General features: G+C 38.6%; 2 protein-coding genes, 1 non-coding gene and 1 pseudogene across 3 annotated transcripts; 1 reads left to right on the top strand and 3 right to left on the bottom strand.

Moving 5' to 3' along the window:
- Window positions 1–4929: 4929 nt before the first annotated feature.
- Window positions 4930–5549, bottom strand: LOC129069608 (nascent polypeptide-associated complex subunit alpha-like). Its single transcript, XM_054572267.1, has one exon. It carries the CDS (start codon window positions 5518–5520, stop codon window positions 4930–4932), a length of 591 nt encoding a protein of 196 aa, XP_054428242.1. The 5' UTR covers window positions 5521–5549.
- Window positions 5550–17234: 11685 nt separating this feature from the next.
- On the top strand, window positions 17235–18368 carry LOC129069624 (heterogeneous nuclear ribonucleoprotein D-like; annotated as a pseudogene).
- A 3936-nt stretch (window positions 18369–22304) lies between these two features.
- Window positions 22305–63886, bottom strand: NOX1 (NADPH oxidase 1). Its single transcript, XM_054572290.1, is given in 13 exon segments — window positions 22305–22431; window positions 25083–25192; window positions 25957–26123; window positions 26340–26571; window positions 28195–28217; window positions 28220–28280; window positions 57438–57570; window positions 57658–57814; window positions 57817–57838; window positions 57942–58093; window positions 58428–58504; window positions 59109–59196; window positions 63856–63886. Coding segments are annotated over 13 exon segments (1380 nt in total).
- Window positions 63887–75076: 11190 nt separating this feature from the next.
- On the bottom strand, window positions 75077–75183 carry LOC129069625 (U6 spliceosomal RNA). The gene has a single exon (XR_008529049.1). It is a non-coding gene; the product is annotated as a U6 spliceosomal RNA (small nuclear RNA).
- Between the last annotated feature and the right edge of the window lie 44296 nt (window positions 75184–119479).

The following is a 119479-nucleotide window of genomic DNA, read 5'->3' as shown; positions in this document are numbered from 1 at the left end:
TACAAAATAAATTTCATCTACCTTTTAGATAGTTATTAACCTATAGACCTACTCTGTAACCAAATTTATTCTGGGGAATTGAAACATAGGAAACCCAAAAACTTTTATATTCTAATTTGTTTTAAAAGGACCAAATGTAGAGTACAAGTAGTCAGATTGCCCATTAAGCTGTCCTCTACCTGTTTCCTTGCAGATAGATATGAACATACTTAGTGCCCTATTTCTAACCTATGGCTCTTCTGGCCTACTGTTCTCTTATAATGGCACTAAGGAGAAACATGATTTTTTTCCATCAGGCCAACCTTAAGAGGTTATGAGGTGCCTTAATAATTAGTGAAGTTCCACTGGAACTACTCAAGCCTATTTATATTCTCATAATTCTACTCCCAGATAAGGATTATGGTCAAGTGAACTAAAAGCCTGTGATAGGCTCAGAGAATGCAATAGCATACTGCTTACATGTCCAGCAAAAGAATGCAAAGATAATAAACTTTATGAGAGACATTAAAACAGGGATTTTCTACTCTGATATATAAACATTTACTACTAAGAATTTGTTGCATAAGATACTCCATATTACAACCTAGGAAGAAAAACTTGCTCAAAACAGTTTAGGAACTTTCTGGATGTCCTGTACATCCCCAAATTGGGCTTGGATATTGATTATGTGTAGGATTTATTATCATTCCCTTTTCTGCCTACTTCCATGACTATTCTAGAGCTTGATATGTTGATTTTAGCAGCAGTCATATCTTGAAGTGTTAATGTAATTTAGATGTCAGTATTAAGAGTGGCGCCTTTCTCATTAGGAACTCATAAGATATTCAAGAAACACAAGATTCCAAACCAAAGTCATTGAAAATTAAATTATTTGGTCAGCAGTTGTCTACTGGGAACCATACTGTCATATTGTCAAGGTTCCATTGTGCATTTTTCTAAGCATTATTAAGTTTAGACAACTGAAATCCAGGAAATTGGCAACAGTAAGGGTGCTACAATCTGTTCCAGTGGAAACATCCATTAGTACCTTTTCATTGGTGTCCAATTAATAAATGAAACAAATCACTACCATGAGTTCCTGACATTATTTTCTTCAGACTAGGGACTGAAAAAATGAATCTTACTAATCCTCCAAGTCATATAGATTGCTAGATAATTAGAGACAACCATTTATTCATTTTTCGTTGCTTAATGGTAGAGAAAGAAATAGGTGCTATAATGTTAATTCAGCAGAAACATTCTTATAAATCTGATGGGTTGAATTGTCTTTGGGCACAGTGAAGTGTAAGGTTTTTTACCCTCTTTTAAGGGACCTGGTCTTCTATTAATTCACTGTGACTACTAACATGCCATAGCCAGGTGGATCAGAAAAATAAAAAGCATTTTCATAGGAGAAAGAAATGGCATTTTGCTTATGTCATTATGTGAATGGTTTCCTCATTAATAAGGTAAAACCAAAAACAAATGTATATCAAAATTCTAAATTATCTTTTTTAAAAAACTAGAAATTAATAAACCCCCTTAATAAAAATGGTGATGCAGAGTCCCTGCTGACTAAATAAATTTACTAGGATCGAGTTCAAGCTTTCACAAATATTTCCAACAGAGCAATGCAAGCTAATGACAATATAGCTGACTTGCAATTAAACAATTTCAGTTATGACTAGAATTCTTTCAAGACTTTCTTTCCCAGATGGAGAGCGTAGGTAAAGTAACAAAAGATTTACTCATTAAGAAGAAAATCCTTCATTATTTTGACAAGCAAAAATAAGTGAAACATATATAGCTGTTCAAACTGGCTAAAACAATGTTTAAAAATCATAGTAAAAGAATGAACATAGTGTATAGAGGGATGGGGTTCTTGGTAATTTTCTGTTTTACTATTTATACTATGTTTTGCCATTAAATAGTAAATAACTCTTTTGGGTTTTTTTTTTTTTTACTGTTATTTTTCACTGTTTAAATTCATTTGTCTCCACCTTCCTGCCACCATTTTCCCCTGCCCCCATCCCCCCACCTGCCTCTCTCAATCCTTTCCCACATTGGCTTTTTCAATGGGTCCTTTATACGTGTTCCTTCACTTGACCCTATCATTCCCTTTCCCCGCCCTCCCCCTTCCTTCCCTCTTCATTCTGTTGGTTTCTTTTTTCTTTCAATGTTGCTGGTTATATATTCCTTCCTTGTTTGTTTTTTGATGGTTGGGTTCCACTTATAGGTGAGATTATATGGTACTTGTCTTTCACCACCTGGATTATTTCAAATAACATAGTGCTCTTCAGTTCCACCCATGCTGTTGCAAAGGGTAGGAGCTCTTTCCTTCTGCTGCGTAGTATTCCATTGTGTAAATGTCCCATAGTTTTTTGATCCACTCATTTACTGATGGGCAATTAGGTTGCTTCCAACACTTGGCTAATGTAAATAATGCTCCTACTAACTTTGGGGTGCATAGGTTCTTTTGATTTTGTGTTTTTGGACTCAGGATGTAATTGCAGCAGTGGAATCTCTGGGTCAAAGGCAGTTCATTTTTACCTTTTTGAGGAAATTCCAAACTGTTCACAGCGGCTGCACCAGTCTGCATTTCCACCAAGAGTGTACTAGGATTCCTTTTTCTCCACAGCCTCGTCAGCATCTGTTGTTTGTTGATCTGTTTATTATGGCCATTCTGACCGGTGTATAGTAGTATCTCATTGTGCTTTTAATTTTCATCCCTTGATGGATAGTGATGCTGAGCATCATTTCATGTCACTGGGCCCTCGGTATCTCTTCCTTGGAGAAGTGCATGCTCAGGTCCTTTCCCCATTTTCTAATGAGATTGTTTGTCATCTTGCAGTGGGGTCATGTGAATTCTTTATATAGTTTAGAGATCAAACCCCTATCTGATATGTCATTGGCAAATATATTTTCCCATATTGTTGGCTCCCTTTTCATTTTGCTGATGTTAACCATGAAGAAGCATCTGATTTTGATGGGGTCCCACTTGTTTATTCTTTCCTTTATGTCCCTTGCTTTAGGGACATATCGGTGAAAATATTCCTACGTGGGATATCTGAGAGTTCCCTGCCTATGTTCTCTAGGACTTTAATGGTGTTGCAACTTATATTTAAGTCTTTTATCCATCTTGAGTTTATTTTTGTGTATGGTGTCAGGGATCAAATTTCAATTTTTTGCAGGAAGATGCGCAGCTCTCCCAATACCATTTGTTGAAGAGGCTATTTTTCCTCCAATTTATGCTTCTGCCTCCTTTGTCAAATATTAATTGACTGTAGAGACATGGGTTTACTTCTGGGCTTTCTCTTCTGTTCATTCATCTATGTGTCTCTTCTTGTGCCAGTACCAGGCTGTTTTCATTACAGTGACCTTGTAATATAGTTTCTTGTCTGATATTGTGATCCATCCTACTTTGTTTTTCTTTCTCAAAATTGCTGCAGCTATTCATGATCATTTATGGTTCCATATAAATTTTTGAAATGTCTGTTCTATGTCCGTGAAGTGTGTCATTGGTATTTTAATAGGTATTGCATTGAATCTATAAATTACTTTGGGTAGTATGGACATTTTGAGGATATTATTCTTCCAATCCATGAACATGGTATATGGTTCCATTTATTTGTGTCTTCCTTAATTTCTTTCTTCAGTGTTGTATGGTTTTCTAAATACAGGTCTTTTACCTCCTTGGTTAAATTTATTCCTAGGTACTTTATTTTTCTTGTTGCTATAGCAAACGGGATATTTTTCCTGATTTCTGCTTCTACTGTTTCATTGTTGGTGTACAAAAATGCCTTTGATTTCTGAATATTGACTTTGTATCCCACTGTTTTCCCAAATTCACTTATTAGGTCTAGTAGTTTTTTGCTCGATTCTATAAGATGTTTTATGTACACTATCATGTCCCCTGCAGACAATGATAATTTTCCTTCCTCCTTTCCAATTTGGATGCTTTCATTTCTTTTCTTGTCTAACTGCTGTGGCTAGTACTTCCAGTACAGTGTTGATGACAAATGGTGAAAGCGGACATCCTTGTCTTGTTCCAGATCTTAGTGGGAAAGCTTTTAGTTTTTGCCCATTGAGTACGATGTTAGCTGTAGGTTTTTCATATATGGCCTTTATTATGTTAAGCTATGCCCCCTTTATTCCCATTTTGCTGAGTATTTTTATCATAAATGGGTTCTGTACCTTATCGAATGGTTTTTCCACATCTATCAAGATGATGATGTTTTTGTATTCGTTTTGTTTATGGGATGTATTACATTTAATGACTTGTGTATATTGAACCATCCTTACATCCCTGGGATGAATCCCACTTGGTCATGGTGGATGATCTTTTTAATGTATTGCTGGATGCGGTTTGCCAATATTTTGTTGAGAATTTTAATGTCTGTGTTCATCAGCAATATTGGCCTGTGGTTTTCTTTCTTTGTGTGGTTTTCTGTGGTTTAGGGATTAGGGTGATGCTGGACTTATAAAAAGAGTCTGGAACCGTGTGGTCCAGGGCTTTTATGTGCTAAGAGTTTCTTGATTACTGCTTCAATTTCCCCAGCTGTTACCAGTCTGTGCAGGCTTTCTGCTGCTTCTTCATTCAGTGTTGGAAGGTTATACTTTGTTAGAAATTTGTCCATTTCATCGAGGTTTTCAAATTTCTTGGCATATAGTTGCTCATAATAATTTCTTACAATCCTTTGTATTTCTGTGGTATCCGTTGTTATTTCTCACCATCATTTCTTTTTCTTTTCATCCCACAAGAAGCCGTAACTTTATTAATGATAGAAACAGTACAAATTTCAAACCATGCTTCAGTAACTCTTTCAAAACACCAAAACAAAAAACAAACAAACAAAAAAAAACGGGGGGGGGGCCGGGGCCCTCCTTTCAGATGGTTACATCATTAATTCCATAATAGCATTTACAATATTTACTGTTGTTCTTCAGGGCTCAAACTGCCTTTGCTCTTGACACATTTGCTTGTGACATGACCAATTCTATGCCCTTAACTTCCACACTTGTTTCATCAACTTCTTCCTGTTCACTTTCCTCTTGTACAGTTGGAGTCTGTGTGTTTTCTTGAATGTTTGAGACAGCTTCACCTTGAACTTTGAATTTCTCAGCAGCTGCTACTTGTGCCTGCTGAGATAAATCCTCGATCTTGGCTTCCCCCAAAACTATGTAGGTATCTGAAACTGGGCTCTTGTAGACATCTGGTTTTGTGATGACAAAGAGGATATTCTTAGATTTCCGGATAGTGATCCTAGTCACTTCTGTAACCTGTCGAAGACCCAGCTTGGACATAGCCTTCTGTGCCTTCTTTTCACTCCGGCTCTGTTTTGCTTTACTGACTGGTTCTTCATCAATTTCAGCTGCCGCTGACAGCTGAGCTTGTTGTGTGGTTGCCTGTGTGGAATCCTGTTCCTCGAGCTCTGGTACTGATTCATCACTGTCAGATTCTGTTCCAGACCCTGTCTCAGCCTGGGGCTGTGGCAACTCCTGCTCTGTAGCAGGGACGGTTTCTGTGGCTTCACCGGGCATTTTGTGAAGGGAACGCGGAACCAAGATGGTGGCAGCTCATTTCTGATATTATTTATTTGGGTCCTATGCCTTCTTTTCATGATGAGTCTGCATAAAAGCTTGTCGATTTTGTTTATCTTTTCAAAGAACCAGCTCCTGGATTGGTTGATCCTTTCAATTGTTCTTTTCATCTCTATGTCATTAAATTCTGTTTTAATCTTGTTGTTTTTTGTTTTGTTTTGTTTGCCCAACTTCCTTCCACTTGCTCTGGGATTTATTTGTTGTTGTTTCTCCAGTTCTTGAAGTTGTAAGGTTAGCTCATTTACTTGAAATATTCCTACTTTTAGGTAGGCCTGTATTGCTATAAACTTCCCTTTCAGGACTGCCTTTCCTGTCTCCATAGGTTTTGGGCTGTTGAATGTTCATTTTCATTTTTTTTTGTATTTTTTTAATTTATTTACTTTTTAAAAACATTTGTCTCTGCCTCCCCCCCACCACTTTCCCTTGCCCCCTCCCTCCTTCCCTCCCTCAGCTCTTCCCCTTTGGTTTTGTCCATGAGTCCTTGCTATATGTTCCTTGACTTTCCCCTTCCCTTCCCTTTCCCTGACCCCCTTCCCTCTTGTCTCTGTTGATTTCTTTTCCTTTCAGTGTTGCTGGTCATATTTTCCTTGCATCTTTGCATTGTTCCTTAGGTTCCGCTTATAGGTGAGATCATATTGTATTTGTTTTTCGCCCCCTGGCTTATTTCGCTTAGCATGATGCTCTCCAGCTCCATCCATGCTGTCGCGAAGTTTAGTAGTTCTTTTTTTCTTTCTGCTGTGTAGTATTCCATTGTGTATATGTACCATAACTTTTTGATCCAATCATCTACTGAGGGGCATTTAGGTTACTTCCAACACTTGGCTATTGTAAATTGTGCTGCTATGAACATTGGGGTGCATAGGTTCTTTTGTATTGGCATTTTGGTGTTCTCAGGGTATAGTGCCAGCAGGGGAATCCCTGGATCCAAAGGCAGTTCCATTTTCAGCTTTTTGAGGAGATTCCACACTGCTTTCCATAGTGGCTGCACCAGTCTGCATTCCCACCAACAGTGGACTAGGGTTCCCTTTTCTCCACAGCCTGGCCAGCACCTGTTGTTTGTGGATCTGTTTATGATGGCCATTCTGACCAGTGTGAGGTGGTACCTCATGGTGGTTTTGATCTTCATTTCTCTGATAGCTAGTGATGCTGAGCATCCTTTCAAATGCCTCTGGGCCCTCTGTATCTCCTCCTTAGAAAAGCGTCTGCCCAGGTCCTTTGCCCATTTTTTGATTGGATCATTTGTCTTCTTGGTGTGGAGTCAAGTGAGTTCTTCATATAACTTGGAGATCAAACCTCTATCTGATGTATCATTAGCAAATATATTTTCCCACACGGTTGGCTCCCTTTTCATTTTGCTGATGTTTCTTTCGCCGTGCAGAAGCTTCTTATTTTGATGAGGTCCCACTTGTTTATTCTTTCCTTTATGTCCCTTGCTTTAGGAGACATATCAGTGAAAAAATTGCTGCGTGGGATATCTGAGAGTTTCCTGCCAATGTTCTCCTGTAGGACTTTTATGGTGTTGCGACTTATATTTAAGTCTTTTATCCATCTTGAGTTTATTTTTGTGTATGGTGTCAGCTGATGATCCAATTTCAATTTTTTGCATGTAGCCGTCCAGCTCTCCCAACACCATTTGTTGAAGAGGCCGTTATTGCTCCATTTTATGCTTCTGCCCCCTTTGTCAAATATTAGATGTCCATAGAGGCCTGGGCTCATATCTGGACTTTCTATTCTGTTCCACTGGTCTATGGGTCTGTTCTTGTGACAGTACCAGATTGTTTTGAGTATGGTGGCTTTGTAGTAGAGTTTGATGTCCGGTATTGTGATCCCTCCTACTTTGTGTTTCTTTCTCAAAATTGCTGCAGCAATTTGGGGTCGTTTATGGTTCCCTATAAATTTTGGAAATGTCTGTTCTATTTCTGTGAAATATGTCATTGGTATATTAATAGGGATTGCGTTGAATCTATAAATTGCTTTGGGTAGTATGGACATTCTGATGATATTAATTCTTCCAATCCATGAGCACGGTATATGCTTCGATTTATTTGTGTCTTCCTTAATTTCTTTTTTCAATGTTGTATAGTTTTCTGCATACAGGTCTTTTGTGTCTTTGGTTAAATGTATGCCTAGATACTTTATATCTTTTCTTGCTATATTGAATGGTATTTTTTTTCTGATTTCTTCTTCATCTATTGCATTGCTGGTGTACAAAAACGCCTTTGATTTCTGAATGTTGACTTTGTATACTGCTGTTTTGCCAAATTCATTTATTAGGTTGAGGAGTTTTTTGGTAGAGTCTACAGAGTTCTCTATGTATACTCTCAAGTCATCTGCAAACAATGATAGATTTACTTCCTCCTATCCTCTTTGGATGCCTTTTATCTCTTTCTCTTGTCTGACCGCTGTGGCAAGGACTTCCAATACGATGTTGCAAAGAAGCGGTGAGAGCGGACATCCTTGTCGTGTTCCCGATCTTAGTGGGAAAGCTTTCAGTTTTTGCCCTTTGAGTATGATATTAGCTGTAGGTTTTTCATATATGACCTTTATTACATTGAGGAATGCCCCATTTATTCCCATTTTGCTGAGTGTTTTGATCATAAATGGGTGCTGTACCTTATCAAATGCTTTTTCTGCATCTATCGAAATGATCATGTGGTTTTTGTCTTTTCTTTTATTTATGTGATGTATCACGTTTACTGATTTGCGTATATTGAACCATCCCTGCATCCCTGGGATGAATCCCACTTGATCGTGGTGGATAATCTTTTGAATGTATTGCTGGATGCGGTTTGCCAATATTTTGTTGAGGATTTTAGCATCTATGTTCATCAGCGAAATTGGCCTGTAGTTTTCTTTCTTTGTAGGGTCTTTATCTGGTTTTGGGATCAGGGTGATGCTGGCCTCATAGAAGGAGTCTGGGAGTCGTCCCTTCTCTTGGATTTTTTGGAATAGTCTGAGAAGGACAGGGGTGAGCTCTTCCTTAAATGTCTTGTAAAATTCTTCTGGGAAACTGTCTGGCCCTGGGCTTTTGTGTGCTGAGAGTTTCTTGATGACTGCTTCAATTTCCCCAGCTGTTTTCAGTCTGTTCAGGCTTTCTGTTTCTTCCTCCTTCAGTGTTGGGAGATTATACTTTTCTAGAAATCTGTCCATTTCATCAAGATTTTCAAATTTCTTGGCATATAATTGTTCATAATAGTTTCTGATGATCATTTGTATTTCTGTGGTATCAGTTGTTATTTCTCCTCTTTCATTTCTGATATTATTAATTTGGGTCCACTCCCTTTTTTTCTTGATGAGTCTGCTTAAAGGCTTGTCAATTTTATTTATCCTTTCAAAGAACCAGCTTCTGGATTGGTTGATCCTCTGAATTGTTCTTTTTGTCTCTATGTCATTCAGTTCTACTCTAATCTTGACTATTTTCTTCCTTCTCCTTGCTCTGGGATTTATTTATTGTTGTTTCTCCAGTTCTTGAAGTTGTAGTGTTAGGTCTTTTATTTGAAATGTTTCTGTCTTTTATAGGTAAGCCTGTATTGCTATGAACTTCCCTCTCAGGACCACCTTTGCTGTGTCCCATAGGTTTTGGACAGTTGTCGGTTCATTTTCATTTGTTTCCAGAAATTTTTTGATTCCTTCTCTTATCTCATTATTGACCCATTCATTGTTTAATAGTCTACTGTTCGGTCTCCATGAGTTTGCAAGTGTTTGAAGTTTCTCTTTGAGGTCGATTTCGAGTTTCAAGGCCTTCTGGTCTGAGAAAAAGTTTGGTATTATTTCAATTTTCCTGAATTTGCTTAGGCTTGCTTTGTGTCCTATCACGTGGTCTATCTTTGAAAAACTGCCATGAGCATTTGAAAAAAATGTGTATTTTTCTTCTTTGGGATGTAAGGTTCTATATATGTCAGTTAAGTCTCTTTGATTCAGTGTGTCATTCAGCACCACGATATGTTTATTAATGTTTTGTTTGGAAGATCTGTCCATTTTTGACAGTGGGGTGTTGAAATCCCCTACTATCAGTGTGTTGCTGTCTATATCTTTTCTGAAGTCATCCAACAATTTCCTTATAAACTTGGGGGCTCCTATATTGGGAGTATATAAGTTTACAATGTTGATGTCTTCTTGATAGTTTCTTCCTTTAAGCATGATAAAGTGCCCCTCTGGGTCTCTCTTTATGGCATTTGTTTGGAAATCTACTTTGTCTCATAAAAGTATGGCAATGCCAGCCTTTTTCTCATGTCCATTTGCTTTCAATATTATTTTCCATCCCTTTACTTTTAATCTGTGTAAGTCTCTTGCTCTGAGGTGGGTCTCTTGTAGGCAGCATATGTGTGGGTCATGTTTTCTTATCCATTCTGCTACCCTGTGTCTTTTGATTGGGGCATTTAGTCCATTCACATTGAGAGATATTACTCATAGAAACTTACTCATCTTTTCTCTTTGTACCTGTGTTCCTCTCTGTCTCATTCTTTTCCTTCATCTGCTTAAACCAGTCCCCTTAGCATATCTTGGAGTGCTGGTTTGGTAGAGATGTATTCTTTTAGTCTTCTCTTGTCTGGAAAACTCCGTATTTCTCCTTCTATTTTAATGGAGAGCCTTGCTGGGTAGAGCAGCCTTGTCTGCAGGCCCTTGCTTTTCATGGCTTGGAATATTTGTTGCCATTCCCTTCTGGCTTGTAGTGTTTCTGTTGAGAAGTCAGCTCCTAGGCGTATCGGGGCCCCCTTGTATGTTACTTTCTCTTTCTCCCTTGCTGCCTTGAGGATTTTCTCTTTGTCTTTGACATTTGCCATTTTAATGATGATGTGTCTTGGAGTGGACCTCCTTGAGTCCCTCTTGAGTGGGGTCCTCTGTGCCTCCTGGATCCATGAGAGCCTTTCTCTCTTCAAATTAGGGAAATTTTCCATCATTACTTTTTCGAGGAGGTTCTCTATCCCTTGCTCCTCTTCCTCTCCTTGTTGTATCCCTATTATAAGGATATTATTGCATTTCAGGTTGTCCTGCATTTCCCTAAATGCCTCTTCATTCTTTTTGATCCGTTTTTCCATTTCTTGTTCTTTCTGGGAGCTTTTTCTACCTTGTCCTCCATCTCACTGATTCGATCCTCGGCTTCATCCAGCCTGCTTTGGATTCCTTCTACTGTGTTCTTCAATTCAGAAATGGTATTCTTCATATCCTCTTGTGTCTTCTTGATAGTTTCTATGTCCTTTTCCAGGCTGATATAGTTTGCTGTAAGATCCTGATAGTTTCTCTGCAGTTTCTCAGAGTTATCTTTGAGCTGGCTGAGCTCATTGAGCTTCCTTAGAACCATTGTTTTGAATTCCATATCTGATAGTTCCCTTGCCTCTATTTCATTTAGCTCTCTCTGTGTGGAGTCCCCTTTTCCACTCATTTGAGGGGAACTTCTTTTTCTTCCCATTTTTGTGAGAGTCTGTTAATTATTTTTGTCCTTTTCTTTCTGGGCTTGCCTCTGATGATGTCAGTTGTTGACCCTATAGGGCCTTGGGTTGTTTGTTTGAGCCTTTCAGGAGTCTAATGCCTGTGTCTGACTCCTGCTTGGAGCAGCTCTGTGACCCCTTCGGTCTGGGCTGGGCTATATTTTGGGATGTCTCTGTGCTCTCACGCCGGCTCCTTGAGTGTGTTCACAGCACGGCAGGGTCCCCCACCTACCTGGGCTCGCATGTGCTTGCCCCAGACCAAGGGGCTTATTCGCGACCTCACATACTCATCTGGCCTCCCTTGGCACACGAGCTTCGCGGCACTGGTCAGTTTAGGGTCTTCTATTGTGTATTTTCCCGGCCTTTGGCTCTTTGGGTGCATTGCTTGCCCTCGCCAAATGGGGACTACGGAAATGGGAGGGAATCAGCTCTAGGACTCTCCGGTTATTCCTGTTTCTGGTCTCTCCTCCAGGGACTCTGGGCAGCTCTACTAATTTTGTGGGCCGCTCCGCAATCGTGGCGGGTAGGTCAATTTACGCCTGCCCTTGCCCCTCTGTGCACTCTCTCGCAGGCCATATGGGTGCCAGTCTGTGTGAGGCCTTACCGGCAGGTGCAAGCGTTCGCCAGCCCGCGTGGGTCACACACACGCTCGCCAACCCTCGCCGGTCACTCGGCGCAACTGTGCGCGCCTGCTCTGGGTGTTTTGGGGGTGTCTATGTTTGCTTTTCAGCTTTTGGCTCTTTGGGCGTGTGGCCTCTTCCCGCGCAATGGAGACTACGGCAAGGAGAAGGAGTCGGGACTCCCCGGTTCCTCCTCCCGTTCTTTCCCCAACACCTCCGTCTCCAGTCTCTCCTCAAGGCTCTCCCATCCAGTCTGCACTCAGCCCCGCAGCTCACACGCGTGCAAGCTGTGTGCAGAGCGCACAAAAGGCAGGTTAATTGATTCCCTTATGCCTGAGCGAGATGGTAGCTGCAGAGTGGGAAGTGCGTTATCACCCGGGCTCCACCGGCCCGCTGTGTCAGTTCTCTTCACAAAGTTTTCCTCACCATTCTTTTCCCAGGCACCAGCCCACCCTGTTGCCGCCTCTACCCAGAGATCAAGGAGGGTGGCTGCTGCTGCAACCTTTGCTTTTGCCCTTTAAATGTCTTTTTGCATCCCCAGCCACCTGTCTCTGGCAGAGAGCACCCCTAAGGTTTTTGGGGTTGCGCTTTGTATTTTCTCGGCTTTAGCTGCTGTAGTTTATGGATTCCTGTTTATGATTCAGACCCCGTTCTTCTCGGGGGGACGCTAACTGGCCGTTTCAGTGTCCCTCTGGTGCCAGTGCCCGTGCGCACCCAGCCCACCCTCTCCAGACTCCACCGCAATTCTCACCCGTTGGGATGTGTGAGAGTAGAATCCACTCTCCGCGGCACCAAGGCTCCTCTCCCAGTATCGCTCCACTGCTTTTCAGGTGATTACTCCATTATTTAGTTGCAATTCCAGTTTGGTCTTGGGAGGAGGAGGTCAGCGTGACTCCCATTCACTCCTCCGCCATCTTCTATCCCCCTTCTCATTTTTATTTCTTTACAGAAACGTTTTGATTTCTACTTTGATCTCATTATTGACCCATTCCTTGTTTAATAGTGTGCTATTAAGTCTCCATGAGTTTGAAAGTTTTCAGGTTTTTCCTTGAGGTCGGTTTCCATTTTCAAGCCGTTCTGGTCCAAGAGAATACTTCTTATTATTTCAATTTTCCTGAATACGTTAAGGCTTCTTTTTGTTCTATCATGTAGTCCATGCACATTTGAAAAGAATGTGTATTTTCCTTGTTTCCTTCTATATATGTCAGTTAAGTCCATTTGTTCTAATGCATCGCTCATTCCCAAAATATCTTTCTTGAATTTTTGTTTGGAATATCTATCCATTTTTTACAGTGGGGTGTTAAAACCCCCTACTATCAGATCATTGTTGTCTATATCTTTCTGGAAGTCCTCCAAGATTTTCCTTATATATTTAGGTGCTCCGAAGTTGGGTACATATAAGTTTGCAATGTTGATGTCTTCTTCATGGATTCTTCTTTGAGTATTATAGACTGTCCCTCTGGGTCTCTTTTTATGGCCTTTGTTTGGAAATCCTTTTTGTCTGATATAAATATTACTACCCCTGCTATTTATCTTGTCCATTTGCTTGGAATATTTTTTTTTCCATCACTTTACTTTCACTCTGTATTGGTCCTGTGTTCTGAGGTGGGTTGTTCTTTGTTCTCTTGTAGGGAGCATATGTTTGGATCATGTTTTGCTATCCATTCCTCTATCCTGTGTCTTTTGATGAGGGCATTTAATCCATTTACATTTAAAGTTATTATTGATAAGTACTTATTCATTTTTTCCCTTTATTCCTGTGTTCTTCTCTTTCTCACTTTTTCATCATCTTCCTAAACTACACTTTGGCATATCTTGTAGTGCCAGTTTGGTGGAGATGTATTCTTTTAGTCTTCTTTTGTCTGGGAAACTCCTTTCACATTCCATTTTAATTGAGAGCCTTGCAGGGTAGAACAGTTTTTGTTGTAGGCCTTCACTTTTCCTTACTTGGAATATTTCTTGCCATTCCCTTCTGGCTTTTAATGTTTCTGCTGAGAAGTCAGCTGCTAGCGGTATCGAGGCTCCCTTGTATGTTACTAGCTGTTTCTCCCCTGCTGCCATTAGGATTCTTTCTTTGTCTTTGATATTTGCCATGTTAATGATGATGTGTCTTGGAGTGGGCCTTATTGGGTTCCTCTTCAATGGGGCCCTCTGAGCTTCCTGGACTTGTGTGACTTTTTCTCTCCTCCAATTAGGAGAGTTTTCCATCATTACTCTTTCAAACATGTTCTCTATTCTTCCTCTGCCTCTTCTTCTGGTATCCCTATTATGTTTCATGTTGTCCAGTATTTCCCTAAATGCCTCTCCATTCTGTTTTTGTCTTTTTTTTATTTTCTTGCTCTGTCTGGGAGCTTGTTTCTACCTTATCCTTCAGCTCTCTGACTCGATCCTCTGCTTTATCTAGCCTGCTTTCGATTCCTTCTATTGTGTTCTTCAATTCAGAAATTGTATTCTTCATTTCCTTTTGTCTTATTGATAGTTTCTTTGTCCTTTTTCATGTAGATATAGTTTGCAGTAAGTTCCTGATAGTTTCCCTGTAGTTTCTCATAGTTCTCTTTGTGCTCCCTGAGCTCATTGAGCTTCCTTAGAACCATTGTTTTGAATTCAGTATCTGATAGCTCACTAGCCTCCATTTCATTTAGTTCTCTCTGTGGGGATTCCTCCTTCCCCCTCATGTGAGGAGTGTTTCTTTTCCTTCCCACTATTTGTGAGACTCTTCTTTTTATTTTGCTCCTCCTTCTTAGATTGATCAGTCTCGATTTCCTGACTTTGTAGATTGAACTTCTGTTGTAGTAGGCAGGTCTTCTTTATTTCCCTTTCCTTTCTGGGTCTGCCTCTGATGATGTCAGTTGTTGACCCTGTCTGACCTTAGGCAGTCTGTTTGAGACTTCCAGGAATCTACTCTGTGTCTGTCTCCTGCAATTGTTAATCTAGTCACTCTGCCCTCAGCTGTCAGGCTTAGGCACCACAGGGTGGGGCAGTGCCTCCTGAGGGTGGGGCTATCGTGTTATTACAGGCTGATGCCACTCAGGGGAATGGTATGCCCTAGCAAGATGGAGACCGTGGAATGGGGAAGGAGTTAGCACTGGGATGCCCTCAGCTACTCTCTTAGTTCTCTTCCCAAAGCCTCCGACTCCAGTCTCTCCTCAATCATGTCTAGGCAGCTCTGTGTCCCCTTTAGCCAATGGTCTACTATCTCCGGTGGCCACACTGCACTCAGCACCCTGACCCACGCACAACTTCTGGCCAGAGCAGAGCATCCTGAGATCAAGGCTATTGTTTCCTTTTCTGCTGCTGCCACTTTGAGGTATGGCCTCCTGAGCAACATGGAGACTGCAGAATGGAAGAGGAGTCAGCGCCAGGATTCCCCTGGCTACTCCCTCAGTACTCTCCCCAATGCCTCTGTCTCCAATCTGTCCTCAAGCATGTCTCGGCATCTCTGTGCCCCATTTAGCCAGGTATCTACTATCTATGCCAGCCACTCTGCACTCAGCACCCAGGCCTGCGCACAACTCCTGGCCAGGGCATAGCCTGCTGTGGGGTAGGCTATTTTGCCTTTCCGCCTGAGCAAGAGGGAACCTGCAGAGTGGCAGGTGAGTCATCACTGGGGCCCTGCTGGCCCCATTCTCACTACTTTCCCCAAAGCTTTCCTCACCAATCTTTCCTCAGGCTACAGCCCACTCTGATCCAGGTGAAAAAAAGAGTTTCCCAGACAAAAGAAGACTAAAAGAATACATCTCCACCAAACCAGCACTACAAGATATACCAAAGAGACTTGTTTAAGAAGATGAAGAAAAAGAGTGAAAAAGAGAAAAACACAGGTACAAAGGGAAAAAATGAACAAGTTTCTATCGATAATAACTCTCAATGTAAATGGACTAAATACCCTAATCAAAAAACACAGGATAGCTTAATGGAGAAGAAAACATGATCCACACAAATGCTGCCTACAAGAGACCCACATCAGAACAAAGGACCCATACAAATTGAAAGTAAAGGGATGAAAGTAAATACTCCAAGCAAATGGGCAGGAAAAAAAAAAGCAGGCATAGCAATACATATATCAGACAAAATAGATTTCAAAACAAAGGCCATAAAAAGAGACCCAAAGGGACAGTTTATAATATTCAAAGGATGAATCACTGAAGAACACATAAACATTATAAACGTATATGCACCCAACTTCAGAGCACCCAAATATATAAGGAAAATCTTGGAGGACTTCAAGAAAGATATCAACAGCAACACTCTGATAGGGGATTTTAACACCCCACTGTTAAAAATGGAGGGATCTTCCAAACAAAACATCAACAAGGATATTGTGGAACTCAATGATACATTAGATCTAATGGACTATACTGACATATATAGAACCTTTCATCCCAAAGAAACAAAATACAATTCTTTTCATATGTGCATGGAACTTTTTCAAAGATAGACCACATGATAAGACACAAAGCAAGCTTTAACATATTCAGGAAAACTGAAATAATAATAACAAGCATTTTCTCGGACCATGAGGGTTTGAAATTGGAAACCAATCTCAAGGAGAAATCTCAAAAACTTTCAAACTCATGAAGACTGAACAGCACACTATTAAACAAGTAATGGGTCAATAATGAGATAAGAGAAGAAATCAAAAAGTTTCTGGAAAATAAATAAAATGAACATACAACAATCCAAAACCTACGGGACACAGAAAAGGCAGTCCTGAGAGGGCAGTTCCTAACAACACAGGCCTACCTAAAAAAATATAGAAACATTTGAAATAAATGATCTAACCCTACAACTTCAAGAACTGGAGAAACAACAACAAGTAAACCCCAGAGCAAGTGGAAGGAAGGAAATAATCAAGATCAGAGCAGAACTGAATGACATAGAGATGAAAAGAACAATTCAAAAGATCAACCAGTCCAGGAGCTGGTTCTTTGAAAAGATAAATAAAATCAACAAGGTTTTAAGCAGGCTCATAATGAAAGGAAGAGAGAGGACCCAAATAAATATCATAAATGAAAGAAGAACAATAACAACTGATACCATAGAAATACAAAGGATTCTAAGAAATTACTATGAACAATTATAGGCCAAGAAATTTGAAAACCTCAATGAAATGGACAAATTTCTAAAAAAGTATAATCTTCCAACACTGAATGAAGAAAAAGCAGAAAGCCTGAACAGATCAAAAACAGCTGGGGAAATTGAAGCAGTAATCAGGAAACTCCTGACACACAAAAGCCCTGGGCTGGATGGTTTCACAGGATAATTTTTCAAAACATTTAAGGAAGAGCTAACCCCTGTCCTTCTCAGACTATTCCAAAAAATCCAAGAGGAGGGAAGACTCCCAGACTTTTTATGAGGCCAGCATCACCCTAATTCCAAAACCAGATAAAGACACTACAAAGAAAGAAAACTACAGGTGAACATTGCTGTTGAACATAGATGCTAAAATCCTCAACAAAATATTGGCAAACCACATCCAGCAATACATTAAGAAGATTATCCACCATGTTCAAGTGGGATTCATCCCAGGGATGCAATGATGTTTCAATATACACAAGTCAATAAATGTAATACGTCTCATAAAAAAAAGGAAGTCAAAAAAGACATGATCGATACAAGCTCTGCCGCTGCTGCTGTCGGGACTTGAACTGCGTGCCAGCACCTCCCAGCTGACAGCTCCGGCACCATGGAGGACGTGAATGAGTATAGCAACATAGAAGAATTTGCAGAGAGATCGAAAATCAACGCGAGCAAGAATCAGCAGAATAACGGTTAAATGTTTATTGGAGGCTTGAGCTGGGATACAAGCAAGAAAGTTCTCACTGAATATTTGTCTCAATTTGGGAAAGTTGTACACTGCACAGTTAAAACAGATCCAGTCACTGGAAGATCAAGAGGATTTGGATTTGTGCTTTTCAAAGATGCTGCTAGTGTTGATAAGGTTTTGGAAGTGAAGGAACACAAGCTGGATGGCAAATTGATAGACCCTAAAAGGGCCAAAGCTTTAAAAGGGAAGGAACCTCCCAAAAGGTTTTCATTGGTGGTTTTAGTCCAGATACTTCTGAAGAACAAATTAAACAATATTTTGGATCCTTTGGTGAGATTGAAAATATAGAACTTCCCATGGATACAAAAACAAATGAAAGAAGAGGTTTTTGTTTTGTAACATACACAGACAAGGAGCCTGTAAAGAAATTGTTAGAAAGCAGATACCGTCAAATTGGTTCTGGGAAGTGTGAACTCAAAGTTGCCGAACCCCAAGAGGTATATAGGCAACAACAGCAACAACAAAAAGGAGGAAGAGGTGCTGCAACTGGTGGACAAGGTGGTGCTACAGGTCGTGGCCGAGGTCAGGGCCAAAACTGGAACCAATGATTTAATAACTATTATGATCAAGGATATGGAAATTACAATAGTGCTTATGGTGGTGATCAAAACTATAGTGGTTATGGCAGCTATGATTGTACTGGGTATAACTATGGGAACTATGGATAAGGACAGGGATATGCAGACTACAGTGGCCAACAGAGCACTTATGGCAAGGCAACTGGAGGGGGTGGCAATTACCAAAACAATTATCAGCCATATTAAGGGGAGGGCATTGGATAAAACAGGAGGAGATTGCTAAAGTAACCCATCTTGCAAGACAACATTGAAGATTGGTCTTCTGTTGCTCTAAGATGATTATTTTGTGAAAGACTATCTAGTGTACAAGACACAAGTGTCCAATTGTATATAGCTGCCAATTAGTTTTCTTTATTTTTATTTTGTCTTTTGCTATCTGTGTTATGATTCAATGTGGATTTGTGTTTATACAAATTTTATTTCTATGATTTCATGTTAAACATCAAATAAATGCTTCCTTATGTGATTATTTAAAAAAAAAGACATCATCTCGATAAATGCAGAAAAAGCATTCGACAAGTACGGCACCCATTTATGGTGAAAACACTCAGCACAATGGGAATAAAGGGGACATTTCTCAACATAATAAAGGCCATATATGAATAACCTAAAGCCCACATCATACTCAATGGGCAAAAACTAAAAGCTTTCCCACTAAGATCAGGAACAAGACAAGGATGTCCGCTTTCACCACTTCTATTCAACATGGTATTCGAAGTCCTGGCAACAGCAATCAGACAAGAAAAAGAAATGAAAGCATCCAAATTAGAAAGGAGGAAGTAAAACTATCATTGTTTATAGATGACATGATAGTGTACATAGAAAACCCTGTAGACTCTACCAAAAAACTACTCAACCTAATAAGTGAATTGGGCAAAACAGTGGGATACAAAGTCATTATTGAGAAATCAAAGGCATTTTTGTACACCAGCAATGAAATATAAGAAACAGAAATCAGGGGAAAATATCTCATTTCCTATAGCAACAAGAAAAATAAACTACTTAAGAATAAATTTAACCAAGGAGGTAAAAGACCTGTATGCAGAAAACTATACAGCACTGAAGAAAAAAATTAAGGGAAACACAAATAAATGGAAGCATATACTGTGTTCATAGATTAGAAGAATTAATATCATCAAAATGTCCATACTACCCAAACCAATTTATAGATTTATTGAAATCCTTATTAAAATACCAATGACATATTTCACAGACATAGAACAGACATTTCAAAACTTTATGTGGAACCATAAATGACCCCGAATAGCCAGAGCAATTTTGAGAAAGAAAAACAAAGTAGGAGGGATCACAATACTGGTCATCAAACTCTACTACAAAGCCACTATACTCAAAACAATCTGGTACTGGCACAGGAACAGATCCATAGACCAGTGGAACAGAATAAAAATCCCAGAATGAAACCCATGTTTCTATGGCCAATTAATATTTGACAAAGGGGGCAGAACCATAAATTGGAGGAAAAAATAGCCTCTTCAACAAATGGTGTTGGGAGAGCTGGACAACTATATGCAAAAAATGAAAATTTTGTCCCCACCTGACGCCATACACAAAAATAAACTCAAGATGGATAAAAGTCTTAAATATAAGTCGTGACAGCATAAAAGTCCTAGAGGAGAGCATAGGCAGGAAACTCTCAGATATCCCACACAGCAATATTTTCACCGATATGTCTCCTAACCCAACGGACATAAATGAAAGAATAAACAAGTAAGACCTCATCAAAATAAGAAGCTTTTGTATCGCTAAAGAAAACATCAGAAAAATGAAAAGGGAGCCAACCATATGGGGAAATATATTTGCCAATGATACATCAGGTAGAGGTTTGATCTCCAAAATATATAAACAACTCAGATGACTCCACTCCAAGAGGACAAATGATCCAATTAAAAAATGGGCAAAGGACCTGGGCAGACACTTCTCCAAGGAAGACTTACAGAGGGACCAGAGACATTTGAAAGGATGCTCAGCATCACTATCCATCAGAGAAATGCAGATTAAAACCACAAGGAGGTACCCCATCACACCGGTCAGAATGGCCATCATAAGCAGATCAACAAACAACAGGTGCTGGCGAAGCTGTGGAGAAAAGAGAACCCTAGTACACTGTTCGTGGGAATGCAGACTGGTGCAACCACTGTGGAAAACAGTGTTGAATTTTCTCAAAAAGATAAAAATGGAACTGCATTTTGACCCAGTGTTTCCCTTGCTGGGATTATACCCTAGAATCCCAGAGCACCAATTCAAAAGAACCTATGCACCCCAATGTTCATAGCAGCACAATTACAATAGCCAAGTGTTGGAAGCAACCTAAATGCCCATCAGTAGATGATTGGATCAAAAACTTATGATATATTTACACAATGAAATACTACACAGCAGATAGAAAAAAAAAAAAAGAACTGCTACTCTTTGTGACAGCATGGATGGAATTAGAGAGCATTATGCCAAGCAAAGTAAGCCAGGGGGTAAAGGACAAATACCACATTATCTGACCTATAAGTGGAACTTAACCAACAAAACAAATAAGCAAGGTAAATATTACCAGCAACTTTGAAAGAAAAAGAAACCAACAGAATAAAGAGAGAAGGAGGTGGGAGCAGGGGAAGGAAGGGTCAAGTCAAGGAATATGTGTAAAGGAGCCATGGGCAAAGCCAAAGTGGGGAAGGATTAAGGGAGGGAGGTGGGGGAGGATCCACGGGAAAGTGGTGGCTGGAAGGTGGAGAGAAATGTATTTGAACAAAAATTTGTTTTTAATTAAAAATAAATAAATAAATAGGTAGATAAATAAATAAATAAAAGCAAGCACAATGAGATACCACTTCATTCCATTCAGAATAGCTATCATAAACAGAACAACAAACAACAGGTGCTGGTGAGGCTGTTGGAGAAACGGGAACCCTAGTACACTGCTGGTGGGAATGCAGACTAGTTCAGCCACTGTGGAAAACAGTTTGCAATTTCCTCAAAATGCTATAAATGGAACTGCCTTTTGACCCAGTGATTCCACTGTTGGAATTAAACCCTACGAATCCCAAAACACCAATTGAAAAGAACCTATGCACCCCAATGTTCACAGCAGCACAATTTACAATAACTAAGTATTGCAAGCAACCTAAATGCCCATCAGGAGATGAGTGGATCAAAAAACTGTTGTACATTTACACAATGGAATACTACACAGCAGAAAGAAAAAGCTAGTACCCTTTGCAACAGCATGGATGGAACTGGAGAGCACTATGCTAAGTGAAATAAGCCATAGTTCGAAAAACAAATACCACGTGATCTCACCTATAAGTGGAACCTAACCAACAAAACAAACAAGCAAGGAAAATATAACTACAAACATGGAAAGAAAAATGAAACCAAAAGAAACGAGAGGGACGGAAGATGGGGGTGGAGAAAGGGAAAGAAAGGGTCAAGTCAAGGAATATGTATAAAGGTGCCATGAACGAAGCCACAGTGGTGAAGGACTGAGGGAGGGAGGTGGGTGAGTTGGGCAGGGAAAGTGTTGGTGGGAAGGTGGAGACAAATGTATTTGAACAAAAAATAAAAATAAAAAAAAGATTAATGTTTTACCTCTGCTAATTCAGTACTTTAAGCTCTTTAATATTGATATTGGGCCAGCAACTTCTTGCTATTAGTCTTTTGCTTATTACACAATAAAATATTCTTTCTCAAATTATTATATAACAGTTGATAGTGGATACTAAGAGTTTGTTCTTCTATGCTTCTTGATTTCTGTACTTTCTTATTTACCATGGCTTTTACTCCTCTTTTATTAGTTCTTCAATAAATGCCACCAGCAAAATAAATATTTGGAATTTTCTTTTTAAAAAAATCACCCTACTTAGAAATATTTTTTGAGGGTTGGAGGTACAGGAGAATATGACCCAAAGTCCAGGAGATAGTAGCACTTGGAATCAAGAAAATCACCTGGGGTTAAATTGTCACCCACCTCTGCTATCAGTCCTTGCTGTAGTCATGACATTCCAGAATGATTAACAGTTACTTTCCCAAGAAAGTATCCGTGCTCCATGGACTTTGCAATTATTGTGACTTCTGAAGTTCTTAGGTTCTTGAAGTTCAGTGATGACAAAATGGAATCCAACCAAAATACAATGCCGGGGAGTCAAGTCTTGAGAAGCATATTATTGTCCTTAAGTGGCTACCCAAACCTGACCAGACCAAGTAAGATGTTGAAGATATGAATGAGAGACAAAATGCAGTTTAAGGTCCCTATTCCTTTAAGTCAGAAATTTCCCTTGTTGAAGTAGAATTGAACCTTCCTAGCATCTAGACTGGGGTATTGGTGACAACGTTTGTACGGGCTCTTTGCCAAAGCCTGAGGGCTGCATAAGAAGACTCCCACCACAGACATGCAGGAATAGAATAGTAGGGTAGAATGTAGCAAAGGCTGTGATGTTGCTAGCAAGAATAGAGAAATGATGAGGTCTCTACTACTGACAACCCTGCATAAAAATTCAGTTGTTGACACCCTACTCATATTCTTCATAGTTGTAGTTTCTCACCTTTTTTTCTGGCAAGCCCCAAATGTGCTCTCAGCCCTTATCACATTCAGCACTCAGTAGTCAGAACTCAGCCCTGTCTATTCTATTGAGAACACATGCTCAGATGTTGTGTCCTGTAGTGTTTAAGTGCTAGCTAGACTCTAGTAAGCCATGCTGCCTGGATTGAAAGTCCACTTCTGATGCTTGTGTGACTTTAGGCAAGTTACTTAACCTCTCTGTGTTTCAGTCCATCCTCCACCCCCACCTCATAAGATGGGGATAAAAACAGTACTCACCCATAGGGTTGTTTGGAGGTTTAAATGAAAAAAATATATAAAGCAATTAGAAAAATGCCTGGCACATAACAAGTACATATGTGTTAACTGCCATTAAAGCTACCCATTGTGCAATTATCCCCGCTCCAAATCTTCTCACACCAAAGAAGTAGTGGACGATAATCTTTCTAACTATTCTCTGGGTCTAACTTTCTCCTTCCTTCTCTCATACCTTCCTCACATCTCTTTTCTACCTAATTGAGGTAAACCACATGCAATAGCATTCACCCTTTTAAAGTTTGCAATTAGTGCTTTTGGTATAGCCACAAAGTTTTGCAAACATGATCACTATTTAATCCAAGAATGTTTACATCATCATAAAAAGAAACTCCATACACATTAACAGTCACCCCCCATTTCCTCCCAACTGCCCACCCTCAGCCCTAGACAATCAAATCTACTTTCTGTGTAGATTTACCTATTCTGAACATTTCATATAAATTGAATCCTACAATATATGGCCTTTTGTGCCTGGTTTCTTGCACTTAACATACTGTTTTCAAGGTTCATCTGTGTTGTACCATACATCAGTACTTACTCCTTTTTACAGCCAAATAATATCTCATTCTGTTCATATACCACATTTTGTTTATCCATTCACCTATTGATGGACATGTGGGTTGCTTCCACTTTTTTGCTTTTCTATGCACATTAATTCATATACAAGTTTTTGTGTGGACATTTATTTCTCTTGGGAATATACTTAGGAGTGAAATTTCTAGGTCATGTAGTAACTCTATGTTTAAGATTCTGAGGAAATGTCAGAGTTTCCCTTAAGTTCTGCACCGTTTCACATTCCAACAAGCAATGTAGGAAGAACCCTCCTACAATTTCTTCATTTCCTTGCCAACTCTTATTATCACCTATCACTTATTATAACCACCTTAGCCCTCTCCCTTCCTTTTTATTTCTGCGTAATGGTTTCTGTTCTCTATAAATATGCTTAGATAACCCTTATGCTAAATAAGCATTTCCTGGACCCTGCCACTCCTCCCAAACTGTTGACCATGTTTCTGTAATAGTTCCTCCCTTGGCTTCTGTGACACTACTTCTTATTCTCCTCCTTCCCTGGTTCATCTTTCTCCCTTCCTACATAGTATAAACATTAATTAGTACTCTGTCTTCTGCCACTCTCTCTCCCTTAGCAATCTCATCCATTCTCATGACTGCAACTATGGTCAACTTGACACACTAATTAAAATAATCTCTTTTGCTTATATGCTGCTTTACAGTTTACATATATTTTTATATGTTGTATTGCTTAGTATTCATTAGAATACTGCAGGTGAGAGAGTAGGCATCTACTAACATAACTCTCAATTTACAGATGTGAAATCTGAAGGTCAGAGGGTTTTCTAACTCAAGGTTATAGAACTAGAAAGTGTCAGAACTAGCATTAGGACTAGGATCATCTGAATCCAAGTCACTAAGTGACCACTTCCTTCATGAAGCCTTTCCTGATCACCCCATGTGGGTATAGCCTTTTCATCCCTCAATGTCCATGTACCTGTCTCATGGCGTGCATCATTCTGTTATGAGTTGATTTTGTGCATCCCTTATTAAAATGTGGGTTCCTTGAAGGCAAGAACCACATCTGATTTCTCTTTGAACCTCAAGAGCTTCTAGGCTGAGTGCTACACTTATAGAAGGTAGCCAATAATGTTTGTGGAATTGAATTGATCTTTACCTGCCAACTTGTTCCTGGAATTTATCTAATAGGATCAGCTTAATCTCCTTCCCATTAGAATGGCTGACCTCATGGCACCAGGTTTTTCCTGTATGCTCTAGCATTTCCCAAACCCAAGGAAGACCGAGGTCAGGTCATCAGTTAACTAGGTAATTCACTCCAAACTCTTCCTACTTTAAGTAGAGGCTGCTAAGGCCAAAAGCAATGCATTTGAATTGTCCCAGTTCTCTATCTTGTTTGGTAATATAGACCAGAACTGAGTCTCTTTGCCACACTATTTGAATTGGTGCTTCTAAGGGCAGCAAATGTCTACTCATCAGTTTTGAGATCATGGCCCTTATTTGGCTGAAACCTCAGGTGGGATTTCTGCAGTTTTAAGCAAGAATCTCAGAATGGTGCAGACAGTTTCTGCCCCAGGGATCTTTTCCCAAGAGTGTTCAACACACTGTAATACCTTTCCTAAACCCTAACAACTAACCAGAAGAGAATGCACTTACTTGGGGTGGGTGGTAGCTATTGTAGAAAATTCATCCCACATAGGTCTCCCAAAGAAGGTTTTGTGTTTCAGACCTATCAGGATGTTGGGGGTTTTGTCAAAGTTTAATTGCTGCATAACCATCCTGGAATCAGAGAAATAGTTAGAAAAAACAGGTCCTGATAGCTGTCTCTTCCTTCAGCCACCTTTAAACTTGGGTGTGAGTGTGAGAGTAGGTAGGAAATCACAAGAAATAATTATTTTCAATCAGCATGCACTGTCTTTTGTCTAGCATTCAGTTTGCATTCAACATGTTTGTTTGAACTCACAATATTGCTGTGCCACCCTGTGAGGAAGAGATGGTAGTTTAGAAAACAAACTTTGCCTAATTCCTCCATTTCCTGTTTCAGAGAAGCCAATAGGTCATTGAAACAGGCAAAGGCACCCCTCCCTGCAGAACCAGTAGAAATACTTCTGGTATCAATAAGAGAGAACATAGCCTTATTAAGTGCCTTTTACAATGCGCATTGAGGTGACATGATTAGGTAGATATATTTTATATTTCTTGATCAAGTTTAGGATGACATAAAAAATCACCTCTACAGAACAGCAAACCTTAGGCAGCACAAAAGTCCAGAGTCCTGACAACTTCCCTTGTGGAAAGAGATCACCGGTGTCATCTTTGTTTCAAGGTAATTTTAAACTCCAAATTGAAAATGAAGACCCTGTTCTTATGGTCAATCTGTAGAAGTGTATGCCTGGCACAGAGAAGTGATCACTTGCTCTCATAACTCCAGGGAGGGGTTATTCTTTCATCAACTGTAAAGAGCTTAGACCATGAAAGCAGTGTATCTGTCAGGCCCAGGCCAGATTAAAAGTGGTATGAGGGAGTGTACCATTTGTGTTTTGTGGTTGTGATCTGCATGCTGGAATTTGTACCAGATGAACTTCAAAATGGAAGCAAAGGGGGTGATCTTAACTCCTGCTCTGACCAACATAGCCACTTCATACTGAAAAACATCCTCACTGAGAGTGCCAAAGGGACCATCCACCTCAATCCTGGCAGAAAACAGAAGACAATGGGCAACTGAAGTCTCATCTACATCCCCAACTTCAAACATCCTCCCAGAGACATTGCAGTTCCCATGGCTGATTTCAGTCTGTTTATTTTTCTTATATTCTATTGTACCACATTTAAAGTTCAATGAGAAATTGCATTCCCACTTTTGGCTGTCTGCATCCTGATCTGGACTTCTGAAGCTCTCCAGGACCTATCTGGGATTTCGTGAATACTTTTATTCAAAAATCTTTATGAGATTTTCTGTCCTTCCTCTTACTGCATGGGTATGAATGGAGAAGAAGTCTTCCTCAGGATGAGAGGTCAGAGTAAAGAGATGCCACTCCAGATAAGAGACTGAAAGACAATTAACAAGAATATCCTGTCCCACTTCCATGCTGAAGCCATGCTTACTCATCTGCAATTGCAAAACTTTGGATGGGTGTATGACAACCTATGAATGAAGCACAGAGACCAAAGGTGGCAATTTCAAATGACAACAGGGGCTGGTAACAGTGGTGAACTGTTAACACAAGTTCTTTCATTTTTCAGCCTGGCTATTTTTAACTAAGAAAATTTATTTTATTATTGAATTTATTTGGGATGCATTTGTTAATAAAATTATATTATATCAGGTTTAAGGTGTACAATTTTATAATATATCATCTGTATATTGTATTATGTGTTCACTACCCCAAGTCATGTCATTTTCCATCACCCTTTATCTTCCATTTACCCTCTCCTGCCTCCCCCCTACACTCATTTCTCTCTGATAATGACCACACTGTTGCCTATGAGGGTTTGTTTTCTGCTTAATCCCTTTATTAAGACATTATATTGAGTTACTTCTCATCTGCTTTTGTCTTTTATACATCAACTGGAGTAGCAGTTACTTGGTTCAGACAATGGTTTATGTTACGAGAGACACTCCTAGAAACTTGGTTCTTTTCACCAATGCAGTAAAGAATTACAGATGAGAGAGCCTACTAGCATGCAGGAAAAGTTTATTAGTGCTAAGTTCTAATGGGAAAGCAAAAGCAAGGGTGGCTACAACAGGGGTGGCAAAAGCAGAGTGACCAGCACCCGGGTGGCCAGGGGCCCCGTGTGTGGCAAAAAGGGCCAAGAGGCCAAGAGAGTGAGTCCTTTGTTCTGAGGACTTATGTTGTTGGCAGGATGGGGGAAAGGGAGTTAAATTTTGATTGCCAGATAAAGGTGGTGCCAGTTTTCCTGGGGAGACATGACTACCCAAACATAGGTGTGGGTAGCGGGTCTGTTAGCTTAAATTTTTATCTTACTCTAGACTCTATTTGTTCATTTTGCATCCATGATGGGATGCAGTTAACCAAAGTTGTTTTATGGGCTTTTTTTCTCTGGGCACTGTAGACCCCTCCCCTTTTCCCTTCCAGGCCTTGGAATGAACACACATTCTCAAAGATTTCTTTTTTCCAGCTAGTAGAGATGATACACAGACTTTCAAGGGCTTCCCCGACTCTGCACTATCATAGTTTACTTGTGTTGTTCAGAATGCCTGGCAGCTTTATTTGATCAGGCTCAGAATTACTGGGGCAATAGGTGAGACATGTCTTCCTTTGCTTTTAGCCTCCTGCATTAAGTTCTTTGTTAGAGTGCAATGGTGAGGGCCTTGCCTTTATTTTTCCTCTGGTCACTAATTCTTCTGTAACAGTTGCACTATGTAACTGTGACTTAGCATTATGAGGTTTCCTGATTCTTCAAGAGAAGCCAGAAATGCCATTTTTAATACAAAAGCCTCCATCCAGATTTTTAAGTGTTAGCAACTAATTCAACTTTCTAAACAATGATTGTGTGAGACAAACAAAATATTTCTGTGGGCTATATCTGGCACAGGCCACCCGTTTGCAGCTTCTGACATAGACCCATGCTGACAATTTCTTCCAAATCCCTCCTCCCATAGTTCTATCCGGCACTGGAGGAAATGAAGTATATTACCCTCAGGATCTTTTTTTATTCCCTTCAGGGTGAAACCATGGCAATTTATTTCTATAATCAGGAAGAACAGAACTCTTATCAGGGCAAGTTAAAAAGGCATATGGTTTACCTTGGTAATTATAAACAGTAGCAGTAAAATTGGAAGATCCTTTCAAACATATAAAGAACACCCAGTGCAAGGATCCACTGCCAATACTGTGTAGAGTAAAGGATGAGGTTATATATTAGTCTCTTTTTAGGATTTATTTGTATAGCAGTTCATTCCTTCATTTAGTAAATATTTGAGTTCTCTGCTGTGTATCATTATCAATCCATTAATTTCAACAAATCTTGAGGACAGAAATGGAAAGGAATAAACTACAATGGTTTTGTTTGCTAATCTGTTACTCATAAAGTAGATCGCTTCCTGAAATTTTGTATGTCTCACTAGGAAGCAAAAGAAAAGTACTGAAATAAAATGCATAGAAATAAATATATATATGTGGACCATGGGCAACATAGTAGCAGAATAGAAAGATTTGCCTGGCACCACGTCCTTGAACTAAACTGAAAATAAGAATAAAGAGAGAAACTTCCACCTGAAATAAACAACTGAAGACTGCCTGAAGAGACACTTAACCAAAAACAGGCAGAAACCACCTCGAGACCAGCAGAAAGGGCAGGGACACGAAAGGGGCCAGCACCGCATTCATGGCAGTGGGTCAAAGTTGTGGTGCGGCTGTGTAAGATTCTCCCTAAGAGGAATGAAGCCTGAACACCAGACCAGGCTACAAAGCATAAAAAAACTAGTGTCAGGATCACTTTCCCACACAGCATCCAGCAGTGAAAAGCCACTGGGCTTTTGCCCACAAGAGAGCCCACTGGAAAGAAAGCCACCTTTTTTTCCTTCCTTTTTCTCTAAGGGGCAAATGCACAGGTTGTGCATACACAGCAATTCATCTCAGGTGAAGGGAGGACAGCACTGTTGGGAGTTGCGGGAAGAGAGTCTGCACTGGGAGGCTTGGGGAAAGGTACAGGCAGGGGCAGGGAGGAATAGCTGCTGGGTTCCCAGTGCGAGGACATACTTCCAGACCACAACAGCCATTTTTCTAGAGAAGAGCAAGACCTTCCCAGGGTAAAAACAATTACTCCACCAGTTGGAAAACTCCTTGCCCTGCCCTCTGGAATCCCACTTGCCACACAATCCAGAATCCTGCCTGCCCCACCCTGCATCTATTTTTTTAAATTTCTTTTTAGTTCTACTTTTTTCTTTCTTACTATCCCTGAACCTGCATCTTATCCTCTGCCAAGGAGACAGCAACATAGGCAAGCTCAGGGGTGTGAGACATTGGCTTTAGGGCATAGCCATTCCTTACACTTTTCCAAGAACCAGACTGGTGCTTCCCATTCATGAGAGAGCCAGGGAATGCCTCCTGGTTTCCAGCAGACCCAACTCTGGACTCTGGAGGCCTCACCCACTTTTCTACTAGGGAATTCACCTTGCCAAGTTCTTGGCAATAATCCAGGAAAGACTCAGATATGTGGTGGAGGAATGAGTGAATACACCCACAACATTCCCTAAAGTCTGAACAGCACCTACCATGGGAGATCCAGGGGTCCCATCCTTCTGATTCTACCAGAAGCCCTCTTAGAAACAGACAGGTCAGTGGCTATGCTAAGGCTAATGGCAGGACAGCTGGAAGAGGCAGGTGGAGGAGGTTCATGCAGTGTTTTGGTTGTTAGTTGACCCATCCCTGGCCCTGTGCTGATAAAAAGCCAGCCTTACAGAGCAGCAAGGCCCATCCTGGGTGCAGTCAACCACAAAGAAGACAGCCAAAAACTGTGGATCACTTGTAGCTTCTAACAGGCTGCCTAGAGCTAGACATGGGCAGCATCTGACATTGGCTTACACCAGATTCAGACAATATCAGAGTTGTATCCAGAGAGAGAACCCAACAACATACAAGATGTGGTAGGAGTTGAGCCTTTCAGTCAGCCAGCTGAAAGGAGACCCATCAATGAATGGGCCAACAACAATCAAGACCCAAATACAACAGGAGAGCCCACTTAAACCACATAAGGGGCATTCCTAGATCATCCAGCTCAAGAGATCAAGGAGACTGTACCAGTCAGGCCTACAGGATGCCTACCACAGAAGGCCACTCCACAAGACAGGGAGTCAATACAGATATAATATGTAGAAACAAACAAAAAGAGTCAGCTAAAAGGGGGAGACAGACAACCCCCAATCAAAAGGAAATGAGGAACCCCCCCCAAAAAAGCTAAATGAAATCGAAGCAAGCAATTTATCAGGTAGGGTTCAAAGTAATGGTTATTAGGATGTTCAAGGAATTTAATAAGAACTATAAGGAACTATATTAGAGCTACAAGGAACTTAGTGGAAACTGCACCAGCCTGGAAAAGGACACAGAAACTATGAATAAGAACCAGGTAGAAATGAAGAATGCAATATCTGGAATGAAGAACACAATAGAAGGAATTAAAAACAGGCTAGGTGAAGCAGAGGATCAAATCAGTTATTTGGAAGCAAGGTAGGAAAAAAAAACACCTAATCAGAAAAACAAAAAGAAAAAAAAGACTTAAAAAGAATGAGGATGGTTTAAGGGAACTTTGGGAAAACATGAAACATAACAATATCTGCATCATAGGGATACCAGAAAAAGAAAGTGAGCAAGTGATAGATAACCTGTCTGAAGACATAATGACAGAAAAATTCCTTAACATGGTACAGGAAGAAGTCACAAAAGTTCAGGAAGCACAGAGAATCTCAATCAAGAGGAACACAAAGAGACCCACATCAAGACACATCATAATTGAAATGGTGCAGTTTAAGTACAAAGAGAAAAATTTTAAAGGCAGCATGAGAAATACACAGTCATTCACCCACAAGGGAGCTCTGATAAGACTGTCAGCTGATTTCTCAGCAGAAACACTTCAGGCCAGAAGAGACTGGCATGAAGTATTCAAAGTAATGAAAAGCAAGGATCTGCAACCGTAACACCTCTATCCAGCAAGGCTATCATTGAAAATTGAAAATGATATAAAGAACTTCCCAGACCAAAAAAAGGCCAAAGGAGTTCATTAACACCAAACCAGAATTGCAAGAAATGTTAAAGGGTCTCCTTTAAGAAGAAGAAGTAATGAGAGAGAGAGAGAGAGAGAGGGAGGAGGGGGGAACATAGGTATAAAGTAATAAAATTGCAAAGAAGGAGTACCTATCAATAATAACGTTAAATGTAAATGGATAAATGCTCCAATCAAAAGACATAGGATAGCTAAATGGATAAAAAAAAAAACATGACCCATATATATGCTGTCTATAAGAGACCCACCTCAGAAGAAAAGATTTACACAGGTTGAAAGTGAACGGATGAAAAAAAAATATTCCATGCAAATGGAGACAATAAAGAAGCTGGGGTAGCAATACTTCTATCTGACAACTTGGCTTCAAAAAAAGGACATAAAAAGAGACAAAGAAGTTCACTACATAGTGCTAAAGGAATCAATACAACAAAAGGATATAACTTTTATAAACATATATGTGCCCAATATAAGAGCACCTAAAGAAAGGAAATCTTGGTGGACTTTAAGGAAGAGATCAACAATAGGGTCATTGTAGGATATTTTAACACCCCACTGTCACAACTGGATAGATCTTCCAGACAAAAAAAATCAATAAACAGTGACCTTAAATGACATTCTAGATCAAATGGATTAAATTGATATTTACAGAACATTTCATCTCAAAGCATGAGAATACACATTCTTTTCAAGTGCACGTGGATCATTCTCAAAAATAAATCACATGGTAGGACACAAAATAAGTCTTAACAAATTCAAGAAAGTTGAAATCATGGCAAGCATTTTCTCCGATCACAACAGCATGAAACTAGAAATCAACTTCAATAAAAAAAAATTAAAATCACTCAAATACATGGGGGCTAAGTAGCATGTCATTAAATAATGAGTCATCAATGAAATCAAGGAAGAATAAAAAAGTACTTGGAAACAAGTGAAGATGAACACACAACAACTGAAAACTTATGAGACACAGAAAAAGCAGCCCTGAGGGAAGTTCATAGAATTATAGGCTTACACCAAGAAGATAGAAAAATCTCAAATAAACAATCTAATCCTACACCTAATGAACTAGAAAAAACAACAAAGCCCAAAGGGAGTAGAAGGAAGGAAATAATCAAGATCAGAGCAGAAATAAATGACATAGAGATCAAACAAACAATTCAAAAGATCAACGAATCCAAAAGCTGATTCTTTGAAAAAAAATTTAAAAAATTGATGAGACTTTAACAGTCTTATCAAGAAAAAGAAGAGAGAAGACCCAAATTAATAAAATCAGAAATGAAAGAGGAGAAATAAAACTGATGCCAAAGAAACACAGAGGATTGTTAAAAAAAAAAAAAAGTACTATGAACAACTATAAGCCAAGAAATTGGACAATGTGAGCAAAATGGATAAATTTCTAAAATTAAACAATCTCCCAATACTGAATCAGGAAGAAGAACACCTGAATAGACATAATAATTAACAAAATTGAAGCAGTAATCAAAAGACTCCCAGCACACAAAATCCCTGGAACACATGGTTTCATAGTTGAATTTTACCAATCATTCAAAGAACTAACATCTATCCTTCTCAAAGTATTCCAAAAAATTTGAAAAGGTGGAAGGCTTCCAAGCTCTTTTTTCAGGGCCAATATTTTCCTAATTCCAAAAACAGGTAAAGACACAACGACAACAAAAAGAAAACTATAGGCCAATAGCCCTGATGAACATTGATGCTAAAATCCTCAACAAAATATTAGCAAACTAGATCCAGCACTCCATTAAAAAGATCATACACCATGATCAAGTAGGACTTATCCCAGGGATGCTAGGTTGGTACAATATTCACAAATCAATAAATGTGAGGAACTGTCAGTCAAGATAGTGTCATAGGAAGACATGGCTTGCCTCTTCTCACAACCATTTCAAAATTACAACTGAAACATAGAACAATCATAATTCAGAAACATCAGGAATTAAGCTGAATGGAAGTCTGACAACTACGGGATTAAAGAAACCACATCCATTCAGACTGTTAGGATGGGCACAGACAAGAAATGGGCTGGTCCCATATCTATGTGGATAAAAATTTGGAAGGCATATCTTGGAAGTGAGGAGTCCCAGACCCACATCAGGACCCCCACCCAGGATTCCAGTGCCAAGAAGGTAAGTCTGCACAACTTCCAGCTACAAAAACCAGTGGGGATTTGTAACAGGACACAGTCAGGGCCCTCCAGAAGGGATTTGTAACAGGATCCAGAAATTGGGGTGTCCAAGAAAAACATAGAATATTCTCACCTACCCCCAAGGGGGGCTGCCATGGGGGATAGTAGACAGGGGGCAGGGCCATTGAGAGTTGCTTTACATATCAATAACAGGAGGATAGCTTCATACTTCATATGCAAAGATGGTTATTTTGCATACCAACAAGTCTAACTAGGAAGGTTTGCATAACTTTAACCCAGGAGGGAACTGGGAACCAACTTTCCAGTTGGAGCACCTGCCCAAGGATTCAGATATAGGGTTGCAGGGGAGGATTTGTGCAGGGGTTTTAAACCAAGGTGCAGCAGCCATGCTAATGGTTTTTTGACCACATGGTTTAGGAATCAGGATGTAACTGGGAAGGGGAGACTAGCAACACAGACTCCGGGGAATAATGAGAAGACCATGTGGGAAGAAAAGGGGAGAAAGCACTATTGCCAGTGGCCCATAAAAAGGTGCCACATGGTTTTAGATTAAGAACTGGAGATCGCAGCGGATGGTGTTGAGAACAGTGAGCTGCCTGCTTAGCTGAGCTCTGGACATCTGTTCTTTTTTCTTCTGAAGGACAGTACCCCTGACTGGCCTGATGGAGCAAAGTGGGGAAGGCAAGATGGTATGTGTTGGTGGGTGCTTTAAATGGTGGGTGTTTTGAAGGGATTTTTAGATTTAAGGGCGACATTTAGCCATTAATCAAAACCTGTATAACTTTTGAATAAATAGTTCCTTTCCTTTTCACTGAACTCTGCCATTGAGAGCCATAATTTCAAGGGTGGCAGACAAAGGACCTACAACAGAGAGACCCCAGAGAAGGAGGGGGTGTTGTTTCGGTAATAGAATCTGGGCAACCTCCCCACCGTGGGTCCATTATTCAGTAACAGATCGAGTTTGGGGAAGAAACTTCTGAAGCCCCAAGAAGTTCCTGGTAAAGAAACCACACACAGACTTGTCGGCTCAGACTTGCTCTCTCTGAGCTCCAGCACTGGAGCAGCTGCTTGAAGGGTACCAGTGGCATACAGGGAGGAACTGAAGTGTCTCGCATCAAGGCAAACAGAAGCCATAGTCCCTTTGATAAAACCTCCCCCAAAGAGCTGGCAAGCTGGCGCCATATCTGAGACACCAATAACCTGGCTAATACTGTTTGACCTGCCTTGGAGATCCCCAAAGCTCTGCCCCACTCAACTTACAGGCCCACCCAATTTACAGGCCCACCCATGCTGCTTTTCCATAAGAATGGCTGGTCTTGACTCTTAAATCCTATCAAATAAGCAACAGCTGGTTTCAGTGAGCCCTAGCAGCAGCCAGATTAGAGTGACAGTTTGGCTTTGCCTGGGAATCTCCAAGCCCAGCAAAAGTAGCAGCCATCTCAGATTGCTTTATAGCTCAGGCAGGGTGCCATAGGCAAAACACAGGTGGTGGCTGACCTTGGCCTGCACAACAGGGAAAACCTAGGGCCAGTGGTCCTAGTTGACAGCTACAGACCACATCGGAGGACCACCGGCACAGCTAATCCTCCATGGAGGTTGGAGGTTGGTAGTCAGTGGTCACAGCCACTCCTTGCAGCTGATTGGCCTGGGTAAATACTTTCCATTGATCTGCAAACAGACACCAAGTCTAAACTACAAGAGGAGGGTGTACTCAGTCCACACAAAGAGTACACCTTTAATACCCAACTTGGGTGATAAGGTAGGCTGTGCCACTTGACTGTACAGGATACCTACTACATTGGGCCACACGATCAAGACAGGGAGTCAAAGCAGCTCTATCTAATACATAGAAACAAACACAGGGAGCCTGCCAAAATGAGGAGACAAAAAAACATGGCCCAAACGAAAGAACAGATCAACACTCCAGAAAAAAAGCTAAATGAAATAGAGATAAGCAAGCAATCTATCAGATGTAGAGTTCAAAACACTGTTTATAAGGATACTCAAGGAACTTAGGACCTCAGCAGTATAAAAAAAAAAAACGAGTCAAAAACAAGGGATACACTTAATTGAAATAAAGAACAATTTACAGGGAAACAACAGTGGAGTAGATGAATCTGAGAATGAAATCAATGATTAGGAACATAAGGAACCAAAAAACAACCATGCAGAACAACATGAATAAAAAAGAATAAAAAAAAATGAGGATAATATGAACAGCCTCTAGATCAACTTCAAGAGATACAGTATTTGCATCATAGGAGTGCCAGAAGGAGAAGAGAAAGAGCAAGAAATTGGAAATCTATCTGAAAAAATAATGAAAGAAAACTTCCCTAATTTAGTGAAGGGAATGGACATGCAAGTCCAGGAAGCACAGACAGCCCCAATTATAATAGGTGCAAAGAGGCACATTTCAAGACACATAATAATTAAAAGGGCAAAGATTAAAGATAAAGAGAGACTCTTCAAAGCAGCAAGAAAAAAGAAGTTAGTTACCAGAGGGTTGACAGACGGGAGGAAGAGGGGAAGAATGGGTGAAGAGGTGAGGGGATTAAGAAGTACAAATAGATAGTTAAAGAATAGCCACAGGGATGTAAATTACAGTATAGAAAATGGAGTAGGCAAAGAAGATATATGTATGACCCATGAACTTGAACAATGGTAGAGGAATTGGCTGGAGGAATAGGGGATGCTGGGTGGAGGGAGTCAAAGGGGGAAAATTCAGGACAACTGTAATAGCATAATCAATAAAATATAATTTAAAAAATAAAAATCCTGATGTATCATATAAACAAATTTAAAGATAAAAACACATGATTATGTCAATAGACATAGAAAAAGCATTTGATAACATGCAACAGCCATTTATCATAAAAACTGTCAGCAAAGCAGGAATAAAGGGAGCATACTTCAACATAATAAAGGCCATATATGAAAAACCAACTGACAATATCATACTCAATGGACAAAGTTAAAAGCATTTCCTCTAAGATCAGGAACAAGATAGAAATGTCTGCTTTCACAACTCTTATTCAACAGAGTATTGGAAGTCCTAGCCACAGTAATCAGACAAGAAAAAAAAAAGGATTCTAAATTAAACAGGAGGAAGTAACACTGTTAGCATTTGCAGATGACATGATATTATACACAGAAAACCCTATAAGCTCCAACAAAACACTACTAGACCTTTAAAATGAAATTGTCAAGGCAGCAGGATACAATATCAATTCTCAGAAATCAATGGCATTTCTATAGATGAACAATGAACTATCAGAAAAATAAACTATGAAAACAATCCCATTTACTACTGTCACACACACAAAAAATGAGGTACCTAGGAATAAATTTAACCAAGGAGAAAAAAGACCTTTTTTTTCTGAATTTTTGTATTCAGAAAATTATATGACACTAAAGAAAGAAATTAAGGAAGATACACATAAGTGGAAGCATATACTGTGTTCATGGAGAGGAAGAATTAACATCATTAAAATGTCCATACTACTCAAAAAAGTCTATAGAGTCAATGCAATTCCAAGTAAAATACCAATGGCATATGTCATTGATCTAAAAAAATTTTTTTCAAAAATTGATATGGAACCAAAAACACCCCAAATAGCCTCAGCAAACTTGAGAAAGGAGAAAAAAGTTGGAGGGATCACAATACCTGATATCAAACTATACTATAAGGCCACTGTAATCAAAACAGTCTGGTACTGGCATAAGAATTGACACATAGATTAGTGCAACACAATAAGGAACCCAAATATAAACTATGTCTTTATGGTCAATTAATATTTGACATGGAGGTAAGAGCATATTGTGGAGTAAAGACAGTCTCTTCAATAAATGGTGTTGGAAGAACTGGACCAGTCCTTGCAAAAAAGTGAAACTAGACCACCAACTTACACAAAACATTAGAATAAACTCAAAATGGATAAAAATGCTTAAATATGAGTCATGATACCATAAAAAAAAAAAACCTATGTAAAAACACTGGCAATAAAATTTCAGACATCTTGACACTTCCAGCCAAGATGGAGGCGTAGGTAGATATACTTTGCCTCCTTGCAAAACCAAAAGAAGGACAACAACAAAATTAAAAACAAAAAATAGAAGAGACTTCAAGAAGGCAGATGAGTGAGTGGAAATCACAGTGACTGACCTTCCAGGACCAATCAAGATCACAACTAAATTGTGGATAAATCACCTGGAAAACAACTGAACAATAGTGAGAGAAGAGCTTTAGAATCTCAGACAGACAGAGGAATCGGCTTTAGCACAGCCAAACTGGTAAGGAGTACAGTAGAGGCTCAAGAAGGTGGGCTAGGCACCCACACACAGCAGTGAAGGAGGGAAATTTAAATGGCCAGTTGGATCCCCCTGAGAAGAGCAGGGTCTAAATCATAAGCAGGGATCTCCAGCCTACAGCACCAGAGCCCAAAAAGAACACAGATAATAGCCAGGTGCGAAAAGTGGCACATTTGCTCTCTGCCAGAGACAGATGGGTGGAGACACAAAGAGCCATTTAAAGGGCCAACCCAAAATTTTGTAGTCTCAGCCACTTTCCCTGGGCTCAGGCGGAAGCGGGGGCAGAGTGGGCTTGAGGCACCTGAGGATACATTGGAAAGGAGGCTTGGGGAAAAGAACTGAGAAAGTAGATGGAGGAGTCCCAATGCTGACTCATGCCCCATTCTGCAGCTGCCATCCTGCTAAGGCAGACCACTACACCGAGCCAGAGCAGCGTAAAAGAACACAAAAGCCCTACCCCCCCAGTAGGCTCAGCCCCAGCCTAGTGCCATGCATGCTTGGGTGCTGATTATAGAGCGACAGGCACAGATAGTACATCCCTGACTAAGGTGGATGGAGAGTGGTCTAGAGACACTGGAAGGAAGTCTGGCAATGGAGGCGTTGGGGAGAGAACTAGGAAGGAGCAAGGGGGACCCCGGTGCTGAATCCTCCCTCATATAGCAACAGCCTTATTGCTCAGGCAGACTACTCCCTTGAGTGGCAGCAGAATGAAAAGACACAATAACCCCACTCACAGGAGGAACTCTGCCGGGCTCTATCTGCTGAGGACAGAGTGACTCCATTAACAACTGGAGGACACAGACACAGGGAGTCCATTTCTAGAAGCCTCTAAAAGACTACCTAAGGTCAGACATGGATGATATCTGACGTCATCAGAGGCAGATCCAGAAAGAAAGAAGAAAAAAAAAAGCTGATTCCTACCATAGAGTTCACACCACAAAATCAGGAAGTCAAGAAGATCAACTTAAGAAGCAGAAGCAAAAAAGAAGAGTCTCACAAATAATGGGAAGAAAAAGAAACACACTCCATTGGAAGGGAAAGGAGGAATCCCCAGAAAGAGAACTAAATGAAATAGAGGCAAGTAAACTATCAGATATTGAGTTCAAAACCAGTTCTAAGGAAGCTCAGTGAGCTCAGTGAGCTCAAAGAGAATTACCAAAACCTACAGGGAAACTATGAGGAACTTATTGCAAACTATATTGGCCTGAAAAAAGATATAGGAACAATCAATAAGAAGCAAGGGGAAACAAAGAATACAGTTTCTGAATTGAAGAACTCAGTAGAGCGAATCAAAATCAGACTAGATGAAGCAGATGATTGAATAAGTGAGCTAGATTACTAGGTAGAAAAAAACTTCCAGAAAGAGCAAGAAATGGGAAAAAATAATAAAAAAAGAATGAAGAGTATTTAGGGAAATGCAGGACAACCTGAAACATAATAAAATCCATATAATAGGGATAAGAGAAGGAGAAGAGGAACAAGGGATAGAGAACCTGTTTGAAAAAGTCATGATGGAAAACTTCCTTAATTTGAGTGCAGAAAAAGTCACACAAGTCCAGGAAGCACAGAGGGTCTCATTTAAGAGGAACCCAACGAGGTCCACACCAAGATACATCATCATTAAAATGGCAAATAACAAAGACAAAGAGAAAATGCTAAAGGCAGCAAGGGAGAAAGAGGTAGTAACATACAGGAGAGCCCCAATAGGTCTAGCAGCTGACTTCTCAAAAGAAACACTACAAGCCAGAAGGGAATGGCAAGAAATATTCCAAGTCATGAAAAGCAAAGACCTGCAACCAAAACTGCTCTACCCAACAAGGCTCTTGATTAAAATGGAAGGTGTAATAAGGAGTTTCCCAGATGAAAGAAAACTAAAAGAATACACCTCCACCAAACCAGCACTACAAGATATGCTAAAGTGACTGGTTTAAGAAGATGAAGGAAAAAAATGAGAAAGAGAAAGTCACAGGTAGAAAGAGAAAAAACGGATAAGCACTTAGCAATAATAGCTTTAAATGTAAATGGATTAAATGCCCAAACCAAAGACATAGGGCAGCTGAATGGATAAGAAAACATGAACCACACATATACTATCTACAAGAGACATATCTCAGAACAAAGGACGTATACAGATTGAAAGTAAAGCCATGGAACAAAATAATCCAAGCAAATGGACAGGAATAAAAAGCAGAGGTAGCAATACTTGAATCAGACAAAACAGATTTCAAAACAAAGGCCATAAAAAGAGATCCAGAAAGACACTTTATAATACTCAAAGAAAGACTCCATCAAGAATACATAAACACTATAAACCTATATGGACCCAACATAGGAGCACCCCAATATATAAGGAAAATCTTGGAGATCTTCAAGAAAGATATAGACAGCAACACACTGATAGTAGGGGATGTTAACACCACACTTCCAAAACTCGATAAATCTTTCAAACAAAACATCAACAAGGATATTGTGAAAGTGAATGATTCATTAGAACAAATGGAATTAACTGACATAAATAGAAGCTTTCACCCCAAAGACCCAAAATACACATTCTTTTCAAATGCACACAGAACATTTTCAAAGATAGACCGTATGATAGGAGACAAAACAAGCCTCAACAAATTCAGGAAAATCAAAATCATAACAAGCATTTTCTTGGACCACAAGATCTTGAAACTGGAATCCAATATCAAGGAAAAACCTCAAAAGCTTTCAAACTCATGGAGACTGAATAGCACGCTATTAAAGAATGAATGGGTCAATAATGAGACCAAAGAGAAAATCAACAAGTTTCTGGTAACAAATGAAAATGAACACACAACAGTCCATATCCTGTGGGACACAGTGAAGGAAGTCCTAGGGGGGGGGGAGTTCTTAGCAATACAGGCCTACCTAAAAAAGAAAGAATTATTTCAAATAGATGACCTAACCCTCCTGCTTGAAGAACTGGAGAAACAACAACAACAAAAAAAGCCCAAAACAAATACAAGAAAGGAAATATTTTGATGAGGTCCCCATCAAAATAAGAAGCTTCTGCATGGATAAATAAAACATCAGCAAAGTGAAAAGGGAGCCAACTGCATGGGAAAATATATTTGCTAATGATACATCAGATAGAGGTTTAATCTCCAAAATATATAGAGAACTCACATGACTCCACTCCAAGAAGACTAATGATCCAATCAAAAAATGGGCAAAGGACCTGGGCAGACGCTTTTCCAAGGAAGAGATACAGAGGACCCAGAGACATTTGAAAGGATGCTTGGCATCACGAGCCATCAGAAAAATGGAGATCAAAATCACAATGAGATGCCACATCACGCCGGTCAGAATGGCCATCATAAGCAGATCAACAAACAACAGGTGCTGGCGAGGCTGTGGAGAAAAGGGAACCCTAGTCCACTGTTGGTGGGAATGCAGACTGGTGCAGCCATTGTGGAAAGCAGTGTGGAATTTCCTCAAAAAGCTGAAAATGGAACTGCCTTTTGATCCAGTGATTCCCCTGCTGGGACTATACCCTAAGAATCCCAAAATGCCAATTCAAAAGAACCTATGCATCCCAATGTTCATAGCAGCACAATTCACAATAGCCAAGTGTTGGAAGCAACCTAAATGCCCATCAGTAAATGATTGGATCAAAAAACTATGGTACATTTACACAATGGAATACTATGCAGCAGAAGAAAAGCAAGAACTATGAAACTTCACGGCAGCATGGATGGAACTAGAGAGCATTATGCTAAGTGAAATAAGCTAGGGGGCGAAAGACAAATACCCTATGATCTCACCTATAAGCGGGTCCTAACCAACAAAACAAAGATGCAAGGAAAGTAAGACCAGCAACACAGAAAAAAAAAAAAAAAGAAATGAAACCAACAGAGACAAGAGGGAAGTGGGGGGTGGCCAGCGGAAAAGGAAGGGAAGGGGCAAGTCAAGGAACATATAGCAAGGATTCATGGACAAACGCAAAGTGGGGAAGGATTTAGGGAGGGAGTGGGGGAGTGGGGCAGGGAAAAGTTGTGGGGGATAGGCAGAGACAAATGTATTTGAAAAAAATAAATAAATTTAAAAAAAAGAAAGGAAATAATCAAGATTGAAGTATAATTGAATGACATGGAGACTATAAGAACAATTCAGGGGATCATCCAATACAGGAGTTATTTCTTGAAATTATAAACAAAATAGACAAAACTTTAAGCAGACTCATCAAGAAAAAAAGAGAGTATCCAAATAATTAATATCAGAAAAGAAAGAAGAGAAAAGAAATAACAACTGATACCACAGAAATACAAAGGAATGTAAGAAACTACTATGAAAAATTATATGCCAAGAAATTTGAGAATCTGGATGAAATGGACAAATTTGTAGAATATAACCTTTCAACACTGAATGAAGAAGAAGCAGAAAGCCTGAACAGACCGATAACATCTGGGGAAATTGAAGCAGTAATCAACAATCTCCTGTCACAGAAAAGCATGGGACTGGAAGGTTTCACAGGAGAATTTTAAAAACATTTTATGAAGAGCCCACCTCACTCCTTCTCAGACTATTCCAAAATGTCCAAGAGGGAAGATTCTTAAAATCTTTTTATGAGGCCTGCATCATCCTAATCCTAAAGCCAGATAAAGACATAACCAAGAAAAAACTACAGGCCAATATTGCTGAGAAACATAGATGCTAAATTCCTCAACAAAATATTGGCAAACCACATAGAGCAATACATTAAAAAGAGTATCTACCATGATCAAGTGGGACTCATCCCAGAGATGCAAGGATAGTTCAATATTCACAAATCCATAAATGTAATACATCAAATAAACAAAAATAACCACATGAACATATCAATAAATGTGGAAAAAACATCTGATTAGATACATCACCCATTTATGATATAAAGACCCAGCTAAGTTGGAAAAAAGGAGCATACCTCAACATAATAAAGGCCATATATGAAAAAACTAAAGCCAACATTATAATTGAATGACATGGAGACTATAAGAACAATTCAGGGGATCATCCAATACAGGAGTTATTTCTTGAAATTATAAACAAAATAGACAAAATTTTAAGCAGACTCATCAAGAAACTTGGTGAGAAACTTGCCAATGGACTCAATGGGCAAAATCTAAAAGCCTTCCCACTAAGATCAGGAACAAGACAAGGATGTCAGATTTTACCGCTCATATTCAACATAGTATTGGAAGCCCTAGTCACAGCGATCACACACGAAAAAGAAATAAAAGACATCGAAATTGGAAAGGAGGAAGTAAAACTATCATTGTTTACAGATGACTTGATAGTGTACATGGACAACCCCATAGACTCCTCCCGAAAACTACTAGACCTAATAAGTGAATTTAGGAAAACAGCATAATACACTGTCAATATTCAGAAATTGTAGGTGTTTTTTGTACACCAACAATGAAATATCAGAATAAGAAATCAGGAAAAAAATCCCCATTGCTATAGCAACAAGAAAAATAAAGTACCTAATTATAAACTTAACCAAGAAAGTAAAAGACCTGTATGCAGAAAATGATACAACACTGAAGAAAGAAATAAAGGAAGACACACATAAATGGAAGCATAAACCTTATTCACAAATTGGAAGAATTAACATCATCAAAATGTCCATAATACACAATGCAATTTCTATTTCAATGAAATCCCTATTGAAATACCAATGGCATATTTCACAGCCATCGAAAAAACATTTAAAAAATTATATGAAATCATAAATGACTCCCAATAGCTGCAGTAACTTTGAAAAAGAAGAACAAATCAGGAGGGATTACAATACAGGTATCAAACTATATTACAAGGCCACTGTAATCAAAACAGTCTGATACTGGCATAAGAAAACACATAGCTCGATGGAACAGAATGGAGATCCAGAAGTAAATCCATGTCTCCAGGGTCAAATAATAATCGACAAAGGGTGCAGAGGCATAAAATGGAGCAAAAATAGCCACTTTAAGTAATGGTGCTGGGAAAGCTAGACAGCTACATACAAAAAATTGAAATGTGACCAGCTACTTCCACCATACACAAAAATAAACTTAAATTGGATTAAAGACTTAAATACAAGTTGCAACACCATAAAAGTCCTAGAGGATAACACAGGCAGGAAATTCTCAGATATCCCACACAGCAATATTTTCACCAATATGTCCCCTAGAGCAAGGGACATAAAGGAAAAAAAAATAAACAAATGGAGCTTTATCAAAATAAGAAGCTTCTGCATAGCTAAAGAAAACATCAGCAAAATTAAAAGGGAGCCAACTGTATGGGAAAATATATTTGCCAATGATACCTCAGACAGGGGTTTGATCTCCAAAATATATAAAGAACTCACATGTCTCCACTCCAGGAAGACAAACAATCCAATTTAAAAATGGGCAAAAGACCTGAACAGACACTTCTCCAAAGAGGTCATATACAGGGCCCAGACACATATGAAAGGATGCTCATCTTCACTAGACATCAGAGAAATGCAAATTAAAACCACAATGTGATAAAACTTCACACCGGTCAGAATGGCCATCATAAATAAATCAACAAACAACAGGTGCTGTTGAGGTTGTGGAGAGAAGGGAACCCTAGTACACTGTTGCTGGGAATGCAGACTGGTACAGCCACTGTGGAAAATAGTTTGGAATTTATTCAAAAATCTAAAAATGGATTGCCTTTTGACCCAGTGATTTCACTGCTGGGACTATACCGTAAGAACCCCAAAGCACCAATTCAAAAGAAGCTATGCACCCCAATGTTCATAGCAGCACAGTTTACAATAGCCAAGTGTTGGAAGCAACCTAAGTGCCCATCAATAAATGAGTGGATCAAAAAACTGTGGTACATTTACAGAATGGAATACTATGCAGCAGAAAGAAAAAGCTCCTACCCTTCGCAACAGCGTGGATGGAACTGGAGAGCATTATGCTAAGTGAGATAAGCCCGGCAGTGAGAGACAAATACCATATGACGTCACTTATAAATGGAACGTAATCAGCAAAGCAAGCAGGCAAGGCAAATAGACCAGAAACATTGAAAGAAAGAAAAAACTGATGGGGAGAGGAGGGAGGGAAGGATGGGAATAGCAGTGAGGAGAAGGGGAAGGGCCAGATGAAGGAACAGATATGAAGGACATATGGATGATGCCAAAGTGGGGAAGGATTGAGGGGGAAATGTGGGGGTGGGTGGGGCAAGGGAAAGTGGTGGTGGGAACATGGAGACAAATGTAAGTGAAAAATTTAAAAATTAATTAATTAATTAATTTTAATAAATAACCATAACTACCAGAAAATTGAACTGTATGGAAGTCTTACAACCAAGGAGTTGAAGAAATATCCATGTAGGCCAGAAGGAGGGGCAGATACTGGCAACCTGGGTGGAAAGGATGTGTGGCAAGGCGGTGGCTGAAGGACCAGGCAGGCGAGGTGTGAGCTCATAGACCAGGTTGTCCCATATTTGTGTGCAGATAAACTGGCAGGAACAGCAGGAGAGTGATACAGACTATACAATCCAGCATTCCCATGCAGGAAAAAAAAGCCTCAAAACCTCTGGCTGTAAAAATCTGTGGGGGGTGCGACAGCAGAAGAAACTCCAAGCCTCACAGGAGAGTTCGCTGGAGAGACCCACAGGGTCATACAGAAACACACCTTTCTGGGAATCAGCACTGGAAGGGCCCAATTTCCTTGTGGGTAGCAGGGGAAGTGACTGAAAGCCTGCCAAGAGCCAAGCAAGCTGCATTGTTCTTTCTCTCTGATCTTTCCCCCACATATAGTGCCACAGTAGAGTGACCTGGGTTGCCCTGGGAGGCAAATACGTAAGGTTTCACCCCTTCCAATGTAACAGGCATGCTGAGACAAAGAAATATGGACCAAATGAAAGAACAGATGAAAGCCCCAAAAATAGAACTAAGCAATTAAGAGATAGCTAACTTATCAGATGCACAGTTCAAAACACTGATAACGAAGATACTCATAGAAATGGTTGAGTATGGTCACAAAATGGAGGAAAAAGTGAAGGCTATGAAAATTAAAATATTGGAAAATATGTGGGGAACCAACTGTGAAGGGAAGGAAACCAGGACTCAAATCAACATTTTGGAGCAGAAGGAAGAGCTAAACATTCAACCAAAACAGAATGAAGAAACAAGAATTCAAAAAAATGAGGAGAGGCTTAGGAACCTCTGGGACAACTTTAAATGTCCCAACATCTGAATCATAGGGGTGCCAGGAAGAGAAGAGGAAGAGAAATAAATTAAAAACTTATTTGAAAAAAAAATAATTAAGGAGAACTTCTATCTGACCAAGGGAATAGACTTCCAGGAAGTCCAGGAAGCTCAGAGAGTGCCGAAGAAGTTGGGCCCAAGGAAGCACACTCCAAGGCAAATCATAATTGCATTACCCAAGATTAAAGATAAGGAAGGAATCTTAAAAGCAGCAAGAGAAACGGAGAGAGTTACCTACAAAGGAGTCCCCATATCAGCTGATTTCTCAAAAGAAACCCTGCAGGCAAGAAGGGGCTGGTAAGAAGTGTTCAAAGTCCTGAAAGGCAAGGATCTATATCCAAGATTACTCTGTCCAGCAAAGCTATCATTTCGAATGGAAGGGCAGGTAAAGTGTTTCCCAGGTAAGGTCAAGTTAAAGGAGTTCGTCATCACCAAACTCTTAGTATATGAAATATTAAAGGGACTTCTAAGGAAAAGATCAATATCTATGAACAGGAAAATGACAACAGGCTCACAATTATCAACGACTGAACCTAAGAAAACCAAAAACTAAAACAAACTAAGCAAACAACCAGAACAGGAGCAGAATCACAGAAATGGAGATCAGAGTGGTGGGGGAGGGGGAAGAATGGGGGAAAATGTACAGGAAATAAGAAACATAAATAGTAAGTACAAAATAGACAGGAAGAGGTTAAGGATAGCATAGGAAATGGAGACACCAAAGAACTTATATGTACAGCCCATGGACATGAACTAAGACAGGGGAGGAATGCTGATGCAGGGGAGGTGCAGGGCAGAGAGGAATAAAGGGGAGAAAAAATGGGACAAGTGTAATAGCATAATCAATTATATATATATATATATATATATATATATATATATACACACACACACACATATATATATATATATAATTCAGATATCTCATGTAGAAATATGTTTGTGGATGTAGCTCCTAGAGCAAGTGAAACAAAAGAAAAGAAATAAACAAATGGTGCTACCTCAAATTAAAAAGGTTCTGTACAGCTGAAGAAACTATTAAGCTAAAAAAAATCAACAAAATGAAAAAGGAACCTGCTGTATGGGAGAACATATTTGCCAATGATACATTGAACGAGGGTCTAATCTCTAAAATATATAAAGAACTTATACAACTCAACACCTGGAAGATAAATAATCCAATCTAAAAATGGGCAAAGGATCTGAATAAACACTTTTCCAAGGAGGACATATAGTTTACCCATAGAAATATGAAAAGATGCTCAACATCACTAGCTGTCAGAGAGATACAAATTAAAATCACAATGAGATCTCCACACACTTGCCAAAAGGGCTATTATTAATAAATCAATAAACAACAAATGCTGGCAAGGATGTGAAAAAAAGGGAACCCTAGTTCACTGTTGGTGAGAATACAGACTGGTGCAACCGCTCTGGAAACAGTACAGTTTCTTCAAAATATTAAAAATGGATTCCACATATTCAAAAATCACCCACAATACCAATTCAGAAGAATATATGCACTCCTATGTTCATAGCAGCATTTTTTACAATAGGCATAATTTGAAACAGCCTAATTGCCCATCAGTAGATGAACGGATAAAAAAAGCTGTGGTACATTTACAGTGGAATGCTATGTAATAGTAAAAAAGAAGGAGTTTTTGCCCTGACTGGTGTGGCTCAGTGGACTGAGTGCCAACCTGAGAACCAAGTGGTGGCTGGTTCGATTCCCAGGCAGGGCACATACCTGGGTGGCATACCAGGTCACCAGTTTGGGGTGCGTGAAAGGCAACCACACATTGATGTTTCTCTTCCTCTCTCTAGAAATAAATAAAACCAAAAATCTTTATTAAAAAATGTGCACAGAAATTTTTTAAATAAAGGAATTTTTACTTTTTGTGAAAACATGGATGGAACTACCAACTATTGTGCTAAGTGAAATAAACCAGTCAATGAAAGATTAATATCATATGATCTCACTTATAACAGTAATAGCATAAACAATAAAATGTTTAACTTAAATACATAATTGTATATATTATATGTGTATACATATATACAAGGTCTGTCCATAGGTATCCAGCCATGTAATATGAAAAATGGAGGCAATTCTTGAAAAAGATAGAAGATACAAGAAACACTGTACATAGGACAATGACATCTCAGTGCCTGTCAAAGTTGGCACCTTGGGAACTGCATGCAGTTCTCCCAATTGCCTTCAGCTGCCTTGTCGTATTTTCCTGAATCTTATCAATGCTCTGAAATCTCTTCCCTTTGAAAGGTGATTTCAGTTTGGGGACAAGGAAAGAAGTCACAGGGCACCAAATCAGGACTGTAGTGGGGCTGAGCCACCTGGGTGATTTGATGTTTCGCTAAGAAACCCTGCAGGAGACATGATGTATGAGTGAGCATGTTGTGGTGATGAAGCTGCCAATCATCAGTTTCCCATAGCTGCAACTTTCTGAATCATCCAAATAGTTTCCTCAGAGGAATGTTCAAGCTTTATGCAAAATTTGATGCAGATTTATTGCTCTATTCACTCTGTCATTTTGAATGCGAAGGCCACACTGTACACATACTCAATGGCATTTACTGCTCCCCCTGACTAGTACAGTAAAATCATCATTGTTCACACATGAGCATTCCAGTCCACTCTCCTGGCTGCCAGATTACATCAATGTCATGAAAACCATTCTCATTTGATTAGCAATGACTGTACTTTTTCTGTACAGACCTCATATATATACATATATGTGTTTATGTGTACATTTATATATATATGTAATACATATATGCATATACATATATGTGTGTATATAATTTAATTTTAAGAATCTAAGACAGTTTTCCAGGGCAGCTTGTCCAATCTGAAAAACCAACAGAGAAGATAGATGTGAAATGAAAGCAGATGGTTTAAAACAAAACACGCTAAAAGAGAAAGTAAATGGCTGACACTACTGGTAAAAATATATAAAACTTGTTACTTAGCCATCACTTTTTTTCTCAGGTGCTCAAAACACCTAACATGGTAATATTGTTTTTATCTTTTCTATATTTTTTGAAAAGCAAACTTTCTATCGCTGAAATTTTCTTAAAGGTAACAAGTTGCTTTCATATGCACAGGAGCTACTAAAAATGTATTTTCTTGCAGTGCTAAGTAATGTCCTTTCTTACACAATTGTTTAAGTGTGATATATCAGAACTGTGTGAAATGAGATTTCCCATGCTGTTTCAGGTACATAAATTCCTTGGATATCTCTGGGGAGGAAAGGGGCAGAGATGGGGCTAGTGAACTTGAGAGTGGGTGTTTTACAATTTGATATTACTTCTTACTTGGGACAAATCTCCAGCTGAATTCAGGAGACATGAAAAAAGTATTTAGAAATGGTTAACAACATTGAGGAAAAAATTTTGGTCTCAGAAGTAATCAGAGAAATGAATATTAAAACTAAATAACATTTTAGCTTCTCAAATTGAAAAACAACTTTAAACAATAATGCCCACCATTAACTGGGTTGCAGAGAAACGGACACATTCACATGTGAAGCTGGTGAAAGTGCAAGTTAGTAGCATCTTTCCAGGGAACAATTTGGCAATACATCTCAACAGCCTGGAAAGCATCCCTTCTCTTTTACCCAGGAATTGCACTTCTAGGAAATGAACATAAAGAAATAATTAAAGTGTCCACGAAATATACAAGTATAGTAATGGCCACATTATTTACTAAGAAAAAAATGACAAAATGTGAGATATAATACAGATATCTTTGTCAATACTAAACTGTCTTTTTAATTTAATTTTAGTTTATTTTTGTATTGAGATATGATTAACATATAATACTATATTAATTTTAGGTGTACAAGCTAATGATTCCATATTTGTATATATTGTAAAATGATCACCACACTAAGTCTAGTAAACATCCAAAACCTTACAGAGTCACAAAAATGTTTTTCTTATGATGAGGTGTTTTAAGATCTGCTCTCTTAGCAATGTGGAAACATGCAATACAGCATTATTAATTATAGTTACCATGCTGTACATTACATCCCAAGGACTTACTTATTTATAACTAGAAGTCTGTACCTGTTAACCACTTTCACCCATTTTTGCCCAAAATCCATCCCCTGACTCTGGCAACCTGCATTCTTTTCTTGTATGTATGAGCTCAGTTAAAAAAAAAAAAAAACACATAGATTTCACCTATAAGTGAAATCACATGGTATTTGTCATTGTCTGATATTTCAATTAGCATAATGCTCTGAAGGTCATTAAAAATGACCATGTAGAAAAGAAAGAAAAATGATATATCATCCAGCTTCTTTAAAACCAATATTTCAAAAGAATATCTGGAGATAAACAGCTGAAGGAGACAGCCACAGACAGTAGATTGCTGTAAGTCTCAGACTGCCTAAGGTCAGACAGGGATGACATCTGACATTATCAGAGGCCGATCCAGAAAGTAAAGACAGCGGTCTCCTATCATAGAAGTTCACACCACAAAGTCAGGAAATCAAGAAAGATCAACTTAAGAAGCAGAAGCAAAAAGGAAGAGTCTCACAAATAATGGGAAGACAAAGAAACACCCCCCAATGAAAGGGAAAGGAGCAATTCCCAGAAAGACAACTAAATGAAATAGAGGCAAGTAAACTCTCAGATACTGAGTTCCAAACAATGGTTCTAAGGAAGCTGAATGAGCTCAGTGAGCTCAGAGAGAATTATAAAAAAACTACAGGGAAACTATGAGGAACTTACTGCAAACTATATCAGCATGAAAAAGGATATAGAAACTGTCAATAAGAGGCCAAAGGAAATGAAGAATACAATTTTGGAATTGAAGAACACAGTAGAAAGAATCAAAAGCAAGCTTGATGAAGCAGAGGAACGAATCAGTGAGCTGGAGGATAAGGTAGAAAAAAGCTCTGAGAAAGAACGAGAAAATGAAAAAAGACTCAAAAAGAATGAAGAGGCATTGAGGGAAATGCAGGACAGCCTGAAATGTAATAATATCCATATAATAGAGATACCAGAAGGAGAAGAGGATGAGGAAGTGATAGAGAACCTGTCTGAAAAAGTAATGATGGAAAACTTCCCTAATTTGAGAAGAGAAAAAGTCTCACAAGCCCAAGAAGCAGAGAAGGTCCGACTCAATAGGAACCCAATGAGGCCCACTCCAAGACACATCATCATCAAAATGGCAAATATCAAAGACAAACAGAGAGGCCTAAACGCAGCAAGGGAGAAACAAGTAGTAACATATAAAGGAGCCCCGATACAGCTATCGGCTGACTTCTCAACAGTAACACTGCAAGGCAGAAGGGAGTGGCAAGAAATATTCCGAGTCATGAAAAGCAAAGGTTTGCAGCCAAAACTGCTCTACCCAGCAAGGCTCTCAATTAAAATGGAAGGTGAAATTAGGAGCTTCCCAGACAAAGAAGGCTAAAAGAATACACCTCCACCAAACCAGCACTGCAAAATATGCTAAAGGAACTGCTTTAAGATGAAGAAAAAGAGTCTACGAATACCTAGTTCCTTTTGCAGTTGCCAATACTTGATATTACCAATATAGTTTAATATATATTAATCTGATTGTGACAATGATGTTATTTTAATTGTTCCTTTATTATTTGTTGAAACTAAACCTGTTTTGTATATTTATTGCCTATTTCCATTATTTTTAAAGAGCTTTAAATGACTTTTTGGTATTCTTTATTCATTTTTTGATTAAATGTTTGTAGAATTTTTTCCCTAAAAAAAACAAACAAAAAAAAACCAACACAAAACAAACTATTAACCCTTTTATAAATGTGTTGCAAATATTGTCCTATTCTATTTCTTGTCCTTTAACTTTTTATATGTATATTACTGTACAATCTTAAATGTTTACTATAGTCATATTGCCAATTTTTTACTTTATAGCTTCTGGGTTTGAATATTTTACTTCAGGGTAAGGAAAGTGTTAGTTTGTGTTTTCTCCTAGAACTCCTCAGATTCTACATATTGATTTTTAACTCACTTGAATATTTCTTGTATAATGTGTGAAGTAGGGCTCTCTATTTGTTTTATTTCAAGTAATAGTGGTTCATGCACCTTACTTTTTAAATAACCTTTATTTTACCCATTGATTTGAAACCTCAACTTAATCATATATTACATTGTTAGACAGATATATATGTTTGTCTCTAGAATGCTTATTATATTTCATTGATCTACTTGATTATTTCTGTGCTGGTGTCATGTTGTTTTAATTGCTGAGACTGTAAAATGGTTTTAATTTTTTAAATATTTTATAATTAACTTTGACATTTAAAAATAAATAAAATGAAAGAAAGAAAGAAAAAGAGAGAGAGAGAGAGAGAAATGAAACTCCTACTCTTTGCGACAACATGGATGGAACTGGAGAATATTAAGCTAAGTGAAATAAGCCAGTTGATGAAATACAAATACCATATGATCTCACCTATAAATGGACTGTATTCAACAAAATAAACTAACCAAAGAGACTACAGGCATGGAAACATGGAGCAGACTGAAAGTGACCAGAGGGGATGGGGAAAGAGGACAATGGTGGAAAGAAGGGGAAGGGACTAGACAAAGAATATGCATGAATGGCCCATGGACATGGACAACAGATTGGGAATTGACTATGGGAGTCGGGGTGGTGGGGGTGGGATGGGTGGAGGGGGTAAATGGGTAAATATTGAGACAACTGTAATAGAACAAACATGATTTATAAATTAAAAAAATGAAAAATAAATAAAAATTAAACATAAAAAAAAGAAAGAAAGAGAGAATGACAGAGAGAGGACACACTCACTGGGAAAAAAAAGAATATCTGACAACAGAAGAAAGCATCCAATGATATGGTTGAAGGGGAAAAATTATTAAGTCTATATGGTAGAACTCTGTGAAATTTTTATTTTCCTCTAAATATTTTTCTGCATTTTCCAAACTTTCTACAATAACCAGGAATTATTTTTATAATTTTTAAATGGGGATACTATGGAGAGAACATTTTTTAATATTTATGGAAGAAATAAAGCAATATATTAAAATAGATGGCAAAACTGGTGTTCTCTCCCTTGGGGTATTATGTCATCAATCACAGGTCCCTTGAGTTTTAAGTATATCTCCAAATAAGCCAAATATACCCTATGTGTGTTAATATGTGGGAAAAAATACATGTTGATGTGCAAGGTATGAAAGAGGATTAGCTGCCTTAGTAACAGACTGATCGAGCTTTATAAGTTCCTGATTTTAAGGGTCTCTTGTTGAATAATGCAGGAGGACTCTGGTTATAGCTTACAAGTTCCTCTGTTTTTTTTTTTTTTTTTTTTTTTTTTTTTACCTTTTAGACGGGGGAAGAGAGGGAGAAAGAAGGAGAAAAACATCAATGTGTGGTTCCACTTCACACGCCCCTTGCTAGGGATCTGGCCTGCAACCCAAGCATGTGCCCTACACTGGGAATCAAACCGGTGACACTTTGGTTCACAGGCCAGTGCTCAATCCACTGAGCCAGACCAGCTAGGGCTCCTCTGACTTTTTAAATGAAATGTGCTCTTAACATATATCAGGTATGCAATTTTCAAATTATTTTTTAAATAAGTAATATATGTACATTGCACAAAATTTAAAAGTACAAATCTTCCTTCCCATCCCTATGCCTCAACTCCCCAGAGGTGAGGTTATTATTTTGTAAATCCTTCCAGAGAATATTCATTTATGTGATAATATTGCATTAAAGTGCAAATGGTAGCAGACTATACACACTGCCCTGCCTTTTTTCATTTAACATCTTAGAGACCACTCTATATTAGTACTTACAGAGCTACTTCTTTCTCTTTAATGGCTGTAGAAAAGTCCCATAATTGTAGGAAAGTCCCATAACTTAACCAGTCCTCTATTGATTGGCACTTATTTACAATCTTTTGTTCTATTAAGCAATGTGACAATGAATAACCTAATACATGTTAACATATATGCAGGTATATTTTTAGAAAAACTCCTGAAAATATAATTTTTAAATTTGATAAATACTGCCAAATCATCCTTACAAGCAGTTGTACACATGTACACTCCCCAGCAATGCATGAGAGCATTGCCAACACAGCACACCAGCAGACTTTTTGATCTTTGCTAATCTGTTTGTTTTTTTTAAGTATCTTAATGTAGTTTTTTTGCATTTCTTCTGTTATGAAAAACATCTAGCATCACTTCATATATTTAAGATTAACATATATTGCCATTTCTGTGATCATACTGTTCATGTCTTCTACTGAGTTGTTAGACATTTTGTTGTTGATTTGTAGGAGTCATTTATATATCAGGAAATTAGTTTATGGACTGTACATTGTAAATACTTTTCCTTTTTGGTAATTTGCTGCCTGCTTTTATTATTTATGCAGAGTTTTATTTTTTGCTACACAAAATTATGTGTGCATGTGATAATAAATTTGAATATATATTTATTAAAATTTATTATGTTTCATTTTCTTGTTTTATAGTTTTTTAAATCTTAGAGAGTATTTTTACTAATATTCCAGTATTAGAAAAAAATTCTCATGTGGTCTTAGAGTACTTTTATGATTTCTTTATTTTTTTAACATTTAAATTCTTGACCCATGCATCCTTCATCCACATTTTAATGTAAAGTGTGGAATAAAGAGAAAGTTTTTCTTCCTAGATGAATGTCTTATTATCCTTAAAAAATTATTGAATGCTGTTATCTTTTTCCCACTGATTTAAAATGCCAACTTTAGGGAACTTTTTTAGATAATTTTCCCTTTCTAGATAAGGACTGAGCTATTGCTCTTCATTCTGCATCTGATTTAAATGATTTAGTCATCCTCAGAGAACTTTGAGGCACCACAAGTTAACTTTTCCCTTCCCTTTATTCTTCAATCTAACATATTTTATGAGCAAGTAAAAGTAAGCCATAATATCCACATAATTACACTGAGGTACACTTTGAGTTTTTTGGAATCCACTTTCTTGGTCATCCACTATCTAACAATAATTTCTAAGCATGTTATTTTTTAATTTAAATTATATTTTATAGTTTATGTTATTACAGTTGTCCCACTTTTTGCCCCTTTGTCCCCCTCCACCCAGCTGCCCAACATGTCCCGCAGGCAATCCCCACACGGTTGTCCATGTCTATGGGTCATGCATATAGGTTCTCCAGCTAATCCTTTTAGCTTCTTTTGACCAGCCCCCCCCCTTATAGCTGTCAATCTATTCCATGTTTCTATTCCTCTGATTTTATTTTGCTTATTAGTTTATTTTGTTCATTAGAGTCCACATATAAGTGAGGTCATATGATATTTGTCTTTCACTGATTGGCTTATTTCACTTAGCATAACAATCTTCAGGTCCATCTTAGCATATTCTTATAACACCAGTGAAAGCCAACCTCAAGAATGCTTTTTTAAGAAGTTGAAAATTAGGGTGCACAGGTTTTTTGGAATTGGTGTTTCAGGATTCTTAGGGTATAGGCCTAGCAGTGGGATCACTGGATCGAAAGACAGTTTCATCTTTAGTTCTTTGATGAAATTCTATACTCTTTTCCACAGTGGTTGCACCAGTCTGCATTCCCACAAACAGTGCACCAGGGTTCCCTTTTCCCCACATCCTCACCAGCACTTCATGTTTGTTGATTTATAAATGATGGACATTCTGACTGGTGTGAAGTAGAATCTCATTGTGGTTTTAATTTGCATCTCTCTGATGGATAGTGATATTGAGCATCTTTCATATGTCTATGGACACCAAAATAAATGAATTTGATAAAACAGTGGCTACAAAGTCAATATTCAGAAATTGAAGGCATTTTTGTATACCAACAATGAAATATCAGAAACTAGGGGGAAAATCCCATTTACTATAGCAACAAGAAAAATAAAATATCTAGAAATAAACTTAACGGAGGAGGTAAAAGACCTGTACTCAGAAAACTACACAACATTGAAGAAAGAAATTAAGGAAGACACAAATAAATGGAAGCATAAAACATGTTAATGGATTGGACAAATTAATATCATTAAAATGTCCACACTACCCAAAGCAATCTATAGATTCAACGCAATCCCTCTCAAAATACCAATGACATATTTCACAGATATAGGACAAAATTTCAAATTTTTATATGGAATGATAAACAACTCTAAATAGCCTCATAACAGCATTATTTACAATAGCCAAGTGCTGGAAACAGCCTAAGTGTCCATCAGTAAATGAGTGAATAAAAAAAACCGGTACATTTACACAATGGAGTACTAATATGGAGCAGAAAGAAAGAAGGAATTCCTACCCTTCATGACAGCAAGAATGGATCTGGAGAGTATTATCCTTAGTCAAATAAGCCAGGCAGCAAAAGACAAATACCATATGATTTCACCTATAAGTGAAACCTAATGAATAAAAAAAAAAAATAGAACCAGAGACATGGAAACAAGGAACAAACTGACAGTGACTAGAGCGGAGGGGGAAGAGGAAAATGGGTGAAAGAAGGGAAGGGTCTAGTCAAGGAACATGTATAAAAGACACATGGTAATGGACAACATAGTGGAGACTGATTGAGGGAGTGGGGGTGGGCAGGGCAGGGGAGAACAATGGGGGGAAAATTGGGACAACTTTAATTGAGCAACAATAAAAAAAAGTTGAACTTGTAGAAACATAGTAGGAAAGTGGTTAACCAGTACCTGGTGGTGGGAGTGTGGAGGTTGGAATGGAGAGATGTTGGTCAAAGTGTACAAACCTTCAGTTACAAGGTGAATAAACTCTGGGTATCTAATGTGCAGTATGGTGACTATAGATAATAATACTGTGTTAATAATAGTGTAATAATACTCAAAATTTGCTAGAAAGTAGATCTTAAACATTTCCACCACAAAAAAAAATAGTAACTATGTGAAGTGATGGATATGTTAATTAACCTCATTGTGGTAGTCATTTCACAAAGTTTATGTATATCATTCATCATATTGTACATTCTAAATATATACAATTTTATTTGTCAATTATACTTCAATAGCACTAAAAAGAATGCTTTTTTTTTCCCCAAAAAAGACATTGACTGAGATTTCAAAGCTAACCTTTGGGACAATACAGTTGTCTAGAATACTGTCTTTGAAATCTGAAAAGCCTGGGCTTAAATTCCAGCCCCACTAGTTACTTACTGTGAGAGCTGGAGAGTTTACTTCATCTCTTAAGATCCTAGACCTTTTGTCTCAAAATGGAGACAAAAGAAGCACTTACTTCATAGGTTATTGCTATGTATAAATGAAATAATCCATATTACATAGCAAACCTGGGCATGGTAAACACTTATTAACATGGATTATCATTATTACCTTTGGAGAGAGTTTCACAACATGCACTAACAATTAGTCTTTCATCCTGAGGGTCCTCTCATAACAATAACTCCTCAGCTTGTTGCCAGAAATATTGGAGTTTCTTGATGGTAGGAATTTTGTGGTTATACTGGCTGAACTAATAATGGTAATAATAACAATAATAAAAACAGTTCCTAACAAGAGTCTATCCTTGTTCATAGGGTTTTTACCTCAGCAGGATTCCCCTCAAATTGGGAATGCTCACAGTGGGAGTCATGATCATCCCATTTCTCAAAAATACCTGAGCGCCTGTGAGGATGGCTCTCCTTTATGCTGTCTTCTGTTTGACCTCGGACAATTCTACTGAAATAGAAAAAGAAGAACAGTTCAAAGCAAAGAATTATGCAAGCTCAGGGGCTGGGGGATAAGAAAAGAGTCTGAGGACCTCACCCAATGCCATGAATTCCTAAGCCAGTGAAGTAAATGATGAAAATATGGAGTGTATACCAGAAGACCTCAAAATAACTCCTCCAGATAAACTCGATAGGTGAAGTCACCATGAGAACCAGAACTACTGCAATGATCACTCCAGTGAAACCAGGAATGCTGTGAATGTCACGTATATCACTGTCTATGAAAGGAGAAATGTCAGTCTGACACAATATCCAACAAGGATACCATGCTTTTCCTGTTCCTGACCAGAGTCCAGATGCTTTGCCATTGAGTAAACTCACAATGTTTGAAGACTGGGTGGGATTTAGCCAAAAATCCTCCTCTTTCTCTTAACAAGATAGTCTGGAAAGAACAGAAACAAGGGATCCATCTGTGGCCTGTTGGCTTCTGCTGTATAATTCAAAGTTAAACAGGTGTGCAATGACATGAATAGCTAAATGGAAAGATGAAAAGGATTGTGACAGATGTCTCAGGAGTGCCATGGCTTTTCTCACTAGAAAAGTAAAATCCCATATATAGCGTGTAGCAGAATACTAGGTCTGTAGAAGGTGCCCAATAAACCTTGATTGTAGACAGACCCAAGATCTTTTTCATACTCATTCTTTTCCCAAAGAAACAGAATGTAAGTTCCATGAAAATAGGCCTAGAACAGTGCCTGGCAAATGGTGCCAGTTGTAAAATAAATATTTGTTAAATGTCTGTAAGCATGGATGAATGAAACTAGACTCTGAATGCTCAGAAGCCTACAGTTTCATGTTTTGCCTCACCTGTGTGTAGGCAGATCATAAATATCACCAGTTTATGGAAGGTGAGGTTGAGATACACTTGTTTTCTCAGGGTGTGCCTGCAAATCTACAAATTTAAAGTAATCAAGGTCAGGTGTCTCCCAGGAAGCTTTATGAAATTCAGCAACCCATAAACAACATCTTAAACAGAGCATGCCAATACCAACTCACCCTTGCCCACATCCTTGGCTACCAAAGCAGACCTTGGGCTTCCATTCCTAGTGCCTTGGTGTTGGGCTGTCTGAAGGGTCCAGGTTCTCTTGTCTGTTTCTTTTTATCTTTAAGTCTTTATGGTTTATAAATAAAGATTTATACTTTATTTGGTATAAAGATTTATACCATGATTTATACATACTTCAGAGTGGCTGTGAAAATTAAAAGAAAATTACATTTTTACACCACAGTCATTTCCCATCCTATTTCTCATTTTTTCCTAGAAACCCTGTAATGTGTCTTTTTTCCCCTATTGGTTTAGTTTAATTGAATGTACTTTACAAACTGGCATTCAGGTGAATGCCCTTAAAGTAATACAAGATGTACTGCTATTCAGAAAAAAAAAAATTGTTCTTTGACACTTTATCCTAATTCACATTTTTTCCACTTCAGGTGTTCTAAATCACATTCTTTAATGTGAATGTTGACATATGAGTGGTTGGGACTCACTGAGCAGATGCCGCTAGGAAGGACAGCAGATATCAATACATGGGAAGAAGGATCAGCATGCTGTTAAAATTCAGGTAGTGAGCAGAAGCTCAGGTCCAGATCAATACTGACAAAACAGAGGAGAGAAAACACCATCAGCTGCTTCATCTCATCTTTTGGCAGGGGAGCATGAGCCCAGTCCACCTGTCTAAGACCTGGGAACGGGTAGGCTGCAGCTTCCTTCCCTCTTTATCAGTAACTAGAACAATCAGGCTGGGCTCTCTGTTTGCAAATGACCAAAAATTTGCTGAACTTAATACTGAATTGAGAAATTCCCATGACAGTGATTTGGAAATGTTTAACTATACATTTATCAATATAAAAGAGAACAGGTTTTAAGGGTTCCATTTTAGTAAACACATTCTATCAATAAAATACTTTGCAACAAGTATTTTTGCTTACTGCACTGTTATGATTTTATTGTTTTTAATTTGTAAAACAATATTGAGAATCATATATATTTAATAGCATTTTAAATAAAGTTTATATATTTAGAGGTATAATTACAGATGGTGATTGTTTTCTCTCTTTTCTGTGTTTTCTAATGTAAAAATTATAAGTATGTAATAATCATGTAACTTCATGTTTAAGATGTATTTTTTAAAGATATTTATTTATTTATTTTCAGAGAGAGGGGAAGGGAGGAAGAGAAGGAGAGAAACATCAATGTGTGGTTACCTTTCATGTGCCCCCTACTGGGGACCTGGCCCGCAACCCAGGCATGTGCCCTGACTGGGAATTGAACCAGAGACCCTTTGGTTCACAGGCTGGCACTCAGTCCAATGAGCCACACCAGCCAGGGCTAAGATGTTTTTAATAACTGAATGAAACCTAGGCAAAATTAATGAACCCCTCAAAGCAAAAATGTTAAACTTAGGTAGAGATTTGAGAAGGGAGAACTTCTGAGAACAGAATTTTAAACTGATTTCTTTGGGGGGCCAGGCAATAGACATCAAAATCAACCTGACCCAGCAGTAAAAGCTGCTAGAAAGGGAGACAAGGAATCAGTGCTTCAAAGAAATATTTAGCCCATGCTGTAAGTTGGTGGTCAAGTTTTATTTTTTGCATGTACTTTCCAGATCTCCCAACACCATTTGCTGAAGAGGCTATTTTTACTCCATTTTATGATTCTACCCCTTTTGTTGAATATTAAGTGACCATAGAAACATGAGAGGAGAACATAGGCAGGAAAATCTCAGATGTTCCATGCAGCAATATTTTCACTGATATGTCCCCTAGAGCAAGGGATATAAAGGAAAGAATAAACAAATGAGACTTCATCAAAATAAAAAGATTTTACATGGCTAAAGTAAACATGAGTAAAATAAAAAGGGAACAAACCATATGGGAATATATATTTGCCAATGATACACCAGACAAGCATTTGATCTCCAAAATATGTAAAGAACTCAGTCAACTCCATTCCAGGAAGACAAACAACCCAATCAAAAAATGGGAAAAGGGCCTGGACAGACATGTCTCCAAGGAGGATATACAGAGGGCCCATAGACCCATGAAAGGATGCTCAGTATCACTAGCCATCAGAGAAATGCCAATTAAAACCACAATGAGATACCACTTCACAACAGTCAGAGTGGCCATCATAAATGAATCAACAAACAGGAAGTGATGATGAGGCTGTGGAGGAAAGGGAACCCTAGTACACTGTTCGTGGGAATGTAGACTGGTGCAGCCACTGTGGAAAACAGTTTGGTATTTCCTCAAAAAGTGAAAAATGGAACTGCCTTTTGAACCGGTGATTCCACTGCTGGGACTATACCCTAAAAGTCCTGAAACATCTACTCAAAAGAACCTATGTACCCAATATTCATAGCAGCACAGTTATTAACAGCCAAGTGCTGCAAGCAACCTAAGTGCCCATCGGTAAATGAGTGGATCAAAAAAACTGTTACATTTACACAATGGAATACTACACAGCAGAAAGAAAGAAGGAACTTCTATGCTTCATGACGACATGGATGGAACTGGAGAGTATCATGTTAAGTGAAATAAGCTAGGCGGTGAAAGACAAACACCATATGATCTCACTTGTAAGTGGAACCTAATCAACAAAACAAACAAGCAAGCAAAATATTACCAAAGATATTGAAATAAAGACAAACTGACAGTGACCAGAGGGGAGGGGAGAGGGAGATAATAGGAGAAAGAAGGGGAAGGGTCATGAAGGAACTTGTATAAAGGACTCACGGACAAAGCCAAAGGGGATAGGATTGAGGGTGGGACGTGGGGATGGGTGGGGCAGAGGGGAGTGGTGGGGGGAAAATGGAGACAACTATACTTGAAAAACAATAAAAATTATATCTATCTATCTATACACACACACACATATATGTATATATATGTGTATATGTGTGTGTGTGTGTGTGTGTGTGTGTATATATATATATATATATATATATATATATCCCAGATATATATATGTATATCCCAGAAAGAGCTTGATTAAGCATACACTGGAAAGAATATGCTCAGCTCCATGGTAGCTAAATCCAACTTCTCTCCTCAACTCAGTACAACTGGTCTCTGAGTCAGCTCCATGTACTTGAAACCACAGGATATGGAGTGTGACTGACAATCTCACAGCAGCTGCGCAATTATTGATGCACTTCAGCTGACTGGCTGGCCTTACATGTGTGCCTGTCAATGACTTACTAAAGGGAAGACTATGGGTTAGAGTTAACAATTTCTCAACCTTTCTTTCTTTCTTTTTTTTTTAAATTTTCTTTTCATTTTTTATTGTTCCAATATATTTGTCACACAGGAAGGGGGGTATCTGGGAGGGTTAGGGGAAGAGTCAGATCAAGGAACAGGTAGGGAGGACACATGGTCAACCTTTATTTCTACTAATGCTTTTGGCACAAAAACTATTTTTCCATATTAACTACACCCAAAGCAATGTGACATCAGTTTAATAAGAGGACAAGATCTGCCTCGCATCCATAATGGCTTACCTTGTCAGGCAATGCAATGAACAAGAACTGCCCTACTGTTTTCCATTACTGACTCTTCCACATGACCTGTGTTTCTCCCTCTGCTGAGTCACACTCTGACTGGTTTTGGTAGGGACAGTTTGTTCCAATTCTAAATAAATTTTCTCCACTCATCTCAAAGATCTTGCATTTCCACATTGGTTCCCATGGCTTGCTTGTTTAAATCACAGAGGCTTTCTTAAGACTAAAATTGGCAAGTGAATTGAAAATATAGGACTAAATTTTCACAGCTCCATATTCTATGCAAGCCATTTGTATCAGATGAATTGTTTTTAGGAAAATTTTTTTTTCCCATTGCAGCACACTGAAATACACCTGATTACATTCACTTTTCAACATCAACACTGATATTCAAATTCAACTGCTGCTCACATTAATGCCCCATTGACTAAGGATTTAATCTCCTTTCTCTGCTATTTGTTCTGCTTCATACTGAATCAAATAATTCTCTGCATTTTCCTACAGAGGGCACAAATTTAAGACATATCCTATTAAATGATTGAATAAGTGATGGCACATCAAAACTATAGAGTGCTATGTTTTTAAAAGGATGAGAGCTATGTGCAGTGGTATAGGGGTATTAAATGTTTAACAAACAGATTTCATGGGGAGAGAAAGTCTTTATTTTCAGTGTTTGCCATTTTACATGATGTAAATATTCCCACCATGGCAGATTTCAAGATACCAACTTGATGTCATTGAACATCACTAAATGCAGACTTAGTAAGAGATACATACAACTTGCTACCACAAGTTGGTATAAGGTAGTTCTAGAACATCACTGGTCACATACTCACATGGAAAGATATCTGAAATTCATTAAGTGTGGGGAGAAATTATCAGCCAATATTTACAATGTGATCCCTTTTCTGGTTAAAATGAAAAAAAAATATGTCTTACACTTAATTTTTTTATCCAAAGTCATAGAATAGTACACCAAAAAGAGAAAATTTTACTATATACAGAAAAAAGTGAATAAGAATAGTACCTACTTCCAAAAAAAACCCCCCAAAATCCATATGTCTGATGCATTTTTGAACATGTTTCAGTGTATCCATATATACACCACACAAAATTATTAATAATAGTTATCTTTGGGGCATGGGACAGAAAGCTAATTTTCACACCTTTTTCAGTTTTTAACTTTATTATATTTTTTTCCACTACCATTTAGTCCCCTTCTACCTCCCTTCTCAAAGCAATTACCAACTGTTGTCCATGTCTATGAGTCTTTTTTTTTATTGTTCAATGCCTCCACCCACTAACTCCACCCACACTACCTGTCACATATTCTCCATCTATGAGTCTGTATTTTGCTTGTTAGTTCAGTTTGTTCATTAGATTCCACATATGAGTGAAATCATATGGCATTTGTCTTTCTCTGATTGGCTTGTTTCACTTAGCATAATGTTCTCCAGGTCCACCCGTACTGTTGCGAAGGGTAAAATTTTCTTCTTTTTAACAGCCGAGCAGAATTTCATTGTGTAAATGTCCCATAGTTGTTTTATCCACTCATCAATTGATGGACACTAGGTCTGCTTCCATATGTTGGCTATTGTAAATAGTGCTGCAATGAACATAGGGGTGCTTATGTTCTTTTGAATTAGTGTTTTGGGTTCCTTCAGACATATTCCCAGAAGTGGGATTGAGGGGTTAAAAGGCAGATCCATTTTTAATTTTTTGAGGTAGCTCCATACTGTTTTCCACAGTGGCGGCACCACTCGGCATTCCCAATAACAGCATACAAGAGTTCCCCTTTCTCCAAATCCTCTCCAGCACTTGTTGTTTGTTAATTTATTGATGATATCCATTCTGACAGGTGTGAGATGGTACCTCATTGTGTTTTTTATTTACATTTTGCTGATGATTAGTGATGTTTAGCATCTTTTTAATATGACTATTGACCATCTGTATGTCCTCTTTGGAGAAGTGTTTATTCAGGTCCTTTGCCCATTTTTTAAATGGATTTTATGGTGTTATTTTGTAATTACTTTATGAATTTTGAATATTAGCCCCTTACCAGGTATATTGGCAAATATGTTCTCCCTTTCTGTGGGTTGTCTTTTTATTTTGTTGACAATTTCCTTTGTCGCACAATTTTTTAGGTTGATGAAATCTAATTTGTTTATTTTTCTTTTGTTCCCCTTGCCTGGGGAGATACATCTGATAAAAAAATTTCTATGAGCAATGTCCAAGACTTTGCTCCCTATGTTTTCTTCTAGGATTTTTATGGTTTCAGATCTAACACTTAAATCTTTGATCCATTTTGAATTTATTCTTGTGTGTGGTGTAAGAAGGTGGTCTAGTTTCATTTTTCTACACGTATCTGTTGAATTTTCCCAACACCGTTTATTGAATAAACTATCTTTAGCCCATTGTATGTGCTTGCTTCCTCTGTTGAATATTACTTGACTATAAAGGTGTGGGTTTATTTCTGGGCTTTCTATCCTCTTCTGTTGATCTGTGTGTCTGTTTTTATGCCAGCACCGTGCTGTTTTCATTTCTATAGCTTTATAGTATAGTTTCATATTAAGTAGTATGATTCCTCCAACTTTGTTCTTCTTTCTCAGGATCACTATTGCTATGTGGGGCCTTTTGTGGTTCCATATGGACTTTTGAAATATTTGTTCTTGTTCTGTGAAATATGTCATTGGAATCTTGATGGGAATGCCATTGAATCCATAGATTGCTTTGGGTAGTATGGACATTTTAATAATGTAAATTTTTCCTATCCATAAACACAGTATATGCTTCCACTTATTTGTATCTTCTTCAGTTTCTTTCTTCAATGTCTTATAATTTTCAAAGTACAGGTCTTTTACATCTTTGGTTAGGTTTATTCCTAGTTCTTATTTTTTTTAAGCAATTGTGAATGGGATTGTTTTATTAATTTCCCTTTCTGTTAGTTTTTTATTGGCATATAAAATGCAACTGATTTCTGGATATTAATTTTGTATCCTGCTATTTTGCTGAATTCATTTATCAATTTTAGTAGTTTCTTGGTGGAATCTTTGGGGTTCTCTATGTACAATATCACACATCTGCAAATAAAGACAGTTTTACTTCTTCCTTTCCAATTTGGATGCCTTTTTATTTCTTCTTTTTGTCTGATTGTTGTGACTAGAACTTTCAGTACTATGTTGAATAATGGAGGTGAAGGCGGACATCCTTGTCTCATTCCCATTCTTAAGGGGAACAATTTTAGTTTTTACCAATTGAGTGTGATGTTAGCAGTAGGTTTGTCACATATGGCTTTTATTATGCTTAGGTATTTTCCCTCTATTCCCAGTTTCCTGAGAGTTTTGATCATAAATGGGTGCTGGATTTTATCAGATGCTTTTTCTGCATCTATTGATATGATCATGTGGTTTTTATCCTTTATTTTGTTTATATGGTGAACCACATTTATTGATTTGCAAATGCTGTACCATCCTTGCATTCTGAGAATAAATCTCATTGATCATGGTGTATGATCTTTTTGATGCATTTTTGTATTTTGTTTTCTAATATTTTTTTGAGGATTTTAGTGTCTATGTTCATCAGGGATATTGGTCTGTTATTTTCTTTCTTTGTAGTGTCTTTATCTGGTTTTGGAATTAGAATAGTGCTGGCTTCATAAAATGAGTTAGGGAGCCTTCCCTTCTTTTGAATTTTATGAAATAGTTTGAGAAGAGGAGGTGTTAGTTCTCAGAATGTTTGGTAAAATTTATCTGTGAAGCTATCTGGTCCAGGGTTTTTTTTTGGGGGGGTTGATTACTGCTTCAATTTCATGAGGTGTAATGTGTCTATTCAGATTCTCTATTTCTTCCTAATTTAGTTTTGGAACATTGTATATTTCTAGGAATTTATCCATTTCATCTCCATTGTTCAGTTTGTTTGCCTGTAATTGTTCTTAATATCTTCTTTTTTTAATTAATTAATTAATTTTTTCAAATACATTTATCTCTGCCTACCCCCCACCACTTTCCCTTGCCCCCTTAATATCTTCTTACAACCCTTTCTATTTCTTTGGTATCAGTTGTTATTTGTCTTCTTTCACTTCTAAATTTCTTTATTTGTGTCCTTTCTCTTTTTTCTTGATGAGTCAAGTTAAAAATTTATCAATCTTGTTTATCTTTTCAAAGAACCAGTTCTTGGATTCATTGATCTTTTGTATCATTTTTAGACTCTATTTTATTTATTGCTGCTCTGACCTTAATTATTTCCTTCCTTCTACTCACTTTGGGCTTTGCTTGTGTTCCTTTTCAAGTTCTTTAAGTGTGAAATTAGATTGTTTATTTTTAGCTTTTTTTTTTTTTTTGAGATAGGCCTATAATGCTATGAATTTCCCTCTTAGGACTGCTTTTCCAGTGTCCCACAGATTTTGGATTGTTGTGTCCTCTATTTCATTTGTTTCAAGGTATCTTTTGATTTCTTCTTTGATCTTGTTGTTGACCCATTTATTGTTTAATGACATGTTATTTAGCTTCCATGTCTTGGCATATTTTTCGGTGTTCCTCTTGTGATTGATTTCTAGTTTCATACCATTGTGTTCAGAAAAGACACTTGATATGATTTCAATTTTCTTAAATTTATTGAGACTTGTTTTGTGTCCTAGCATGTGGTTGATCCTAGGAAATGCCCCATGTTCACTTGACAAGTATGTATATTCTGCTGCTTTGGGGTGAAATGCTCTGAAGATATCAATTAAATCCATTTGACATTGTGTGTTGTTTATAGCCACTGTCCTGTTGATTTTATGCATGGAAGATCTATCCATTGAAGTCAATTGGGTGTTAAAATCCCCAACTATGACTGTATTTCTGCTAATCTCTCCTTTTATGTCCAGAATTATTTGCTTTACATATTTAGTTGCTCCTATGTTGGGTGCATAAAAGTTTACTAGGGTTATAGCCTATTCTTGGAATATTCCCTTTATTATTATGTAGTGCCTTTCTTTGTCTCTCACTGTAGCCTTGGTTTTAAACTATATTTTGCCTGATAAAGGTATTGGTACCTCAGCTTTTTACCCTTTTCATTTGCATGAAATATCTTTTTTCCAATCCTTTACTAAGTTGTGTGTATCTTTTGATCTGAGATGTATCTCTTGGAAGCTGTATATATATGGGTCTTGTTTTCTTATCCATTCAACTACCCTCTGCCTTTTGGTCAGAGCATTTAAGCCAGCCATTTATATTTAAGGTGATTATTGATAGACACATATGTAGTGCCATTTTATTGTTAGATGGTTTCCTCTGTTTTTTTATTTCTCATTTTCTTCTTCAAACAAGACTTTTAATATCCTTGCAGTACTGGTTTGGTGTTAACAAATTTCTTTAGCTTTTTCTTATCTGGGAAGCTATTTCTCCTTCCGTTTTACTTTTTTTAAAAGATTATTTATGTCAGAAAGATGGCGGAGGAGTGAAAGGGAGTCACGCTGACCTCCTCCCAAAACCAAACTGGAATTGCAACTAAATAATGGAGTAATCACCTGGAAAGCAGTGGAGCGATAGTAGGAGAGGAGCCTAGGTGCCCCAGACAGTGGATTCTACTCTCACACATCCCAACGGGTGAGAATTGCGGTGGAGTCTCGAGAGGGTGGGCTGGGTGCCCACGGGCACTGGCACCAGAGGGACATTGAAAAGGCCAGTTAGCTCCCCCCGAGAAGAACAGGGTCGGAATCATAAACAGGAACCCCTAAACTACAGCAGCTAAAGCCGAGAAAATACAGACAAAACACAACCCCAAAAAGCTTAGCGGTGCTCTCTGCCAGAGACAGGTGGCTGGGGATGCAAAAAGACATTTAAAGGGCAAAAGCAAAAGTTGCAGCAGCAGCCACCCTCCTTGATCGCTGGGTAGAGGCAGCAGTAGGGTGGGCTGCTGCCTGGGAAAAGACTGGTGAAGAAAACTTTGTGAAGAGAACTGACACAGCGGCCGGTGGAGCCCCGGTGATAACGCACTTCCCACTCTGCAGCTACCATCTCACTCAGGCATAAGGGAATCAATTAACGTGCCTTTTGTGTGCTCCGCACACAGCTTGTACGCATGTGAGCTGCGGGGCTGAGTGCAGACTGGCTGGGAGAGCCTTGAGGAGAGACTGGAGACGGAGACGTTGGGGAAAGAATGGGAGGAGGAACCGGGGAGTCCCGACTCCCTCCCCATTTGGTAGTCTCCATTGTGGGCTGGAAAGGCGCGACCCCATAGAGGCAGAAGTGGGGAGCGCATGAACCAGACTGCCTGCGATTGAAACGCAGTCCGCACAGGGGTTGGATCCTTGGCCGAAGGGGTAACAGAATTGCCCAGAGGCCCCTGAAGGGAGACTAGAAACGGAGGCATTGGGGAAAGAACGGGAGGAGAAACCAGGGAGTCCCGACTCCTTCTCCTTGCCGTAGTCTCCATTGCGCGGGAAGAGGCCACACGCCCAAAGAGCCAAAAGCTGAAAAGCAAACATAGACACCCCCAAAACACCCAGAGCAGGCTCGCACACTTGCGCCGAGTGACCGCCGAGGGTTGGCGAGCATGTGTGTGACCCACGAGGGCGGGCGAACACTTGCACCTGCCCGCAAGGCCTCACACAGACTGGCACCCTTATGGCCTGAGAGGGAGTGCTCAGAGCAGCAAGGGCAGGCATAAATTGACCTGCCCGCCACGATTGCGGAGCGGCCCACAAAATTAGTAGAGCTGCCCAGAGTCCCTGGAGGAGAGACCAGAAACAGGATTAACCGGAGAGTCCTAGAGCTGATTCCCTCCCATTTCCGTAGTCCCCATTTGGCGAGGGCAAGCAACGTACCCAAAGAGCCAAAAGCCGGGAAAATACAAAATAGAAGACCCTAAACTGACCAGTGCCACGAAGCTCGCGTGCCAGGGGGGCGAGATGAGTACTCGAGGTCTCGAATAAGCCCCAGGTCTGGGGCAAGCACATGCGAGCCCAGGCAGGTGGGGGACCCTGCCGCGCTGGGAACGTGCTCAAAGAGCCCGCGTGAGAGCTCAGAGAGTTCCCAAAAAATAGCCCAGCCCGGACCGAAGGGGTCACAGAGCTGTTCCAAGCAGGAGTCAGACACAGGCATTAGACTCCTGAAAGGCTCAAACAAACAACCCAAGGACCTATAGGGACAACAACTGACAGCATCAGAGACAAGCCCAGAAAGAAAAGTAAAGGACAAAAATACTTAACAGACTCTCACCAAAATGGGAAGAAAAAGAAGTTCCCCTCAAATGAGTGGTAAAGGGGACTCCCCACAGAGAGAGCTAAATGAAATAGAGGCAAGGGAACTATCAGATATGGAATTCAAAACAATGGTTCTAAGGAAGCTCAAAGAGCTCAGCCAGCTCAAAGATAACTCTGAGAAACTGCAGAGAAACTATCAGGATCTTACAGCAAACTATATCAGCCTGGAAAAGGACATAGAAACTATCAAGAAGACACAAGAGGATATGAAGAATACCATTTCTGAATTGAAGAACACAGTAGAAGGAATCCAAAGCAGGCTGGATGAAGCTGAGGATGGAATCAGTGAAATGGAGGACAAGGTAGAAAAAAGCTCCCAGAAAGAACAAGAAATGGAAAAACGGCTCAAAAAGAATGAAGAGGCATTTAGGGAAATGCAGGACAACCTGAAACACAATAATATCCGTATAATAGGGATGCCAGAAGGAGAAGAAGAGGAGCAAGGAATAGAGAACCTCCTCGAAAAAGTAATGATGGAAAATTTCCCTAATTTGAGGAGAGAAAGGCTCTCATGGATCCAGGAGGCACAGAGGACCCCACTCAAGAGGGACTCAAGAAGGTCCACTCCAAGACACATCATCATTAAAATGGCAACTATCAAAGAAAAATAGAGAATCCTCAAGGCAGCAAGGGAGAAGGAGAAAGTAACATACAAGGGGGCCCCGATACGCCTAGGAGCTGACTTCTCAACAGAAACACTATAAGCCAGAAGGGAATGGCAACAAATATTCCAAGCCATGAAAAGCAAGGGCCGACAGACAAGGCTGCTCTACCCACCTAGGTTCTTCATTAAAATGGAAGGGGAAATATGGAGTTTCCCAGACAAGAGAAGGCTAAAAGAATACAACTGTACCAAACCAGCACTCCAAGATATGCTAAGGGGACTGGTTTAAGCAGATGAAGGAAAAGAATGAGAGAGAGAAGAACACAGGTACAAAGAGATAAGATGAGTAAGTTTCCATCAGTAATATCTCTCAATGTGAATGGACTAAATGCCCCAATCAAAAGACACAGGGTAGCTGAATGGATAAGAAAACATGACCCACACATATGCTGCCTACAAGAGACCCACCTCAGAGCAAAAGACCTACACAGATTGAAAGTAAAGGGATGGAAAATAATATTCCAAGCAAATGGACATGAGAAAAAGGCTGGCGTTTCCATACTTGTATCAGACAAAGTAGATTTCAAAGCAAAGGCCATAAAGAGAGACCCATAGGGGCACTTTATCATGCTTAAAGGAAGAATCTATCAAGAAGACATCAACATTGTAAACATATATGCTCCCAATATAGGAGCCCCCAAGTTTATAAGGAAATTGTTGGATGACTTCAAAAATGATATAGACAGCAACACACTGATAGTAGGGGATTTCAACACCCCACTGTCAAAAATGGACAGATCTTCCAAACAAAACATTAATAAACATATCGTGGCACTGAATGACACACTGAATCAAAGAGACTTAACTGACATATATAGAACCTTACATCCCAAAGAAGAAAACTACAGATTCTTTTCAAATGCTCGTGGCAGTTTTTCAAATATAGACCACATGATAGGACACAAAGCAAGCGTCAGCAAATTCAGGAAAATTGAATAATACCAAACTTTTTCTCAGACCAGAATGCCTTGAAACTCGAAATCAACCTCAAAGAGAAACTTCAAAAACTTGCAAACTCATGGAGACTGAACAGTACACTATTAAACAATGAATGGGTCAATAATGAGATAAGAGAAGAAATAAAAAAAAATTCTGGAAACAAATGAAAATGAACAGACAACAGTCCAAAACCTATGGGACACAGCAAAGGTGGTCCTGAGAGGGAAGTTAATAGCAATACAGGCTTACCTAAAAAAGATAGAAACATTTCACATAAAAGACCTAACACTACAACTTCAAGAACTGGAGAAACAACAACAAATAGATCCCAGAGCAAGGAGAAGGAAGGAAATAGTCAGAATTAGAGCAGAACTGAATGACATAAACACAAAAAGAACAATTCAGAGGATCAACCAATCCAGAAGCTGGTTCTTTGAAAAGATAAATAAAATTAACAAGCCTTTAAGCAGACTCATCAAGAAAAAAAGAGAGAGGACACAAAATAATATCAGAAATGAAAGAGGGGAAATAACAACTGATACCACAGAAATACAAATGATCATCAGAAACTATTGTGAACAATTATATGCCAAGAAATTTGAAAATCTTGATGAAATGGACAAATTTTCAGAAAAGTATAATCTTCCAACACTGAAGGAGGAAGAAACAGAAAGCTTGAACAGACCGATAACAGCTGGGGAAAGTGAAGCAGTCATCAAGAAACTCCCAGCACACAAAAGCCCAGGGCCAGACGGTTACCCAGGAGAATTTTACAAAACATTTAAGGAAGAGCTAACCCCTGTCCTTCTCAGACTATTCCAAAAAATCCAAGAGAAGGGAAGACTCCCAGACTCCTTCTATGAGGTCAGCATCACCCTGATCCCAAAACCAGATAAAGACCCTACAAAGAAAGAAAACTACAGGCCAATTTCGCTGATGAACATAGATGCTAAAATCCTCAACAAAATATTGGCAAACCGCATCCAGCAATACATTCAAAAGATTATCCACCACGATCAAGTGGGATTCATCCCACGGATGCAGGGATGATTCAATATACGCAAATCAGTAAACGTGATACATGACATAAACAAAAGAAAAGACAAACACCACATGATCATCTTGATAGATGCAGAAAAAGCATTTGACAAGGTACAGCACCCATTTATGATCAAAACACTCAGCAAAATGGGAATAAATGGGGAATAAATATGGCCTCAACGTAATAAAGGCCATATATGAAAAACCTATAGCTAATATCATACTCAAAGGCAAAAACTGAAAGCTTACCCACTAAGATCGGGAACACGACAAGGATGTCCGCTGTCACCGCTTCTTTTCAACATCGTATTGGAAATCCTAGCCACAGCGGTCAGACAAGAGAAAGAGATAAAAGGCATCCAAATAGGAAAGGAGGAAGTAAAGCTATCATTGTTTGCAGATGACATGATAGTGTACATGGAGAACCCTGTAGACTCTACCAAAAAACTCCTCAACCTAATAAGTGAATTTGGCAAAACAGCAGGATACAAAGTCAACATTCAGAAATCAACGGCATTTTTGTACACCAGCAATGCAATAGAAGAAGAAGAAATCAGAAAAAAATACCATTCAATATAGCAACAAGAAAAATAAAGTACCTAGGAATAAATTTAACCAAAGACACAAAAGACCTGTATGCAGAAAACTATACAACATTGAAAAAAGGAATTAAGGAAGACACAAATAAATCGAAGCATATACCGTGCTCATGGATTGGAAGAATTAATATCCTCAAAATGTCCATACTACCCAAAGCAATTTATGGATTCAACGCAATCCCTATTAATATACCAATGACGTATTTCACAGAAATAGAACAGACATTTCAAAAATTTATATGGAACCATAAATGACCCTGAATAGCCGCAGCAATTTTGAGAAAGAAACACAAAGTAGGAGGGATCACAATACCGGACATCAAACTCTACTACAAAGCCACCATAGTCAAAACAATCTGGTACTGGCACAAGAACAGACCCATAGACCAGTGGAACAGAATAGAAAGCCCAGAAATGAGCCCAGGTCTCTATGGACATCTAATATTTGACAAAGGGGGCAGAAGCATAAAATGGAGCAATAACGGCCTCTTCAACAAATGGTGTTGGGAGAGCTGGACGGCTACACGCAAAAAATGGAAATTGGATCATCAGCTGACACCATACACAAAAATAAACTCAAGATGGATAAAAGACTTAAATAGAAGTCACAACACCATCAAAGTCCTAGAAGAGAACATTGGCAGGAAACTCTCAGATATCCCACACAGCAATTTTTTCACTGATATGTCTCCTAAAGCAAGGGACACAAAGGAAAGAATAAACAAGTGGGACCTCATCAAAATAAGAAGCTTCTGCACGGCAAAAGAAAACATCAGCAAAATGAAAAGGGAGCCAACCGTATGAGAAACTATATTTGGTAATGATACATCAGATAGAGGTTTGATCTCCAAGATATATAAAGAACTCACTTGACTCCACTCCAAGAAGACAAACGATCCAATCAAAAAATGGGCAAAGGACCTGGGCAGATGCTTTTCTAAGGAGGAGATACAGAGGGCCCAGAGGCATTTGAAAGGACGCTCAGCATCACTAGCCATCAGAGAAATGCAGATCAAAACCACCATGAGGTACCACCTCACACCGGTCAGAATGGTCATCATAAATAGATCCGCAAACAACAGGTGATGGCGTGGCTGTGGAGAAAAGGGAACCCCAGTCCACTGTTGGTGGGAATGCAGACTGGTGCAGGCACTATGGAAAGCAGTGTTGAATATCCTCAGAAAGCTGAAAATGGAACTGCCTTTTGATCCAGCGATTCCCCTGCTGGGACTATACCCTGAGAACACCAAAACGCCAATACAAAAGAACCTATGCACCCCCATGTTCATAGCAGCACAATTTACAATAGCCAAGTGTTGGAAGCAACCTAAATGCCCATCAGTAGATGATTGGATCAAGAAGTAATGGTACATATACACAATGGAATACTACGCAGCAGAAATAAAAAAAGAAGTACTAAACTTCGCGACAGCATGGATGGAACTGGAGAGCATCATGCTAAGTGAAATAAGCCAGGGGGCAAAAGACAAATACCATATGATCTCACTTATAAGCGGAACCTAACCAACAATGCAAAGATGCAAGGAAAATATGACCAGCAACACTGAAAGGAAAAGAAATCAAAAGAGACAAGAGGGAAGGTGAGGGGGGCAGGGAAAGGGAAGGGAAGGGGAAAGTCAAGGAACATATAGCAAGGACTCATGGACAAAATCAAAGGGGAAGAGCTGAGGGAGGGAAGGAGTGAGGGGACAAGGGAAAGAGGTGGGGGGGAGGCAGAGACAAATGTATTTAATGAGTAAATAAATTAAAAAAAAGATTATTCATTTTTAGACAGACGGGAAGGGTGGGAGAGAAATATCAGTATGTGGTTGCCTCTTGACCACCCCCTATTGGGGACCTGGCTCCACAACCCAGGCGTGTGCCCTGAGTGGGAATCGAACTGTTGACCTACAGTGTTAAGTTTAAGGTTTTTTTTTTTAATCTTTTAACCAAACTCTTAAAATCATAAGCAGGAATCAATAAAGCAAATGAAGACTGCTTTGGTTGGGACAGAGGTAGATGCAGGAGCCCTGCTCATTTGGCCTTCCCCACACACACCCTGTAGGAACACCTGAGTTTCTTTCTTTTGTTTTTTCCTGCTTCATGAACTGTGGATTATAATTTTCCTTTTTTCCCTTTTCATTGTTATTCAACTCCAGTTGTCTCCATTTTCCTGACACCACTTTCCTCCACCCCACCCACCCCAATCTCCCACCCTCAATCATATCCCTCTTTGGCTTTGTCCATGGGTCCTTTATACATGTTCCTTGACTTGACCTTTCCCTTCACTATCCCCTCCCCCCTCCCTCTTTCCCTCTTGATTCTGTTGGTTTCATTTTTCTTTCAATGTTGCAGGTTATATTTTCTTTGCTTGTTTGTTTTGTTGATTAGTTTCCACTTATAGGTGAGATCATATGGTACTTGTCTTTTGCCCCCTGATTTATTTCACTTAACATAATGGTCTCCAGAAAAATATGGAACACTTCATGAATTTGCATGTCATCTCTATGCAGGGACCATGCTAATTTTCCCTGTATCTTTCCAGTTTTAATATATGTGCTGCCAAAGCGAGCACTAAATATACCATAGTTTTTTGATCCATTCATTTACTGATGGGCACTTAGGTTCCTTCCACCACTTGGCTACTGTAAATTGTGCTACTATAAACTCTGGGTTGCCTAGGTCTTTTGAATTAGTGTTTCAGGATTCTTAGGGTATAATCCCAGAATGGGATTACTGAGTGCAAAGGTAGTTTTATTTTTAGTTTTTTGAGGAAATTCCATACTGCTTTACACAGTGGCTGCACCAGTCTGCATTTCCACCAACAATGTCCTACAGTTCCCTTTTCTCCACAACCGTGCCAGCATTTATTGTTTGTAGATTTGTTTATGATGGCCATTTTGATCAGTGTGAAGGGGTATCTCATTGTGGTTTTAATTTGCATTTCTCTGATGGCTAGTGACGCTGATCATCCTTTCATATGTCTCTCAGCCCTCTGTATGTCCTCCTTGGAAAAGTGTCTGTTCAGGTCCTTTGCCCATTTTTAAATTGCATTGTTTGTCTTCCTGGAATGGAGTCATGTCACTTCTTTATGTATTTGGGAGATCAGACCCTTGTCCAAGGTATTATTGGAAAATATGTTTTCCCATATGGTTTGTTCCCTTTTCATTTTGCTGATGTATTCTTTAGCCATGCAGAAGTTTTTTATTTTGATGAAGTACCATTTGTTTATTCTTTCCTTTATGCCCCTTTCTTTAGGGGACATATCAGTGAAAGTATTGTTGCATGGAATATCTAAGATTTTACTGCCTTTTTTCTCCTCTAGGACTTTTATGCTGTTGTGACTTATATTTAATTTTTTTATTCATCTTGAGTTTATTCTTGTGTATGGTGTAAGTTGGTGGTTGAGTTTCATTTTTTTGCACGTGTCTGTCCAGATCTCCGAACAACATTTGTTGAAGAAGCTATTTTTACTCCATTTTATGCTTCTGTCCCCTTTTTTTAAGTATTAAATGACTACAGAGACATGGGTTTATTTCTGGGCTCTCTGTTCTGTTCCATTGATCTATGTGTCTGTTCTTATGCCAGTACCAGGCTGTTTTGACTACAGTGGTCTTATAATATAGTTTGATGTCAGGTGTTGTGATCTTTAGGAACACCTGTGTTTTGTGGAAACCAGTTTGAAAACAACTGCTAAGTTTTATTGTGTGTTTTCATTAATGGGTTTGGGGAGTGTGCCCTAGAGAGGGCCATCAAATTTAGTGAATTAAAATACAGGACACACAGCTAAATCTGAACATCAGATTTTAGAAATGAATGCAGGTATCACCCCAGTTTTTGAAAGTTCACATTATGCCACTTAGCTTTTACAAAAGACCTACATTAGTACATTCTCTGCTAACTGAAAAAAATTCAAAGAGGATTTCATTTTTACCAAAAAAAAAAAAAAACGTTAAAAGCAAAAATAACACTCATCATTTGTTTTTCAGCCAGCTCTTAAAGAAGCAGTGTGTACCCTGTGCACTGAATAGCCTTGCCAAACCCCTTTTCAGGAACTACCTCAGCATCTTATTATCAGGCCGCCATAGTTTTGAACTGTGCTTGTGAGCATCTGTGCTTTATCTTGATTCATTATGTGCTTCTGTTAGTAAGTTGTGCCCTAATGTATCAGAGCTCATAAGAGTGTTACACTCAGCATAAGTGTATTTGTTATGATTTGGTAGGTTATTTCAGGGGTCCAGGAATGCTCAAAATGTCTTCCATATAAATTAGTGGTAATAGCTTCTTTGTTTTATGCCATTTTTGGCTTTTAAATGGTTTCATAGGAATGCTCTACTTTCAGGTCACGGAGGAAACTGATTTTTTTTTTTTTTTTTTTTTTTTTTTTTAGTACAGCAGGACTTAGAAAAAGTTTTTTTTTTTTTTTAAGGTCATTTCATTATAATGTTGATGGCATGCTGCCTCTACCAATTAATTTATTCCTGCATCCTTTGTTTAAGAGACCTTTTTAGAGAAGAGTGTCTCCAGAGATTCTTTGACCCTAATGAAAAAAGACATGAAAGCCACACATACCCCAAGATTCAGAAGACACAGGAGAGAAACTTATTGAAAGCAAGCAGAAATATTTCAGGATCTCAGAGGTATACACAGGCAAGGAACTTTGTGTCACCACATACAATTATAAGTAGGGTGAATGATAAAACACAGTGATATCTGAGAGAAAAGAATTCCATTTCCCACCTTGACTATCATTTCTACCACTATGAATTGAAATGAAAAAGTAGAGTAGAAGACATGAAAGGAAAGGGGGATACACAATTTTTTATAATAAAGTAGAAAATAATTTTTATTGTTGTCTATTACATTTGTCCCAATTTCCCTCCATTGCTCTCCACTGCCACGCCCACCCCACCCCATGCCTCTCGCTCCCATAGTCAATCCCCACTCTGTTGTCCATGTCCATGGGTCATTTATACCTGTTCCTAGATTAGACCCTTCCCCTTCTTTCCCCCTTTATCCCACCCACCACCCGCGTTATCCCACTATCAGTCTGCTACTTGATGTCATGCCTCTGGTTCTATTTTGCTCATTTGTTTTGTTCATTAGGTTCCTCTTATAAGTAAGATCATATGGTATTTTCCTTTTATCATCTTGCTTATTTCACTTAGCATAATAGTCTTCAATTCCATCCATTCTGTCAGCAAAGGTAGGAGCTCCTTCTTTCTTTCTGCTGCTTAGTATTCCTTAGTATTGCTGTTAATGTACCACAGTTTATTGATCCACTCATTTACTGATGGACACTTAGACTGCTTTCAGTACTTGGTTATTGTAAATAATGCTGCTATAAACACAGGGAAGCTTAGGTTCTTTCTTTAAAGTATATTTTATTGATTATGCTATTACATTTGTCCCTTTTTTCTATCCCCCTCTAACCCCCTGTTTCCCCCTTCCCCCCAGAATTCCCCTCCCTTAGTTTATGTCCATGGGTCATACACAAAGTTCCCTTCACTTTGTCTTCTGTTTCCTATACTATTCTTAACATCCCACTGTCTATTTTGTACCTACCAATTATATTTCCTATTCCCTATACCTTTTCCCGCATACTCTTCCTGCCCTTTCCCTACTGATATATCTCCCTGTGATCTCCATTTCTGTGATTCTGTTTCTGTTCTAGTTGTTTGCTTACTTTTGTTTTTGTTTTTTGGGGCTCAGTTGTTGGTAGTTGTGAGTTTGTTTGTTGTCATTTTACTGCTCGTAGTTTTGGTCTTCTTTTTCTTAGAAAAGTCCCTTTAATATTTCATATAATAAGGGCTTGGTGATGATGAACTCCTTTAACTTGACCTTATCTAGGAAGCACTTTTTCTGCCCTTCCATTCTAAATGATAGCTTTGCTGGATAGAGTAATCTAGGTTGTAGGCCCTTGCTTTTCACCACTTTGAATAGCTCTTGCCAGTCCTTTCTTGCCTGCAAACTTTCTTTTGAGAAATCAGCTGACAGTCTTATGGGAACTCCTTTGTAGGTAACTCTGCTTTTCTCTTGCTGCTTTTAACATTCTTTCCTGGAATTGTATGTCTATTTCCTTCACCAGATTAAGGAAGTTTTCTTTTATTATTTTCTGAAATAAGTTTAAATTCCTTGCTTTTTCTCTTCTCCTTCTGGCACCCCTATGATTCAGATGTTGGAGCATTTAAAGTTGTCCCAGAGGTTCCTAAGGCCCTCCTCATTTTTTTGAATTGTTGTTTCTTCATTCTGTTCTGGTTGAATCTTTATTTCTTCTTTTTGTTCCAAATCATTGATTTGAGTCCTGGTTTCCTTCTCTTCACTTTTGGTTCCCTGTATATTTTTCCTTATTTTACTTTGTATAGCTTTCACTTCTTGCTTTATTTTTTGGCCATACTCAATCATTTCTGTGAGCATCCTGATTACCAGTGTTTTTGAGGTATCATTGGTAAATACATTTTCCCATAGGGTTGGCCCCTTTTTCATTTTGCTGATATTTTCTGTAGCCATGAAGATTTTTAATTTGATTTAGTTCCATTTGTTTAGTCTTTCCTTTATTTCCTTTGCCCTAAAGGATATATCAGTGAAAATATTGCTGCATGGGATATCTGAAATTTTACTGCCTATGTTTTCCTAGGATTTTATGGTAGCACAGCTTATGTTTAAGACTTTTATCCATTTTGAGTTTATGGTGTGTGGTGTAAGTTGGTTGTCTAGTTTCATTTTATTTTTTGCATGTACCATTCCAGTTCTCCCAACACAACTTTTTGAAAAAGATATCTTTACTCCATTTCATGCTCCTGCCCCATGTGTCAAAAATTAGTTGACCACAGAGATGTGACTTTATTTCTGGACTCTCTATTCTGATCCATTGATCATTTTGTCTGTTCTTATGCCAGTACCAAACTGTCTTGATTACAGTGGCCTTGTACTATAGTTTGATATCAGGTATTGTGATCCCTCCTATTTTGTTTTTCTCTCTTAAGATTACTGAGTCTATTTGGGATCACTTTTGGTTCCATGTAAATTTTTGAAACATGTGTTCTAAAATTTATGATGTATGGCATTGGATTCTTAATAGGGAATGGCTTGCATATATAGATTCCTTTGGGTAGTTATGGACATCTTAATGATGCTAATTCTTCCTATCCATGAACATGGTATATGCTTCTATTTATTTGTATCTTCCTTAATTTCTTTCTTCAGTGTTCTGTAGTTTTCTGAGTATAGGTCCTTTATCTCCTTGGTTAAATTTATTCCTAGGTACTTTATTTCTCTTGATGCTATAGTAAATGGGATTTCTCCCCTAGTTTCTGTTTCTGATATTGCATTGCTGGTGTACAAAAATGCCTTCAATTTCTGAATATTGACTTTGTATCCCTCTATTTTGCAAGATTACTTATTAGGTTGAATAGTTTTGTGTGTGTGTGAGTGTGGAATCTATAGTATTTTATAGGTGCATACACTATCATGTCATCTGCAAATAATGACAGTTTTACTTCCTCCTTTCCAATTTGCTTGCTTTTTCTTGTCTGATCAATGTGGCTAGAACTTCCAATACTCTGTGGAATAAAAATGGTGAAAGCAGCCTTCCTTGCCTTGTGCCTGATCTTAGGGTAAATATTTTAGGTTTTGCCCATTGAGTATGATGTTGGCTGTAGTTTTCTCATATATGGCCTTTATTATGTTGAGGTATGCCCCCTCTATTCTCACCTTGCTGAACATACTTATCACAAACGGGTACTGTAGTTTATCAAATGACTTTTATGTATTATTGATATGATCATGCAATTCATGTGCTTCATTTTGTTTATGTGGCATATTATGTTTATTGATTTGTGAATATTATAACATCCCTGCATCATTGGGACGAAACTTACTGGATCCTGATGGATGATATTTTTTGATGTATTGTTGGATGTGGTTTGCCGATATTTTGTTGAGGATCTTAGCATCTAACTTCACCAGTGATATTGGCCTCTTTTATTTAAATTTAATTAATTAATTTATTTTTTAAAATACATTTGTCTCTGCCTACCCCTCACAACTTTCCCTTGCCCTGTCCCTCCCTGCGTCAACTCTTCCCCTTCGGTTTTGTCCATGAGTCCTTGCTATATGTTCCTTAACTTTCCCCTTTCCGTCCTTTTCACCCGCCCCCTTCCCTTGTTCCCTCTTGTCTCTGTTGATTTCTTTTCCTTTCAGTGTTGCTGGTCTTATTTTCCTTGCATCTTTGTATTGTTGGTTAGGTTCCACTTATAGGTGAGATCATATGGTATTTGTCTTTAACCCCCTGGCTTATTTCGCTTAGCATAATGCTATCCAGTTCCATCTATGCTGTCGTGAAGTTTAGTAGTTCTTTTTTTCTATCTGCTGTGTAGTATTCTGTTGTGTAAGTGTACCATAATTTTTTGATCCAGTCATCTACTGATGAGCATTTAGGTTGCTTCCAACACTTGGCCATTGCAAATTTTGCTTCTATGAACATTGGGGTGCATAGGTCCTTTTGAATGGGCATTTTGGGATTCGGGGGTATAGCCCCAGCAGGGGAATCAAAAGGCAGTTCCGTTTTCAGATTTTTGAGGAAATTCCACACTGCTTTCCACAGTGGCTGCACCAGTCTGCATTCCCACCAACAGTGCACTAGGGTTCCCTTTTCTCCACAGCCTCGCCAGCACCTGTTGTTTGTGGATCTGTTTATGATGGCCATTCTGACCGGTGTGAGGTGGTACCTCATGGTGGTTTTGATCTGCATTTCTCTGATGGCTAGTGATGGTGAGCATCTTTTCAAATGCCTCTGGACCCTCTGTATCTCCTCCTTGGAAAATCGTCTGCCCAGGTCCTATGCCCATTTTTTGATTGGATCGTGTGTTTTCTTGCAGTGGAGTCAAGTGAGTTCTTTATATATCTTGGAGATAAAACCTCTATCTGATGTATCATTAGCAAATATAGTTTCCCATACGGTTGGCTCCCTTTTCATTTTGCTGATGTTTTCTTTAGCCATGTAGAAGTTTCTTATTTTGATGAGGTCCCACTTGTTTCTTCTTTCCTTTATGTCCCTTGCTTTAGGAGACATATCGGTGAAAAAATTGCTGCGTGGGATATCAGAGTTTCCTGCCAATGTTCTCCTCTAGGACTTTGATGGTGTTGCGACTCATATTTAAGTCTTTTATCCATCTTGAGTTTATTTTTGTGTATGGTGTCAGCTGATGATCCAATTTCAATTTTTGGCATGTAGCCGTCGAGTTCTCCGAACACTATTTGTTGAAGAGGCTATTACTGCGCCATTTTATGCTTCTGCCCCCTTGGCCAAAAATTAACTGACCATATAAACCTGGGATTATTTCTTAACTTTTCATTCTGTTCCACTGCTCTACGGGTCTGTTCTTGTGCCAGTACCAGAGTGTTTTGAGTATAGTGGCTTTGTAGAAGAGTTTGATGTCCAGTATTGTGATCCCTCCTACTTTGTTTTTCTTTCTCAAAATTGCTGCAGCTATTCGGGGTCGTTTGTGATTCCATATAAGTTTTTGAAATGTCTGTTCTACTTCTGTGAAATACGTCATTGGTATCTTAATAGGGATTGTGTTGAAAATATAAATTGCTTTGGGTAGTATGGACATTTTGATGATATTAATTCTTCCAATCCATGAGCATGGTACATGCTTCCATTTATTTCTGTCTTCCTTAATTTCTTTCTTTAATGTTGTATAGTTTCTGTGAACAGATGTTTTACCTCCTTGGTTAAATTTATTCCTAGGTACTTTATTTTTCTTGTTGCTATATTGAATGGTATTTTTTTCTGATTTCTTCTTCTTCTATTTCAATCCTGGTGTACAAAAATGTCTGTGATTTCTAAACATTGACTTTGTATCCCACTGTTTTGCAAAATTCACTAATTAGGTTGAGTAGTTTATTGGTAGAGTCTACAGGATTTTCTACGTACACTATCATGTCATCTGCAAACAATGATAGTTTTACTTCCTCCTTTCCTATTTGGATGCCTTTTATTTATTTTTCTTGTCTGATCGCTGTGGCTAGGACTTTCAATACGATGTTGAAAAGAAGTGGTGAAAACAGACATCCTTGTCGTGTTCCTGACCTTAGTGGGAAAGCTTTCAGTTTTTGCAGGTTGAGTATGATATTGGCTGTAGGTTTTTCAAATATGGCCTTTATTACATTGAGAAATGCCCCCTTTATTCCTATTTTGCTGAGTGCTTTGATCATAAATAAGTACTGTACCTTATCGAATGCTTTTTCTGCATCTATCGAGATGATCATGTGGTTTTTGTCTTTTCTTTTATTTATGTTATATATTATTTTTATGGACTTGCGTATATTGAACCATCCCTGCATCCCTGGGAGGAATTCCAGTTGATCATAGTGCATAATCTTTTTAATGTATTGCTGGATGTGGTTTGCCAATATTTTGTTGAGAATTTTAGGATCTATGTTCATCAGCGAAGTTGTCCTGTGGTTTTCTTTCTTTGTAGGGTCTTTATCTGATTTGGAGATTAGGGTACTGCTGGACTCATAAAAAGAGTCTGGGAGTTTTCCCTCCCCTTGGATTTTTTGGAATAGTCTGAGAAGGACAGGGATTACCTCTTCCTTAAATGTTTTGTAAAATTCTCCTGTGAAACCGTCCGGCCCTGGGCTTTTGTGTGCCGAGAGTTTCTTGACAACTGCTTCAATTTCCCCTGGTGTTATCGGTCTGTTCAAGCTTTCTGTTTCTTCCTCCTTCAGTGTTGGAAGATTATACTTTTCTAGAAATTTGTCCATTTCATCAAGGTTTTCAAATTTCTTGGCATATAATTGTTCATAGTAGTTTCTGACAATCCTTTGTACTTCTGTGGTATCTGTTGTTATTTCTCCTCTTTTTTTGATATTATCTATTTGGGTACTTTCCCTTCTTTTCTTGATGAGTCTGCTTAAAGGCTTGCTGACTTTATATATCTTTTGAAAGAACCAGCTCCTCGATTGGTTGATCCATTTAATTGTTCTTTTCGTCTGTATACCATTCAGTTCTGCTCTCATCTTGACTATTTCCTTCCTTCTACTTGCTCTGGGATTTCTTTGTTGTTGTTTCTCCAGTTCTTGAAGTTGTAGTGTTAGGTCTTTTATTTGAAATGTTTCTGTCTTTTTTTGGGTTAGCCTGTATTGCTATGAACTTCCCCCTCAGGACTGCCTTTGTTGTGTCCCACAGGTTTTGGACTGTTGTGTGTTCATTTTCATTTGTTTCCAGAAACTTTTTGATTTCTTCTCTTATCTCATTATTGACCCATTCATTGTTTAATAGTTTACTGTTCAGACTCTATGAGTTTTCAAGCTTCTGAAGTTTCTCTTTGAAGTTGATTTCCAGTTCCGAGCCCTTGTGGTCCAAGAAAAAGTTTGGTATTATTTCAATTTTCCTGAATTTTCTGAGGCTTGCTTTGTGTCCTATCATGTGGTCTATCTTTGAAAACCTTCCATGAGCCTTCGAAAAGAAAGTGTATTTTTCTTCTTTGGGATGTAAAGTTCTGTATATGTCAGTTAAGTCTATGTGATCTAATGCGTCATTAAGCTCCAGAATATCCGTATTGAGGTTTTGTTTGGAAGATCTGTCCATTTTTGACAGTGGGATGTAAAAATCCCCTACTATCAATGTGTTGCTGTTTATATCTTTTTAAAAGTCATCCAAGATTTTCCTTATATTCTTGGGTGCTCGTATATTGGGGGTATATAAGATTACAATGTTTATTATCTTCTTGACAGATTCTTCCTTGAAGTATTATAATTGCCCTTCTGGGTCTCTTTTTATGGCCTTTGTTTTGAAATCTATTTTGTCTGTTATAAGTATTGCAACTCCTGCTTTTCTCTATTGCCCATTTGCTTGAAATATTGTTTTCCATCCCTTTACTTTCAATCTGTGTAGGTCTTTTGCTCTAAGGTGGGTCTCTTGTAGACAGAATATGTGTGGGTACTGTTTTCTTATCCATTCAGCTATCCTGTGTCTTTTGATTGGGGTATTTAGTCCATTTACATTGAGTTATTACTGATGGAAACCTATTCATTTTTTTTCTCTATCTGTCTGTGTTTCTCTCTTTCTCTTTCTTTTCCTTCATCTTCTTAAACCAGTCCCTTTGGCATATCTTGTAGTGCTGCTTTGGTGGAGATATGTTCATTTTGACTTCTTTTGTCTGGGAAACTCCTTATTTCCCCTTCTATTTTAATTGAGAGCCTTGCTGGGTAGAGTAGCCTTGGTTGTAGGCCCTTGCTTTTCATGACTTGGGAAAATTGTTGCCATTCCCTTCTGGCTTGTAGTGTTTCTGTGAAGAAGTAAGCTCCTAGCCTTATCGGGGCCCCCTTGTATGTTACCTTCTCCTTCTCCCTTGCTGCCTTGAGGATTCTCTCTTTTTCTTTGATAGTTGCCATTTTAATGATGATGTGTCTTGGAGTAGACCTCCTTGCATCCCTCTTGAGTGTGGCCCCTGTGCCTCCTGGATCCATGAGACCTTTTCTCTCCTCAAATTAGGGAAATTTTCCATCATTACTTTTTCTAGGAGGTTCTCTATCCCTTGCTCCTCTTATTCTCCTTCTAGTATCCCTATTGTGTGGATATTATTGCATTTCAGGTTGTCCTGCATTTCCCTCAGTGCCTCTTCATTCTTTTTGAGTCTTTTTTTCCATTTCTTGTTCCTTATGGGAGCTTTTTTCTACCTTATCCTCCATCTCACTGATTCGATCCTCAGCTTCATTCAGCCTGCTTTGGATTCCTTCTACTGTGTTCTTTAATTCAGAAATGGTATCCCTCATATCCTCTTGTGTCTTCTTGAAAGTTTCTATGTCCTTTTCCAAGCTGATATAGTTTGGTGTAAGATCCTAATAGTTTCTCTGCAGTTTCTCATAGTTTTCTTTGAGCTGGCTGAGCTCATTGAGCTTCCTTAGAGCCATTGTTTTGAATTGAATATCTGATACTTCCCTTTCCTCTATTTCATTTATCTCTCTCTGTGGGGATTCCCCTTTGCCACTCATTTGAGGGGAACTTCTTTTTCTTCCCATTTTTGTGAGAGTCTATCAAGTAATTAATTAATTAATTAATTAATTTTTGTTTCTGCTTCAATTAAGCTATCTAGATTTCCTGACTTTGTGGATTAAACTTCTATCATAGTAGGCAGGTCTTTTCATATTATTTATTTATTCATTTATTTATTTATTTATTTATTCTTTAGTTTTCTTTCTGGGCCTTCCTCTGATAATGTCATTTGTTGACCCTATATGTCCTTGGGTCGTTTGTTTGAGCCTTCCAGGGTCTACTGTCTGTTTCTGACTCATGCTTTGGCCGGCTCTGTGACCCCTTCAGCCAGGGATCTACTATTTCTGTCGACTGCTCTGCACTCTCATGCTGATTCCTTGTGCACATTCCCCAGCAGGCAGGATCCCCCGCCTGCTTGGGCTCAGGCGTGCTTGCCCCAACCCAGAGGCACTTATTCGCGACCTCGCGCACTCATCTGGCCCCCTGCCCAGCAGTTTGGGGTGTTCTATTGTGTGCTTTCACCACTTTTGGTTCTTTGGGTGTGTCTCCTGCCCCTCGCAAAATGGAGACTACGGAAATGGGAGGAAGTTAGCTCCAGGACTCTCCGGTTAATCCTGTCTCCAGTCTGTCCTCAGGGGTCTTTGGGCAGTTCTGTGACCCCTTTGGACAAGGATCCAGTATTTCTGAGGACCGCGTTGTATTCGCAGGCCATCTGGCTCATCTGCGCCATGCTTCTGCCTCTTTAGGGGCGTGCCCTGCCTATGCAAAATGGAGACTACAGAATGGGAAGGGAGTCGGGACTCCCCGGTTCCTCCTCCCATTCTTTCCCCAATGCCTACATCTCCAGTCTCTCCTCAAGGCTCTATTCAACTGTGTGACCCCTTTGGCCAGGGATCCTCTATTTCTTCCAGCTTGTCTGCACTTTGCCCCCCAGCTCACACATGCACAAGCTGTGTGCAGAGCGCACTAAAGGCAGGTTAATTGATTCTCTTATGACTGAGCGAGATGGTTGCTGCAGAGTGGGAGGTGAGTTATCACCAGGGCTCCGCCAGCCACCATCTAAGTTCTCTTCACAAAGTTTTCCTCACCAATCTTTACCCAGGCACCAGCCCACTCTACTGCCACCTCCACCCAGAGATCAAGGAGGGAAGCTGCCACTGCAAATTTTTGCGATGGCCCTTTAAATGTCTCTTTGCATCCCCAGCTGCCTGTCTCTGGCAGAGAGCACTCCTAAGCTTTTTGGGGTTGCATTTGGTCTGTGTGTTTTCCTGGTGTTAGCTGCTGTAGTCTAGGGGTCCCTGTTTATGGTTCAGACCTTGTTCTTCTCAGGGGGATCCAACTGGCCGTTTCAATGCCCCTCTGGTGCTGGTGCCCGCGGGCACCCAGCCCATCCTCTCGAGCCTCCACCGCACTTCTCACCCATTGGGATATGTGAGAGTTGAATCCACTGTCTGCCCGTGGTTCCAACGCTCCTTTCCCACTGTCATTACATTGTTTTCCAGGTTATTTCTCCACTATTTAGTCGAAATTCCAGTTTGGTCTTGGGAGGAGTTCAGCGTGACTCCCATTCACTCCTCCGCCATCTTCCTCTCCCCCGATTTGCACCTTCTGACCTTTTTTTTAGTTAATTATTTTGTATTGTTGGTACTACTATGTGTCCTCCATTCTCCACTCTTTGTCCCCCTCCACCCAACACTCAGCCCCACCTTTGCCTTTACCACCATTTTCATCTCCATCCATGGGCTGTTCATATATGCATGTATATTCTTTGGCTAATTTCTTCTGGTCAAATATATTTTCCATTAATTTACTTTTTTCATTGAAAAAATAGTGCATATGGGCATATATCAGAGATACCAAGAAGCCTGAGCCTGCTAGCAGGACTGATGGGAGATGGAAATTCAAAGCTAGACAGTTAAATGTGACTAACTGGCATGGGTGATGAACTCTTCAAGCAAAAATAAGAGAGGGATCTAAAGAGAAGATGATTTTAGAGCTAGAAACACCCTTATATTTGTATCTAATCTAGTCACTTCATTAATGCCCCCCAACACACACAGGTGATCTGAATTTTAAAGAAGATAAGTAATTTGCTCAAGGTAACTCAATTAATCACAGAACTGAAACAAATGACCAGGTGTGCTGTTTCCTAATGCAAAAGGAATTAAACATAGGGCATTGGAACACTGAAAATATGAGTCATGGTATAACCTGCAGAAATAAATGTTTGGTCTTTCATTAAATGCAGAACAAGCAACCCTTTAGGGGAACACGATTGCTTTCCTCACCATTTTCCCTGTGGAACACTTGGAAGTCCTATTGGACCCAATAGAAAAATAGGAGGAAAGACAGAACCCTAAAAGAAGCAATGATGTGAAGATTGAGGAAAATAAGAAAGGACACAGGGAATCCCAAGCTTGGGGGAAGCTCATAAATAAATAAATTAGAGGTGGGAAAGGAACATGTGTGTGCACATGCATGCACAGGAGTTCTGGCCTGAATACTGGGGAGCTGGCATTGAGTGATGGTTCTGCAATCAATTCACTGTGTGAAATCTCAGTCTTATTTTCCCTTGTAAAATCAAGAGGTTGATATATATCTGCACTATGCAATGCCATAGCCACTATCCACAGGTGGGTACTAAGCACTTGAAGTGTGGCTAGACCTGTTTGAGGTGTGCTATAAGTGTAAACTACTCAACAGATTTCAAAGACAGTAAAAATACAAGAATATAAATTATCATATTAATGTGTTCAATATTGATTGCATATTGAAAGCATAATATTTTTGACATATTGGATTAAACAAATATATTACTAAGAATTAATTTCACCTATGTTTTTCCTTCTCAATGTTAAGTATTAGAAAATATAAAAATCACATATGTGGTGCATATTATATTTCCATAGGACAGTGCTGCACCTCATGATCTCTAAGATCATCTCTAACTCAAATATTCAACGGTTTTTATGAAATCTTGATGTAATCAGCACAGGAAGAATGGAGAAAAAAGAATGATCCATGACAATAGTTAGAAGTGAGATGGGGTGAGTGAGGGGAAGAGGGAAAAATTAGGACAACTAATATCATAAACAATAAAAATGTTTAACTTTCAAAAAAAGAAGTGAGATGGAAGAAAAAGATAACAGAAAATGAAAACAAATTGAAATTTGAAATACTTGTAGTGAGAGAATGTTATTTGTCTCTTTACCAATCAATTTCTATAGTTGGATTTTTTCTTTCTCTAGTGTTGAAGTATATTGTACATAGAAGAATATATAAAACATATATCTGTAATCCTAAAGATAGAATTTCTAACTGATAACTGGCCTTGATGAGCCCAATATTGTCATGAAATCTTTCCCTTTTAAACAACTTTACAAATGTGAACAAATATGATGTCTCCTTACTCTGTTAAGAGTGATTAATGAGCAGTTAAACATCACTTACCAGAAACAAAACTGAGAGGCAATTGTTAACCTCCCAGTTTCCCATTCTCAAAAGGCAGTTTGGAACCTCTCTAGATAGCAGGTGAGATTAAACAACCTAGGTGCTAGAGAGGTTCTTCAGGGTTGGAATCTCCAGCTCAGGGTTTGTGATTCTTTAACACATGAGAGATATACATCTACCCACAAATTTTCTGGGATAAGTGCATTTGGCTTTCCTCCTCTGGACTGTTATCAGCTTGGGTAGTAGATTAGCCCTATCTATGAGAACCACAGGGGTTTTCCCTGGTGGGCTCTTATCGTTTCAGGAAATAGCAGTCTTCTTGAGTGAGAATATGATCTCATCATCTTATCAACATGACCTAATATGAAGCATTGTCTTCCTTGATAAGGCATTTGTTAAGGTTCCTCACAAGAAAGACATTAGGCTAGGCTATAAACAGATAACCTTAGAAGAAACAGGACAGAAAGAAAGCATGTTAAGGGAGCTGCTTTAAGATGGGATTTCAGCCCTGGCTGGTGTGGTTCAGTGGACTGAGTGCTGGCCAACAAACCAAGGGGTTGCTGGTTTGATTCTCAGTCAGGGAATATGCCTGGGTTATAGGCCAGGTACCCAGTAGGAGGCACACAAAGGCAGCCACATGTTGATGTATCTCTTCCTCTCTTTCTCCCTCCCTTCCCTTCTCTTTATTTATTTAAAATAAATAAATAAATATTATTTTCTTTTAAAAAGATGAGCTTTCAGAAGAGCTGTCACATCTCCCAGCTGTGATTTGGATCTCAAGCCTGGCTGGCTCAGAAATTTCGGTATCTAGAGGACAATCAGTACTGAAGACGATGATCTGGCGTTGGGGAGAGTTCGGCTAGCTGAGAGGAGAAGTGAAAAGAATGCCCAAATAGAATAAGGGAAAATTTAGTAATATAAATGTATGTCTAGGTTCAAAGTACTTAAAACAAGGGAAGTGATTATCTCCTAGTATGATTGATTAGCTAGAGTTGTATGTTCAGTTCTGGGCACTGATTTTTTTTTCTAATATGAAATGGTGAAATATACATAAAAGGGTATATAAAACATTGATATAATTTAAAGAACAATTTTTAAAAGTGAATATCTATGTATTCACCACCTAAGTTTTAAAAAATAGAACATTTATTTCCAGTATCTTAAAGCCTTCTATGGGACCCTCCCTGATCACATTGCCCTGCTACCTCTCTCCCCTTACCCTTCTAATAGAACCACTATCCTGAAATTGGGTACAATCATTACCTTGTTTTTTTTTAATAGTTTTACCAATTAAATGCATCCCTAAACAATATATAGTTTAGCTTTTCCTGTTTTTTAACTATTTAATAAATAGAACCTAGCTGTTTGTATGTATGGATTCTCCCATGATTTGCTTCTTTCACTCAACATTGTGCTTTTCATATTCACACATGTTGGTACGTCTAGTTTCAGTTCATTTACACTGCTAAACAATATTCCATTGCATGAATATACCATGGCATATTTATTTATTTTACTGTTTTGGGATATGATGATGGAAGCATGTTGATGGAATGATGTACATGTGCTACAGTTTGTCTAAGGTATGAGGTCTGTTTGGAAAAAATCCAGTCATTGTTAATATGACAAGAATGGTTTATGTAACATCGATGTAACCTGGCAGCCAAGGAGAGTGGACTGGAATGCGCATGTGTGAACAATGACAACTTCGCTGTACTAGTCAGAGGGGGCAGTAGATGCCGTTCAGTGAACATGCGTACTCTGTGGCCATTGCATTCAAAATGACTGAGTAGAGCAATGTATATGTGCCAAATTTTGCATTAAGCTTGAACATTCTTGTGCAGAAATTATTTGGATGATTCAGTAGGCCACAGATATGGGCAACTAGTGATTGGCAGCTTCATCACGACAACATGTCCACTTATGCATCATGCATCATGCAGTTTCTTGGTGCTTCATCAGTTCACTCAGGTGACTCATCCCCCCTATGGCCCAGATTTGGTGCCCTGTGACTTCTGGCTTTTCTGAAAACTAAAATCACCTTTGAAAGGGAAGAGATTTCAGATTGTCAATGAGATTCAGAAAAGTACAATGAGGCAGCTGATGGTGATTGGGAAAACTGTGTGAGGTTCCCAGGTGGCTACTCTGAAGGGGACTGAGGCATCATATTTCTGTGTACAATGATTTTTACATCTTGTATCTTCTTCAGTAAGTGCCTATACTTTTCAGATGATATGGCTGGATACCTTCTGGACAGACTTCATATACCCTGAACTGGAATTTCTGTGTCCTGGGATTTGCATATATTCAACTTTACTATGTGATACCAAACCCTTACCTAAAATGCTCAGATAAATGTATACTCCAAAAAACCCTGGATGAGCATTCTATTTCCTTCACATGCTTGCCAACACTTGGTATTTTCCATACTGTTTCATTGTTATGACTCTAGTGGTATAAAATACTATTTTATTGTGATTTTAATTTTAATTTCTCTGATTACTATTGAGGTTGAGCATCTTGAAATTCAATTATTGGCCATTTGAGGCTTCGGTTTTGAGAAGTGCCTGTTCTGATTTCTGGCCTATATTTCTTTTGGCTTGTTTTTTTATGGTTCATAGACGTTTAGAGTTCTGTTTATAATCTGATATTAATCCTTGATTGGTTATGTTTATGGCTTGTCTTTTAACTCTCTTAACAGAGTCTTCTGATAAATAGAAGTTCTAAATTTTAGTGTACTTTGATTTACCAATATTTTCCTTTATGTTTTATACATTTTCTATTTTCTAAAATTAAGATTTTATTTATTTATTTTTAGAGAAGGAGGAAGAAAGGGAGAAAGAGAGAGAGAAACAATGATAGGTTGCCTTTTGCAACACCCCCAATGGGAACCTGACCTGGTACTCAGGCATGCATCATGACCTTTCAGTTTGTGGTATGACTCCCAAACCCTCGAGCCACACCAGTCAGGACAATTTTCTGTCTACTTTAAGAAATCATTCTTTTTGGAATCAAGATATTGAGGGGGTGAATTGAAGTCATACTGACCTCCTCCCAGGACCAACCTGGAATTAAACTAAATTGGGGAGAAATCACCTGGAACAAACAACTGAACAAGAGTGAGAGAGGAGCCTTGTAACCTTGGAAACAGAAGAATCAGCTTTAGTGCAATCTAACTGGTAAGGAGTGCGGTAGAGTCTCGAGAAGTCAGGCGGGGCACCCATGGGAAGCAACACCAGAAGGATATTGAAACAACCACTTGGATCCCCCTGAGAAGAGTGGGGTCTAAACCAAAAGCAGGGATCTCCAGCCTGCACCAGAGCCCAAAAAGTACACAGAAAACAGGCAGCTGCGGAAAGTGGCAGGGCTGCTCTCTGCCAGAGACAGGCAACTAAAGATGCAAAGAACCATTTACAGGGCCAATGCATAAATTTTTACTTGTAGCCACCCACCCTGGGCTCTGGCAAAGGTGGGAGCAGAGTGGGCTAGAGACACCTGAGGAGAGATTGAGGTTGGAGGCTTTGGGGGAGAAAATGGAGAGAGTAGCCGGCAGGATACCAGTGCTGACTTCCCTCCTATACAGCACCAGCATGAGAGGACCCAATAACCCCACACCCAGGAGAGACTCTACTCCACCCTGAGCTGTCTAAGACAGCCTCCTGACTGCAGAGTGACTAGATTAATAGCTGAAGAATACAGCCACAAACCCTAGATTCCTGGAAGTCATGAACAGACCGCCTAAAGTCAGACAAGGACAACATCTGACATCATCAGAAGCAGATATGGACTGTAAAATCAGCAGTCTCCCTCCATAGAAGTTCACACAACAAAGTGTGGATGTCAAGACAGATCAACTTATGAGGCAGAAGCAAAAAAGAAGAGTCTCACAAATACTGGGAAGAAAAAGAAATACCTCCAACTCAAAGGGAAAGGAGGAATCCACAGAAAGAAAACTAAATGAAATAGAGGCAAGTAAATTATTAGATATTGAGTTCCAAACAATGGTTTTAAGGAAGCTCAATGAGCTCAGTGAACTTAGAGGAAATCACAAAAAAACTACAGAGAAATTACAAGGAACTTACTGCAAACTATATCAGAATGAAAAAGGACATATAAACTATCAGTAACAGAGATGAGGAAATGAATAATACAATTTCGGAATTGAAGAACACAGTAGAAGGAATCAAAAGCAGGCTAGATGAAGCAGAGGATCGAATCAGTGTGCTGGAGGACAAGGTAGAAAAATACTCCCAGAAAGAGCAAGAAAATGAAAAAAATAGTCAAAAAGAATGAAGAGGCATTTAGGGAAATGCAGGACGACCTGGAAAATAATAATATCCATATAATAGGGAGATCAGAAGGAGAAGAAGAGGAGGAAGGAATAGAGAACCTGTTTGAAAAAGTAATTATGGAAAATTTCCCTAATTGGATGAGAGAAATAGTCACACAAGCCCAGGTAGCACAGAGGGTCCCATTCAAGGGGAACTGAATGAGGTCCACTCCAAAACACATCATTATTAAAATGGCAAATATCAAAGACAAACAAAGAATCTAAAAGACAGCAAAGGAGAAAGAAGTAGTAACATATAATGGAACCCCTATATGGCTAGCAGCTGACTTCTCAACAGAAACACTGCAAGCCAGAAGAGAATGGCAAGACATATTCAAAGTAATGAAAGTCCAAGGCCTGCAACCAAGACTGCTCTACCCAGCAAGGCTCTCAATTAAAATGGAAGACAAAATAAGGAGTGTCCGAGACAAAACACAGCTACAAGAATACACTTCCAGCAAACTAGCACTGCAAAATATGCTAAAGGGACTGCTTTAAGATGAACAAAAGAGTCTATGAATACCCAGTTCCTTTCACATTGCCAATACTTGCTCTTACCAATGTTTTTAAATACGTTTTAATCTGATTGTGGCAATGATGTGTTATTGTAATTGTTCTTTTATTATTTGTTGAAACTAAACCTGTGGGGTTTTTTTATATTTCTTGCCTATTTCTATTATTTTTAAAAATCTTTAAATGACTTTTTTGTATTCTTTATCCATTTATCGATTTAAGGTTTGTAAAAATCTTTTCCCTAAAAACAAACAAACAAACCAAGTAAACACAGGAGAAGGAAGATGGTAGAGGAGTGGAAATCATCCCGACGTTCTCCCAAGACGAAACTGGAATTGTGACTAAATTGTGGAGAAATCACCTAGAAAACAACAGAATGATAGAGTGAGAAGATCCTTGGGGCCACAGACAAACAGTGGAGTCGACTTTCACACACCCTAATGGGTGAGAAGGGTGGTGGAGGCTAGAGAGGATGGGCTGGGTGCTCATGGGCACCAGCAGCAGAGGGATATTGAAATGGCCAGTTGGATCCCCCTAAGGAGAACAGGGTGAACCATAAACAGGGACCCCTAGACTACAGCCTCTGAAACCAAAAAAAAAAAAAAAAACCAAAACACACAGACATACCACAACTGCGAAAACATAGTGACGCTCTCTGCCAGAGACAGGTGGCTGGAGACGCAAAGAGAAATTTAAAGGGCCAACGCAAAAATTTGCAGTGGCAGCTGCCTTCCTTGATCTCTGGGTAGAGGCAGGAGAAGAGTGAGCTTCTGCGTGAGGAAAGATTGGTGAGGAAAGCTTTGTGAAGAGAACTGAGATGGTGGCAATGGAGCCCAGGTGATAGCTAACCTTCCACTCTGCAGCTACCATCTCGCCCAGGCATACAGGAATCACTAAAACTGCCTTCTTCACAGTCTGCCCAGGGCTTACACACACTGGCTGGGGTGCTGAGTGCAGTGTGGCCAGCAGAAATAGTGAATCCCTGGCCAAAGGGGACACAGAGTTGCCTAGAGACCCTTGAGGAGAGACTGGAGATGGAGGTGTTGTGGAAATAACTGGAGGGGTAGCTGGGGATTCCCTGAGTTGACACCTTCCCCATTCCATAGTCTCCATTTTGGGCAGGCAGGGCATGCCCCAAAGAAACTGCAGCAGGAAAGGAAATAATATCCCTGCTCTCAGGACAGTCCGGCTGGGACAGGAAATGCATATGGGCCTTGGTGCTGAGTGCAGAGCTGCCAGCGGAGATAGTAGACCCTGGGCTAAAGGGGACACAGAGCTTCCTAGAGACACTTGAGGAGAGATGGGAGGTGGAGACGTTGGGGAGAGAACTAAGGGAGTAGCCGTGGGGGATCCCGGTGCTAACTCCTTCCCCATTCCATGATGTCCATCTTGTTCAGGCAGACTGCTCCCCTGAATGACAGCACTGGGAAGGACACAATAGTTCCACCCTCAGCAGGCACTGCCCTGTCCTATGGTGCCTAAGCCTGACAGCTGAGGGCAGAGTTACTAGATTAACAATTCCAGGAGACAGACACAGGCAGTAGATTCCTGGAAGGCTCAAAAAAATGTCCTAAGGTCAGACAGGGTCAATAACTGACATCATCACAGGCAGACCCAGAAATAAAAGAAAAAAAAAGTAAGTAAGTAAGTAAATAAACCCACCTAGTGCCATAAAGTTTAATCGACAAAGTCAGGAAATCAAGACTGATCAATTGAAACAGAACCAAAAAAAAAAAAAAAAAAAAAAAAAGGACTCTCGCAAATAATGGGAAGGAAAAATAATACCTCCCAAATGAGGGGAAAGGAGGAATCCCTGCAGAGAGCTAAATGAAATAGAGACAAGTGAACTATAAGATATTGAATTCAAAACATTGCTCTAAGGAAGCTCAATGAGCTTAGTGAGCTCAAAGAGAACTATGAGAAACTATAGGGAAACTGTGAGGAACTGACTTCAAACTATATCAATCTGGAAATGTACATAGAAACTATCAAGAAGACACAAGAGGAAATGAAGAATACCACTTCTGAATTGACAAACAAGTAGAAGGAATCAAAAGCAGGCTAGATGAAACAAAAGATTGAATCAGCGAGCTGTAGGACAAAGTAGATAAAAGCTCACAGACAGAGCAAGAAAAGGAAAAAGACTCAAGAAAAATGAAGAGGCATTTAGGGAAATGCAGGACATCCTGAAATGCAATAATGTCCCTGTAATAGAAATATCAGAAGGATACGAAGAGGAGCAAGGGATAGAGAACCTCTTTGAAAAGTAATGATTGAAAATTTCCCCAATTTGTGAGAGTAAAGTTCTCATGGCTCCAGGAAGCACAGAAATTCAAGAGGAGCCCAATGAGACTCACTTAAAGACACAGCACTGAATGGCAAATATCAAAGACAAAGAAAGAATCAAAAAGGCAGCAAGGGAGAAACTGGCAGTAACATATAAGGGAGCCCTGCTACGGATAGCACCTGACTTCTCAACAGAAACACTACAAGCCAGAAGAGAATGGGAAGAAATGGTCCAAGTAATGAAAAGCAAAGGCCTACAACCAAGTCTGTTCAGCCCAGCAAGGCTCTCAATTAAAAGAGAAGGTGAAATAAGGAGTTTCCCAGACAAAAGAAGACTAAAAGAATACATTTCCACCAAACCAACACTACAAGATATCCTAAAGGGACTGGTTTAAGAAGATGAAGAAAAAGAGTGGGAAAGAGAAGAATGCAGGTACAAAGGGAAAAAATGAATAAGATTCTATCAATAATAACACTAAATGTAAATGGCCTAAATGTCCCCATCAAAAGACACAGGATAGCTGAATGGATAAGAAAACATGACACACACATACGCTGCCTACAAGAGACCCACATTGAAAGTAAAGGGATTGAAAAAAATATTCCAAGCAAATGGGCAAGAAAAGAGAGCAGGGGTAGCAATACTTGTACCAGACATAATAAATTTCAAAACAAAGGCCATAAAAAGAGACCCAGAGGGGCACTTTATAATACTTAAAGAAAGAATCCATCAGGAAGACATAAACATTGTAAACTTACATGCATCCAACATAGCAACACCCTAATATGGAAGGAAAATCTTGGAGGACTTCAAAAATGATATAGACAGCAATACACTGATAGTAGGGGATTTCAACACCCCACTGTCAAAAATGGACAGATCTTCCCAACAAAACATCAACAAGGATATTGTCAAGCTGAATGATGCATTAGATCAAATGGGCTTAAGTGACATATATAGAATCTGTCATCCTAAAAAAGCAAAATACACATTCTTTTCGAATGCTCTTGGAACTTTTTCAAAGATAGACCACATGATAGGACACAAAGCAAGCCTCAGAAAACTCAGGAAAATTGAAATAATACCAAACTTTTTCTTGGACCACAAGGGCTTGGAACTGGAAATCAACTTCAAAGAGAAAATTCAAAAACTTGCAAACTCATGGAGACTGAACAGTAAACTATTAAACAATGACTGGGTCAATATGAGATAAGAGAAGAAATCAAAAAGTTTCTGGAACAAATGAAAATGAACACACAAAAGTCCAAAACCTATGGGACACAGCAAAGGCAGTCCTGAGAAGGAAATTAATAGCAATACAGGCCTACCTAAAAAATATAGAAACATTTCAAATAAATAGCCTAACCCAACAACTTCAAGAACTGGAGAAACAACAACAAATACATCCCAGAGCAAGTAAAAGGAAGGAAATAGTCAAGATTAGAGCATAACTGAATGACATAGAGATGAAAAGAACAATTCAAAGGATCAACCAATTCAGAAGCTGGTTCTTTGAAAAGATAAATAAAATTGGCAAGCCTTTAAGCAGACTCATCAAGAAAAAAAGGGAGAGGACCCAAATAAATAATAACAGAAACAAAAGAGGAGAAATAACAATGGATACCACAGAAATACAAAGGATGGTAAGAAACTACTATGAATAATTATATGCCAAGAAATTTGAAAACCTAGATGAAATGGACAAATTTCTAGATAAGTTTAATCTTCCAACACTGAAGGAGGAAGAAACAGAAAGCTTGAACAGACCGATAACAGCTGGGGAAATTGAAGCAGTCGTCAAGAAACTCTCGGCACACAAAAGCCCAGGGCTGGACGGTTTCACAGGAGAATTTTACAAAACATTTAAGGAAGAGCTAATCCCTGTTCTTCTCAGAGTATTCCAAAAAATCCAAGAGGAGGGAAGACTCTGAGACTCTTTTTATGAGGCCAGCATCACCCTAATCCCCAAAATAGATAAAGACCCTACAAAGAAAAAAAAACCCTACAGGCCAATGTCTCTGCTGAACATAGATGCTAAAATCCTCAACAAAATATTGACAAACTGCATCCAGCAATAAATTAAAAAGATTATCCACTATGATCAAGTGGGATTCATCCCAGGGATCCAAGGATGGTTCAATATGCACAAATCATAAATGTAATACATCCCATGTAAAAAGGAAAGAGAATAAACACATGATCATCTCGTAATATGCAGAAAAAGCATTCGATAAGGTACAGCACCCATTTATGATCAAAACACTCAGCAAAACGGGAATAAATGTGGCATTCCTCAATGTAATAAAGGCCATATATGAAAAACCTACAGCCAATATCATACTCAACCTGCAAAAACTGAAAGCTTTCCCACTAAGATCGGGAACACGACAAGGATGTCCGCTTTCACCACTTCTATTCAACATATAATTGAAAGTCCTAGTCACAGCAATCAGACAAGAAAAAGAATTAAAATGCATCCAAATTGGAAAGGTTAAGTAAAAGATCATAGTTTGCAGATGACTTGATAGTGTACATAGAATACCCTGTAGACATCACCAAAAGACTATTCATCCTAATAAGTGAATTTGGCAAAAGAGCAAGATACAAAATCCATATTCAGAAATTGAAGGCATTTTGGTATACCAGTAGTGAAATAGAAGAAGAAGAAATCAGAAGAAAAAATACTATTTGCTATAAGAACAAGAAAAATAAAATACCTAGGAATAAATTTAACCAAGGAAGTAAAAGACCTGTATGCAGAAAACTATACAACACTGAAGAAAGAAATTAAGGAAGACACAAATAAATGGAAGCATATACTGTGTTCATGGATTGGAAGAATTAATATCATCAAAATGTCCATACTACCTAAACGAATTTATAGAGTCAAAGCAATCTTTATTAAAATACCCTGACATATTTCACAGTAATAGAACAGACATTTCAAAAATTTATATGGAACCATAAACAAGCCTGGATGGGTGCAGCAATTTTGAGAAAGAAAAACAAAGTAGGAGGGATCACAATACCTGACATCAAACTATATTACAAAGCCAGTATAATTAAAACAATCTGGTACTGGCACAAGAACAGACCTATAGACGAGTGGAACAGAAAAGAAAGCCCAGAAATAAGCCCAGGTCTATATGGTCAATTAATTTTTGACAAAGGGGGCAGAAGCATAATGTGGACTGAAAATAACCTCTTCTACAAGTGGAGTTGGGAGAGGTGGACAGCTACATGAAAAAAATTGAAATTTGATCGCCCACTGGCACCGTTCACAAAAATAAACTCAAGATGGATAAAAGACTTAAATATAAGTCGCAACACCATAAAAGCCCTAGTGGAGAACATAGGCAGGAATCTCTCAGATATCCCACACTGGAATATTTTCACCAATATGTCTCCTAAAGCAAGGGACATAAAGGAAAGAATAAACAAGTGGAACCTCATCAAAATAAGAAGCTTCTGCACGGCAAAAGAAAACATCAGCAAAATGAAAAGGGAGCCAACCGTATGGGAAAATATAGTTGCTAATGATACATCACATAGAGGTTTGATCTCCAAAATATATAAAGAACTCACATGAGATCACTCCAAGAAGACAACCATCCAATAAAAAAATGGGCAAAAGACCTGGGCAGACACTTTTCCAAGGAAGGGATACAGAGGGCCCAGAGACATTTGTGAGGATGCTCAGCATCACTAGCCATCAGAGAAATGCAGATCAAAACCACAGTGAGATGCCACCTCACTCCAGTCAGAATGGCCATCATAAACAGATCAACAAACAACAGGTACTGGTGAGGCAGTGGAAAAAAGGGAACCCTAGTACACTGTTGGTGGGAATGCAAACTGGTGCAGCCATGTGGAAAGCAGTGTGGAATTTCCTCTAAATTCTAAAAATGGAACTCTGTTTTCATCCAGTGATTCCCCTGCTTGGACTACACACTTAGAACACCAAAACACCAATTTGAAAGAACCTATGCACCCCAGTGTTCATAGCAGCACAATTTAGAATAGCCAAGTGTTGGGAGGAACCTAAATGCCCATCTTAGATGACTGGATCAAAAAACTATGGTACATTTACACAACGGAATAGTACACAGCACAAAGGAAAAAAGAACTACTACCCTTCGCGACAGCATGGATGGAACTAGAGAGCATTATGCTAAGTGAAATAAGCCCGGGGGTGAAAGACAAATATCTTATGATGTCACCTATAAATGGAACCTAACCAACAAAACAAAGAAGCAAGCAAAATATGACCAGTAACTTTAAAAGAAAAAAGAAACCAACAGAGACAAGAGGGAAGAGGGAGGGGTGGTCGGGGCAAGGGAAGGGAAGGATCAAGTCAAGGAACATATATCAAGGTCTCATGGACAAAGCCAAACTGGGGGAGGATTGAGGGATGGAGGTGGGGGACAGGGGGAGGAGAAAGTGGTTGTGGGAAGGTGGAGAAAAATGTCTTTGAACAAAAGAATAAATTTAAAAAATTTTTAAATATAACAACAACTATTAACCCTATTTTAGATGTGTGGCAAATAGTCTCCCATTCTATTACTTGTCCTTTAACCTTTTTATATGCATATTAATGTACAATCTTAAATATTTAATATGGTTATATTCTCAGATTTTACTTAATTGCTTCTGGGTTTGAATATTTTACTTCACAGTAAGAGAAATATTAGTCTGTATTTTCTCCTAAAATTCCTAATTTTCTTCATATTGATTTTTAACTCGCCTGAATATTTCTTGTATATATTGTATTAAATAGAGCTCTATATTTGTTTTATTTTAAGTAATAGTGGTCCATGCACCTTATTTGCTGAATAAGCCTAATTTTACAAACTGATTTAAAATATCAACTTAATCATATATTATATTTTTAGACAGAAATACACGTTTGTTTCTAGAACGCTCATTGTATTTCATTGATCTAGTTGATTATTTCTATGCTGGTGTCATGTTGTTTCAATTGCTGAAATTATAAAATGGTTTTAAATGGTTTAATATTTTATAATTAACTGACATTTAAAACAATAGAATTAATCTGCATTTAGAAAGAAGAAAGAAGAAAGAAAAGAAAGAAAGGAGAAAGAAAGAAAGAGAGGAAGGAAGGAAGGAAGGAAGAGTTGGAACTACTACCGTTTGTGACAACATAGATGGAACTGGAAAATATTATGCTAAGGGAAATAAGCCTGTGGGTGAAAGGCAAATACCATATGATTTCACATATAAGTGGACTCTATTCAAGAAAATAAACTAACGAGCAAAATAAACCACAGGCACGGAAACATGGAGCAGACTGAAAGTGACCAGAGGGGATGGGGAAAGAGGACAATGGTGGAGTGAATGGGAAGGGACAAAATAACATGTATGAATGACCCATAGACATGGAAAACAGAGTGGGAATTGACTGTGGGAGTTGGGGGTGGGAGTGGGATTGGTGGAGTGGGGTAAAGGGGGAAAAATTGAGACAACTGAAATAGAATAAATGTGACTTATAAATTAAAAAAAAAAAAATCCTTCACTATCCAGAGGGCATTAAGGTAGCTCTAATATTTTCTCTTAAAAGTTTTATATTTTTGCTTTTCACTTTTATATTCTGAATCCATTTGGGGTTCATTGTTTTGCATGTATTTTGGGAAGGTCCAATTTATTATTTTTCCTTATAGAAAACTAATTATTCCAGCATCGTTTCTGAAAGTACACTTTCTTTATTGATCTAAAATGTCAGTTCTATTATACATCAAACATCCATATACAGGTGGGCCTGTTATGGAACTCTCTCTTAGTTTCCTCCATTCCACAGCCTTAATTCCTATGGTTTTATGATGTCTTGACATCTGATAGGGCAAGTTGCCCTGACCCACCTTGTTCTTCAAGAGTGCTGTGACTGTTCTTGCCCTGGTTGGTGTGGGTCAGTGGATTGAGTGCCAGACTTCGAAGTAAAGGTTTGCCAGTTCAATATTCTGTCCGGGCACATGCCTGGGTTGCAGGTCAGGTCCCCAGTAGGGAGTGTGCAAGAGGTAACCAAACACTGTTATTTCTCAACCTCTCTTTCTCCTTCCCTTCCCCTCTCTAAAAATAAATAAATAAAGCCTTTTTTTTCAAGACTGTTTTGGCTATTCTTGGCTTTTTGCACTTTCATGTAAATTTTAGATTCAACCTCCTCTTGCATCTCCTTTCTTACATTTATTTCTACATATTTGGTATTTTTATATGATTATAAGTTATATATCTTTAATTTTTAATCGTGGCTATTAATTAAAAGTATAAAAAGTAACTAAAAATGCAACTGGTTTTTACATACCATTTCTTTTTTTTAATTTATAAATCATGTTTATTCTATTACAGTTGTCTCAATTTTTCCTGCTTTACCTCCTCCACCCATCCCACTCCCACCCCCAATTCCCACAGTCAATTCCCACTCTGTTGTCCATGTCCATGGGTCATTCATAAATGTTCTTTGGGTAGTCCCTTCCCCTTCTTTCCACCATTGTCCTCTTTCCCCATCCCCTCTGGTCACTTTCAGTCTGCTCCATGTTTCTTGTGCCTGTGGTTTATTTTGCTGATTAGTTTATTTTGTTGAATACATTCCACTTATAGGCAAGATCATATGGCATTTGTGTTTCACCAACTGGCTTATTTCACTTAGCTTAATATTCTCCAGTTCTATCCATGTTATCACAAAAGGTAGGAGTTCGATCTCTCTTTCTTTCTTTCTTTCTTTCTTTCTTTCTTTCTTTCTTTCTTTCTTTCTTTCTTTCTTTCTTTCTTAAGTGCAGATTGATTTTATTTAATTTTTTAAATGTCAAAGTTAATTATAAAATATTTAAAAAAATTTAAAACCATTATAAAGTCTCAGCAATTAAACCAACATGACATCAGCGGAGAAATAATCAAGTAGATCAATGAAATATAATGAGTATTCTAGAGACAAGAATATATCTAACAATATATGATTAAGTTGATATTTCAAATCAATGGGTAAAATAAGGCTTATTCAGCAAATAAGGTGCATGGACCACTATTACTTGAAATAAAACAAATATAGAGCCCTATTTCACACATTATACAAGAAATATTCAGGTGAGTTAAACATCAATATGTAGAATCTAAGGAGTTTTAGAAGAAAATAGAACTAATATTTTTCATGACCTGAAGTAAAATATTCAAACTCAGAAGCTATAAACTAAATATTAAAAAAATGACTATATTAAACATTTAACTATATAGTTATATATATATATATGTGTGTGTGTGTGTGTGTATATATATAGTTTAATAATTATAGTTTAATATATATATATAGGGTTAAAGGACAAGGAATAGAATAGAAAAGTATTTGCAACACATCTAAAACATGGTTAATAGGTTTTTTGTTTGTTTGTTTGTTTGTTTTGGAATAAAGCTCCACAAACCTTTAATCAATAAATGGATAAAGACTATCAAAAATTCATTTAAAGTTTTTTAAAGAAAATAATAGAAATAGGAAAGAAATATACTAAAACAGGTTTAGTTTAAACAAATAGTAAAGGAACAATTAAAATACATCATTGTCACAATCAAATTAATGAGTATTAAAAATATTGGTAATATCAAGTATTGGCAACTGTGAAAGGAACTGGGTATTTATAGAAACTTTTTCTTCATCTTAACAGCAGTCGCTTTAGCATATTTTGAAGTTCTGGTTTGATGGAGGTATATTCTTTCAGCCTTCTTTTGTCTGGGAAACTCCTTATTTTGCTTTCCAACTTAATGGAGAGCCTAGCTTGGTAGAGCAGTCTTGGTTGCAGGACTTTGCTTTTCATGACTTGGAATATTTCTTGCCATTCCCTTCCGGCTTGCAGTGTTTCTGTTGAGAAGTCAGAGGGTAGCCATATTGGGGCTCCCTTATATGTTACTACTTCTTTCTCCCTTGCTTGCTTTAGGACTCTGTCTTTGATATTTGCCATTTTCATGATGATGTGTCTTGGAGTGGGCCTCATTGGGTTCCTCTTAAGTGGGACCTTCTGTGCTTCCTGGACTTGTGTGCCTTTTGCTCTCCACCAATTAGGGAAGTTTTCCATCATTACTTTTTCAAACAGGTTCTCTATGCCTTCTTCATTATCTTCTCCTTCTGGTATCCCTATTATAAGGATATTATTACATTTCAGGTTTTCCTGCATTTCCCTCAATGCCTCTTCTTTCTTTTTGAGTATTTTTTCATTGTCTTGTTCTTTCTGGGAGCTTTTTTCTACCTTGTCCTCTAGCTTGCTGATTAGGTCCTCAGCTTCATCTAACCTGCTTTTGATTCCTTTTACTGTGTTCTTCAATTCTGAAATTGTATTCTTCATTTCCTCTTCTCTGTTACTGATAGTTTCTATATCCTTTTTCATGGTGATATAGTTTGTAGTAAGTTCCTCATAGTTTCCCTGTAGTTTTCTATAGTTCTCCCTGAGCTCACTGAGCTCATTGGGCTTCCTTAGATCCATTGTTTGGAACTCAATATCTGATAGTTTACCTGCCTCTATTTCATTTAGTTCTCTTTCTGAGTATTCCTCCTTTACCTTTGAGTGGGAGGTATTTCTTTGTCTTCCCATTATTTGTGAGACTCTTCTCTATTGCTTCTGGTTCTTAAGTTGATTTGTCTTGATTTCCCAACTTTGTGGTGTAAACTTCTATGGTAGGAGACTGCTGTTTTTACTTTCTGTATCTGCCTTTGATGATGTCAGATGTTGACCCTGTTTGACCTTAGGCAGTCTGTTGGAGACTTTCAGTAATCTACTGTCTGTGGCTTTCTCCTTCACCTGTTAATCTATTCACTCTGCATTCAGCAGTCCTCCTTAGACAGCTCAGGGTGGGGCCCAGTCTCTCCTGTAGAAGGGTTATTGGGTCTTCTCAGGCTGCTGAGTATGTAGGAGGAGTCAGCACTGAGATCCCACTGGATACTCTCTTAGTTTTCTCCCTAAAGCCTTCTTCCCCTGTCTTTCCTCAGGCATCTCTAGCCAACTCTGCCCCTGACTTTGCCGGATACCGAGGTAAGTGGCTGCAAATAAAAATGTATGCGTTGGCTCTTTAAACAGCTCTTTGTATCTTCAGCTCCCTGTCTCTGGCAGAGAGAAACCCTTCTGATTTTCGCAGCTGGCTGTTTTCTGTGTACTTTTCGGGCTCCGGTGTTTGAGCTAGAGATCTTTGCTTTTGGTTTAGACCCCGCTCTTCTCATGAGATTCCAACTGGCCATTTCAATATCTTTCTAGCGCTGCTGCCCGTGGGCGCCCTGCCCGCCTTCTCAAGTCTGCACCGCACTCCTTACCAGTTAGATTGAGCTAAAGCTGATTCTTCTGTCTCTGAGGTTACAAGGCTCCTCTCGCTCTTGTTCATTTGTTTGTTCCAGGTGATTTCTCAACAATTTAGTTATAATTCCAGGTTGGTTCTTGGAGGAGGTCAGTGTGACTTCCACTCACTCCTCTGCCTTCTTGATTCTCCCCTTACATACCATTTCTTCTATCAGCAATGTTGCTAAACTCACTTATTAATTCTTATAATATTTCTGTATTTAGCTTTTTAGATTTTGTACAAACATCATATTTTTGGTAAGTCATAATGATGATTTTATTTATTCCTTCCTGATTCTTATACCTTTTATTTCTTTTTCTTGCCTTTCTGTACCCACTAGGACTTTTAATATAATGTTGAACAAACATAGTAATAATGATCCCCTTATCTAATTCCCAGTCTCAAAGAGGATTCTTTCAACATTTCACCCTTAAGTGTTATGCTTGGTGTAACTTTTTGTACATGCTTGGCTATATACTTTTATTTTACTTTAGTCATAAAAATAAATATTTATTTAAAGGAAGAAAATATACCATATAACATTTTTAATAGCTTTATTGGGGTATAATTTACACACTGTAAAATTTCCCCATTGTAAGGGTACAGCTCAATGCATAGCACAATTTATATTTTAAAGAGTTGAAAAATCTCTTCAGTATCACAAAGTTCATAAAAATAACAGTTCTGGCTGGTGTGTCTCAGTGGATTTAGTGCCAGCCTGTGAACGAAGGGGTCACCAGTTCAATCCCCAGTCAGGGCACAGGCCTGGGTTGTGGAGCAGGTCCTCTGTTAGGGGCACGTGAAAGGTAACCACACATTGATGTTTCTCTCCCTCTCCTCCTCCTTTCTTATACCTCTAAAAATTAATTAATTAATTAATTTAAGAAAATAAGATGACATTTTCATTAGCTGCCTAATACACCTGTAACTTAGTGTCACAAAGCTGAGTGAAATTAGCACAGTGGATGGTAGGAGTTTTCCTGAAAGCCATTCCTACACTAATATAGCTAACAATAAGTTAACTATATATGGAAGTGTCAGTAAACCACATAATATATATTCTTCTAAACCCAAACTAAATATACCACCAATACAACTTCCCCTTAACTTTATTTTAGAAATGCTCAAAGCCAGTCCAACATTGCTTGGCCTGAGGGAAGATGTGACAGAAGAGAAAGAGAAGTGGAAAGAGTCAGTTATTTTAAGCTTTTGAAATGAAAATATCTTACTTTTGCAAATTTTACAAAAATACTTCACTGTGCCCACGACTACCCCTTAAAAAAGAAACTAGTCCTGACCTGTGTGGTTCAGTTGATTGGATCACTGTCCCATAACCAGAAGGTTGTGGGTTCAATTCCCACTCAGAGCACATAGCTAGGTTGCAGGCTTGATCCCTGGTCGAAGTATGTATGGAAGGCAACCAATCCATGCTCCTTTTTTGCATCAGTGTTTTTCTCTCACCCTTGCTGTCTCCCTTCCTGTCTCCCTTCCTGTCTCTCTGTAAAGCAATGAAAAAAAAAGTCCTTGGATGAGGATAAAAAAAAAGAAAGAGAAAGAGAGAAACTAACCCTGGTTGGGTGGCTCAGTTGGTCAAAGCATTGTCTGATACACCAAAAGTTTGCAGGTTCGATTAACAGTCAGGACACATACCTAGGTTGCAGGTCTGACCCCCAGTCCAAGCACATACAGGAGGCAAATGATTGCTATTTCTGTCTCTCATCAATAAAAAAAAAGAGAGAGAAACTAAAACCTGTCCATGTGAGGGTAACTAGGATGATATAATGATTTGAAACCATCACATATTAGGAGGCATTAAAGAATTTTGGGAACTTGGCCTAGAGAAAAAGGCTTGTCGGATACATGAGCTTACCTATGTTTATTGGGGTAGTGAGGGATAAGATATAGCGTGTTTTGTATGTGGACCAAAGTAGTCAACCTAGGACAGGAGGCACCAAAGTAACACACTTTTGTTCAATGTAAAGCAAAATTTTCTAATACAGTATTCAAAGAATTTTCTTTTTTTTATTACTTAACCAACATTTACTACATCTGAATATGTAGAAAATGTGTGATAGAGTGACTTAATTTATTTTATGTCTTCAGTGTTAATTTCTTCAATTATTTTTGTTGTTATTTCTCTTTGAGCTCATTATCTTACAGACTAAAATAAATGAAAGCATGTAAAAAATTTGTTTCACACATCAAATAAATTGTCGTCTGTCTCCTAGATGTACTTAGAATGTATGAGACATTTTAAAATAGATAATATCTTTTCTAATTAATTTATTTATTTCTCCAAATACATTTGTCTTTGCCTTCCCCCCACCACTTTCCGCTGCCCCGCTCCCTCAGTCCTTCCCCACTTTGGTTTTGTCCATGAGTCCTTGCTATATGTTCCTTGACTTGCTCCTTCCCTTCCTTTCTAATATGGTATTCAAAGAAGAGTAATGAGTTTCCTGTTACCTGATATGTCAAGGAAAAAAAAAAACACTTGCTAGTTATTTAACAGGTGAATTTCAGCACCAGATGGATGATTAATTAAATGTCTTTGAAGTATCCTTCAACCATGAAATCCTGTGATTAATAAGAGAATCATTTATAATCTAGATGACAATTTATGTATTAACACATGGATTATATATACTATGCTGGATGGAGCCAGTAGCTAGTGGCCTTATTCACAATATCAGAGTAGTAGGAAGTCATTCTATAAGTTGGTGAACATAAAAACCTTAAGTCAGATGATCTTAATGAAATATTAAATTGCAGCAGCAGGATTAGTTGGGTCCTTTCAAAATAAGATTATACCAGCTAACCCAACTAAAATATTTATGCCCCAAATCTGAGGCCCCTCTTCCTTGGACAATGCTGGATACACTAAAAAATTCCTGCAAGAATTGCATTCCTTCTTTTGGCTCTAGACATTATAATATCTCCCCTCCCTCTTTGTTTCACAAGACCATCTTAATGTTTGCATCTCCCAGGTTTATAGGTTGACTGCTTCCTGGAGACCACGAGGGAGTACTTTAATGTCATTAGTAATTCATCAGTTATGCTATAGGCCATAGTCTTTTGGAAAGACTTTCTGTAGACTATTGGTCCTGCCCATGGTATATGGATTTCTGTAAATTGCAAACTCAGAGCCATGCCCTCACTTATTTGTTTTGTCTTCTTCCTGATCACTTGTTTTCATCATTGTTTGTCCCCAACTTACCTTTACAATTATAACTCTCATATAGCTTTTCCAGGAATTCATATGTAACAGTCAATACTAAATTACTGTTTAAATATGTGCTTTGGACATCCAGAAAAATGTTTCTAAGAATTATTTTGAGTATCCAATTATTAAGATTTCAAAAAGAGAAATTTAAGTAGTCAAGATGGGAAAACTAATATTTTGTTGTATTTATTTTCCTGCTTATCATTGTTTTTAATTTGAATTCATAGAGGATGGTGCTGGGAGGGCATCCTTCTCCTTTTAGAGCTTAGAGACTCTAAAGGTATTAGTCTGGCTTTGATCATAGTGTCCAAAAATGAAACATTCCATAATGATAAGAGGGATTGTTGCATGTGGAATGGTTTGAAATCAGTTTTTATTCACTATGTTGGATCAGAGCCAGACCCCACAAAGTAGCTAGTCATTCTTAAAGACAACATGGTATGATGGAACTGGATTTAACTCCTAGCTTCCCACTTACCTTGGAAAAGTAATGCTGCCTTGGAAAAGTCTAACTTTTCTAAGCTTCAGTTTCTTCATCTCTAACTTACTGCACTGGTTCTTCATGTAGAAAATGTCCAAGTAGTAGCCTACACTGACAGGCAAAAGGTGGGTGGTGGTGGTACGAAAAGGCAGTGAGGCAGTATGATATAGTAGTTAGAAACAAAGATTTCAGAGCCAGTCTACCTGGGTTTGAAGTCTGTCTTGTTTTATTTATCCATAAAATTAAATTTTGTAAAAATTAAATAAGTCAAAATGTGTTAAGCAATTAGAGTAATGCACTCCATAGCTGTTTGCTGCTATGATAATAATGATCTCTAAGAAAATATAATCTGAGAGTCTGAAACAATTGGTACTTTCTTTTGCTGTGGAAAAAGGGAGCAGAAATTATAGATTAGAGACCATTCATTATATAAACTATAAGATTATGGAAACTTTGGCACTCCCTTATCTGTTAGCTTTATCCCCAGTTTGTCCAATATAGTTAACAGATAAACCTTAAATTAAATTAGCTTGTTTGCTTGACTTAAAACTCATCAAGAGAGTAGAGAAGGTAGAGAGACTGTGTCTCATTCTGCAGCTATGCTTAGAAAGACAGCTACCAAAAGGAGAGAAAACAGTCTGTGTCCCTGTGTCTGCCAGGAAGAAGAAACACTGAGAGCAGACCTAGGCTTGAAAGGGGCCTGAGGACCTAAAGATGGCAAAGTTCTTGTGGTTCTCTGTCTTCCCTACTTCTCTCACAGCGCTTTGGTGAGCATCACATGAACTTATATCAGTGCTCTTGAAGCTGAGATGTGTTATGGAGGTATCAGTACTTTCATTTTACAACTGTTACATTGGAAAGCTGCACTCAAAAATGTGTATTGTTAAAAGATAAATTGAGATGTATTAAACATATAAAGAGTTCATTTAAGCAAAAAAAATTATTTGAATTGAGCAGCACCAAACCACAAGTAAAGGAAATTATTTGATTTGTTATAGCATAAAGTCTAGTTGGTTCTTTGTGAGTGGGTATCTTTGGGCTTCCGTTTTTTAATTGTGTGGCATTTACAGGCATAAGTTTTGGTTTGCTTATACTGGCCAGTAATGCATTAGAGCCACATCAGTCTAATCGCCTCTTTTGTTTAATTAATTTAACAGTATGTAAGACTTGTTCAATTCACTGAATCCAGTTCAATTTTTAAGTATTTTTTAAACAATATTCAAGTTTTGATTTTTCTTTAAGACGGATTAAACAAGTTCTGCCTTTTCCAGGAAGCCTTCTCTAAATACCTCAACAATTACACGATACCCTCTTCTAATTTTCTTTTTTTTAATTTTATTTATTTTAATTAATTAATTTTTTTCAAATACATTTGTCTCTGCCTTCCCCCCACCACTTTCCCTTGGCCCCTCCCCCTCCCTCACTCAATCCTTCCCCTTTGGTTTTGTCCATGAGTCCTTGCTATATGTTCCTTGACTTTCCCCTTCTCTTCCTTTGCCCCTGCCTGCCCCTCCCTCCTTCCCTCTCGTCTCTGTTGGTTTCTTTTCCTTTCAGTGTTGCTGGTCTTGTTTTCCTTGCATCCTCTTACCTTTTTATCTCTCCCACAGCCTATGAAACCTTCTATTGTTCTTTACCCTTTCTGAGTAAGTCCTGTCTCACCCAGAGGGTCCCTAAGGCAGAGCATGAAGCTGTCTATGCATAGTGGGTGCTCAATAAACATTTGTCAAGTGATGATGTGGCACACAATATAATGTCCCCCAAAGTGGTCCACATCCTAATTCTTGGAATATGTGAATATGTCATTTTATATGGCAAAGAGGAATTAAGGTTGCAGATGGAATCAAGGTTGCTAGTCTGCTGACCTCAAAATAGGGAGATTATTCTGGATTATGCACATGGACCCACTGTAAACACAAGGGTTCTTAAAAATGAAAGAGGGAGGCAGAAGAGGTCAGAGTGATGATATGACGTGACATGGGAACCCAACTGTCTATTTCTGGCTTTGAAGTTGGAAGAAGGGGGTCATGAACCAAGGAATGTAGACAACCTGTAGAAACTGGAAAAGGCAAGGATATGGGCTATCCCGTAGAACCTACAGAAAAGAGTGCACCCCTGCCAAAACCTTCATTTTAGCCTAGTGAGACTCATTGCAGATTTTTAATATCCAAACTGTAAAATAATAAATTTGTGATGTCTTTAGTCACCAATTTTGTGCTAATTTGTTACAGCAGCAATATGAAACTAATAAAGACAGCAAGAAATGACCTTCCTGTGACTATGCACTGGCTCCAAATGTCTTACTCTACCTGAGAAAAAAGGTAAAGCCTCGAGTTTTCAGAACTCGAGATTGACAGACTATAATCCCTGTCATTAATTTAACATGTGCAGTGTGGTAAATTAGTTAGAACTATTTTGGTTGTAAGTAAAGTAGGATATAAATGATTGGTTTTTTAAATAAGGAAATGCAACTGATTTTTAAAAATATTTTCCTTTTCATATTAGAAACATTGAACACATTATAGGGGTAAAGGAACTCTACCAGAACAGGAGGCAAAAAGTTGTCCTCTCAGAGTCTACTAAATGAGATTATCTAAATTTTGAAAACTAAGGCTTCTCTTGCTATAAAAAAAGGGTTTTGATTTTTAAGGATTTGGACTCTGGTTTGAGGCTCTTCACCATGGGTCATCAAGGTTGGTAATGAAAATGGAGCTGGATTTTGGATAGAGAAGAGTTATCCTGAAACCCAGGGAGGATTTTGAGTGGGGGAGACAAAAAAGAGAATTGCTGGATGAGTTAGATAAGGTGACCCAGGTGCTATGGGGCTCGACATTAGAATGCTGTCTTCACACCTATAGCTAGTCAAGTGCACTGAGAGATGAGCCATGTGTCCATAGGTCCTCCAGTCAAGAATACACATAACATAAAATTCACCATTTTAGCCATTTCACAGTGCACAACACAGTAGCACTTAGTATACTGAGAGTGTTGTACAACCATCACGAGTATCTAGTCAAAGGACATTTTTATCCCCATGAAAGGAAACCTCATAGCCATTAAAGAGTTATTCCCAATTCCTGCCTCCCCCCAGCCCCTAGAAACTGCTTTCTGCTCTTTGGTATCTTCTTTCTGTCTCTCTATATTTGCTTATCCTGGACATGTCATATAAAGTAGATCATACAATATGTGACTTTTGTGACTGCCTTTTTTTTTTTTACCTCCCTGTTGTTGGTTACTCATTATATTTTCACAGAGGGATGGGTCCAGAGAGAAAGGGGCCTAAGACAGATACATTTGAAGGTGAGGTAAAAACATCAGGATCTGTAAACTGGGGTGTTTGGAAAGAATGAGTAGTTAGAATGGGGTACTGCAGCAGAGGGCTTTGGAAAACAGGGCTGCATTGAGGATTTGGAGTTGGCTGAAGCCAGAGTGAGTGCTTAAAATGAGGAGCTTGAAAACCCACTTTATTTACTCAATAATTCCCTCTACACACCTATTGAATCAGAATTTTCACTTTAACAGGATAACCAGGTAATTCATGTGCACAACAAATCTGAGAAGCACTTTTCTAAGGGGTCTGCAGCCCACAAGGGCTCAAAAACTACTGACTTAAGCATGCATGGAAAAAAGATTAAATGAAAAAAATGTTGGGAATTGATCTCACAAAATGGTTTAATTAAATTCCTCCCTTTTTTAACAAGAATTTGTCTTTTGAAAATATTTTAGAAACTAAACCTCTCTCCCCCTCTTGCTTACATCTTCTCAGTTCACAAGCCACAAACAATCTCTTCCTTTTATTACAGGAAAAGCATGAGTTTAGGTGAATACACACGAAAAGTTCCATTTAGAGTCTTCTTTTAATGTTTAAGGAAATATGAAAACAAAGAATAATCAAAACCTCCAAGAGACTATTTAGATATCTCTTTAACTTTATACCTGTGCTATAGCTGAGAGCTGGGAGGCAGGTGGAAGGTCAGTAAGCCCATCCCTCTACTTTCAGGCAGGTCATAATACAAAGGTGTCAATTCCTTTTAAAAAAATTAATTAACAAAGCATAGCCATTTTTCTGACTTAAGGCTCTTTTATTTAGAAATCTCAATTGGAAGTCAGCTTAGTTCATTGGCCTTTTCTAAGCAGTTTATCCAATGAAAGGGGATCCCCTTTATTTCCTAATAGGTAGTCCAGCCAGGCTTATTAATGTGTGCCTACTGGACCTGAAAAGAACTAGCCAAGCTGGAGAGAGAGGTGATAGACAATCTTTGAGGAAAGATTGAAAATATGTCTCTGCCTCAGAACTGACCTCTCTTCACCCTGATTTTTTTGTTGTTGTTTCCATCAGGTGGTGTCCTGGTAGTACAAGCAGAGGAAAAACAGGCAACCTTGGAGGAGAGGAGGAACATTAATAATTGATCTCTTAAAGAGGATTAATTCATTTCAAAGGAAGGAAACGAATACCTTGAATTTGCAATAAGTTTCATTTTCTCAGGGAAAACTTGATTCTTTGGGCTTTCTGGAGACTAACTCAGAGAATGAGCAAATTGTACATTTGCTCATCCGCTGTTCATTCAACAAACATTTATTGAATATTTACTCTAACAGGTACTATGTTAGGGGTTAATGGTATAGCAATAAATAAGGTGGACAAATTCCCCCATTCTAATGGAACTTATATTTAATTAGAAGGACTGATAAAAACAAGTAAAAAGAAACGTATTTCAGGTAATGATGAGTGTTATGAAAAAACTGAAATGGGTACTGGAGCAGAGAATGATGTGTATGTCATATAGGGGCTATTTTAGTTAGGGTCATCAGGGAAGACTTTGAGAAGTGACATGACACTTACAAGCTGAGAAGAGTACAGTCATGCTTCTTTGGGGTTTGAGATGGAAGAACTAGTTTAAAGTACGTGAGGTGGAAATGAGCTCAGTGTGCTAGGGAAACAGCAAGAAGTTCAGTATTATGTGTTGAATTGTATCTCCTCAGAAATTCATATGTTGAAGACTGTCAACCAATGGTCATTGGTGCCCATTCAACACCAACAGGAATCTTCAGTTTGGGGTGAAGAGGGAGATTTTTATCCAGTGCAAAACAGCTCAATTTTGATACAGCTCAGCTGTGAACACCTCACAGCTATGAACACCTCACAGCTGTGAGGTATCCTTGGAACTGGGAGGCCCTGGGGCCAGTCCCCTCTATGGCTAGACAGATCTGTTCTGATCTGTTCCATGCTGGTCTGCTTTGTTCTGCACTGGTCTGCTCTGTTCTGTTCCAGCGAGACATCTTGGGTGTTTCAGCTCAGCCAGGGAAATGCAGTCTTCAATCTTTAGTGGAAAGAGAAAGTGCACTCCCAGCGTCAAATGGGAACTGGCTTATATAGACAGAAGTCCCCAGGTCCCTGATTCATCTGTTATGCACATGAGGACTCCAAATCCTTGCAATCTGATTGGTCCAAAAGGCACTGTCTTGATTGGTCAGAATAGAGCCACTCTGGTTAGTTAAAGATATGAAGCTCTGCTTGGTTGGAGAAGGCCTCCATCCTATTGGTTGAAATAGTGTTCCAGGAACTTCATTATAAGGGCTGGCTCAGTTGGCAAAACCACAGTGCAGACAGGCAGTTGAGTGCAGAGTGCAAGCTTCTCCCAGAAGTGCAGTTGCATGAGAGGTCCCCATGTAGGAATGGCCGTTAAGCTCTGTTTTTTAGAAATTTGGGCAGTTAGCCACTATAATCTCTTATTAGTAGGTATCTTCTTCCTCAGGGTCCACAAGGTGTAATTCCCTGTGCTCCAGAATGTGACCTTATTTGGATATAATTGGTTAAGTGAAGTCAGAGATGAGTAGGGTGGCCTTCTAATCCAATATGACCAGTGTTCTCATAAAAGGGGTAAATTTGAACACAGACATGCACACAGAAGAACAACCATGTAAAGATGAAGACAGGGATCAAGGAATACTTCTATAAGCCAAGAAACACCCCAAATTGCCGGCAAACCACTAGAAACTAGGTGACAGGCATGGAATAGATTCTCCTTCACAGCTCTCAGAAGGAACAAATGCTGCCAAAATCTTTATCTCCACTTCTAGCCTCCAGAAGTGATAGACAACAAATTTCTATTATTTAAACCATTGTGTATTTGGTACTTTGTTATGACAGCCCTAGCAAACAATATAGCCAGTGTTGCTGCAGGGAAGTGAGAGTAGGTGTTAAGAATGAGTTCAGAAAAGTACATAAAGGTCAGATCATCTAAGTCCTTGAAGGCTTTTGCAAATGTGTTGCAAATAGACCTAAATCCATTGTTTCTGGCAGATTTAGGGAGCCTCTGAAGACTAAAGATAAGTGAGGGCTATAGGTCATATCGCCCACAGCCTCCTTACTGATAGATAGGACATTATGGTGAAGGTAATTGTCAGAATGAATGTTATGGCTCATACAGTTATTAGCCATCAGGGACCAAAGCAGCCATATAGCCTCTTCTTGTAACTGGGAGAAAGTACATGTTTTCTGACTTTTAGGAACTCCAGGGAGTTTCTTGAATAAAAGATTTACCTGAAACAGATAGCCTAATATTGGGTTGACCAAAAAATTCATTTTTTTCCCATAAGATGGTTCTAGTAGCACTTAGTGGTCTTCAACTTCATATGAAACAATTTTTGTTAGATTATATTATTATAGCAGTCATATCAATGTGCATTTTTAAAAACATCAAAATTGAATTATCATGGAGTCATTTTAATATTGAACATTGAAAATACAATATTTTCAGCATATTATGCCTTATTATTTTATAGCATTAACATTTTTTCTTTTAAGTTAAATTTTATTGATTATACATTAAAGTTGTCCCAATTTTCCACCCTCTGTCCACCCTCACCCAGATTCCCCCCATTTCCCCAAGGAAATCCTCACAACTTTTTTCATGTCCACGGATCAAACGTATAAGTTCTTTGGCTACTCTCTTTCCTATACTGTACCTTATACCCCAATGGCTACTCTGTAACTACCTACTTGTACTTCTTAAACTCTTCACTCATTCACTCATTTCCCCACACCCCCTTCCCAGTTGGCACACATCAGGACACTCCCTGCATCCATGATTTTGTCTCTGTTCTTGTTTCCTGAGTTTCTTTTTCAGATTTAATTGTTGATATATATTTACTACCATTTATTGTACATAGTTTTGAACTTTTCTTTTTTATAAATGTCAACATTTTTTGTTATATGATCAATTAATATTTTTAAAAATTTATTACTTTTTAAAAAATTTTTCAAACACACTTGTCTCCATTTACCCTCCATCACTTTCATCTGCTCCACCCAACCCCAACTGTATCTCTCAATCATTCCCCACCCTGGCTTTGTTGATGTGTCCTTCACACCTGTTCCTTGATCTGACCTTCCCCTTCCCATTCCCGCGACTGCCTCTCTCCTTCCCAACCATCCCCTTCGGTTTCTTCTTTCTTTCAATGTTGCTGGGCTCATTTTTCTTGCCTGCTTGCTTTGCTGATTAGTTTCCCCTTATAGGTGAGATCATATGCCATTTGTCTTTCACCGCCTGCCTTATTTCACTTAGCATAATGCTCTCCAGTTCAATCCATTCTGTAGTGTAGGATAGTAGCTTTTTCTTTCTTTCTACTGCGTAGTATTTAGTTGTATAAATGTACCATAGTTTTTTGATCCACTCATTTACTGATGGGCACATAGGTTGCTTCCACCACTTGGCTATTGTAAACTGTACTGCTATGAACATTGGGGTGAATCGGTTCTTTTGAATTGGTGATTTGGGGTTCTTTGGGTAAAATCCCAGCAGTGGAATCACAAGGTCAAAAGGCAGTTCCATGTTTAGCTTTTTGAGGAAATTCCACATGTTTTCCACAGTGGCTGCACTAGTCTGTGTTCCCACCAACAGTGTACGAGGGTTTCCTTTTCTCCATAACCTCACCAGCACCTGTTGCTTGTTGATGTATTTATGATGGCCATGCTGACTGGTGGGAAGTAGTAACTCATCGTGATTGTAATTTGCATTTCTCTGATGGCTAGTGATGATGAGCATCCTTTCATATGCCTGTGAGCCCTGTGTATGTCCCCCTTGGAGAAGTGTCTGTTCAGGTCCTTTACCCATTTTTTAAATGAATTGTCTGTTTTCCTGGAGTGGAGTCAGGTGAGTTCTTTATATATTTTGGAGATCAAACCCCTGCCTGAGGTATCATTGGCAAGTACATTTTCCCATACAGTTGGTTCCCTTTTCATTGTGCTGATGTTTTCTTTAGCCTTGAAGATGCTTCTTATTTTGATGAAGTCATGTTTATTTTTCCCTTTATGTCCCATGCTCTAGGGGACATACTGGTGAAAATATTGTTGTGTGGGATATCTGAGACTTTCCTGTCTATGTTCTTCTCTAGGACTTTCATGGTGTCACGACTTATATTTAATCTTTTATGCATCTTTATTGAATATTAATTAAACATAGAGAAATGGGCTTATTTCTAGGCTCTCTGTTCTGTTCCATTGATCTATGTGTCTGTTCTTATGCTAATATCAGGCAGTTTTGATTGAAGTGGACTTGTAATATAGTTTGAAGTTAGGTATTGTGATCTGTCTTACTTTGTTCTTCTTTCTCAAAATGGCAGCAGCTATTCGGGGTCATTTATAGTTCCATATAAATTTTTTAAATGTTTGTTCTATGTCTGTGAAATACATCTTTGGTATTTAAATAAGGATTGCGTCAAACCTAAAAATTGCTTTGGGTAATATGGACATTTTGATGACGTTAATTCTTACAATCCATGAACATGGTATATGCCTTCATTTATTTGTGTCTTCCTTAATTTCTTTCTTCAGTGTTGTGTAGCTTTCTGTGTACAGTTCTTTTATCTCCTTGGTTAAGTTTATTCCTAGGTACTTTTTCTTTCTTGTTGGTATAGAAAAGGGGATTTCTTTCCTGATTTCTGGTTCTCATATTTCATTTTTGGTATATAAAAACTGTCTTCAATTTCTGAATATTGACAGTGTATTCTGCTGTTTTGCCAAATTCACTTATTTGGTTGAGTAGTCTTTTTGGTGGAGTCTATCGGGTTTTCTATGTATACTCTCATGTCTTCTGCAAACAATGATAGATTTACTTCCTCCTTTCCAATTTGGATGCCATTTATTTCTTTTTCTTTTCTGATCTCTGTGGCAAGGACATCCAATATTATGTTGAATAGAAGTGGTGAAAGCAGACATGCTTGTCTTCTTCCTGATCTTACTGGGAAAGTTATTCGTTTTTGCCCATTGAGAATGAGGTTTGCTGTAGGTTTTTCATATGGCCTTTATTATGTTCAGATATGCCACTGTTATTCCCACTTTCCTGAGTGTTTTTATCATAAATGGGTGCTGTAACTCATATTGTTTTTCTGCATCTATTGATATGATCACATGGTTTTTTATTTTCATTTTATTCATGTGATGTATTACATTTATGGATTTGTGGATATTGAACCATCCTTGTATCCTTGGGATGAATCCCACTTGGTCATTTTGGATGATATTTTTATTGTATTGCTGAATGCAGTTTCCCAATATTTTATTGAGGAATTTAGTGTCTAAATTGTGATACTGGCCTGTATTTTTCTTTCTTGGTGGTGTCTTTATCTGGTTTTGGGATTAAGACGATGATGTCCTCATAAAAAGAGTTTGGGAGTCTTCCCTCTTCTCTGATTTTTGGAATAGACTGGGAAGGACAGGGATAAGATCTTCCTTAAATGTTTTGTAAAATTCTCCTGTGAAATTGTCTGGTCCAAGCTTTTGTCACCGAGTTTTTTGATTACTGCTTCCTTTCATCAGCTGCTATTGGTCTGTTCATTCTCTCTGCTTCTTCCTTCAGTGCTGGAAGGTTATATTTTTCTAGAAATTTGTCCATTTCATCAAAGTTTTCAAATTTCTTGGCATATAATGGTTCATAGCAATTTTTTACAATCCTTTGTATTTCTGTGGTGTCAGTTGTTATTTATCCTCTTTCATTTCTGATATTATTTATTTGAGTCCTCTCCCATTTTTTTCTTGATGAGTCTGCTTAAAGACTTGTCGATCCTCTTTATTTTTTCAAAGAACCAACTCCTGGATTGGTTGATCCTTTGAATTGTTCTTTTAGTCCCTGTGTCATTTAATTCTGCTGCGATCATGATTATTTCCTTTCTTCTACTTGCTGTGGGTTTTGTTTATTGTTTTTCCTGTTCTTGAAGATGGAGGGTTATGTTGTTTATTTGAAATATTTCTACCTTTTTTTT

The sequence above is a fragment of the Pteronotus mesoamericanus genome, unplaced genomic scaffold (assembly GCF_021234165.1).
Source record: "Pteronotus mesoamericanus isolate MK-2021 breed Mesoamerican mustached bat unplaced genomic scaffold, CSHL_Meso_final contig_227, whole genome shotgun sequence".
Taxonomy (NCBI): domain Eukaryota; kingdom Metazoa; phylum Chordata; class Mammalia; order Chiroptera; family Mormoopidae; genus Pteronotus; species Pteronotus mesoamericanus.
Note: the sequence above shows the minus strand (reverse complement) of the source record. Positions and strands in the feature narration are given on the sequence as shown.

Coding starts and splice junctions, on each gene's coding strand:
- LOC129069608 (XM_054572267.1), bottom strand. CDS start 5,520: ATGCCCGGTGAAGCCACAGAAACCGTCCCTGCTACAGAGCAGGAGTTG.